Source organism: Passer domesticus, chromosome 8 (genome assembly GCF_036417665.1).
Source record: "Passer domesticus isolate bPasDom1 chromosome 8, bPasDom1.hap1, whole genome shotgun sequence".
Taxonomy (NCBI): domain Eukaryota; kingdom Metazoa; phylum Chordata; class Aves; order Passeriformes; family Passeridae; genus Passer; species Passer domesticus.
This window is the reverse complement of record NC_087481.1, coordinates 52,543,662-52,649,848: the sequence shown is the minus strand read 5'-3', so window position 1 is coordinate 52,649,848 and position 106,187 is coordinate 52,543,662. Positions and strand designations below refer to the sequence as shown.

The window sequence follows — 106,187 nt, the reverse complement described above, 5'->3', positions numbered from 1 at the left end:
AACCCTTGCTCTTGTCCCATACTTAAAAGAAATAATTTGCAAGACTTAGAGACTGCAAGACGACATTTTAAGTAAAGCACCAAAATATCCAAACGTGCTACACAGTCTTGGAAACAGAGAATGCTACCCAAGGCTGAACAGAAGCGACTCTCACCTCCTCTTTGATTTCTCACTCTCACCATCCCAAGCCCACATCGATTTTCACCCAGATATTATATAGAGAGGGTTGCACAAATCAAGATTTGTCTTTGCTTCTTTCTACTTTTTCCCACCTGTGGCTGCTGTGGTTCACACTGGCCCTGCCTTTCCCTCGGCACAAATCCTCGCTGCTGAAGAACAGGGCTCGACTGCAGCGCAGGCACTTATCACTTTATTTTCTCCTATGAGCACCGAGTGGGAATGTCTCATCTGGCGTGTTGAACTCAGATCTAAGTGCTAAAATGTTTACTGCCTCCATTCTGCCCAGCAGGATGCTCTGAGAGAAAGAGAGGCTTGTGAGCCTGCTGCTGAAGGAACCATGCACCTCGCAGGGCTTACAGGGAAACCGTGCTGGATCTCAAACATTAGGCTTTTAATTATTTTAGGGGACTCGTTCCACGAGTACTTCAGATGCTTTTCTATTAACATTTGACAAGATCTCAGCAATTGAAATATAGTTAGTGAGATTGCAGGGTTTAGATTGCTATCTGAGAACTTCTGACCGAATTCTGCTTTCCCTAATTAATCCATTCCGGCACCTCCTTAATGACATTCATTTCAACAAATAATTTCTCTTCTTCTCTAATGATATGCACCATACTTGGCACTAGAGTACAGATAAATACATATATGTTTTTTCTATTCTAGAGGAAAAATCCATATGCTCTGGATAATGAAGGTTAAGTGACAATTTTTCTTTACAACCACTCATGTCTTACAGTCTGTGAACTGAAAACTGGATTAACCTTTAATTACCCCCCATGATCTCTCAACCCTGAAACAACATTAGCACTCCTCCTAGTGCTATTTGCATACAGCATTTAATGAGAGAAACATCTGTTTGCATATTTCATATCATTAATATTATGCAGATGAGGTGAGTTTTCATGTTGCAGTGGGCAATTGTGCAGAAATCTCCTTTTCTTTCATTTTTATTTCCCTCCTCCAAACAATTTGCTCTGACATGTATTAATTGGAAAAAGAGCTGCCTGGTGCCACCAGCCTTGCATATATAATGCATAGATGCTATGAGTGGCATCATGGCAATATCCTGATGAATTTACAAAATACTCAATATCTGGCTTGATGCTATTGGCAAACCTGTTGATACAGTCTGAGGCAAATGTACTTTTTTAATGAAATGTTCTACTGTGGCTGAAAATTAAATGAATACAGGTAAGATTGCTAATAAGGTTGGGTTTTTTCCCTTTTTTTTTTTTTCCTACTGACTGCATTTATAAAAGGTTTGTTCTGTCTAAGATGAAACATATTCCTTAGGTACCTGATCTGACAGCCATTTGACTGGCTGAAATTTAGGTTAGGTTGCCATCTGTGCCTCTTTTCTTCTGAAATATTTCTACGGCCCTGCAATGAAATCTTTCCTTTGTACAAAGCCAAGGCCATTGAAAACTGGTGGGACACTGCTTGCAGTGAGTGCATAAACCTCAGGTGAGGGAGAAGCTCCTTGTTTTTCTTGAGAAGTAAGGAGAATTTTCCATTTTGTTTAGCTTGAATCTTGTTTTCTTGAAGGTGTTTCTAAGAAGAATTTAAGCTATTGCTGATATTAAAAAAAAAAACAGGGCTGGGAGGGGGAGGGAAGTGGGGATTGAACCATGGACAATAATTACAGGGGGAAACAGGGTATTGATTTCTAGTTTGCTGCTTAAAATTCTCTAAGTCCCAGAGGTCACAATTTTCTGAATGTTTAGCTAGCCCAAGATGTGTGTCACATCCTGGATGTATCCCAGTAAACAAAGTACATTATTTTTAAAATTGGACTTTTAGAAGAAAAGCAGAGGATTTGGTTAGACAATGGTCCCCTGCTGGTTTTGTCATTTTCTGAGGGAATTTCCACTAATTCAAAAGCAGAAATTATTTCCTGCAGAGAGATCTGCAGAATGTTTTTCATGGGTCCTAAATTTGTCCAACTCATCAAAAATTGCTTAAATTGCCTGTTTGTGCTGCTGAGCCAATGCCAGTGACAACTACAAATTCACAAAACTTCTTTTGCTAGACTTTTATCTGGATAAAGGTGAGTCTGGAGCAGCATGGAATTCACTTCATTGCCTAAAAGGACACCTGAGCTATATTTATCTCCCAAACTGTTCCTGTGTAGAAGAGAATAGATTTGATTTCTGGGACACAGGGTTCCTACAAATTGCTTGGACTAGAGTGCAGAAACAGAACAGTTTTCACATTTGGAAGTAGATTCTATATGGAGACTACTCGTGGTTCTAATTGTCAAGGGCTGGAAAACTTTCAGTGAGGAATAAATAGAAATTTGAATAACCTACAGGCTTATCTGCATAGCAAAAAGTCAGTGTGTTATGGACAAAATGGGATTACTCTGTAAAATGGGTGTTTATATCAGGATGATTTCTTTCCAAAACATTTGTGGCGATCCACGCCTCAGTAGCCTGGGACTAGCTGTGCCCACCTATTCCCAAATTAAAAGATATACCATAGGTAATATGTACTTTGTGGCTAAATGAAGATTAAATATGACTGAAAAGTATAGGTTTTTTCCCCTGCTTTTGCTGCAGAATAATAATATGCCTCGCTTCTAATTCATGACAAAAATTTTATAGGAGAAATTTGTGGAATGTTGCCTTTTCTGATGGGAATCATTTTCATGAGCAGTTACATGATTTGTGAGAACATGTGTTCATTTAAAGCAGATTTTCATAGTTTAAGAGCTGCTTTAAATAAATAAAGTTTGTTTATCTAGAGGTCTGACTTGCAGGTAGGATTACTGTGGTTTTGTACACAAGTCATTGCTTTGGCATCTACCGGGCCTTTTATGCAAAAAAGAAAAAATCCTTAATGTATGCAAACTGTTGTGCATGCAAATTCTAGCCCTGTGTGTGGAATTTAGGCATGCAAAGGAGCACAATGCTTCCCACATGGAATTGCTCCTGCTTTGCAAATCCTCTCACTCCTGAGCACCTACAGTGCATGGACCAGCTCACAGAGCCAAGTCATTGCTCTGGAATTTAGATTTATTTGGGTAAACAGATTGTGCTAGTGGCAATCAAGATCTAGGCTGGCATAAAACTTTATTTCATAATTCCTTTCATTTCAGGAACTGCTATGCACAAGGAGGGAGTACTTTCCATGGTTAGGCAGAGACCTGGAGGAGTAATCGGAATTTGGGGCAAGGTTGTATGAAATGTTGACAGAGTTTAGGAACAAGAGAATTGCTATTCCAAAGCTGTACTTTGTATTTCAGCTACACAAGCAAATTTTAAGTTGCCAAAAAATTTTGGATTAAACAAGATTTTTTTTAAAACAAGCTTTGTTTATATGATATTATTTAGATTTTTCAGATATAAAGCAGATGTTCTGCTTTATAAGTGTATATTTGATGTGTGAGAACTATCTCTGGGACCTTGGAGAGGACTTATGAAGGCAAAGGGAGCTTTTTTTTTTTATTTGCAACAAACTCTTTGTGCATCCCAAGGCGCTGACACTTCCAAGGCAGGGATTCTTCCAACCACTGACTGCAATCCAGTGACTTCTCAAGTGAAGTAAAACTTGTTGATTGAGCTAGTTAAGAAATAATCCCCTTGATTGTTCAAGAGCTTTTGTCAACACAAGGTCAAATAAATTTTTGTTGGCGTGGCTCTATTTTCACACATTGCGACCAAGAAAAACAAAACCTGCAAGCGGTGGCTCAGCACTGGCAAAACAATTCTTGCTAAAATCAGCAGCTTCTGTGCCAGGATTTAACTGAACACAGGGTACTTTTAGCAGGTTTTTGTTGGCATTTGATACACAGGTGCACTCTCATGCCAATTCATGAATGCATTTTCCTCAGAGCGGTGATATCATACCAAAATCTGTACTTTAACATGAATGAGATTATTTTGGAATTGGTGAAATATTTCTCCAGTTAAACACTTTTTTTCATTTTGCTGTGCAGCTGCTTGCCTGAAAAGCTCATCTCCACAAAGTAGCTCTGTTTGCATAGAGAAAAATCACAAAACAAGAAAAACAAAAATAACATCTCTGTCGTAGCTGAGTTTAAATGCAGCACAATTTGTGTTAATAGCGTCTTTTATCGGCCCTATTATATAGTAAATTAAATTATATTTTTATTCTTGTATCTAAGATAAACAATAAGTATGTAATATATCAGTAATAGAAAAAGTTTTGGCATTTAAGAAAGAATTGAGCTTTAATGTAAGGACGTTTTTATACCTCAGTAATAAATTAACATTTCAAAAGTACTTTAGCCTGCTGAGATGGATCATTCTATGAGTATGGGTAACACCATGGACTCCAATAATTAGTGTAAATTGCCTTTGAATAATACAGAGCTGGGAACAACTTTCAGTGCTTAATGCCCCTTGCAGTACATGATGAAGAGTCCTTAATGGAGCTTGGAAAAACAAGTAATACCTATAAATCAAAGAAGAAAAGCCGTTTTTGATGCATTTGTCTGAGAGTGTGAGTTTTAAACCAAATTGTTAACACTCCTCCCTGCTGAGGGTCATGGATTAGCTAGGGTGGGAGTTTCTTATAGGATCTTTCACACTAACCAGCAGAGGTAGGGGGTTTCAAATACAAGTGTTTTCTTAACCCTAATCCCTGCCTCCCTGACCAGTAGAGCTCTGAATTTCTCTCTAATTAGGTGGAGAATTAGTAGGTGGATAAATGTGTTAGTGGATGAGGATGAAGTGATTAACTTGCCCCAGACTATGATAGTGAGTTCAAGGCGCTACTGAATTCATTTTGTTTCTAATAACTTTCTCCCTACATTCTAGGGAGAGGACTTGCATTTATATCTATAATCTTATAGCAGTATATTCTCTTGTCTCATTCCCATGGCTTTATCTGCTATATTTAAACAGCAATGCAGTATATTTCCCAGTGTGCCAGTTCACATTTATGTGCATTATTTAATTATCTCAACAGTTTTGTAACATAATTTAGATATATTTATGTTACAATAAGAATGTGTGTGTGAGGATATATGAATTTTATTGCAAGATAATGAGACTGGAATACTTCCTGCAAGTATTTGCTAACTGTACTTTACAAACAAATATCTGCTGCCTTGCTGCTGCTGCCTGCTTGCTGCTCTTTGTTCAGTGTGTGGGGCTGTGCTGTCGCTGAGGAAACACAATTTCACAGCCCTGTGGCCAGATGTGACTCTGCTAAACTGGAGCAGTGACATTTCCTGTCTCTGAAGATGTGTCCCTGTTGACTAAGCAGGGAGGGATTTGTGCTGGTGGAGGGCAGGATCTGCTCCCTGCCATCTCTCCCTGGCAGCCTCCAGCAGGGGACAGGCTCTGGCTTCACCTCGGGAAGTTGGTGTGAACTTCTGCCCTTTCACAGGGGTGCTGCATCATCCACTTCCACCTTCCTTGTTATTCTTGCTCATGGCCACCACAGTGTCTCCACTAGCCCAGCATGCTCCTGTCCTGTGGTCTGCTCAGAGCTGTGAATTCACTTGGCCTCCAAGAATGAAGTGTGCTACCTGCAAAACAAGAAAACCCAGCAGGAAAGGGAATTTCCCTTTCCCAAGATTCCCAAGATGGCTCAGTGTTGTGACTCAGACAAGCTGCGATCTGAGAAAAGCTTTCCTGGAATAACAGCCAATGAGTTTCTCAGGTGAATTCAGAACAAAGCAGGGTGCTAGAAGATGCCACAAATAGGAGTAGATCGTAAATCTGAGAAAACAGTCTGACATCTACAACTCATGGCACTGGATGCAGACCTTAACCAGTAACTAAAATTAATTAGTATCTTTCACAAAAGATCTCGTGCTTCTCAGCATACACATTGAAAGGAAGTAAAAGTGCCTTGGGAAAATGCCAACCGCTGTTGTTGGTTGACTAATCAAAAACAGAGGCTCTAGGACATACCAAATAGTCCTTCAGGTCTGCCCTGAAGGGCTGAAGTAACATTTCAGACACACCACATTTTAAAATAAGGTGAGGAGTGAGAAAGGGAGCATGGATGACCAGAAGTCTAGAAAAAAAAAATTGGGTAAAGAAGAAATGTTGAAGAAAAGGGAAAATGTCTATGATAGAAGGCAGATATGAGTGTGTGTGTGAAATGCAGAGATGTGTGTAAGGAGTACCTAGGGAGACACTAAGGAGGCCCTGGTAGATAACTTCTGCCTAAGGAGATAGGCAGAAAGTTATCCTCCAGAACCACAGTGCACATGAGAAGGATGTTACCCTGAAATGTGGAAGGTTTATTTTAGAGAGTAGCCAAAACACACTACTAATAAAAGGAAAATGAAGTCCTGTCTAGCTAGGAATGAAAGACAAAAATTAAGATCATTTCAAGCTGCCAGTGGCTTAGAATTAGTGGTGTTAGATGATGCTTATTCTCTGTGCACACACAGAGGTGATGCCTTGTGTAGGCTGACCTAGAGCTAGACAGAGCTAAAGTAGGGATTTATTAAAAGGATCCACCTTGGGCAGCACAAGAGCCCAGCCAGGGCTGCACCCAAGATGAACCAAAATGGTCACAAAAAATGGTTGATGTGTCAGGGGGCCTCTCACTTTTATAAGTTTTCGTCTATTAGCATATCGGAGTTAATTGTCAAATTACAGCTCTAGGTTATGAAGTCCCATCCTGCTTGTTTTTCTCTCTTCAGTCCACTTTGTTTGTTCCCTTGGGCCTAAGATTTGGATCATTTGTCCTTGGTCCCCAGCTAGAGCAGGAATTGTTTTGTCTCCCTACTCTGTGAAGAGAGCTCACTACACCCCAGTATGAAGCTCAGAAGTACACACTAAAGCAGCACAGAATCTGAAAAATATAAAATCTAAACCCTGAGGCACCATTTCTTCCCTTTAGCTCCACCACTGCAACCCCAGCCTGTGAGAGGGCAGGTGGGGCTGGGTGAGAGGCTCTGTGGGCTTGCATGATTGACTCATTAGCCAGGGTATTGTGTGTGCAGCCAGCAACTGAGGCAGGCAGGAAATTTCAAGGGAAGTATATTTTCTATGCAGCGCAATCAAAGTCGATTTCACCCTTATCTCAGTTGTTTGCTCCAGTGAGCATCGAGTGCCTGGGGAGAGCATGGCTGCTGAGGAATTTGAGGTCCACAGGGTGTAGGGGGATGGTGCCAGGGTGAGCAGGAACCAGCCCTGTGCTGCCAGGCACAGCTTGTCCCTGGGGCTTGCTCCTTGCTAAGCCAAAGTATCTGGGTGCTGCAGATCACTTAAAGGTTCACCTTTAGAGTGAGAGCCCAGTTAATTCAATCCCAGGTGTCTGCAAAATCCCTGGACTGCACAAGATCCACAAAATGTCAAAAGCAGCATAAGCTCCTGAGAACCTCAACAAATCTTGAGTAGGCCACTCTTCTTTCATGTTTCTGTTTCTTCCTGTCCTTTTTGCCAGCAGAAAACTCTGCCTAAGTGTCTGGCTGATAAAACTCTGAGCTACACATTTGGGAAGTAAAATATTGGGTGTTTTTTGATGTGTTTGTGACAGTGGTTTGCAAATGGTGCTGTGGGAGTTTTGTGTGGCAGATAATGATGGGAACTGTGAGATGCCAATGCACAGCTCCTAGGACAGGTAAAATACTTCTTTAAAATACTTCTTTCATTAGAATTCAACATGCTCAGTAGGTGAAACCTGTGTATCAGTTTAGGTTCAGGGTTAGCCCTCAAGAGGGTACTTCCCCTGCCCCAGCCTCCCCAGGTGGAAGGATTGTCTTTCTAATGTTCAACTGCATCCATACAGTACATAAAAGTCACCCTTCATTAGCCAGGATTATGTTGTCTCTTGATCTTATCAGGTTTTGCTCTGCAAACTGCAAAGGAATGTAGCCTGATGCAAGCAGTAAGTCAGGAATCTCCACTGGAAGCAGGAATTTCACTGGCTAAAATCTCTCTGAAGTGGCTCTCTACAGAGCTTATCTTCATTTTTTAACAGGGGTACAACTTCATTAAAGCATTGGGAGCCAGAATTTTGCTGGAAAGATACAATTTTCTTCATTAAAAAATATGAGTGGAAGTCAGTGAGTGATCCTGTTTTCTAACTGGCTACCCTATCCCTTGAAATAGTTTTATATATTTAAATGGACGAGGATATAAATTGTACTTCCAAACTATTAAAGCCAATGGCACACATTATAATATGCTGTAAAAAGAAGATAGCTTCGGCCAGTAACTCTTAAGCCTAAATGAGTTTCTCCTAAGAAGAGAACAGCTGCTTAAAGTACATATATTTAAAATTAAATTTCTTTATTACAAGTTACTTAGCGTATTTTGGACTTATATGTTCTCCTTTTTTTTTTTTTTTTTTTTTTTTTTTTTAATTGCACAAAGCTGTGGAAAAGAATCGGAAACTCAGTTAGCATTACAAATTGAAAATCAGAAATTACAGAGATGTTTTTTCAGGTTCTCAAGCTACATAGGTGTATTAACCCTCATTAGTCATTTTGTGGTAGAGAGAGATTTGAAAACAGAATTCCATTATGGTATTTATGGTCAAAATCTGATATGATCAAATAATAGGTTTCCCAATAGAAATGTCTATGTGCTATGTAGTAAACTTGATAATTGTAAGAATACATTTAATGCAGTAGAACTGAATACCGAACCAGGAGATTAACATTTCTGTTATATAATTACAAGTTCAAGGAGTTCAGCTTCTTATCATACTACAGTAAGTATAGAAAGTAGAAGTGATCCTCTTTAATTTGTAATTATTTAACTGAAATAGAATGTCTCCCAGTCTTATTCTTACTCTTCTACACTGAAGACATTGGTATGCAGAAACCATGCACCAAGGAATAGTACACTATCAGAGCAGGACATGTTTGAGTATTCTTTAAAACCAACTAAGAGAAGTTAATCTCATTGAACTTCTTTTTATTCAACAAAAGAGTTAGATGTTTCCAAGTCTAATGTGACTATAATGTTCATTAAATGGACTTCTTCACACCTTTAAATGGATTAACTGTACATCTTCACAGTCTAATTATTAGACATGTCGCTCACAAATCACAGATCTAATTCAAAGCACTATAAAAGCTCTGTTTATGAGCATTAAGGACAGTAGATACAGTGAGAATTGAGTGTGATTTTTATCTGGGTCATATAAAAGAATAAGTGTCGTCCACATTAAAGAGAGTACCTTCACTTGTTGAGTTTTCCTTCAACTCTGAACTGGTGAGAGCCTTCTTTGAAAAGTTAAGCCACTTTGTCATCTCCACTCCCTCATTTGTCCAGAATCCAAGATGATCCCAGACTATGATCCCTGCAGCTGTGTTGTTCATAATTTTCAGACAATGGCTGTCAGTTGGATAAAGGATGATGTACAATTTTACCAGTATGGGAATAACCGTGATTTAGAGTCTTATCTGAAGTTAGGTTTTCTAATAAGACGATATTAAGCGTGTTTTTAGTGATCAGATTTTAAAAGGTATCTAGGTGCCTAACTCCTTGGTGCAATCAAGCCTGAACCCTTCAAAAAGAGCTTTAGTTTGTGTTTTTGCCATTTGCAAATTGTTGTCAGCTCACAGAAGTCAGTGGAGCTGTGCCAGGCTGCGTGGGCTTGGCTATCAGGGTGGATAGTTAGCTGTAAAACAAACTTCACTGTCTGGGCAGGGAGAGCCTATCAAAAGTTTTGGGATCATGGTATGACAATATAGTCCTCAGTGAAGATACTACATCTGTAGTGGGAGCAAAAGTCAGGTGTTTGCCCAAATTTTCTCATATTTTCATCTGCAGAAGAAAAAAAAAGACCTCAAAATCATAATGGAGATGTTTGCAGGATGATCTTAGGGCCTAACAATGAGAAGCAACAATAACAAAAGTTACATGTATTACAGAAATATGTTATATATGAGATATATTTCCACTGAATCCTGATGTGGCAAAAATATCCTCATTTCTTACAGACGTGTGCTGGCAGCAGTTGCAAGTCTGTTTGTGTTTATAATGTGACACCAGTGATATTTCCCTTTTTCTCTCAATTACAAAACCTTAGATATTTCTACCACATTTCTCTTACAAGAGTGTGCAGGTTCTTGGAGTAGATGAGAGTTCAGATAATTACAATTCTCAACTTGAAGCCCATCAGTTCCATGGCCAGGCTCACAGACCCTTTCAGCCAGCAAGGACATCAAGGATCCAAGCTCTCTGACCAGGAGTGGTGTGTCTGAGGTTGTGCAGGAAGCACAGGTAGGGTTGTTTTTGCAAGGAAGGATATTACAGTGCAAAAAGCACATTCTATACTGTGCAAAAAGCACGGACATGCTCCAGTATGACAGGATGGAAAGTGATGAGCCTCTGTGTGCCTGTGGGTCTGACTTTTCTCCTGTGTTTGGACAATACAGATCTGATTTCACTGGATCATCTAGCAGCTGCTGTGAAGCAAATCCCAGAAATGCAAAATGCAGCCTCAGCAGCTTGAGGTGCATCCCCTTTGTATGCCAATTGCAACCACAGACCACAGTGTCTGGGTATTCAGTGAGCAAAGACTTTGAAATGGGGAATTTTCCACATTGGAGGAGTTGTTTGTCCCTTACACAACTACATCCAGGTGACTGAAATGTATCATCATATTTCAATCTGAAATTTATGGCTGGAAATAGGCTTTTGTGTTCTTGCCTTGTCAGGCCACCTGCTCTGTTCCTTTCTATCCTGTGCAAAAGCACTTCAGTTCATAAAATAAATAACTACCTGCAGCTCTCTCTGCACAAAAGCTCCCCTGACCCCAGAGATTGTCATGCTTTCTGCAATGATTTTAAATTAGAAAGGTTTGCTCTGCTTTCCACATGTGCCTCAGTGTCCTGAGCCCGGTGGCAGGTATGTCAGGTAGGATGAGAACCAGGTGTTCCCCCACAATTATTTACTCATTTGCAGACATGAGGGCTGCCACATCCGCTGGAGCAATTTGACAGTGATTTACCTGCTGCTGCCAGCTGCTCCCTGCTTGTGGGGGCTGAGCTGCTCCAGCTCCTGGGGCCAGCACTTGAGTTCCTTGGTTTGATATCAGAGCATTTGCTCTGTCATTTCAGTGAGAACCAGACAGCTCAAAGCTTCTTCCAGTCTCTAAATCTATTGCAATGATTTAGCTGATGAGCTAAATCATCAGCTAAAACCAAGAGGTTTTCTTGCCTGTGGTCTGAAGATGCAACTTCCAACCCATTCACATTTCCACAGACTCCCACTGCATCTCAGACTGAGACAATTGTCTTACCAAGGTACAGCAACATTCTTGTGTGGAGCTTTTTACTTCAGTAAAAAGATGTTCCCACAGGTAAATTTTGTATATTTCTGCAGCAACATATTACTTCTTTGAAAGTATTAGTGTTACAATGGCATCAGGATAAAGTTTCACAAAGGTTTGTGAGCTGGATCTTGATGGAGGGCAGAAAGTATTTTTAGTTTCACTGCTATATATATGAACAAATGTCTGGATACCATTCCAACCTGCTGGCTGTTTCCTTGACACCTTCACTGAGGGAAATCCAATTCCTGCTCACTGTGCTCCTACAGATGCATGGTGTGTGACTGGGGACTGCTGTAATTGCAGTGGATTCGATTTTGAGTTCATGGGGTTTTGGCAGGGAAGCAGCAGCAAAAGGAATTAACTTTTTAGTACTGCCACTTTTTTTGACTGTACCCACTTTGGAGCAAGTAGTTTTTTCCTCATTTTTTAAACAGTATTTCTTAAAAAAACCCTAAAAGCCAAAAACAAACTGCTGTATACAGCAAAGTTTCCTATTAGGCTGAACCAGTTTAGACAAAATGACCTGTCTTTCAAAGTCTGGAGACTAATTTTCTATATTTTTTCATCCGATACATTTTTACTTACACAGCTAAGTAAGCAAACAGATTCTCAGGTGAAGAAGTTTTGTTTTGTTTTGTTTTGTTTGGTTTTGTTTTCTGTGAGTAAGGATGGGGGTCCAGGAAGGTGAAACCTCTGCTGACAGTGGAAGTTTCTTCCAGAGATCAAGACTGAGGGGAAAAGAGCAGAGGGCCTAGAGAAACACAGGGCAGATTCAGTTAAAAATTTAGTCTAAGGGAAAATATAGGGTGGGGGTTTTTGTGTGTGTGTGTGGGGGGGTTTTTAGCTGAAATTTCCAGGAGAAATTTGTAAGGTTGTGGTTATTATATAGAGAAACAAGATCCCTTTTCCTGTGAATTCTCAGTGATTCAAACTCGAGTTTTGTGTTATAACATAACTTAGACTGTCATCCACATGTTTTTCCCCTTCCAAAGACCTTTGACCTTGCCAGGTTTGCCCAGTGTCTAGATCTCTTTCTTCAGGAAGGGTAAATTAGGCCACCTTGTAGAACATGCTCACAAATGTTTTTTGCTCTTCACACTCCCAGATCTTTTAAGGAGTTTAATGAGTGTCAGTTTAAGATTAAGTGTTGACTATGTAACCTGCTTATCTCTAGAATATCCATTCTGAAAAAATATATAGGAATAATCTGGGAGTTTTTCCCCAGATTATTTTGCCTTAAAAACATGAGTCCCAGGCCACTTCTGCTGTACAGGATTCTGGCCCTGCCCCTGGCCCTGTTAACCCAGCATGTGTCTTTATGATCGAAATTCAAATACAGTTGCACCAGCTGTTAAATAACTTGGATCCTGCATTTGTAACTGATCTCAGCAGAGATGTCAATCCCATTAATATTACATTAGTCTGCCCACAAGACTATGCTAGTACAGAGCTGATGCTCCAAGTCAAGCCTGGGCTTGTTGGCTGCTACCTGACAAAGCTGAAAAAAGAATGAATACTAAATGTAAGGTAACTCCATTAACTCTTTCTTTCCCTGGAGACATATTCAGATACTTTGAGTGCTGGGAGGCCTGCTTGCAATCTCAGTGAACATTTCATTCTGACTCACCACTGGGTTTGTTAAAGCTGTTTGTGGAGCAGAGGCATCTGAAATCACTATTCACTTTGGGAAATTCTGATCTTAACTTGTTTTTATGTATTTCACCCAGAGTTTCCTACAGTATTGAAAGTGAGTAGAAAAAAAGGAAAACACTTTTCTCCTGGGAACTTTAACACCAACTAATAAAAACAAAGTTTTTTAGAGCAGAGCAGGTGGATAAGAGGCGGAGCGTCAAGGACAACTGGAGGAGAAGAGGACTTCATCCTCTGTGGTACTTATAGAAGGTCTCAAAATATTTGGCATTCCTGAGCCACCTGGGGCTGGGAAGCTGCTTCATCCACTGTACTGACTGTACAGGACCTAAGGGTAGCAACTAAAACCAGAACACTTTCTTCTGTTGTCTGACAAGCCAAGGAACAACCAGTTCTCCCTTTGTAAATAACACACTGTGGAGCTCAAATGCATTTGTCTTCCTTGCTGACAAAACCTGGGGTTTATGGGTCTGTCGTGCAGCTGCTAATCTCAGGGATGTCTGACTATGCGACATCAGTTCTCCCACCAGCCTGCAAGGTAAAAGAAAAGCTGGAAATTGTGTGTGAACATTTCTGGTTTAGAAGACAGGCAACAAACAAGGATATCTTAATTATTGCTCCCTTGATTATCAGACAGAAATTGAGAACTATTGTTATGGTTCTTTTCAAGATAATCTGGTTCCTATCACATTTTTTAGTTTTGTTTTTCAGCTCTGACTGAGGAGTGTCCAAAACCCTGTGAATCTTGCCCTCTGTGGTCTCTCTCCAACACAGTAACTGGTTGGATACAAGTTGCTGGGTTTTGGGTTTTTTTCCTTCCATTTTCTGTATCATGATGAGCTGCCTTCTAGCTGTTTTGTCAACAGTGCATTTTTCAATAGGGATTTGCATGTTGATATGCTAATTGCCTTGATAAAATGTTTTATCATTTGGATTCCACCCAAAATGGCAGGAAAGTCTTCTCTCCTGCCAGAGGAACTTCCCATGGAAGAAAGAAAATTCTTTTCAGGTGAGAAGATTTGATAAAGTCCCAGGAAGACTCTTTATAATTTATTTTGGATCCTGAATTTTTGGAACAAAGGAGTACAAATTCTTACTCTCTGCTGGACCAATGTCATAATGAGCTGAATGGCAGATAAGCAAGAGAACTGGGAATCAGTTAATTTTGGTGTGTTTCTTTGAAAGGGCTAATACAACTGACAGGCACAGTTACAAGGGACACCAGTTTTAAAGTTATTTAAAACGTTTGGGTGAACACTTTGATTTACTTGTTAATTACTTTCCTGTTTTTTATTGAGCATGAAACAGTCAGTGCGAGTCTAGTGACTCATGGATGCCTTCAAAAAGCTTCAGGCTCAGTTTCAGAGCTGTGTAGCAGCTTACCCTGGGTCTCTGCTTGTTGACTTGGTGTTTCATGAGGTTTTTGGAGGAGACCCAGAAGATTTCAAGTTCCCTCATCAGGGTGCAGTGTATTTTCTAAAGAATCTATTGATACCTGAAGGTATCCAAAGACTTTTTCCAAAGCTGCCTTCTAAGCAGTGCCAGGACATCAAGAGGCTGCATCAGGTCTGTCCAGCTGCAGTCTGACTATGATGGAGAGCTCTGGCTTGAAGTTGTATCCTAAGGAATGAAATAAAGATTTTGTCAGTGATGATGATACAGCTGCTGGCAGTATTTTGAGTTCCAAAAGTGAGAAACATATTCCACTTCTTTTCCTGATTGTGTGGAACATGCCAGATTTTGAAAATATGGTGTTATTGGTGGGACATGGGAGCATTTAAGTGCTGAAGATATTATTGCCCATGTAGCAGATGCTGAGTATACAATCTGTACCATGGAGATGTAAATCTAGTTGAAAAAAAAAAATTATCTCCAGTCTAGTACATGAGGCACAAAGAAATGGAGCAATATGAGCAAGGGCTACAGCAGAGCTGCTGTTTCTCAGGTCTGTAACTTTAACCAAAAGAGCAGCTTTCACTGCTTTGGTGCTTTGGGAGCCCTGTATGAGCTGGATAACTCACCTGGGTGTCTGCTGTCCATGTCCAGAGTAAACACAAGGTGATATGGTGTACAGGGATGCACCACACCACTCCCTCATGAGAAATAAAAACCTGCAGCCTTTGCTAAATAGCAGGTCTGGATGGCACACAGAAAATTATGGAGCACATTCCCTTGCAGCCAGGAAATTGGTTTTGCTGGGGGGCTCAGGGTTTGATTTATGGTGCCCCTGAGTCAGGGCTAATTGTTATTGGAACAGGCTCCTGGGATGCACTGGGGGTGGGGAACAGAGCCAGAGGCACAGCAGGATGGTGGTGGGCACTCCCCTGGCCCACCCTGCCCTTGGCTGGGCAGACAATCCCAGAGCATTCCCTCTCTCCTCCAGATCCCCTGCATGGGCAGAGAGCAAGCACAGTGGGCTCTGCAGACAGCCCAGGCACGAATGGCACAAGAAAGGACTAAAAATAGAGTTGATGTGCCTCAAGTTTGGGTCTATTAAGGTAATCCTACACTCTGCAACTGAAGCTATGGGTCAGTGAAAACAAATTGCAGTTCATTCCCCAAACAGAAACATTAAGACACAGGAAGCTGCTGAATGCTGAAGGCTCTGGCCTTGACTTCACAACCTGGTCAATTGGTGCTGTACAGCTGTCAGGGAGAAAACAAATCTTCTCATACAGAAGCTCCTCCTTTATATCATATTCTTTTTTTTTTTCCCCAGACTCCAGCCTTTGTTTCTAGAGAAAAGCCAAAAACTATTTTGCATATGCAAAAAAGAAGAGACGATGTTTGTGCTTGCAACTGTTTCAGTTAGGAACAATTGCAAACAAATGAATTTGTGAATGCTGAAGAAAATCCAGGGCAAAACCACCTGAAATGGTGAAATGGGGAGGTTAGAAAAATACTGGATACTCCTGAGGTAAAACCAAGGAGGCTCCCTACAGACCAGACCACCAAAGTTTGCCTTTCTTCTTTGGCTGAGAAGGACCCTCACTTCAACGATGAGTGACATTAGCAGGCTGAGAGGTGCAGGTTTTCAAAGACAACCTAATTTGTAAACAATCAACATCTTAGCAAGCTGTAAACAGCTGTCTGGACTTCTGGAAGATTTGCTGATGCTTGAAAGCCTAAGAAAATCGCAGTGTTTTCCTAAAACCTCCTTCATTAATTTGTGGCCTGGTATTCATTAGGACAACAAGCCTCGGGGGGCTACTTACAGCTTAGCTCCCCCCTTCCCATCACTTTTCAAGCCCACATTCTGCTGGAAATTCAGTTTTAGATATGTTCCCATCGAATGGGAGGTGAGGACCTAAAAGGAAAACAAACAGAAATCAGAGCACCAAAAAAGTAAAAAGTGGTTGGTTCCTCCTGCCCTAAACAACAGGTCATTTATCACCAGTGCTCCTAGGGCTCTCATCATTAAGTGGATTCCACAGTGGTGCTCCTGCCCCATCCATGTGGAAAATCAAGGAAGACAAGACAAGGCTTGTCCTAAACTAGAGGGAATTTATGGAATTGCAGACCTGGTAGTAGTAAGGGAGAGCAACAGCTACACCCAGCACAGGAAACACATCCTGGTGCTCAGAGTGGAGGGAGATAATAAAGTAATTGGGCAGGTAGCAATCAGCACCTGTGACTCATTAGCACAGGCTCGTTCCAGGCAGGATTTTAAGAGTTCTTGGATAGATTTTGAAGTTGTGGTAGTACAAGGTTGGTTATAAAGAGCTATGAGAGAGGTTTTACATACTGGAAACCTCCCCCAAAAGGTTGATTTATTAAATTACAGAGCAAGGGAAAGCTCTGTGTGCATGCTGAGAGAAAGAAAAAAAAAAAACCAGACTGAAGAGAAATATGGGATGGTTTGTTTTTCCAGCGTGTCTTAGGTAAACAGAAGTTTTTGCAATTAGATTTCTTCTTTCCAATTCATTAGGGTTAATGCAGTTTTAATTAGCACTTGATTTGCAGGCTATGAGGTATGGTTTAATGTGCCTTTTAGAGATTCCAAACCAAAGTACTGCAAGAATTGAACGCAAATGAGCAAATTAAGGTTTTTTTTATACCCATTTTTTTTTTGTGTGGATTATTTTCCCACCAATTTTAATTTGTAGAAAAGTGATCCTAATATAGAGAGCTCCAATTTTTTTTTTTTTTTTGTGGAAGAAGTATGCAGTGCAAAATACTGCACAAAATCCTTGGGTTTGTGTCTGCTCTCACACACCATCCCTGTCTTCTGCAGGTGCATTGTTTGGTCTTATTGCTTATCTTGCCCTGTTGGCATTGAAAACAGACCTGCAGTGGTGACCTTGTGCTTGTGTTGATTAATTCCTCTCCTTAACTATGCCATAATTACCAACTTTGCAACTGAATACTGGATCCCAGCCCAAGAGTTCCTTCTGGATGCAAAATACGAGGAATTCAGCATTTTCAATGAGTAAGTCTGAAGTAATCTGCCCAGGTGGTTCTTATATTGCACCTGTCATTGTGGCATCCAGCTCCTGCACAGGAGTTTCAAGTGTTCCAAGCACATATAAACACAGACTGTCTCCTGCATTCCTTTTGTGCTTTGGAATTGCATGGAAATAACAATATCCAGGGGGAATGTTTAGAACAAAGCCAAGCCAAAAGCAGCTAAAGAGCGAGGAGACTCTGTCCTGAGTGGTTTTGTCTAATTTATGTTGAACAGAAAATATTTTTTTAGGCTAAAATTGTCATAGCATAAATAATATAAAAACTAAAATGGGGAAATATGTCCCAAACATATAAAGCCACTGCCCTGGGGGTGAAAAGGAGGTTGAGTGCTGAATGTTGAAGTGTCAACATTAACTCTGCAGCCCCACAGCCTCTCTCTGTCACTACCTGGGATTTGTAAGTAGCTCAGAACCTTGAAACCTCAGCATGTGAGGCTCACACTGTTCTTCCTTTCCCAACATAAAAAGATTCACAGAGAAAAAAAAAGACTGTCAGTCTAATAAACCTTCAGTGTTTCTGCATCAAAGGTCAGCACTGGGACACTGAGCATCCTAAAGGCAGCCTGGGAGGGAGAGCCCAGCTCTGCTGGTCAGAGCACGGTGCTGAGCACGCCAAGGTCGGGGCTGCAATCCCTGCCTGGGCCATCCCCTCAAGAGCTGCACTCCATGATCCCTCTGGGTCCCTTCCGGCTTGGAATATTCTGTGATTTCAGAGCAAATCCCAGTGATTTCCTGGCTGTGGCAGGACACACGCTCTGCTCTGTGCCTTGGGCTCTGCTTGCTTGTCTGGGTGTTTGTGGAGGGGGCTCGGGGAGGTGTCCTGGGATGTGGGGACAGCCCAGCCTCAGTGCTGCCAGCTCCCACAGGGTTTGGCATCCCTGGGTGCGAGTAGGGAAAGGAGAAGGAGAAAGGAGAAGGAGAAGAAGGAGGAAGAAGGGGAAGTGAAAGGAAAAGGAGGAAGGAAGGCAAAGGAGAGGGGAAGGAGAAGAAGAGAGGACAGAGAATGAAAAGGGAGAGCAAAAGGAAAAGGGGAAGGAGAAGGAAAAGGGGAAGGGGAAGGAGAAGGAAAAGGGGAAGTGGAAGGAGAAGGAGGAAGAAGAAGGGGAAGTGAAAGGAAAAGGAGGGAGGAAGGAGAAGGAGAAGGAGAAGGAGAAGGAGAAGGAGAAGGAGAAGGAGAAGGAGAAGGAGAAGGAGAAGGGAGGGAGAGAGGAAGGAGAAGGAGAAGAAGGAAGAAAAAGGGGAAGTGAAAGGAAAAGGAGGAAGGAAGGCGAAGGAGAGGGGAAGGAGAAGAAGAGGGGATGGAGAATGAAAAGGAGGAGCAGAAGGAAAAGGGGAGGGAGAAGGGAAAGGGGGAAGAAGAAGGGAAGTGAAAGGAAAAGGAGGGAGGAAGGAGAAGAAGAAGAAGGGAAGGAGAGGGGAAGGGGAAGGAGAAAGAGGAAGGAAGTTGAAGGAGAGGGGATGAAGAATGAAAAGGGGGAGCAGAAGGAAAGGGAGAAGGAGAAGGAGGAAGAAGAAGGGGAAGTGAAAGGAAAAGGAGAGAGGAAGGTGAAGGAGAGGGGAAGGAGAAGAAGAGGGGATGGAGAAGGAAAAGGGGGAGCAGAAGAAAAAGGGGAAGTATAAGGAGAAGGAGAAGCGGGAAGAAGAAGGGGAAGTGAACGGAAAAGGAGGGAGGAAGGAGAAGGAGAAGAAGAAGGGAAGGGGAAGGGGAAGGAGAAGGAGGAAGGAAGTTGAAGGAGAGGGGAAGGAGAGGGGACGAAGAATGAGAAGGGGGAGCAGAAGGAAAGGGGGAAGGAGAAGGAGAAGAGAGGAAGAAGAAGAGGAAGTGAAAGGAAAAGGAGAGAGGAAGGAGATGAGAAGGAGAAGGAGAAAGAAGGAGAAGGAGAAGGAGAAGGAGAAGGAGAAGGAGAAGGAGAAGGAGAAGGAGAAGGAGAAGGAGAAGGAGAAGGAGAAGGAGAAGGAGAAGGAGAAGGAGAAGGAGAAGGAGAAGAAGGAGCGCCTGCTCCTCCCGCGGCCACCACTAGATGCCGTCTGTCCACCGCGTCTGCCGCCGCCCCTCAGCGCCTTTTCCTGCCTCAAACCGAGCCCGACGGCCGCTTCCAACAAAACTCTTTCCATACATATATTTTTAAATTATATTTTTTACAGGGATAGAGCGGAGTGCTGTTGTACTGGCCGGCTGAAGCAAAGCGGGGTTTCGGGAGGGTTGGATGCTGCGGCTCCCGACCTTGCGCGCCTCAGCATCGTTGGTGCCGTGCCAGGTTCTCACACCGAGAGAATTTCCGAGTGTCCTTTCGAGGATGGCGATCCCAGCCGCATCATCGGAACACTCCATGCCTCGATTTTTTTTAAAAAAGCTGAGTGCAGGGGAGCAGCAGCAGGAGCACGCTCAGCCCTGCCCCAGCCAGAGCAGGTCAGGAACCCAAAGGGGACAGAAAAATGATAAACAACTCCAGCCAGGCCACCCCTGGGAATACACCCAGGGGTTCCAAAATACAGATTTTATGGTCTAGCTCTCCATACTTAATGGTTCAGCTTCAAATAAGCATTTTGCTTTTTATTTTTGTTGTTGTCACTAGAGAAGATGGACAGGACTCTGCCTGGAGCGGTCAGACTCTGATCTCTCCCACTTTAATTGGGTAGTTAGTTCTATCTTTTCTTTCCCAAATTATTTGCAAGAAATTGTGATTTAATCCACTCTGCACTTAAGAAATTTAATCAATCATTAGAAATAACTGCCGATGATAGGAAAATATGCTAATTCATGTTATTTTTGCAGACAAAGCACTGATATAAACAAAACATAATTAAACATGCCCTCTTTATACACTTCATAAAAAGCCACAGTCCTTGGGTATTATAAATCTAAACTTATTTCTCTGATCTCAGGGCATGAAATGTGTTCTGTGAATTGTCTTACTTCTTGTAGGAAAACACTGATAATATTTGCCTCGCAGGCAGCATAAAACACAAAATGTAAAATAAAAATAAGTTATTAATCAGACTAACGGGCAACTTAAATGGAAAGCTGTCTTCTATGTCACATTAAAAATGATAATGAACAACATTTCGCAAGGCAATATTATTAAAAAAAAAAAAAAGAAGTCTGTTAAACACAGACTCTTCTCAACCCATATCTGTGCTGTAGTCTCCAGGAAGCAAACGAGAAGGACAAGTTTTGCAGTTGGTTACCATGGGTATGTTGCCTGAGGAGTACCTGCATTTCCACAGAGCCATACCTAAAACAGGTGTTGCTTTTTTATCTTCAGCTAACCAAGCCGCAGGCAGCCGTGATCTTGTTTTTCCAAATTTGCATCTTAGTAGAAACAAAGTTTTAGCTCAATTAAATACCTGTCACAGGAGGGAGGGGAGAGTGGGGATATGTTGTGACGCATAAGAATATGTTGTGGTTTTGAAAATGGCCCGGTAAGAGCTATTTTTTAAAATGATCTGTGGCAAAAACAATGCAAAACGAAAACCCTGCCCTGAGGGCAAGTGTGTTGCTCTTTGTTTCTCACTTGAGAACTAAGAAACAGAATTTTGAATGAAGTTCATTCTGTAAAAATATAGACTGTTCCCTGGCTCATGTTGTAGGTACCTGCAGGTTGCTTTTGCTATTTTTGCTTTTGTTTTTGCTATTTTGTGACAGACATAGGCCAAATTCTGCCACCCTTTGCCAGCATAATTTAGATTGACACTTGGCTTGTGGGAAAAATTCTTATTGTAGAAAGGTTATTAAGGCTCTTGCTTTTCTTACCCAGTAAAAATAGATGGATTCTTTCATGTAACTAACCCTCCTGGGTGACCAGCTTGGGGCTGCCCTCTGCGCAGGGTAGCAGGTGTGGATCTGGCAATTTGTCAGGTGTGGATCTGGCAATTTGTTTTGTGAAGTATTTTTAGCCCTTTAGGACTTTTGCCACCAGTCTAATGAGCAGTGACTCGGGGCTGAGCTGGGACTGCACACAGGTGTCTCCCTGACATGGAAACATTTCCCGTCTGTATTTCTGCTGACTCTGTGCCCAGCATATTCTGGTTTTGGGGCTGGGATTGGAAGGCTATGAGGGCCTCTCTTCATAAAAAACCATAGCAAATGTGCTTGTAGGTACATTCAGCTCTCCCACTGCTGAAGAAGTTCTACTTCCTGTACACAAAAATATAGCAAAGTTTACTTTTTCTGTCTTGCGTATTTTTGCAAGGGGTTTTGCATGAGAGGTTTTGCTTATTGCTTATTGAGGTGTAGCTCCTTGCAAGAGAGGATCCTTTTCAGAAGTACTAATTACCTGATTGCCAAAACAACACTTAGGCAGAGTACTCAGAAAGAGAATCTTCTCTTTCCAGCTCACTCCGGAGATCTCAGTAAAACCCAGAAGCTGATATTTTCTGGAGTGTCCTCCAAACCTCTCTGACAGTCCAGCTGTTCAGGTGCTTTTCCAGTTGTAATTGTACCTGAGTTCAAAGCCAGTGCAGACTGCTTCACTGAAGGCTCATCCTCAGTGCTCGACCTCCCCTGCAGCAGGGACTGCAACTCAGCTTTCTGACAGGCCTCACTCCCCATTTAGCTCTGTGTTTAGTTTTGATTTATTTACCTTCTCATCCCATTTCTGCCCAAGCTCAGCTCATTGCACATAGCAGTTTATGTTCCCCAGCAGAGGGAATGGACAGCAGTGGAATTCCAGGGACATGGCTGTGTGCTGTGCACTGGCACACAGCTGAGATGCAGTGCCACAAATCCAAGCTGAGCCATGCTATGATCAATATACCAGGCTGGGAAAAGGGATGCCAGTCCCAAACATGGATATTGAGCATTTCTGTGCTACAGGACAAAGACGATAAAATTTTCAGCAGAAGGCTTTTGCCAGGCTGAGCAGGGATTTTGAAACACCTCTCACCACTGCTGTGTCAGCTCTGTAGTCTCTGCTCTCTTTGCATTGCCCTATTTGAGGTTTCTTGGGCAATCCCACAGGCTGACCCCTGCCTTTGGGGTGACCAGACCCATCTCTGACTCGAGTCACCAAATAAACAATTTCTTGCCTCCACCAGCACTTTAGAATGGATATGAAAGTTCTGTTTTAGAAGAAATTGTGTGAGGATGACAGTGGCTCTTTGGCTGCTGGGTCTGTATGTGAATGTTGTAGCAGCTACAAATTATGAGACTCAGGGTGATTGTTGATTTACACAGTCCTTGAACAGAATTGTTCTGGACCCAGTTGTAAGAGACAAAAAATCTACTTGCTATTTCAGAGAGAAGGAAAAATTATTGGTTTTTGTCTCTGGTTGAAAAGCCAAGTGGGACTAGAGTTGATAAAAATTTGTTCACTGAAACATTCTTCTTAACTAGAATATAGTTAATAACCTTAATTTTTAATTTTATGAAAATTATGCATATTTTAATTTTTAAAAAGAGGGTGCCCTATTTCTTTTCCACCTTTTAAAATCTGATTTTAGTTGGGAGATTGGAAGATTTGAAACATGGACTTTCCCCCTCTCTCCATATATTTATATATTTAATATTTATATATTTAATATTTTATATATTTTGGAATATGAAGTGCTAAAATTGTTCAATTTGCTTTTTTGATAGCCCCTTCCCACATGTCTTGCAGGGAATATTTTCCTGAGTTTCTCTAAGAACAACTTGTGTTTTCTGTGCAAATCCAGTGGAAGCTGGTTCTGATGCTGGCTTCTATCTAGAGCAATCCTGAAATCAGCTGAGCCCTTTTAGTAAAAGAGAAGAAATTGGCCCACAATAAGAGTTTTGAAGGATGACAAAATTCAAATACTTCTTTCCATTTTAGTGGGTAGTCCCTTCATATGCATATATATGTGTATATATATATATATATAGTTGTCAGGTGTGATAAAGAGGGGAAAGTGCGGTCACATCAAGACCAAGTCAGCAGGAGCTAGACAGACAGAATATTCATATTGCTTAAAATGCTTAAAATAGGTAAAATTGGCAGCATGGTCTGCATCACAGCACCAGACTATATATAGGACTGTAAATTCAAAGCATGTTCAATCATGTGTTGCTTTATCTTTCTCCTCACTTAGCAAATATTCCTTATTACAGGTTCTAAATGCTCCTTGAATTGTGTCAGTTTATGCTTTTATTTGTTGTGGAGTTGTTTTTCTTTTTTCCTCACTGATGGTGTTGCAGCAATGTCTAGGGGTTTTACTTTTTTAATGCCTTGTTCCAAGCTGGGAAAAGCAAATTAAAAATAGTTACAGAGAACTGAGTAAGGACAGCCTGACTTTAAAAGACAAAGGAAAAAGGAGCTGTAAATGAAATGTAGGCTCCACAAGTGCTGTATGTAATAAAGCTCAGGTCTGACTGATGCACAGCTACAGAATTGTGCTTCTTGAGGATGAAAGAACAGACAAAATGGGAAGGACTTGAGTTGTCAATTAGTTTAGTGATTAAGATGCTCAAGTAACTCAACAGAACTCTGCAGCAATGCAGCATCAATAATTTCAGAGCAGTATTTAGAATTAATGTAGTTCAGTTTTACTGCATCTCCTTCCAGGCCCTGATTATGAGGGCCCTTTTTTATTACTTATGTGTGAAAATAGCTTGTACTTCTAAGAATAATCATTTGTGTTCAATGAAAAGCACAAGCAGATCATCCAAACCCAGGAAATCTGAACAATGTGCTTCCTATTCTTGAGGCTGTTTATGGAAAAGCTGCATTTGTATGACAAAAAGCATAATTTTTTATTATATCAAACTTTTCACATCAAATACTACTAATGCATTTCAGTTCCTCCTGCTTCCCTGTCTAACCAGGACCAGCTCGGTTGCCACTCTCTGGAGTGGAGAACAGCCCAAAGCTTTTATCTATGGTTTCCTTTTTTCATTACTTTGCCATGCAGTGGAAGTGATCACAGTGAGAGCTCCATCCTGTGCAGAGCCTGGTGCCCCACTCTGGCTGCTCAGGTGGTTTTCTTATCAATTTATCAATTTATCAGACATATAAATCAGTTTTATTCCTTCTGGAGTATTAGTAAGGCTTTTACTGACAGACCAGGTATCTGTTTTTCAATTAAGGACTTCCAGATGCATCCTGTCTCTCAAGTTAAAGGCTTTTAGCTCAACAAAAAGTTTTCTATAGAAATGTGTCAGTTGTTTTGGGTGCTGCTGAGTCTCAGGTGTGATTTACGGTTCATAAAGAAGTTTCTGCTTCAATACAAAATGCTGTGTCATGGATTATAAGACTAAGACTACATCTTGAGAACCAATGATGGGAGAAAAAAAGTGGAAATTATTTCCAAAAGGACAACTATAGATTTAGGGATATATCCTGTTCTTAGGCAAGAGAAGTTCATGGAGATTAGAAAAATATTATTACTATCTCTATAGCAATTTCATGGCCTTTTTTGAACAGAGTATTTTGTAAGGCCTGCACTCCTACAACTGAACATAAAACAAGAGATTTCAAACTTTGATTTTACGGCTGATGAAATTCAACCATAATGATAAAGAGAGCTGAAATAAAAATTAAAAAAACTGTATTTTGGAATCCCATTCAGTAAACATTAAAGTAGTTTTATTGCAGTGAAATGTTGACAGCTCTGACTTTAAAGTGTGAGTTTTCTTGCAAGCAGTGCAGAAAGTTGTGGGAATCCTTCACTAATAGCTTGGAGGACAAACCCCAAATTTACAAATGTTGCTGTCTTACAGAAGGCAGCTCATGTAGCTCCAAAAGTCTTTCTGAGTAAAGTAATTGTCCAAGTTGCTGCAATTAAAGAAAGAACTAGTGTTGTTTCTGCACTGAAGAAATGCTCCTGCAATGGGCATGCTTGCTCAGGGTTTACTGGTGTAATCCCCATTTTCCTTCTGGGAAGCCAGAAGGATTTTTGAAAACACAGAAGAAATCTTCTAGGCAAAGCTACTTCACATCATATTGGAATAAAAAGCTCTCTTATCCCACAACAGTTAATATTGCTGTATTGTGCTTTGGAGAGTCAAATAGCTTAAGGACATGGGGCTTCTTTCTTCTTCCCTTGCTGATGTAATTCTCCTGACAAGTGTAATTTCTCCTGCTTTCCACCAGATTTGTTTGCACTGAGTCCATCTGGCCTTGCCCTGCTGTGGTCCCCACTGGTGCCCCTCTCCTGGGCACGTGCTCCCAGGCCATGCAGGGTTTGAAAGGACCAGCACCCCCAAGGTAATTCCAGCCCATTCCACAGCCACCACCTCCCTTTTCCTCCCAGAGCAGTCCCAGAGACAGGAGTGGTGTCACAGCCAGCAGTTCCCACAGCGACAGGCCATTGAACAATAAAGGGCTGCATATTCTAATGATGATTAATTACATTTTCTCCTATCTTTCCATCAATTAACTGGGAATGTTTCTTTGTTTTAATAATTGTCTTTTGGTAAATAAATGTGTAAACACTACTTAAAGCATTTTGGGGTCTAATTATACTTATCTGAAAGTTAACAGATTCAAGATGTGATTAGTGTTTTAATTGTTTTAAATTATGGTAAAACATGGTGTTGGGTACTGATTTTCTGTACAGCTGATCTCTGATGTGAGACAGTGAGGAACTACAAACAATTGTCTCTCAAACCTTGTGGTAATTGGAAATCAGAGTTTTGTCCAAGCCTGTGTTTGTACTGAGCTTTGTTGGCTTTTCATCTGGTCGAACCAGCCTCCCATTGACCAGAGCTGCTCAGCCAGTTTTAAAAAACAGCTGAAAGGGCCTGGCCGTGGTTCCTGCTGGGGAGCAGCATCACAGCCCTGGCATCCCCCCGTGCTGGGGTGCTGGGGTGCAGAGCCAGCCCTGGCCACAGCTCCCAGTGCAGCTCAGTCCCCTTTGCAGGGACACAGCAGGGACAGCTCCCGTGCCATGCCTGACCCTGGGGCAGGGGAGATCCCAGATAAATCCCCGTGTTTGAATGTATCAGGCTTTGGGGCTCTCTTTCCCTGCACCCTTTCCTGTGCCTGCCCTCTCTAACAGCAGAGGAGCGCCGTGTCACCCTGGTTTGTTATCCTCATTAGCTCCCATTAGTGGGACACTGCAGGCTGTGCTGGGTTCAGGCTGTGTCCAGCCCTAAGGAAGATCCTAAGGTACATCCTGAGGCTGTGGGAGGGGAAGGGAGCACAAACCCACAGCCTCCAGAGGGAAGGGAGCACCAGGAGCAGAACCTGCAGCTCCCTGGGTGGCTGGGGAGGCTGGGCAGAGGGATGGAGAGGAGGGATCTGATGGAGGAGCACAGGCTGGTGTCATGGTGCTCTTGAGGTGCTCTCTCTGTCTCACTGAGCCCACCTAATCCTTGTGTGAGCAGTGTGGGTCCTGTGTGCTCCTGCAGCTGCTCTGGCCGTTCTCTTCTGGGGCTCAGCAGGCTGCAGACCATTCCTCATCCAAGCACACAGTGTCCCCATGGCCATGGACCTCTTGGATTATGAGCCCTCTGTCTTAATTTCCCTCTCTCTAAAACAGGGGCAATATTTCTGCAGTTCAGGATGGTGTTAGAAGGTTAAAATCACAAATCTTGAGAGGGGATCAGGCAAGACAGGATAAGGACAGCAATATAAATAAAGAAAACAGTTCTCTGCTATTTTTTCTTTACTGAAACTTTTTTTGAGGGACTTTTTTCAGTTAATTTCTTTTTTTAAGATAAGAAGAAAAGAAGGAGAGGAAGAAATATCATCCCACATATGCAAACAGAATTTGCATTTGACTGCATTAAAATTTTTCTTAAATTGCAATTAAGCAATAAATCTTCACCAGTTGCAAAAATAAAGAGAGTGGGGTGGGGGAAATTTATTAGATAATGTAATCTTTCAGGCATTTTTTAATTTCCTTCTAAGATCTAGAATATCAGTCCGAGTCCCAGGTAAAATAGGATTCAAATTTTCAGCCACAAGTTGTGACTCAAAGTGCTTAGCTAAATTAAACAGAGCAGATGTGAAAAATAAGATGGGAGCTATGCAAGGAGCTCTCAAACAGCTGTCCCACCTTCCCCTCCATTGAAGAGCCCGGCCTAATTCCCCTTTGTTGACTAAAGTCTGCAATTCGATCCTAAAAGCTTGTCAGAATTAAGTACAATGCTTAATATAAGTTTACATTTTAACTGTTTTTCTTTGATATTTGACAAGGACGTGGGAAGTAGCTCCAGAACTTTCTCCTGGGCCAATTTGCCCAAGGTTGCTGTGAACCATGCTTCCCCTCGGGCTGCTTGCCCCAGGGACTGCACTTGAGACCTGGCACCTGTTGGACACCACAGCAATTAATAATTAATTAAAGAAATAACCCTTTTGCATGTCACTGTGAAATCAAAGCTTCCGCATAAAAAAGAAATTCACCTTTTAGGTTTCCAGAAGTAACCTCTGCCCCAACACTTGTGCAGTATGGGGAGGAACAGATATTTGCTTTTTCCTCAGAGAAGTGACTTCTACAACAGATTAAAAAAAAGAGGAAAGTAAAGGATAGGAAGGAAAGGTCAGCCTTGTTAAATCCTTTCTAGAAAACACAACTCAAGTGCAACAATGACAACCAGTATCTGAGCATTTAACATCTAAAGAGAAAAAGAAGTGATAGACATTCTTCTGCAAAGGAGGATCAGTGGAGCCTTCCAGCTTACATTTCTGTGTGCACCTTCCAGGATGCAGTACACTTTGTCTAACTGTTAGTATTTTGGTTTCAGATATGACAAGTGTATCATGGCCTTTTTTAACCTTTTTCTTCCTTTTCCTTTTTTTTTTCCCCCCAAAAGGTAGCTGCACATTAAGGAGATAAGTGAACTTCAAAGGGCTAAATACCAATCAGAAGATGGAAGATGGCCACACATAAAGCTGTGCTGCTTCTGCAAACCCCTTTAGTAGCCAGACAAGGTCACTGATCAGGGTAATTTGCAGGAAAAGTCAATTTCTCAAGTACCCAAGGCAGGTGTTGTGCCATTCTGTGACAATTTACTGAAACTAAATTGAGGAAGTTGAAAAAAGCAAAGGTCATGAACCAGGGGAGAAAGGAGGGAAGCAAGATCTCTTTGACTGTATTTTTAACTCCTTTTCAACCAAAGCATATTTACAAATTACTGAGCCTGTTTCCACTTAAAAAAAAATCCCACTTGTGTAACTCAGATGTGTTTATGGAAACCTGCACTGAAACCTGGCTGCACAATGAGGAACCTTGAAGGGTGGCTAAGGAAAACACAGAGTGACTCATGGGGAACCCTTAGTAGAGCAAAGGGGAAAAGCAGAAGTTGTTTCTTGTTCTGAGAACAATTCTGTCTTCACAATGACACAAAGCTGTGTGAAAGTAGACAGGATGGAAGTGAAAAGATAAAAACCTGTCTGATAAATGTGACACAAGCCACTGAAATGACTGCAGAGGACAGAAGGGGAGTTGATGTCTCAAAAGGTATCTGGCTGTGTCTCTGTTCCACTTGCACCCCAAAATGCACTTCTAAGACTTGGTCCTTCAGGAAAGGATGGTCCCAGTGCCAAGGCTGTGAAATAAGGAGGCAGAAATAAAAGTGAAGGAAGTGTAAGACCCTGCCCCAGCAAACTCCCATGCCAAAACAGATCTCCACAAGTGTTGTTGACCTGGGTGAAGAAGGGAGAAATCCAAGACCTGGTAATCTGAGTGATGTTCAGATGACAAATGGGTGGATTCCAATTTTATTTCCTTCTCCTGTTACCACAGGTTCTGATCTGGTGACCTCTTACAGAGCAGGAGATATTTGAATGGGAAAAGTCCTGTGTTCATGCTGTTTCTGGCACTGGTGTGGAACACTCAGTGTTCAAACACTCCAAAACACCTACATCCACCAAGAAGGAGCAAAACTAAACCAAACCAATCCACACCAACACTTTCTCTGTTTTGCTCCCATCCTCCAAACTGAACAAATAATTTTAGTAATTGTGTTGGTGACACAAACACACTTTCAGCTCTCCTTCCTCTTCCCTGTTGCAAGATTATTTATTTTATGATAAATTTTCACAGGTCACTGGCAGTGCCTCTGGCCCAGCTGGGAAGTTTATGGGGCAGCAAAAGACCATTCTCTCTACTTCTTTTTTGTGGGCTTGAATCCAAATCTAATCAGGACAAACTTCCCCAAATTCTTCCTTGAAGGGAATATTTCAAAAGAGAATAGCATTATTAATGTTTTGAATAGGTAGACAAGGAGGAAATAGTCATTGATATATTTATTTTAGAGCTACATAGATTGAAAAAAGAGAATTTGGTTGATAGAGTCTGTATGTGTACATTCCACAGAAAAGATGAACTTCTAGCTTCTATGTGAATGTGGATAATCACAAAGGTTTTTGGCTCGGACTCCTGAAAGGGAACTTGTTTGTTTCAAATTCTGTGGGGTTTTGAGTGTTTTTTGCCCCTTTTCCGCCAACTTCCAGCCCTGTTTCTCTGTTCATGCAATGAAGTCCAGTAAAAGCCACCTTCTCTTTGCAGGACCTCCCAGAAACAATCTGCAGTTTGGGATATACTGAGCTGGGAGGGACTGGACTTGGTTTCTCTGCCACAGCACAGAAGGCTTGGTAGGAAGATTCATTTAAGTACAAAGAGGATATAATTAGCCTCCCAAATTACTCCAAACCTGCTGCTACCTCCCTTCAGCTGACTAAAGATCACTTTATGACACCAGGAGATAACTGTTTTATATGTTTGGGCTATTCCCAAGTGCTGCAGGTCAAACCTGCCCCTAGGTCAGATCTTCTAGAAATACAATCTGTGAGTTCCTTGTAAGTACAGGACTATTTTTATTTAGCTGTTTCAGGGCCCCATTGCCTGAAAACCAATCCAGTTGTTTAACTTTGAGGAAAAGAGCCCTAATCTCTCTTGCTTCTATCCCATGTCTTTTACATCCTGAGACTGGAAACAATCTATATCCTAAACACTCAGAGTTTCAGGAATGTTAAATAAGAAGGCTCTATCTGCACTGGGCAGGAGGACATGAGTTAGTTAGTCAGGCAAATAAACAAACACAGTAAAACACACAAATAAAGCCACCACACCTGCAGGAATGTTAGATATGTTAAAAGAGGTTGCATCCCTAGGCGAGCTGTGCTGGTTCACTTTTCATCGCCAGTGACCGCGTTACACATGCAGCTGGTGACATTACTTAGCCTCCAGCAAGGTCAGAGCACGCCACGGAGTGAACAGAGGAAGAACTGTTCCCCTGTTTGTAGCAAAAACATGGTCAGAAGTGATCTGAACTCCAGCTGCAGCTCGGCCTGCCTGGTGAGAGCAAAGCAATGCTGCTACCAAGGGCTGGCTCCCCTTTCTTGAGGAAGCATCTCATTGCCACCAGGCCACCTTCAAAACAAAGATGGGGTTAAAATATCTTTTTATCTCATAAAACTTGTTTCCATACGTCTCCCTAAAGTGAATTCTAGGGAAGTGAATATTCAGGAATGTATTGCAATAGAGGTTTTTTGTTGAACTTTGTAGGCATTGAAATGATGTTTTCTGTCTGGTTGTATTGCAAACTGGATTTAGAGGGCCAGGTTTTGAAAATCCTCGGCAGCACATGGGTCACTCAAGTGCTTGCTGGAGCTCTCAGAAATGCCCATCCAGCCACATCCAGCTTATATGAAGGGCACAGGCCTGTTAAAGATTTGAGCGCATTTAAAATTTGGGCAAAGATGTTTAAGAATGCTGTGCTAACTATCAAAGCTATTCCCCAAGAATGAGAGAACTAAAAGATGAATTAAAACACAGACTGATGGTGTCATAACTGTTTATGTGAAATGAAATACACTGTACATAGCATATCTTTAGTGCAGAACTTATTATTTATTTGATTTTCATTAATAGTGATGCACAGGAATACTTAATCACATTTCCTGGTCAATAGATTTAATCACAGGCACTACTTGAAAACCATGGCTCATTCTGAAATACTTCAAGTTTTACCAATTGCTAAAGGGGTTAATAGAGGCTGTGCATGAGGAAGATAACCTAGGTTTAGAAAAACTATAGTCATCATTGTTCATTTATTCTCTTTATTGAGGTAATTTAATTATCATATAGACACAAACATTTGCTCCCATGCTGGGCTCTTCACATCTGTTAGTAGAGATTTGATTAGGTCTACACAAATGTGCTAGATTATACCATCTAGTTGGTGAAATTCAAGCCACCTGGATATTTTAGCAACATCAATAAGAATAATTCTCTTTTTCCAAATCAGTAAATCCAAGATATATTAAAAAGAATTAATTAATGAGTACCAGATAGGCAAAACAAACATTTGACAATGAATCATATTATCAAAGGTTTTGTGGGAGATCCCTCTCAGCTTATGTTTAGATGTCAAATTATATTACCAAAACTAAACAATCTGTTAAACCGATCTCTTAATGCAATAAGTCTCAGCACCATTCTCTCTTTTTTCCCAAAGTCCTTCATGAATGCAGTGCAGCATTCAAGGACAACAGTGCTTAAAGCACCAGCAATAATGTTACGTTAACAAGTCATTAGTATGAAATAGCTGACTCCTAATATTTTTATTGCCATTAAGGTGTTTTGTTTTGTTTTGTTTTGTTTTTTTGGTTTTTTTTAATCATGTGGGACCTGATGATGAGAACTGCTAATCACCCAAGGAGCCATTATGAGAGTGAGTCAAGCCAGGGTGAGCATTAACGCCCTGAGTGTGCATTTCTGGGTTATGCTTTTAGAAAGTGAATGACCCAAACGCTTCACAGGGAATTTGTAGTACATACAGCTGTTAAGATGACATACAATGATATTAAATGTAAAGAGAGGGGAGAGAAAGCAGCTGTTGTCCACTGGAGGACTTATCTCCAAGTTAGTTTAGTAACTTACACAGATGTGACATTATTTTTTCCCCCTTACTCCAGAAGGAAGCTGCTGAAATTAATTTAGGTAGAAGTGAAGTCCTTTTTTAAGAAAAGAACTTTAAGTTGAAGTCGGAGAGAACAAGGCTTCAATCTGGAAGTATTTATGAAAACACTTTATTTTAGTCAATTAAATATTTGTGCAAACACAGAACAATTGGAATTAACTTTTAGCAAACCCTTCAGGCTGTGAGAGGAGAAGCACAGAGTGGTCAAACTGGCAAGTGAGAGCAGTTCCTAGACCCCAGGAAATGTGATTAGTGCGAGTGCCCAAGCAAGTCCACATAAATTCAGCTTCCTGTGTGGCTGACACCAGGCCTCTAAAAGGGGAAATGTCTCACTGCTGTGTTTTGTTTGGGCTTTGTGAAGCAAAATTGAGCAGAGTTCAGCTCCTTGAGTCAAGAGCTGTCCCTCTGGGTGGGATTTGGTGGCTGTGACCATCCTGGGGGGAAGATCCCCATCCCATGTCAGACTCCCCTGTGCCTTCCGGAGGGCTCTGTCTTTGCTGGATGTTGTTCTTTCAGAGGAAGGGCTGGAAAGCCAGGGAAGAGGTGAAGTTTCTGACACATCTCTACTCTCTGCACGTGTCCCACCAGATTTTGTGGCAGTTCAGGTACAGACCCAAAGGATTATGGTAACCTAAGAAAAGTGGTTTTTTGGGTACAGCCTTCTCAGAAGTGGTGTTAAGGCTTATGTTATAACATGTCACTGCAAGAGCAAGCTGGACTAAAAGCTTTCTAAATCCATATAATTGAACTTAATTGTTTACATAATAAAGTTATTTTTAATGGAGAACAATTGAATGATGATGATTCAGTCACAAGAATTTGCTTCTAAATCTCCAAGCAGGCCTCCTCTGGGAAGACTCATCATCATGAAGAAGGATGTGTCCTCACTCTGAGGTAGTTGGATGTCCCTGAAATACACCTAAAAATAAATAAATAAATAACCCTAATGTAAAAAGCAACTGGATAGCAAACCCATCCAATCCCAGCCTCAAGAATCCTGCACAAAATCACCAGGCTTGTTTTGGCCTATATATTCTATTGAACATAAAAGAAGTGGGAGTAATTGTTGTGAATTCACAGGTTATGGAGAGATGCTGGAGAGACACTAGAGATGCCCATGGAGCTGAAACTGAGGTTGAAGCTTTATTTTTGTTGTTGATGAGGTTCAGCTCAGGAAAGGGAGCAGATTTATGGACACTGATTTATGTTCTTGATATTCTGCTGATAACAGGTTTGATGCAGAAACCAATCAACTTTCTGCTGATTTTTTGTGCATTTAGAAAGTGATTGCTGGTTTCAAAAGTAGCAGGGGTGTCTTTAATGTTTGTAGGAATAGAAGAAGAGAGATATATTTCACATATTTCTTTCAAGTCAGTACTAAAATTTTAATAATTTATTTGCCCTTTACTGTGTTCAATTCTTGTATCAAAACTGACCTGAAGAATTATCTTTTCAATTCACTCATTGTACTCTGGGTTGTGTTCCACAACACAGGGCCTAAGGTCCACAAAACCACTGGGTCTGTTTGGCACCACTTCAAGGTTTTTTTTCCACTTTCATTATAGCCTGGATATGACTTGAAATCATATGTTATTAGCCTGAGTGAGAATTATGTGAGGAACAGTGTTATAACAGAGCTCAGCAATGAAAAGGCAGCTCCTTCAGGGCACTTACAGAATCTTGTTTTACAATATGTGATAGAAAAGTATTTTTGTGCTGTGAGCAGGTGATTTTCCCATCCTGTTTGACACAGCAGTCTGCAGGTGTTGTGTGATCACATGTGCTTCCTTCCTGAGGCATGTCCAGAACTGTAATTCCAGTAGTAGTAGTAATAATAACAGTAATAATAATAATGTGGAAGTCCACACTTTAAGGCTTTTTTATTTTCAATAAAGAATAAAAAAAAAAATTCTGCAGGATTTTTTATCTGTAGCATTTTCTCTGTATTCTGATGAGGAATGCATCCCTCTTCCTCCTCTCCCCACCTGAACATATCCCAGGACAGCCAAAGTGCATTTTCCAAAGTGAAATGTTGATACAGATGCAGCTGTTTTTGTGAGATTCTAGTTCTTGCTCATAGGGCTGGTTGCATTTGAATAAATTCCACCAATGTTTTGTAGTGGCTGGAGATTGCTTCATTTAATAAAGTAAAATAAGAGGCAATTGAAAATAAGACACTGTAAGTAAAAAAATCCTGAGGTGTTGGAAAGGTCCATTTTGCAAAAAGAAATGGATTTAGAAAGACACTGCTTTAAAAGATTGGACTCACTGCTAAACTGACCCACAAAAATCCTACAGAAATATTGACTGAAACTCCTCCAGTGCTTGAAGCCAGGGCTGGATGGATGGATGTGATCTGCAGATGGATCTGTGGGCCATAAGTGACAGTGGAGCCTTTGCACTAGGAAGGCTCAGCACCTGTGCTTTGACAAAGTATTGCTAATCAGAGCTGCTGAAGCAATATTAAAATGCAAATGGCCCAATTAGGGTGCTTACTATTCTAGATCTGCCTCAGAGAAACACTGCTGTGAGCTTGCCTTGCGTGCTGATAAAGCATCCTGTTAATAAAAAGTTTTCTGATTGTCTAAAGCAAATTGGTGGTTCATGGGAACATTCAGAAAGTCTAGAATATATTTAAATGGGCTACATATTGAATTCTCTAAATGTTTGGCTCCCTGATTACTGAGGATCAAAGGCAAAAAAGAACTGATTGATACTGAGCCCTTAAAAATCAATTCTTTAGGAAAATGTCTGCCCTTATTTAGTGTTTTGGAATAATAACTGATGAAGTGATTTCAGCTGCAGGAGACACATTGTGGGCAGCTGCTGGACATGAGTTCAGCCTTGTGCTATTGTTAAGAGATAACAACAGCACAGATCTCAATTGAAGAATAAATGGGAAGAAAATAAGTTAAATATTTTTGTGAAAAACTGTAGGCAGGGTTGGGCTGTTGACCAAACAGACCACACCTAACCAGCATCTTGGATTCATTCTCCATACCAAATAGCTTGGATGGCTCACACAACATGTTTATCCAGAGAATGGATTCATCTTAAATATCTTTTATATTCTTAACTACTTTTAAAAGTAAGCTCGAGAAGGGCTTAGGTAACTTGATAGTAATCTACAAAGAGAGAAAATAGGCCCTACTGCCAGTTTGTGGTTAATTATGGTAAACTCCTATCTGTAATTTACTCCTGCCCATAATGGAAAAGAAGTTTTGCTTGAATGTGCATTACATTACGTGGGGTTACATCCCGTGCAGTGACATGGCATTGTGTAATTTCATACACCCAGATCAAATGGGACATGTTTTTTCAATGTATCTGAAAAGAACCCAGGGATACGTTCTGGTAGAAAAGAGATTTCCAGAGGACCCAGTTCAGCAAGTGGGGTTTGTGCCAAACCCAGGCTCTAATGGAAATGTTAATCGCCATGTTTTTCTGCAACTCTTGCAGAAGCAAATCCAGAGTATCTTTTAATTGGGAGTCTTTCTTTATGGCCTTCAGATGTTTATAAATATGCACAACCTAATCTGATTAGGGCCAGACTCTACATGCTGCCTGCTCTGACAAAAGGGGAGAAAGTTCTTGCCTGCAGCCTGTGAATTCTACTCCATTCTATGTCTCCTGTGGTATTAGAGGAGCTGAGCATTTTTAATAAAGTATTAAACAACAGCCAGTTCTTTCTTCATCCATTTTCTGTTGGAGAAAGTAGTGTGTACAGTAGTAAGCGGGAAAAGCTAATAGGAATCTCTTTGATGGAACTTTTTTTTTCAACTTCAGCTGAAATAAAAACATTTGATGCAATGATACCAATTTTAAGGAGAATATGGAGCAGAAGAAAAAAGTAAGAAGGGATTCTTATGAAGCTTGCAACGCATAAGCTTTCATTTTTGAAGTGGAGATCTTTTAAATTTATGCTGCTTTCAGTATTGCAATAACCAAACTAAAATTTTTCAATGTAGGTAAATATAATATTTCAGTTAGTTAAAGGAAAGTCATGAGGAACTTCTATTTTTTCTGTCTTTCATCCCACATCTGAATTTAATCGTATTTTAAAGTAGCATATTCCTTCATGAAGCAGAATGTCTATCCTCTACACAGGTTCTGCCTGGGGAATTTCACTTACTGCTAAGCAGCTCTGGGCAATATTAAAATTGCCTAACTAACTTCCACAAAGGTCTCAGATCTGCTGCTTGGCTCCTTGCCTTCTGAACTGGCCAGCCAGTAGGAAACAGTAGACTTTGAATATGAGTCTAAATTTGGGCTGTCTGGACACATCCTTACATCCCTTTTATAAGACTCATTCTGTGCCTCACTTGCACTGACTGTTATTAAGTCCCACAACATTTTATGAGTGAAACTTTGACTCTCCTGGTATAATGTCATCCTGTGAAACAAAAAGGACACATCTTTAGGTGTCTACATGTGGTTTGGGGTCTCTTTCCACCTCCTCACTTCTTCTCCCCAAGAGGTACATAATATGACCAATGGCTGGTGGTGAAATCATAAAAATTCATCACTTGTTCGCAGTGTGGAAGTCAAGAAAGAATGAATGGTCAGGAAGACAATTTTTTAGTGTAAGGTAATGTTGACCTTTGTAGGAATAATTTGTGCCCTTCAGCATCTGCAGCTGTGTAATAGTCACCAGGGAGCTGTCTGACTCTGAATATATATGTATATTTTAAAAAGTGTCAGCCAAGTCAGAGCTCCAAATGCAAAATGTATTGCTCAGGAACACTGGGAGGATTTGTCTCTGCCTCTGAAAAGCAGTGGTGTAGAGAGCAGCAAGAGTCACAGATGTAACTGGAATATTTTCATATTCTGATGAGGACAGGCTGTTTGCAATGCTGCTCAAGTTAGGGGAGAGAAAATTGCTCCATTTCTTTCAGACCTGCAGCTGCAATTTCACAAGGAGGAAAGTCTCTGAAGGGAAATGTGCTAAGAAGCTTCTATAGGAAATACTTGAGTTTTCACCCAAGACAAATGAATTCTGCAGAAACAAATGATGTTATTGTATTATAGAAATAGATAATGGTATTGCCTTGTAAACCTTTATTAGGTAGCTAAAATAGCTTTTACAGCATTGTAAATGAACAGAAACACCTGTCTATAAAATTCAGGAGTGTTTCTACAGACTGAGCCATATCCAGTGGTGGTGTCTGTCTCTGTGGCTTTCAGTGTCCTCTCCTGTCAGTGCTGCAGCCCAAACTGGGTTTGACACAGCAGCCACTGGTGCCCATTGCTGAGCTTGGCACCTGGGTGCAAAGGAGCCTCAGAACATTCTGTAATTGATAAAAGTGATGTGCAATGGGCTGCATGTTTTTTTCAAAGTGCTGTTTTCTCTCTTGAAACTCACCTGTCTCTGGAAAGCTGGCAGAAGTCAAGGTGTGATTTTAGTGTCCCTGAAGCCCTGCAATAGTGAGATTTAAGAAGAGCACAGAAATCATACACATCTGCTTGCACAAAGCTGCCTCTGGGTCTCAGGAGCCACAGCAGAGCTTGAGAGACAGAAATGGGTGGAGAATCACAGCAGAGGTGGTGGATGCTCATCAGCTGCAAAGCTGTGACTCCTCTGCTCTGCCCAGAAAACAGCATGAGACAGTGAAGTGTCATTCCTGCCTCACCTGTGAGATCCAGGCTTGTCAGACTTTCTGTTGACTCACTACCAACAGCTTCAGGAGGATTCCAGCTTGTGACTGTGGCTTTCTGTTTGTTCAAACACCCGCTGTGTAATCACGTCCTTTCTGAAATCTGGTGAATTTCTCATGGTCTGCTTACTGCTTACTCATTTTTCTCATCCCCTTTTCAGTGTTTTTAGCCTACCCAAGGAAAAATTATATTAGTGCAATCGTGAGTAGTTTAAAAGTTGTAATATTTCCTGTTTTTCAACATATGTGTTAGAAAAATTATCCAGGCAGATAATCCTGGACATCCCAATAAAGGCACCATGATTATTCAAAATCACATATCAGGGCCCAGTCATGGCTTTTGAATAAATCTCTACATTTAGAGCAGATCCATAGCTGCTGCATGACTTCACTGAAATGAAGGAATAATTATCTCCTACTTCACTTTGTAGGCATAAAAATATTCATTTTCTTGTGCAAGGCATAAAGGATCACAGCATTAAAGAGCATAATTCACAGGAAGGGTTGTGCACCCATATGAAGGGCAGAATTTGGCCACCCATATAAACACAATTCAATATAAAGACTAACGAACTGCTTTTTTCTTCCCTTGATTGTTCTAGTGAGACCAAAAAAATCATCAGAAGGTGAATCAGTCTTGCAGCTGATACTTGCCAAGACATGAAAATATGGGGATGGCCTGTGAAATAAAAGGCAATGGGAATAAGACTGAAAACAAAGGAATTGCTCAAAAATACTAGATGCTATTGCATGATAATGGAAAATACCAAAACCTATGAATGTTGCATCTGGATTGCTGTCTGCCCTTCTTCGGGAACACTTATATGTGTTTAAAGTGGAAATTAATGAAGATAAAATTAAAACACTTGTAATGTAAAATATTACATGCTTTCTCATAGGATTGAGACGTAGCACTCAAGAGGATTAGCTTATAAAAAGTCAGATAATCCTCACTGGTGGGATAAATATAACTTATAGAAATTCCTGAAGCATGCTCTGCAGAAAGCATTTCACTAAAATTAATTTAGCAATAATATTATAATTCCTGCAGACATATGTTTCAGAAGTTGTTAAAGATCCATCCAAGTCATGCAAAGCATTATGTCCTAATGTAACTAAATTTCTTCAAGGACAAGGGCTGTCCTGAATGATGAGAAATTAAATGGAATTGAAAGCTAGGGAAAAGAAACTTGGATAACTCATGTGCATAAGGGTGTACAGCCTGCTGTGAGCAGCCAGGTGTGGATGTCCAGCACACACAGCTGAAGAACTGGTTTGGACAGTGAGAAATAATTTTAATACTGGCTTAGCAGTACCAGGAATGGACAAAATGGATGAGCTTGAGAAGCTGGAGCAGTTTGTAGAAGCAAATAAAACACAGTTGGGATAACAAAACAATAGTGAAGCAGAATTCATGACTTGAACACTGGAGCTGGAGGGGTAGGGAGGTTCTGAAGAGAACACTGAAGATGAATGTGCTTGAGCTGTGGTGTGGGAAAGTGGGGAGAAAACAGAAGAAATATTGTAGGTAGAACTGGATTGGGTTCAAATCACTTTCCTGACCCACAGCAGAAAAGTTATTTGTAAACATATTGGAGGCTGACTCTAAATCTCATCTTTTATTTGAGCAGGGATGACTTGAATCCAGTAAAATCTTGATTTTGTGTGAGTGAAAATTAACAAGTGGCTGGAATGTGTGTTTTTAAGTCAAGAGGGAAACGTCACAGGGAAGTGTTCTGGATTTACTTGGTTGGGTGATGCATAGTCTGGAAAATATGATTTATACCAACCAATTAAAAATATACTGCTTTATTTATCCAAAGGAGAATTAAAAGGTGATTTATGAAATGTCTGTATAGGGAGAAATTGCTCTCAAAATCCAGTATTTCACCAAAAAAAGTACAGTGACATGTAATGCTTAGAAGATGACGAGAATGAAGGTGAAACCTCTTAAGCAATGAAGAAAATAATTAATCTGAACAAGTGTACTAGCCCATTAAATTCATGTTTACATCTATCATTAACCAAATCATTACTTTTCCATTAAACAAGGGTTACAGGAATTACTAATTTATTATTTGCAAACTTACTGATTTTAAAATATATTTTATAACATAACTGGAAAATATGCACAAAATGACTTTTTTTTTTAACATGCTCAAAAATTTTTGTATAAATTATTTTTTATGTGTCCTGAGAAATGGACTCTTTGTAACATTGTGATAGGGATGATTTAAACAGAATCTGGACAGAGCAACAGGGCAGGTGTGAGGCTGTGAGTGCATTAAACCTATTATTGTTTATTGCAGCACCAATTTTTGCAGCATATATATAACTGAAATTCAGATTTCTTTACTTCTACACCATGGCCCAGATTCCTCAGCTGTCAGTTTAATACAGGCATCTCAAACAATGGCAAAATAATCTTTTTATAATGACTCTCAACAATATTATTCAATTATTTTATTATTTTTCTGCTCACTTACAACATGACAACATTGCCTTTGTGTGGAGTTGATGGGTTGAAAAAATCTTTTATGCAGTGTAGAATAATTTCATGTAGGCAACAGATTCATGTTTATTTTTCCAAGTATAATGGCACTCCTCTAGGTCAGTAAAAAGCCCTCTGTCTCTTTTGAGGCAAACCTCTTGCTGCAGCTGAGGAGTGAATCCCATGACTGAGTAAATATTTTATTTTCATATACCACCACTAGCACTGTAATACAGACTTTTCAAGGTAAATAGCTTCAGAAATTGCAATTGTGATACCTGAATGTGTTGGAGTCAGACTCTGCAGTGCAGAATCGAAAGTAAATAGTGAATCCTAAAGTACTTTGGATTTCTACTTGCTGTAATTTTGGTTTGACAGCTCTGGGTAAGCAGAAACCAGAGGTGCCAAGAGGCACAAAGCTGCTGTACTACAGCCTTAAGAGAGATGCTGAGCCTTGTAAGTAGTAGTATCAATTTCTTGCCCAGAAATAGCAAATTTTGTGTCTGGAGGAGCAGAATGGAGACTCATCCAGCAGCCATCTGGGCTGAAAGACTTTCTGATTAAACCCAGGACTAAAGGTGAACTTGGGTTTAGCTTGAAACAAAAACAGTTTCTTCCTTTTGGCATCTGAAGGAATAAGACCTTAGATAAGGTGTTTAAGTGTTTAAGTGCTCAACAACTCTCATGCAGAACATTATGGCATTAGTTACAAATCCAGCTTTGGCACTGGATTAATAAATGACTTAATTTTCAGAGAGGTTGGAACAGGTTAATTTTTTCACCAGTAAGTCCAGCCCATGTCCCAGGGTGAAATGGGCTTTGCAGGAGGTGGGATTTAAAAGAGAAGGAAGGTGCACTGAGCAGTGTCCTGCCTGCCCACGGGAACCTCTGTGGAATTGCAACACTGTGAGGGCAACGTCAGCCCCATTCTCAGAGACTCACTGCAGCTAATGAAACAGAAAAACAGCCCAGTATGCAATGACTAAACCTTTAATTACCTCTCTGAATGATGGAGAGAGGCTAAAATCTGATAAACATGCTTAATTGCTGGCAATTACAAAAAAAAAATTTTTTTTTGAAACACAAGTGAGTATTTTGCAATGCCATTTCAACACTGTGATCACAACTGCACTCCTCTTAGGAAGGGGTTGACAGGAAATTTCTTCCAATAATTTCAGTGGAGCAGGATTAGACCCAATGTTGCAAGGAATGGACACCTTCAGCAAAATCTCAGTGTGGGATTGGTGCAACTTGGAAATCTTTCTTTCATCCATTCTTTGGTTAAGGAGATCCCTGTTTGCAAGACATGGCTTTTCTTTGGAAATAACTGTGAGTTATGCCAGGGAATCATGGCTTGTGTTTGCAGATAAAAGCAGTCCCCTGAGCTTCAGCAGGATTTCTTGCAGGTGACTAAATAGCTGTGGCTGTTATATTGCTCCCAAAACTCTATAGTCCTCTCTTGATCTTTGCTCAATTTCTTTACTTAATTTCTTATGAGAAAACTCATGAATGCTTGTTACAAAATAGTCTTAATAAGTTATTGGCAAAGCATGAAAGAAGGATAAGATTTTCACTGATTTCTGTGTTCAGTGAGAGTAATAGTAATAAAAAGGTGGTGTTGCCTATAAAATTGGCAAAACCAGAAAAAATAATCCCCCAGCTGATTTAATACGTGAGGCCATTGATTCAACATCCCTAAAGTTTGATTGATAATGTAACACATCAAAATCTCATAGTGGGCCATCTAAAAGTGCATCTAATCTTACTGAAACCAGACACAATGGATTTAGAAGATGGCTGAAAAGTTCAGGGGTTACTCAGGAGAGGGAATGAAGCATCAGCTAGTGCCATGGCTTGGGGCTGTGCTCGAAAGGAAAGGCTTGTTAATCTTTCCTTGCCTGATTATGTGAAAAATAAAATTTGTAATAGACATATAACCAGCCTGTTCTAAGTGTTTCCTGTATCACCATACTCAAGCATCATCTAAGAGCCCCATCACCTAATATATACTTAGTGTTTCAATGAAGTGGGAAAGAACTGATATCTCCAGATGATGCTGGAGGAAAAGGTTCTCAAATGATGAATTTAGAGATGGGGAGAAAAGATATTGAGAGACTAAATAATAAACTGAAATCTGGGCAGAGCAAAGAAGCAAATCCAGATGTTCCTGTCCTCTCACCTGCTCTTCTCTTGCAGGTGCCATTCTGCTGGGAGGTGACATTCATCCTGCTGCAGTGCCAGAACCAGGATCTGCAGCCCTTGAGCTCTTAGGGAATTCAGAGTCTGCTGGCTCTGCCTCTGCTTCCTTGCTCTGCTTCCTCCCTCTAGATCAAGCCCACCTTCTGTAAAAATGTGATGAGCAACCACAGGAAAGGAAGATTTTTGCAGATACCTCATCAGACAAAGGCTGGCATTTACAAAGGCACGAGACCATGCTCTGAAATGCCCTAAGCTGAAACATCTAGCTGGAGCTAGGTGGTTCATCTGGCCTCTAAAGCCCTTCGCCTGGTCGTCAGGTCTTTAAAAAATAGCAGGTGGCTATTAAAAAGTACCCCAGTGGTGGATACAATTACAGGGAGAGCAGTATGGAAAGCCTGAGTGGGAGAGAATGCAGTTTGTCAGGTGTTACACTGGAGCGTCTGCAAAGACCTTGGCAGACAGAAGAAAGGCGACGTGGCTGATGAGGTGAATTTGTTTTATGTATTTTGTTCTAGGAGGAAATAGAGCTGGGAGCCTGAAGAGAACGGGGCTGAAGAAAGCTGGAGCTTGTTGCTGAGTGTGTGCCTGCTCTGTCTGCGGGGCTGCACCTGCTTGGAGGGGGCTCCCAGGGATCCCCAGGCCAGGGGAAAAGCAGCCTGTGGCTGTGGGAAGAATTGGCTGGGGCTGCAGTGGGACACTTAACATGAGGCTGTTACATTTTACTGTGGTATATAAGATATTTAGTATGCTCTACACTCAGATGTGATGCTGATAAAATGTCTGTATTTGCTTGGGCTTTTATAAGAAAGAAAAAGACTTTGTTAAATGTTACACAATGAACCATTACCCCAAGCTCAGCGATTCTAACTTCCACTGATGAGATGACAACCTGCATGTGTCACCTCACTTTTAATTAAAAAATCACTCATTAGGAGGCCAGAAGCTTGTCTAGTGAGAGGAGTCTAGTGCAGTATCTTGACCTCTATTTACATCTGTTCCTTGGCACGCCACGTACAGAAGGATTTTAAGTGGTGTGAACAATGAGTGCTGTGTGAAACAGTGGGGCTCAGGTTTGATGTGGTATCCTGGGCCTTGGCAAAAAACCATAATTGTTCATCCCTATTTAAATGCATCTGTGCAATGGGAGGATGAGGGCCAAGTCCTCACCTGAAAACTGTCTTAAAATTGCCACACAATGCGTTAAAATTGCTCAAAGTATTGAGAACTTTCTGTTTCATTTCTTAGTCTGGGTGGCTACTCCAAGAGTGTCTCTTATCTCCAGCTAGTGAAGGCAAATGATTTTATCCCCTGCACATCTGGATTTGTCTGCTGATGCAGCAGGAACAGCTGTGAGCTCAGACTGGTTGATGGTCAACCCCACTTATATTTCCATGTGGGAGGACTGTGTGCCCCACAAAGAAAACCTGTGCTTCTTCCCACCAGTGATGAGAAACACAGAAATTACCTCTGAGACTCATTCCTCCTTGTTTAAGAGGCTTGGTATTTATTTGGTTGGTTGTTGCTTCACAGAAACTGATTTTGCAGAGTAGCTGGGTGCCTGTGCCACTCCAAGGTCTTATGGAACATCAGCTCACAGTTAAACTCCTGGTGCTCCTCCTCTGACAAAACTTGGGTGCAGTTCCATTTATTCTGGAGCTTTCCTTTTGTGCCCCTTTAGTCAGTGAGTGTTGCCATTGATTTTGGTAAAAGAGGCACCACTACTCATTTTTTTCCATGCAACATCACACAATTGTCCCAGCCACAAGCTGATGAGAGAAGTGATGAAACATAACTTCAAAACAAAGCATGATTTTAAAACAAACAAACAAATGCAACTAAAGAAAATATGTTTGATTTTTCTTTCATTTTATATTAGTTGCTATTGACAATTTCTAGAGTCTCTTATTTTGCACAACAAGAAATATTTACCTGACACCACTGCCACACACTTCACAATAACCTGCTCAGTACAAATACCAAGTGTCTGGGGTTTAGCAAACTCTACAGCCATGAGATGTTTTTATTTCCCTACATGTTGGGGAAGGTCTTGTATTTCTTTTGGAGCCATAATGGAAAGAACAGATTCACAGCTTTGGAATTCATTCTTTCTTGCACTGAAACTGCCTGAATTTCATGACATTCAGACATGTAGAAAGTTCACCTTTTCTCCCTCAGGCATTGGAGAATGACGAATAACTTTGGTGGTGGGGGGGAAATCACTTTTTACTGTTATTATTATTACCTGTCTTACCAGTAAAGGTTTATATTAAATTCTGCTGCTTTTCTTAAGTTATTACTTGAGATTAGGGCTGTGAGAGGAGTAAAATGTCTGAAAATATGTTTTAGATAGAACCAAAAGCATTTAAATGAAAACCAAGTATTGCCAAGGCTGGTCAAAGAAAACTTTTTCCCATCCTAGTAATAAATTAGTTTTCTCCCATGATGGGCACATGCAATGAAAGTAAAGCACTGCAAACAGAAGGGCCAGACTTCAGTGCCTATCCCAGAGTGATGTGGCAATAATGTCTCTCTTCATTGAAACTGTGCAGCTCACCAAGAGCACATCCAGACCTGGGTGATTTCAACCTTCATCTTCAGGTCACAAGGAAATTTAACTTATATCGACAGTAGGTGGCTGGAGGTCTTTATGATCTTCTGTTCATGCTAATTTTTTTCCTCTAAAAATGACTTAAAGACATTGTGACTAACTTTACACTGATTGGCAGAGTATTCTCTAGTAAATGCCCTATTTACAGGGAAAAAATAAAATTTTTAGGATGGTTCATTTTTCAATAGTGAGAGAACTAAGTCCATATGGTTAGATATTGCCACTGGGTTTTATATAACCCAAATAAAAGTGTTCAGCTCTGCTGAGAAGTTATCATTAATAAAGCAGTATTGGTTAAGTATTCTCAATTATAGAAAGAAACCTCTCATACTGAGTACTCTGTAAATATAAACCAAGGACTAAATTCCTGTCCTTAGTCAGTTCTAGTCTAAGACAAGAAATAGAAGCAGGAGAACCAAAATAGTGAAGTTGTACCAGACAGACAAGGAAGCACAAGGAAATAATTAGGAAAGAACAGGCAGAGTTTAAAAAAGTCATTATATTCAGTGTTTTCCTATGGCTATTCAAGGAAAATAAACATTTCTAGCAGCATATGAGAGAGAGCAATGAGGTTTGATGATATTTGTGAGAGATTCTTCCCTACATGAAGTCTGGCATGGGAGAAAGGGCAGAAGGGTAACAGAGAGGGGATGATGGCAGGCACCACTGGCCAATCCAAGGAGAGAGCTGACATGATAATAACACAGAAAGAAATGATAAGGTGCAGTGTGGATAGGTCATGAAGGGCCTTTCGAGTGAAGATGAATGGTGTATGCTTGATACAGCGCCAAGTTCACAGATGATTCACTGTTTTCCTTCTTGAAAGTTTCAATTTCCACATTATTTTTATTTGATTAATGCTATTGAGGGCTTTTGACTTATTTTCTCGTAATAACAAACATTCCATTCATTTTACCAGGCTTCTATTCAGAATAATGGATGGGTTCCTTGAGCTCAGTGCAGTCGATGTCATGACATGTTGGTACATTTCTAGACTGTCACTTACAATGGCTCACTGCACAGAAAAGGTAATTTCAATTACTTTATATAAATTGTTTGATTGTTCCTGGGTAAAGAACATCAAGCAGGTTGTGGTAGGCTTGAGATAGGTTATATTAATATCCTGGAGGAAGCCTTTTAAAAACTATAGTTAAAGATTGAATGCTATCCAAAGGTAGCATCTGGTAGTTGGGTTTGTTCGGATGTGTCTGCCTTTTTAACCTGGGCTATTACACGAAGATTTCTTTTTATGCCTTTCCAAGAATAGAATTTTGGTGTGCAGAAGCTGATCCCAGGGTGCATTTTCAGTGATGAATGTCCTGGAGGAAACACTGGGTGTGCTTTTTCATTCTTATGGTAGCCATTCACCTCCCTTCTCCAAGGGGAATGGGCAGACAACCCCACAGTGATGGAATGATCTTTATTTACACCATTTTCTGCTAATGCCCAAGTGTTCAAACAGTCTAATCATAACATGTGTGCACATCTCTACATAAAAACTACCTTTTCATCTTGTTTGGAAGCTGGGGTTTCTGTAGGTTGTCTGTACTTGCAGTATCTTAAGTGACAAATCTTCGGTAAAAGCATCTCCTTGGTACCTGAGAACAAAAATCTAAAGCACCCAGGAATCTCATTTTGACCAAAGGTATCTCCACTTATATGAGCAGCAGGGAATGCTCATAAGTTAACATCTTTACAAAATGTCTAACTCCCCCTTAAAACAGAAATTGAAAAAAGAAGTGAGCCTTGGCTTCCTGAGGTAGCCTATTAACCATCTTACTGATGCTCCAATTGCTGATAAAGTCAAAGAAAATCTTAAATGTCTTCATCTGGGCAGGACAAAGCCTGTAATCCTGAATGAAAACTTATGCAAATCTTGGTGAGAATGTGCTTGCCAGCATTTCCATAGCTCTTGCTTTGTTCAGAGCGTAGCAATCAGCTGGAATTTATCCATGAACCCTGTTTATTAGGAGAATGGGAAAAAGATGTCTATGTGGCAGAGTTAGATAGCAGAGCACAGAAGTGCTTTATTCTTATGTGTCTTTTGCACGAAAAATCTTCAAGCCATTCATGCTTTTCAAAACTGCCTGAGGAGCTTTTGCTGTCCTGACTTCGGACAGGTAAATTCTGCTTCCCTTCACATCCTGCAGCACATGCCTGGTAGCAATGGAAATCAGGAACACTTTGTACTCTGAAACTCCATGAGAAAGTAATTACAAGATCCAGACATTTGAAAACTTGGATCACAAAAATCTTGGGGGAAGAATCCTCTTTATTTTAGGAATACGTGTGAATGCGAAGAATCAAACCAAGTGTTCCCACAACATTCCTAAAAGCAGTGGGTTTATCCTCAGCTGCTGTAAGTTGATGAAATGACACCAATTTACACAGATCTAAGGCACAGCCCTTTGAAAAGGTGAATTTGTGACCTTTCCTTGATTGCCAGACATAGATTTAGGTACCAGAATAAAACATCCAATTTTAATGATTTTGGCATGTGCCTTCTTTCTGGATTTCCACACCACCCCAAAAGCAGAGAAACTCCTTCAATAAAAGTTTTTGAAATATAACAAGACCAAGAATTTTTCTTTTTGATATTTGCTTTTAGAGGGGCTTATATATAATCCCTTTTAAATTACTGTGCCTATGGAAGTTTGCATGATAAGGCACCTTATAAATTAGACTGTATTATGTTCTACTGGATGTTGAAATATGAAGATATATTGGCGAGACGATATCTTATAATTACAGTTTGGTTTCACCATCTAAGTGTGAGTGTTGGCTGCTCCTCAGCTTGAAAGTACTGCTCTCTGCTTAATGTACATCCCTGTATCTTAAAACTCCACATATTTATTGGGATAGTATACTACTAGCATGTAGTACTTGATTTACTTGATGTAGCATTATATTTTTTCAGCAAACAAAGGCTGAATGTTAAATTAAATGCAAGACTTGCAGACGCAGAAACCTAAACTTGGGATTTTTTTTCAAATATTTGTGTAGGGCCCTCAACAGAAGAGCTGGACACCATATGATGATGCCTTTAGATCCTATTGAGAGCTATCGACCTATCAGCACTGGAAACCAGGTGACTTTTTTGCCAAAATACATAGCAAGCTGACCAATACTGGTGACCAAATGGCTTATCTGAATCAAAGTGAGAGTTTCTAGTTCAAGTTCTGCCCATGTGCAGGCAATTTTTTCCGTAACATTTCACTATAATTAAATATTTTGCACATAACAGGCCACAACCATTTTAGGTATCTGACCAGTTTCTATTGAGTTTTTTTATAGGACACAGCTAGAGATCAGCAGCAGTATAAAGGAAAGAAGAATACCTTATAAAGAATGAAAAATGGTAGAGGATTTTGAAGGCCACAGATGTCCATTCTCATGCAAAGTGGAACCAGTTTTGAAATTGGGTTAACTTAATAGGCTGTGAATTATACAAGCTCTTTAAGTTAATCTGATTTCATAGCCACCTTAGCGTATCCACACTTAACTGTCTGAGGACCAGAGCACAAGGCCTTTGAAGTGTCAGATGAGGTGGATATTGCTGAAATTTCCATGCCATCAGAGGATGTTGCTGGTGGTATCTGCTCCTGGAAGGTATTTGAACCTCAAACCATGACATGAATAGGTTGGTTGGGGAAACGTCACTGCCGGCACTCGTCCTCTTGGACTGATGACAAATGATTATTCTGTTTCTTTCCATTGTGTGCACAGCTCTCTGATGTTATTCCATCCTCTTTGCTATATCACAAAGATCATTCAATTCCTGATTGAAGTCCCTGGCATCTCACTTCCAATGCCCTGCGGCATTAACACATTGCATGATTCTGTTTCAACATCCTTTGCTTCTTGGCAGAGATTTCCTCCCATATTCCAAGCCTAGACAGTGCATGAAAGGATTTCTGAGCTTTTATACAACAGTCTTGGCTGCTTTTTCCCCCCCCATCTTTTTTTAAAATTTTTCTTTAGGCAGTCACTAACTGGTCTATCTCCCCTTAGCTTTAGTGAAGACATGAATTACACTGAGGTTACCTGAAGGTAAATGTCCCTTTGGGATTTAATACAAATGTTGCCAGAAATGAAGCATTTTGGTAACAGATTTTTTTTTTGACAAATGAAAACCGTAAAACCTCTGATTTCTTTTATCCCAATTCAACTGAAACACAATATATATGTGTGTGTGTGTGCATATACATATGTGTATCTATATATACAGCCCCATACATATTTCTGTGACTGAACTTTTCAGCAAAGTGACTTCTTAAAGCAAGTATTTTTTGTGAGATGCAGTTTTCTTTGGAAAAACTGATTTTGCAAACCTTTTTGTACCTGCTTCAAGCAGAACAACAGCCTGACTTGAAACTGTTTGGAAGGCATTTTATACCGCTCCATCCAAAAAGACTGTTTATAAAGGAGTAATGTACTCAATTCCTGTCTCAGAAAACAGTAATAAATTTACAAGTACTCAAAAACCTCTGAAATAACCACTTCTGCCTTTCCTAGCCTAATACAGAGCACATTAGATAATGAAAGTAAACAGAAAATGCACACAGCAGTATTTCCTGTAGCACATAACTGCATCCTCACCTAAATGCTAATCACAAGCCGATACTTGCCTACATAAATCTAATCAGTTTCTTTCAGAATTGCATGAGGAGTGACTCCTTTCATCTGCATGGGAAAACATCCAAATCAAGTATCACATTTGTGTCCTTTAATGGTGCGCTTTTCTCTGAAATACACAGTAACAGGCTCTCCACTTCTCACGAGTGTCCTGATAGCAATACCATCGTGCTCATTTTAATTTCCTCAGCAACTAGCTGTGGTGGCAGGAGGATGTTTAAGTGCCTAGACATATATCCTGCCAGGTACCGAGGAAATTCACCTCAAAGAAGGTGTTTTGACACTACATACAGCTGGGTGGTGTGTGTTGATATTAGGTGTGATGAGATAGAGAAGGAGGACTTTCGGCTGATGTAAACCAGTGTAGTTCCTATCAAAAGGAATAATTCTTGCCTGCTGAATATAAACAATGTAATATAGTTGTGTTGATTGCTCAGGGAGTGCTTTTAAAGCAGGAAAGGCAGACAGAACCAGGGGTTTGAGTCTGATCAGTTGTTTTGTTAAATTTGTACCCAATCACAAGTTTGATCAGTTTACATCACATGGGTGAGGGGGCAAGAGATTTCCTGCCTGCTAAGCATGGCTCTGCTCAGCTCCACGCTCTTCTGCAGTTTTGGGTGCCTGTTTTCCACAGCATTACGTGTTGTAGAGGTCATGGTGAAATGCTTCCATCACGTTTCTCCCCAGCAGACTCCGACACCAGCTTGGTGAGGACAAGCCCTGGGTGGAAAAGGTGCCACCCGCCATCCCCTGGGTTGTATAACTGCTGCAGGTCCCAGCCTGTGTGCACCCAGCTGCAGGCACCTGGGAACTTCGGGGCTGAACAGGAAAATATTGTGGATGTTGGGAAGAGCAACTTGGTTTGTGAATCCCTTTGATCTCAACTGAGTTAATTTTCAAAAACTGGACTGCAGAGCCTCTGCTCTGTCCGAGCCTGCAGCGGGCTGTGTCCCCTTCCTGCATCTGGCTTTCAGTCTCTGTGCATCACTTTCCAAAATGGGAGAGGAGCACAGCTTCAGAGGAGGAAGCACTATGGAAAAATCCATATCATGGCAATGCAAGCCATAAGGAACTACAGAAAGCAATGAGAGATATTTTGTTGGAGGTTTCATTTTCTATCAAACATTTTTTTAAGGTTACCTCATCTCCTTCAGGCAGGCAAAAATAAAACTAGAGTTTTTACATTGAGCCCAGGATGAAATTTAGCAGAGAATTAAATCTAAAATAGAATGAGAAGTGTTCTGTGCATCTTTTGTTTCACAGATTTAAAAGTTATGTGGATTGGCTGCTGCACATTTTTTTTTCTTGTCAAATTCCCAAAAAAACAATTATGTAAGTCCTCATGAGTCACCAGCATTGTTTTGTCTTATAAAATGAAAATGCTCTACCAATGAATTGCCTCTGAGAGTGCAAAAGAACATATATAAAACTCAGTCTGCTTCTGCTTCACCCCTTCATATTGCAAAAGTGATTAAGTAAATTATAGCTACTGAACACCAATTTCATTATTGAAGAAAAGTAAAGTTAAGGCTTATTCATGTGTAACTAAAACCGTGTTGTTGAGCAAGTTTTAATAAACCACTGAAGGCAAGATAAACCTTAGCAGAAAACCTGCTTTACTTAATATTTACCAGATATTGTTATTCCCAATATCTTTAAAGCTAAAGTGCCTTAAATCTAAACTCCAACTTTCTGCTCTAAGAGAACTTGGAAGAGGTCATGTTTTGAGCATATGTGTAAAACAGCATTCCATAATTGATTTATTAACATATGAGGTCATATTTATGATTTTCTTTTTGAAATATATGAAAGCAAGCTATAACTGTATAATCCTGTATGATCTATTCAACAAAAATCTGCTTCAAAAGTCCAAGAAAAGAGTAAAAGAGGAGGGGGGTGGAGAGCAAGAAAGCCAGTAGAATGTATTTCGTGATGGTTAAAGGTTATTCTCCAAAGGACAAATTAATGTAATTTGTACTTGGTAAGGATCACATCGGATGTTTTATTTGCATTCTTCCACATCTCAGGAGAGGTGTTGCTAAATAACTCCAAATGGGGAGAGAAAAAAAAAAGAAGAAAAAATCTATTTAAGTGCAAACACTGCAGTTTTCAAACAGTGCAGTTTTCAGCAATGCCATAGCACGTAGGGGGCTCAGGAACACTACCTTAAGAAGAGTCTTGATGCCCAAGGACTTTTTTATGCTGCCTTTCTCTCCCCCCTTCCTTTTTTTTTTTTTTTTCATCTGCGAGGCCTTTTTCTGCATACAATTTCTGAAATGTGAAGCACATGCCGGGTTGTTCTGTAGCACAGGTCCCTGCTCACTCTCTATCAAAGTCAGAGCTGCCTTTGAAGTGCTGCCTTGTGCCCGAGCCCCGCGCGCTGCTCCAGCGCCGCGCGCTCCTCAGCGCTGCCCCGGCTCTGCTGCCACACCAGCCACTGGCCCTGGGCTGCTGCTGTCCTCAGGGTGTTCCATCACCAGCTGCTGGTCCTGCTGACCCCTCCGGGTCTGGCTACAATTTAGTTGCCATTTGGAGGTTCAGGTCTGAGGTGCGCTGGGGTCCTCCCGAGCTCTGACCTCTGGGATCACCCCAGCTCCCAGCGGTCATTTACATGTGCTTTCCCAAGGCTGTGCATCATCTGGACTTCTGCTTTATTCTGGGATGATGTTACAGCAAAACAATGAGTTTAGCATGTGAATTTTTTTTTATTTTTTTTTTTAACAATGAGCTTAGCATATGACTCTCAACGACGAGATTTCTTGAAGTTGTTCAGCATGGTATTGATCGAATTGGAGATCATCAGAAGTGAGAACTGGCACCCAATCACAGCACAGCCTGTGCTAATCTGAGTGCCCAAATTAGTCTGAATATACCCCATTGAATTGGAGATCATCAGAAGTGGGCACTGACACCCAATCAGAGCACAGCCTCTGCTAATCTCTGTCCAAAATTAGTCTGAATATACCCCATCCACACTCCTGGACGGGCATATCATGAAGTCCCTTCAGCATAACTCATTGTCTCCTTGTCATTGTCTCCTTGTCACAAGCTTTGACACCAACCTGTAATCTCCTTCCCCTGCTCAGCATTTTGGTACCTCATACTTAGGGGGTGTTTTCCTTCAGAGGCTCCTCAGGGTGGCCCGGGGTCACAGACTTGATGGTGTCCCAGGGGCAGTCCTTCAGGGAAGTGACAGGAGTGTCCCTTGGGCAGAGCTGCTGTCTGGAATGCTGTTTAATAGGCTTTTCTTGGGCAAGCTGGGACATGAGTCCCACATATAATATGAACTGCAGTTCATAATTTCATACAAACAGCCCTGTCTGTGTTATGATCCACTCTCAAAGCCTGATCACAGGCTGAGCTCCTCAAAACAAAAAACAAAGAGAATAGCATTAAATGAAGGGGGGAAATTTCTCCAAAAATATAGCAAAACCCACTGAAATCTGATGGAGGGTGTTTCACCAGCTGTACAGGTGGTTAAGAATAAACAGTGAAAGTTTTGTGGGGTTTTTTAATTGTTTTAATAATTAGAAAATATTATTATCATTTATTTACCAGCAAAACTAAAGATTGTCTTTCAGAAAACTCATTTTAAGTATGGAAAAGTTTCTGTGCAACAGCCAAAATATTTAGTAGCTTTCTTGATTTTGTAATTGTGGAAACAATTAATAAAAATTATAACTGTGCATCTCTTGAGATATTCAATGACTTAATTCCAAGACTTAGCTGTTTCTAAGAGATGCTCTTTATACTTAATTATCTTACCATTTCTGGAAGATACTCTGCTGGTGGTCTGAGCCCAGCTTGTGTGTTAGCTCCTAGAGAGAACATTGTGATATTTTAAGATGTTTGTGTGCACTTCAGTTCCTACCTTCCTATCCTCCTATGTGCTTTGCTATCATTTTTTATCTTCTAAGGTGCCATTCACTGTTCAAAATAACCAAAGCTTTAGACAGAGGAAAGTAAAGCTTATATAGATATAGGTGCTACATTTTTGGTATAAAACAGAGTCCTAAAACACGAGCAGCTGGGACCTGACATCCCAGCAGGGGCTGAGCCCCTGGAGGGAACCCAGGGACTGGACTGGAGATGCTGCAGCCCCAGAGCCAATTTTGGAATCAGGTCCCACCTGAAAACCTGCACCTATTATTCCTAACACACCCAAAGAGCTGGGTTTGGCACAGGCAGGGAGTGCTGAAAATCCAGGCAAGGCCTGGGCTGGCCTCAAAATCCAGCCCTGTGTGCTCACAGCAGGTGACAAAGCTAAACCTCATCCAGAGCTCCTGCAGTTGTTCTTGAGCTCGTACAGTAATCATGGATATCCTCTTTGAAGACCAAGTGCTTGTTTTTTAAAGCCAGTTGTGTGCCTGTGGCAAAAAAAAAAAATTGCTATGGGAAAAAGATCCTGACAGACACATGAAAACATGAAAAACATTTCAGGTTGTGTTATACTGTAATTATCTTCCTGGAGTTAAAAATTCGTATAATTTTGGTATGACAGTGTGCTAGATTTTTTTTATTTCCCTGTGATTTTCATAGGGTCCTTTTTTTAAAAAAAAAACCAGCTTATATTTATACCCTGTCTCCAGCCTGTTATATTTAATCACTGATAAAATGAGTCATTGATGCATTAAAATGGAAATAAGTCCCTTTTTTTGGGACCCTGTGCTCTTAAGAATCCTTTACACATCTAGAAATTCACAAAATCTTGAAAGGGCTTGGCTTGAAATAGAATTTAAAGATTATACAGTTCCAATTCCCCACATTTTCTACTAATTTCTTCCCACTTCCCATGGGCAGGAACTGTGTCATTGCACGTGTGTGACCTGAAGTGTCTTTCAAACACGTGGCCCTTGCTGGTTGAAGGGCCACCCCAGGTAGTGTCTCCCACCTCTGCTGCCTCTTTCATGAGGAATTTTTTGTCCCTGCTTTTGTTTATCCTTGAATTTCATTAGAAGATTTATTTTCATTCTGAACGGAAAGAAAAAAAATTATTTCTGAAAAATCAAATTTCTGCTGAAAATAATCTGCTGTTTTCCTGTCTTTCCTATCAGGTTTCTGCTCCTGTTCCTTTATGGTGTTTGTTGCTAGCCACTGTTGAGCAAAGTGCTAGAGAATATGATTCCACATCTAATTCAGCGTGACAGTTCTTGCATCTCTTATTCTGTTTAAGAAACCTTCAGCCAATTATCAAATACAAAATAGACTCTTTTTTCCCTTAGTCTAATAACATGCAAGACCATTTTAATTGGGACTAAAATAATTGAGAGTTTGTATATCACATGTTAATGTCAAGGACAGAGCAGATCCTTTTCTATTTTGTAAGGCTATGCCTTGATAAAAAGTCCAAAACAGCCCCAACAGCATTACATTTTTCAGACATAAAAATGATGGCAAAAAAACCATTATGGTTTCACTGGAGTACAGGGAAGGTTACACATTTTATTATGTGGGGCATGAACACCCCAAACATGGAAAATATTTTGCTTGTCTGTCTTTTGTCTGTGGTTTGTCAAAGGTCAGGATTAGAATTGTGTCCCTGTGATACCACCAGGCAATATTCTGCTTTGTGGTACATGGCCCCCTTCACCCTCAGGGGTGCTGTGTGTTTTGGGAAGCTCAAGCACCCCTTGCCATTGGGAGGAATATTTTCCCAGTCACTGGCACTGCAGGTGATGTCAAACTGGGAAGTGGAAGGCTAGATCCTGGGCTGTCCTCCTGGGCTGCCCGGAATTCCAGGCAATTCTCTGGAAATAGTTCAGATATTTGCTTGTCTGTTTGTGCATTCTCCTTATCTCCTGAAGTTACAGAATGCTAATGAGTTGTGTTGCTATTTATAGAAAATAAAACATATGGGGAAAGGATTATGTCTGTCACACGCTGCCAAGCTGATTTCGTAGAGTGGCAGTCCTACAGGGAAAGTTTCACTTCCAGTACTCCTGGGAAGTCCAATTCAGACTCCAGGCTGGAAAGCCTGGGTTCCCATCCCTCCATCTGCAAGGCACTTAACCCCCAGCTCCTCCCCTTCATCTGCAACTTAATTGGTTTAACTGCACTTCCCTGCCCCACTCTGGGAGCTGCAGGGTTAATTAACATGCAGAAAGTCCTTAAGATTCTTGGATGTAACTTTTGTTTCTTGCAGCTTTTCTCAGGGTAGCTTTAGGAGAAAAGCTTCACACTAAAGTAAAGCCTCAGGGTTTTCTAAGTGTAAGGTCAGCCCTGCTGTGATATCTTTTGCTGAGGTGGGGCTGTGGTGTGTAGCATCATTAAGAGGATGATTTTGAGCAGCCATTCAATCTCTACAGACCCTCAACATGGTTTTCATCAGTTGTGTGTCATCCAGGCACCCCTCAGTGACATCTCACTGCGACACAGAACTCCTGAAAGGGGCTGTCAGGCACACAGTGGGCACAGCCATGTAGGAACTGAAATACTGCTCAGTGGCTGCTCCTCTGGGAATGATGCTCCGTGGAAGACCCAAGATTAAGTGTTTGCATGTTTGTGGTTTTTTTCTTGCCCTCCTCCTTCTCCTTCTCCTTCTCCTTCTCCTTCTCCTTCTCCTTCTCCTTCTCCTTCTCCTTCTCCTTCTCCTTCTCCTTCTCCTTCTCCTTCTCCTTCTCCTTCTCCTTCTCCTTCTCCTTCTCCTTCTCCTCCTCCTCCTCCTCCTCCTCCTCCTCCTCCTCCTCCTCCTCCTCCTCCTCCTCCTCCTCCTCCTCCTCCTCCTCCTCCTCCTCCTCCTCCTCCTCCTCCTCCTCCTCCTCCTCCTCCTTCTCCTTCTCCTTCTTTCTCCTTCTCCTCCTCGCCCTTCACTAGTTTCTAGGTGTCCAAAAGTTAGGAAAGGAGCTGCAGCTGAACTTGCAGGGATTTGAGCTTGGTGTAGGATGAAATAAGCAGCATTTTCAGGAGGAAATTCACCCTGAGAAGAGCTTTCCTAGCATGTGGAATTGCCACTGCATTTGAACTTTTCCTTCTGCTGTGCTGTGCAGCCAAATCCCAGCCTCCTGGGAAAACTGGAGGAAACACATTTTGCACAGGGGATCTCTGCAGACTCCAGCAGGGTTCCGGCTACAATTTTAAAGGAGTGGCAACAATTGCTTCTCCTGCACTCTCCAAAGAGAGAGGACTTTGTCCAGAGGATCTGCCATGCACCCCCCACCTGCCTTTTCTGGAGGCTTATTTATTTTCAAGGCAGGCAGTGGTGCCTGTGCCTGGTGCTGAGTGCTCCTTCCCACTGTCTGGAGAGATTTCCTTGCCATACAGACAGCCTGCTCTCGAGTCCCCCTCCTTCCTCTGCCCAATCATTAACATAAATCATAACCTAGCAGATGAAAAGAAATTTCCAGTCTTTGTGATCTCCTGCCAGAGTTCTCCCAGTTTTTCTCAGTTTGGGAAAACAAATGTGCATTGCAGCATGTCCCGAGGGTTGACAAAACAGGGCTGCTGCAGACCAAGAAGAAGAATTCTGAACATGAGGCCCTGCTGTGGCCCTCAGGTGGAGCTCTGGGGTGTCCCTGCAGTGCTGTGGGGCAGGACAACCTCTGCCACCTGCCACCGTGCTGGGCTGGCACAGACCTGGGAGGGGATGATGGGCTGGAGCCTTCATCCCTCTCTCCATGGCCCCCAGGGCTGGCCACAGCACCACAGCCCAGATCTGTGCCTGCAGGGAGGGCAGGGCTTGTCCCATCCTGTGGCACATCCCTGGGATGAGTGGGGGTGAGAAAAGGTGCCCTGGGAGGGGCCAGGGGCTGTCCCTGCTGTCCCCTGTGGCAGTGCTGTCCCCAGCATGAGGGGCTCCTGCGCTGCTGGCTGAGACAGTCACCGTGCACAAGCTGAAGGGGGATTTCAGGTTGTTTTTTTTTCAATGAAGAGTTGTTTTCCAGACTGTTGGCAATCCTGCTGTGCAGTCTAGAGGGACACAGGCTGGTCTGTCACTGTTTTTGAGCTGTGACCTAAACAAGATGTGATTCCAAGTGCAGCAGCTTGGAGAGGAGGTGACCTTTTTCTAAGAGGGCTTCAAACAAAGAGCACATTTCCAATAATCCCCTGAGAAGTGAAATCACTTCTAAAATGCTGTCAGAAGTCAATAAAAAGTTCAGGTGCCCTGATAAAAACGAGCAGCTTAAACCAGACTTGCAATATGAAGCAGAAAAGCTTCACTTTCCCTCACCACACCCCCTGCTTTGCTTATCCAGTATAAGAATATTTTTGCCCCAGTCTCTGCCACTTCGGGACAGGATAGAAACTCCCTGATTATGAGTTTATATTCTGGAAAATTTGACTTTGGGGCAATCAAATGATCACATCTCAAGCTCACTACGGGCAGATAATGAATGAATAACTGTCTTCAGCCCTTCAGCACAGCACAATTTTAATACATTGATCCGAACCCATATGGTCTTATTTTATTGTTCCTAGCTGCCTACTATATTGAATTTTGAGGTAGATTTTTGAAATGGATATGACTTCCAAATTTAGTCTCCTCAGGACTTCAACTTTGCTTTTTGAAATTTTATCTTTATTTGAATTTTTATATGAAGAAAATACAAGTCATGTGACAATTTGTTTTCCAGGCATCCCCCTTCCCAGGACAGGAGGTCCAGAGAGGAGTGCCCCTCTGCAGTTTTGTGTCAGAGTTTCCCCCATTTTTTCCCCCAGGATTCTATTGAGTAGAAAGTGACTTGAACAAAATGATGCCAGGTTTTGTTCATCTAGAGCCTGCCTTGATTTGTGCAAGTTTTATTAAACTCCTCAGCTCTCCACCCTCTGTGCTTTTTGTGCATGGCATAATCTACCAGCAACAGAATTTCTCCTACCCACTACTATGTGAAAGCCTCAGTACTTCAGGTTATGGGGATACTCAGAGAAGATCTGTTGAGACCATCGTAGCCTACTTTATTTAATGATTTTAACTTTAAAGTTAAATGAAGATTTACATCATGCATTGTTGTCCCACTTTGAGTCTTTGTTGTCTTGTGTCCCTTTCAACCCAAAACTGGGGGTGTTACAGAGGCAGCTGATATCTGCCTCTGTGGGGAAGAGCCATGCATGTAATCTAGAATATTAAACACAAAATCAGGTTTCTGGTGCAGTTATTGTCATTATGGTTTGCTGAAAAAATTATTTTATTGACATTACTTTTTGCTGAAAAAATTTTCTTTCAGGTCTCATTATTGAATTTGTAGGAATTCCTTGAAAAAGGAAATACCGAAGGCATTGTGAACACAGCAAAAAATAAAATCATTTAAGGATTCAGATGAATGTTTGTAGGAAGCATGTTACAGTTTCTTCCAGCTTTACAAACAGGATTACATGAGTAATCTTCAAGTAATGTAAGGATAAATAATTTTTTGAAAAGCCCCTGATGGTTTAGGTATCAGCAGGCTTTCCCTTGCTAGCAGGCATGCATTTGTTTCTGGCCCACCTCTCTTGCAGAGTACAAAACACAAGGAAAATCCCACTCTTTCTTTAGGCCCAAATTTCCTATAATCCTGATGAATATGCATTTTTGCATCTCATTCCAGGATGTGCTGAGATGCAAGTTTAGATTTCTACCTTTACCAGCTGAAACACTGACACTAAAATGTCTCCTGCTTATATCAGATGAATATAATATTTGAATTTCCCTTTTCCAAGAAGTTCCCAGGAGTGAGCTGCTACTCAGACCTCACTTCCTCAGGTTTGGCAGTGCAGGGATGGAGAAGTCCTGCAGATTCTCTCGCATTCCTGTGGAGTTTGGGGTTTTCAGCACCTCCCATCAGAGGCTGGTACAGTTCCTCTCATGATTCCGGCCAAAGGCAGTGGGAGTAAAGCTCTTCCAAATAATTTTGAGGATTTTGGGGGTATGTGAATAGAAATGGTTATGTCAAAATAGTTCCCATTCTGTACGTGCAGATGTGGTGATAATTATTTATTAGGACTGCTGTGGCTGCTTGGCTGTGATTCCTGTGGTTCTGAAGAACCATTTTGACTATTTGTCTATTCAATTAATACAAAAAATTAAAAACATAGCTCAGGTTCAGGTAGGTAGAGTTCCACAGAAGTATTTTAATGAACACAGAAATGATAATAAATCCCTCTGACCCCTTTCTGAGGTGCACAGTTAGTTTAGTGGACAACTGAAAAGGCATGGGGTCTTGAAAATGCAGAAATAAGGCTGTTAAGATGTAACTAAATATTTTTTTATATCTCTATCTCAGTCCTCAATACTTCAAACCTAATTTACTCAATAATACCATTTGAAAAATTATTTTTAAATTGCTTTTTTAACCTGTTCTTTCAGAAGCTGTCACATTAATTGAAATTATGTTCTTTGAAAATTAGGATGCAATGCTGAGTGCTCCATTTTTATGTATATATATTTAAGACTTTGGTTCAATAAGACATTCAGTCTTTGAGGCACTTACTCAGGTTTGTAAAATAACATTAAAGAAAAAAAAGTGAGGTAAAAGTTAGTCCAGTTCTGGAATAGCTTTTAGCATATGCACCTGTTCTCAACCCAAAAAAAAAAAAAATCTAAATTTTAATTAGTGATTTGGCATGGTCTGCTCTTCTTAACTAGCAGTGTCTTTTATTTCTTCATCTGACAGCCTCCTCACCCCCAGGGTATGCTGGAAAATGACTCATTTTCATATAAGGTAGAGGAGTTTAGTGAATATATGACCTGCAGTTTTTCCTATTTTTTTCCTATAATATAATGTACTTTGATGCATTTTGAAGATAATCTGCCTGATGCTTTGCATATTCCTACTTAATTACAGTATATCTCAAGATGATTTACTACACCCAGATAATTCTGAAATAGTTTTGCTATGGAGGGCATGCACACCACAGACAGCTGAATAATGAGCCAAAGAGTTCATGGGGGAAATTACATGTGTATGGGGAAGTGGGCAGGGTTGGCACAGGAAGAGTTACAAATAAAAAGAGATATATGGCCTCAACTAATGTTCAGTGATGAGGTCTTTCTGACAGTTTCAGTGTATTCTGGCTAAGCCCCAATTATTATTTAAACATGGTCCCACGTCCAGCCTCTCAAAGGAAAGGGTGATGAGCAGCACAGCACTGATAAAATATTCTGAAGAAATTTCCATGCTTGCTTATTTCCTTTTCCAGTTTTATATCATATTATCCTAGTAAAACACAGATCTATTTTGAGGCCAGAGAACTCTGGAATAGCATTTTGCCTTTTTATTTGACCATATGTGCTAAAAATTCCAGTGACTCCCTCCACACAAAATTAGCCTGGAATGAAGTGATCAGTGCTTGAGAGCTTTTCAAAGCCTGAGCAACAGACCCAGACTTTTAAGGCCAGATGAGGACTGTGGGATCATCCAGCTGACCTCCCCTATAGCACACATTGGAGACAACTGGAAATAAATGTGCACCTCTTCACCCTTTCCAGAAATGCTGGGGCACACCAGCCCAAAGCAGGTGGAGGGTCCCCATGTGCACCACGGGCTACCTCGGAGCCACCAAACAATCCCAGGGTCTCTGTGCCAAGCCATGCAGGTGTTTCCATTCACAAACATTGGAAGAAAACACCAAGAATTAAGTAATTTTCTGTGGAGAAAAGCTTTTTGGGAATTTAGGATTCCCTTGGCTGAGATAATGGTCTTATTTACTTCTGATTTATTTTTATTTTAGCTAGTAGAGTTCTGAAGACTGGATTGCCATGACCTATTTATTTTTGGAATATTTTATTCTCTCTAGGAATTCACTTATTTCCACCTCTCCAACCAAGAGTTAGCTTGGCAAAAGAGTCATCTGTAAAATTTGCTGCACATCTGCAAATATCAAATGTCCACGAACAGGCAAAATACTCCCTCCACTTACTTTTTTTGTCAGATGGTTTCATTTAGAACCCAAAGGGTCAGGAGTCACAGCATGACCTCATCAAATTAGACTCAACTGAGAGAGGTGTTTAGCACAACAAAAAGGAAGTAATCTGAAGGACATTAAATGCAAATGAGACTGCCATGTGCAAACTTCAAAAACACCTGATCCAAATGAACAGTGTTGACGGGGGTCGAAGGGGTGAGAAAGAAGGTTTCATATTTTGGTTGCTTTTTTCTAAGGGCCATCAGCAATATTACATCCTGTAGAGCTGGCTGAAAATCTCATAGGTATGTGAATATTTAAACTTAAAAATACCCACTGCTATTTTTGCCAGGTGAGAGTATGTCAGTATTTACTGGCAGGAGTTTGGTGGACTCATAGATTAAACCTGGTACCAACCCTTTCTCTGGTAGTAATCCTTTCTTTTTTTAGTGGATTTGTAAGTTTAAAAAAGGCATTTTTAGAGTGGGTTCATTATTACTTGAGTCTCATTTCTAATCTTGAGCACCTAACTGAAGAATTACAAGGAAGCCTCAGCTCCTGATAGTCCTTTTATACAGAGAAGAAAAGGCTCGTTAGAAGGTTTGCACATTTTCCCTTCAGGACATTAATCCATGCCCCCATTGGCTGAGATGTCTTTCAGCCATGAAGGCAGTGGGGCAGTGAAGGTCTTGTTATAATGGAACCAGGCTATTTCCAGATAATGTGAGTCAGATTGACTTCAGGGATAGATCTGCTCTCCAGATGTGGGGTAGAGTCAAGTGGAGCAGGGAGGCAGAGTTGGCAGCTAAGGGTAAGGAGAACCTCAGAATGAATACTGAGTCAGAAGTGCTGTGTCTGCAATCAGCAGTGCAGAGATTTTCAACACTGAGCCAGGGAGAAATGTGATTAACAAATATTTGTTGCTGACAGACACAGGGATGTCTAAGTGCATTGAGAAATCAGCCAGTGATTAAAATGGGATCAACACGGGACTGAAAGCAGAACTTTGTCAAAGTTCAGGATCTGAATACATCCATAGGGCTGCAAAGGTTGGAAAGAAATTGAAAAGTCTGGTAAACAGAGAACAAGACCAACTGTACTTGCTCATAGAAACCCGGGACAAAATAACAGAGTGAATACAAGAAGTGTCATTCAAAGAACCTTAGGTAGAGTAAGAGCTGGTCACAATCCCAAAAATCTAATCCAAAGACTACAGAAGGCTGTGGAAGCTCTGTCAAGCATTAAGGTAGCATTAAGGCAGAGGGAGTGGTTTTGTTTCTTCGTGTTTGACTCTATTAATCTCGTTTGGTCCGCATCCTATAGCCAAATCAAAATTAGATCCCTAAACTCAGACCCCTACATCAGATCAAAATTAGCTGCCTAAACAAGTAGCCAAGCTCTAGGTAGACCAGTGTTACATGCATCACAAGACAATTGGAATTTGTGATGGACAATCTTGGAGACAGAAGAACATGGGATGATGGGTGAGATGCTTGTGAGCATTTGCCATGTAGGCTGAGAGAAGACTGTTCATGTATTTTATTCAGTGATAGGAAGGTGGACAGGCTGCATTATCCAGGCCCATCCTTTCAGGAGTCTCTTCCCATCCTCAGTGTTTTCTTTGTAGCCAGGGTGATCCCAAATGAAATCCTGTGCCCCTTTGAGGACCCTGCAGAGCAAGCCCTCAAAGAAGGACAGCAGATCAACAACGCGTGTTCCTCCAGCGGCCTGTGGAAGGTGCTGCTTTTATTCCCTTCAGCATGGAGCAGCTTTTCCAGAGTCTGAGCCTGCAGAGAGGGTGCACTCCTGGGAACAAGAGCAGCCCCACGATCAGGTGTCATTTTCTTAACCCGGCCAGTGGGTCTTATCTCCGGATCAGGCCAGCTGGCAGCAGGCTGGCGGCGAGCGCCGCGGCCAGGGGAGGTAGCAGGGGATCTGTACAGTCAGGCACACTCTCGGGGTGTGGGGCTCACATCTGGCTGCAAGATGCTTTGAACACTTCGTCGGACAAAGGCGCTTGGTCAAAAAAGGTCAGGGCAGGTTCAGTTGTACTGCCAAGGGTGAAAACTGTAGTGAAAGTCAATAAAAGGCTCTCATGGCTTCTAGTTTACCCAAATAAGGGGAGAGAAGAATTGTTAACACAGGGTTTTCACTTACCTTTTCAAGGTCATAGGAAGGTTAGCTCAGCTTCAAATTGCTGCATAAGCTTGAAAGGAAGAATGACAAAATGTGGATTAGGAAAATACATGGTCTTATTTTTAAAAGGTTGTTCTACTGAAATTGCAGAGGATGGTGGTCACCGGGAGGGTGAAGTGCAGGCAGCGTGTGATGAAGGCTCAAAATTTTGCAGCTTGAGCATTTTTCTATGTGTTTTGAAAGAGGATGTAGTGACAAGAAAGATTTTGATGTTATAGCTGGGTGAAATTCGGTTATGTGAAATATGTATATTTTTAATGGTGTTGGTAGTTATCTACAGGCAAAATGAGCAGGAAAATTTGGTGGTCTGTAGCTTGGTTGTTTCCTGGAAGCTCTGATTTAATTACAGAAAAAGTCATTCAGCATAATATATGGCTGGTTCAAGAAATCCTATCATTGAAGAAGATCTGGTAGAGTTTCTGGGTGCAGGAATCTGTTTTTTAAGCTCCCCTTTTTATACAAAGTAAAACATCCTGAACAGTCTCTTGAGCTTTGCAAACCATGCTGGGACACTTTGGTTCTGCCTTTAGAGACAGAAAGCAGAGCTGACTGTGGCAGACTGTAATGAGTTTTCACTGCCAAAGAAACTAATTTTACTGTTTACAAGTCATGTTTCAAATGAACAAAAAAACACCTGTGTGTAAATTACTCTTTCTGTAACATGATTTTTCAATACTTCCAAAGACACCTGTAGGGTTTCACGTCCAATCCCATGATAAATTAATGGTGGCTGGATGTCCAAACCCAACAAATCATCTTCAGGCAGTTCAGCCACTGAAAAACTAATGTCAATTTACAGTAAAAAATATCCTCTTTCATACAGAAATAGAAATTAGGGTGTGTGCACAAGAGGGGTATCAGTTCATAAATCAAGGAATGTGAGCACCTCAAATGTTCTTCAAATATTACACCATGGAAAAATATCTGGGAATCTCTGTTATTTTTGCCTCTTCCACTTCTGGCTATGCCCACTGTGTTCCCACTGATTGCATCATTGTTAAAAATAATAATACAAACAGAGATTTCAAAGAAACTCATGAGCAAATACTTTATGGTATTTACAAGGTGCATTTTTTATGAGTTGATTTTTCTTCTCTTTAAGCAATGCTTCATCTGTATCTAGTAAAATACTAGATGAGAAACAGTTTACTAGATATAGAATATTAAATACAAATATTGGGCGGTCATAACAGATAAGTCTGAAAAGGGCTTTAAAAGAAACCAAAGAAGTTTTCATATAAACAGCTAGAATAAACACATGAAAATTTGGGGTTTCTTAATAAAATGCACAACATATGTGTGTAGTTAAGAAAATGTCTACATTCACATGCACGTATGTGTGAGAATATATATATATATTTGTGCACTTACATGGTTCAGCTGTACATGTATACACATATTTTATATATTTATAACATCTGTTTATTATACTTATATATGCTTTTCAACACTGTTTCACTGTTTCAAACTGTTCAAAACCAAAACTGCTTAACACAAAATTCTAATACTCCAACTGGAGGTAAATGTCACCCTCCTAAAATAAAAAGCTATAAATACAGCATTTGTTTTTACTGTTTACTCTGGATAAATCATATTTTTAACTAGCGTGCTATCCTGAGGACATGGAAGCTTTCCATGCATATATACAAAATTTGACCATTGTTTAGTGGAAATAATACCAAATTACACTGGTGTTAGAAAGATGCTAGGCAGCCTGAAGCATGATGCAATGGTTGAACCCAAAAGTTCAGTTCATTTGCAGAGATATTACTGGTTCCAGCTGTGTTCTCTGGGTAGGGGATGGGGAGAAAGTCCATGTCCAGCTGGAAATAGAGTGGGATACATGGAGTTCCTTGTTCGGGCAGAATACACACCAGAAACCAAACAAAGAAATGCCTGAGATGCACAGCACTGACTCAGAATGAAAACAGGAATGGTTGGATCATGTCACAGTAACCCGAGACACTTTGCACAGGTCCTCCTACATTCTTCCAGGGAACTTCTTCAGGTGACACTTTGTTTAATAATGGAAAATACTCCTATATGTAACCTTTAGAATCTCCCTTAAAGTCTTGACTGATGTGTTTTCATCATTGAAATTTATAGTAATATCAGCATTGGTAATTTATGTGTTTTAATTTAAAACATCTGGTTTTAATTCATGTAGTTCAAGGGGTTTTCAGCGGTTGCCCATGAGTAAACATTTGATCTTGATACTATATTTTGAGCTTACATTTGACTACCATATTTCCAATGCTTGGGTTTTCATTAAAAGTTAAATAATTTTGTCTCAAAAATCAGTTTTTCACAAGAGAAGTGACATTGATTCTAAATAATGAAAAAGACTTCCGTGTTTCAGTCAAATTGGACAATGAAAACAATTCCATTCATTGCATATTTGATTTTGGTAATCCTCATTTCTGGGTTTTTTGGAGGGTATTTTTTTTTGTATACCCATTCAGTACTGCTGTGCTGGATGATACTGAGACCTAAGAAAAGATCACTGTAACAGGGAAGTTCCCCTATTAATTTTCAAAACCCAACCAGGCTCAGTGAGTGCAGTTCAAAAGCAATACTCTTTCTTTGTGAGACATATGGCCTTGAGCAGCATTCTCAGCTTCCCCTGTGGTTTTAGGATGATTCATGGATTTTGATGGTTTTCTAGAAGACCCAGTTGCTAAAATCTTGTAAATGCATTTGAATTTAATTTTATTTTAAAGTGAAGGGGTTTTAGCTACTTGTTTTCAAAGAAGGGGTTGAGAATAAGAAGGTCAAAGGCTCCAACACATTAAGACATTTAATTAAGGGATCTCAACATTTCTTTGTATTAAAAATCCATAATTGAGGAGGGATATTCTGAATACATGGGACTGAATTCTGAATGCCATGGGACTGGCAGTGCTGCAGATCTCTTGCAAAAGAAGTCACTTAGATGGTTCTCTAAAAGCAATTTCTTGGTTTCAAACCAAAGCAGTTCAGCTTGGACTGCTCCCAGTGGCTTCCATCTGCTGTCCTGGTCCATGGATTCTGTACCAATGATTTTGCCTTGACATGGCTTGTGGCAGCAGCAATGAAGGAGCTGTGTGGAAAGTTAGTTCAAATGTGTCTGAAGCCCCAAATGCTCTTTCCCTCAGAGAAACAAGGAAATAAGCTGTGAGGTCTCACATTGCCCCAAAGTGTGATTATGTATGTACAGGGTACATAACGAGCAGCCTCTTGCTTCAGAATACTCTGAAATACATGAAGTTTTCGTTAGGAGCTGTAGCAATTGGATGAGGGGTGCAGGTTTCACTCAAAGAGGGCAGGATTAGATTAGACGTCAGCCAGAAATTCTTGCCTGTGAGGGCAGCAAGGCTCTGGCACAGGTTACCCAGAGAAGTTTAATGACCCATCCCTGGAGATGTTCAAGCCCATCTCGGATGGACTTTGAGCAGCTTGGTCTAGTGGAAAATGTCCCCCAATGGCAAGGGGGTGGAAGCAGAAGATCTTTAAGGTCCTTTCCAACCCAAACCATTCCATGGTAGTGTGAATCCATGATGTCATGATTTTGTGTATATTCCTAACAGTAAAGAGGGAAGAACAGAAGACAATAATTATGAGAGAGAAGGTGACTAGATCCATTCACCATTTCAAATGCATCATCTTTTTAGCTCTTTAATTAATTCATTAATTACAAATTAGCTTCCAGGATTTCATAGTAGGAAGCTTTATAATTATCTAATCTTTACTCCTGTGTAACAAACCAAAGAATTGAGCTTTAATTCTCCCTCCATAACTGATGGTGGGTATAAAGAAGAGATTCAATCAAGAGTGTTACTCTATCAGGACTCATTTCTCTGCAATTTACGATACCATATGGTACATTTAATCAGGAATAAAGAAGGTTTCCAGAATTGGAATGATTTTATATCAAGACTGGGACATCTCTAGCTGCTCTACTTTCATTGATATGAAGGACATTAGTCTAATCATAGCTTTGGACTGAAATTTTGGTTAACAGCCCTTTTGAAGTAAACCTCTGTGATTTCTGTTTTTAACAAGTCTTGGTTTCCTGCCCAGAACCTGACCATGCTGGAAAGCCTTTTTGAAGTCCTTTATTCCTTTAGCATATTTACCAGTACTTGAGTGTAATAATACAACATTTTTATCCTCTGAACACAATTCCTAGACTTCCATAGCTCCAAATGGGAATGTCCTGCTTCTCTGAGAGGACAATATATGTCTCTTCAGGAAATAATCCAATATAATTTGCCTTTGGCTGTAAGAGCTGTAGAAGTGTTGGAAGGTCTCTGGCTGTAGCCTTGCAGTAAGCCAGTTTAATCAGAGTCATGGTAGCAATTCAACTTGAAGAAATTTAAATTAATCTCTCTAAAGAAATAAAAAAAAAAGTAACAAGTCCAAATCTTAATTAAATGCTATATTTTAAATTCTGTGAATAATATTGTCTAAGAAACATTTAATCATTGTATTTTCTTGTTTAGGATTAGCTGTTTAAAGACAAAAGACTCTAGGCTCCAATTAACTGCTGCCAAAAATTAATTTAAGTAGCCTAATTGACAACTTGCTTTAAGCTACATAAAATCTTGGCATAAAACTTATTGTCAAGGGAAAAATATTCCTAATTTATTACTTTATTATAAATGAAACTATTGACCAAAGTGCACTTGCTCTGCTTGCAGCTGTTATGTAAAACAACAATATGGAGATGAGGACGATAAGTCCTCGTCCTTATGTGTCAATACAAGTTGCTCTAAAATTGCTCTTGATTGTTGATGGGTTTTTGGGGTCACCAGAAATCTTGTTTTCAGGTGGTGCCAGTGGATCCCAGCCCATTCTCGTGCCGTTACTGGTGGCACTGGTGAGCCTGGGCTGCTGCTGGCCTTCAGACAGAGCCTGACAGTGAAAGCCGAGCCCGCCTCCCACCTCTATGCAAAGGAGAAACGTAAACTCTTCCACATGTGGGAGCAGAATGTGGTTGCTGTGGGGAGAAGGTAGCAAGGCTATTAAATGTAAAACCAGGGCTGAACAATCAAAAGGCTTGTCTGCGAGTGTGCGAGATACTCGGATATCTGTGAACAGGGAGAGAAAATTAAAAGCTGTAAGTACATACTGTAAAGCTCTTTAGTTTCTTGTTTATGGTCGCAACGGGCCAACTTTCAAAGCCACTTCTTGAAACGCTGCCCACGGTTTTCCACCTGCAACTAGTTAGACACACAAGTCCTGTGTTTTCTGCACTGGCACACAGCTAATTTGCACCCCTCAAAACCCAGATGAGTTACAGAGGCATTGGTGCCTGTGTGGGGCACGGTCCCCCGGTTCCCTGACCCTTGGTATGTGCCACGCTGGAGAGGCAGCCCTTTTCCTGCACCCACTGTGCCGGGCCTTCTGCTGTTTGGCTTTTCCACTCACTGTTTCTTGCCATCCATCCATCTCGACCTGCTTCAACACCTGCTTGATTTGTTCTTAGCCATTATGCTGGGCTTTTTTCCTCCTTGCACTGCACAAAATGATGGCATGGGAAAGGTGGCTTGCTGGTGTGTAGCTTCTCCAAGGAGTCCCTTTGAAGGCTAAAAAGGTTGCTTGGAAAATATGGTATCTTGGCTCAATTTTCATTGTCTAGGCACATTTCATTTCAGGAAATCATAAGCTACCAACACAACCATGTCATTGCAATTTTTCAAGCATTTTCTTTTTGTGCCTGTGTGTTTTATATCTGGGTGAAGTCACATCCCCTCCAGGCTATTGGAACAAAGCTCAGCTGAGAGCTGAACGTACCAAACAAGAGGAAATTACAAAGGGAAAGTTAATGTCTCCAACCATTAGTTTGGGCACTTCTCCCACAGCCTTGGTGAACCATGGAGCAACAGCCTGAGTTCACTCCAGAGGCCACTGGCCCAGGGAGATCCACCTACATGGCTTGGGAAGCAAAACCCTCCCAGCCACGGCATCCACAGAGCCTCAGAGATGCTTTTGCAAAGCTCCCAGGGCACTGTGACCCTTCTTCACACCCCTCCTCCCCTGAACAAACTGTTTAAAGACCAAGATTTGCTGCAGAGATAAGGAGCACTAAAGAATTTACAGCAGGTGCTATTTGAAGAGACTTCGAACAATGCAGAATTACCTGTGCCCATTTAGTCCATTAATCTTCTCTTGTAAAAATAGCAATAAACAGTGATTTAGGAGCAGGGAGGAGCCAAGTTAGAAGCCCTGAGGTTAACAGGGAGGAAGATCAGTGCTTGTGGTTAAATTTCTGTTTGTGCAACAAGTGACTGAACTGATGAAAAATGTAACTGCAGGTACAGGGTAGAAAAGACCGAATTACAACGACTGTGGCTGGTATTAATTAGCAGATATATGGGAGGGATTCTACCATGTGCTGCAGAAAACCACAAGTAACAACACTCAGGGCACAAAAAGGGTTTGCAAACTGCAAAGACCTCCATAACAGATATATGGACTTGCACTGAATGCCCAGGGAAGGCAGCACAATAATGAGGTTGTCCTAAAACTGGCTGAAATCTGAAGGTAAGTGACAGTGGTTAATCACAGTAATTACCACCTGCTTGGCTGTTATCTCAGTGCGGCTGGGTGTCCACAGCAGGCACCCTCAGCCCCAGAACAAAGTCTTGCTATGATGGATGGGCTCTGGGTTTTAAACTGAAAAACGCAGAGAGAGACCTGACCAAAGATCACTGGAGCCAAAGGCGATTCTTTCCCACTGGAACAAGCCCTGTGGCATCAGGAACCCATCAAAAAAAAGGTGATTTACGTGAATCCAGCCGTAGAATAGTTTCTCCCCGAATGAAAACAAATGAGCTGGCAAAGTATTAATTTAAAATAGTTGACTTGTTAACGAGCAGTATATATTAGAAATGTTGCTTCTTGAGGACTGTCTGCCTTTGTTTTGCAGGTGGCTGTGTGCCTGCCCTGCTCTGGTATGTGGGTACCTCCCCCAGAGTTTCCTGGATCTGCCCTGCACCCAGCAATCATGTGCCTGCTGCATTTGGCTGGGATCTTCTTTGGAAGCAAAGATGGTTGTGACTTTAACATGGTTGCCAAAATTTTAGTAGGTTTTAATGCTCTTCAACAAGTTAACATTAATTTAAACATGGTCTTGTTTTTCCTCTGTATTAAAAAAAATAATTCTGAAATAACTTTTGGAATTATTCTTGTTTTGCTTTTTATATGAGCACGGATTTTCTCAGTATCATTCTAAAACAACCTAGATTAAAACAATTTTTTAATCACTCATTTAAATACTCATGGAAATTTCTGACCTCTTTAAAACCAGAGGGAGCTCAAAATAATAATGACAAGAATTTTTCTTTCATTTTTAAAAAGAAATGTATTTCTGGGTTTGATCCTATTTATGTAGAAGATTATAACTTTGTTTTGAATGAGGCAGTCATGTCAACAACAAATTATGAAACTACGTGAGAATCTGAGAAAGGAAGAAACCAGCATTATTTGCACCATTTTGTAAGATAATAAATACAATTCCTAGAGTGAACTGGTTAACTAAAACCGATTTTGTCAATTAAAACTTCAGCTAGTGGAAATATTTCTTTTATTAATTACGCTCCTTTTTTTCCTCCCACTCCGTCCATGTGCCGAGTACCAGACACCAGGAAACACAATGGACAGAAAGCAAGACCTGAGCATCCAGGCAGAAAACAGGCCTTGTGGCAGAGCCAGAGGCAGCTGGGATCCTGAGCCACACAATGCCACCATATCCCTGCTGTGTAATGAACCCCAAGTGCTCCTTTCCCATCCCAAGGGCTGCGGCCACCTGGATGCTGAACACTGCTCCCAGCTCCAGCCCTCCGGTGTCTCTCTTGCCCAAAAATGCCACTGAGAAAGGCACAAATCCTGCTGCTTCTGCCCGGTGCTTGGGATGCAAACTGGCCAAATGTGTTAGGGTCAGCACAACCACGACACTCTTTGTTGGCAGATTGAATACAGTCAGGGGTAGGGGGGTGGCAAGGACAGTAAAATTTAACGTACAGTGGAAGATGAAGGAGAAGGTGATTTTTTAAATATAATCATCCATCAAATCTGCAGTTGAGATAAGGGCTGCAACAAGGCAAACAGGAATTCTGGAAATGGAGAGGCCTCTCTGTGTACAGCACAGGTTATTTTGCAACTTTGCTGCTGACTTACCTGAAAAGAATTCCTCTCCCCTGGTTCCTGATAAGGAACTTGCTCCTTCAAATTCCCCTCACGGAGCAGTGAGATGGGGACAAAGTGGCACTCCCCAATTTCCTACACTTACACTTTCATTTGTGAAAAATCCTTTTTATTACTGACAAACTACAGCGTAATCGAGCTAAATCTCCAACCTCTGTTGGAGGCAGCAATGCCACGCATGGTGCATTGCAATGCCTGCCGTCCCAGGGATTTTTATGAGATCATATTTCACAAAGAAATAAATTTCCTCCTCCAGTCTGATGCAATCAGGTTACCAAGTGGTAACCTGATGGTAAATAGCTATGGATACCTTCCGTGCTGTTTTGCAAAGTGTTTGCGGATATTCGAGGATGAAAGTTGCCCCAGATAAGATCTTAATCACTGAAATCTGGAGAGTGATTGAGAAAATGGCCCCACAGGGATGTCGCAGGTTCCCTGGAGGAAGCCCAGGCACCTCCTGCAGCCACTCAGCACCAGCATGACCCCCAAGAAACTATTTGTCTTGTATTTATCTAGCCTGTGCCAGCACAGCCCTGCTTTGGTGATGGTCTTCTCTCTGCCTGCAAGTCCCAAGGCACTGACTTGGATTGATTCATCCCTAAACTGCAGCTATGGAACCTGGCATAAGATTGTTTAGTGTAAGTAGATCCATTTCACTTCTTTTTCTGGATCAAAGGAAGAAAACATCTTCCCAAATATAAATTCTCTTCCCTTTACCTACGCAAATTTTCATAGGAAACAGCAGATGGGTGCTGCCCAGTAAAAAAAAAATCAGTTAACTGAGTTTACAGGGGAGATGTTTTTTGAAAGGCATTTTGGTAGCATGCTTGGGATGGCCAAGGCATCTACAGGCACTCTCCAACCCTTGAAAGGGGCACTGTGTGGCCTACAGGAGACTTAACTCCATGACAGCTGCTGACAATAAAAATCTGACAATTGTCCATGACCAGCAAGCAATGTAACAAGTGGGGTCTGTGTACCACGTTCAGACCTGAAGCCAAACAAAAGAAGTTCAAAGAAATGTGAAATCATGCTGGTTTCCACCAAAGATTTTCCCTAAAAACTACTACTTTTGGTCATAGAAGAAGGTAGAGAGATAGATTGCCAACAACACCATTGGCTTCTGGCAGATCCTTCATGAATAAATCCCGTGGATCTCAGCTCTGAGAGAAGCAGGAAACTCAAAACTTCAAACTGAAATTTAGTCTTGTTCTTGCTAATTTTGGGTACTTGACTCCTGAAACAAGGCAGGAGATATCCTACAAATTCTAAGATGCTGACCAGGAACAGAAAATTCTGCTGAACCTGTAGGCATCAGCTCCTGCCATATTCCAATGTCCCATGGAGAACCCTCCTTCCACCTGAACACTGGAGAGAGCTCTCAGCACTGCGTGATCTTCCCTTGGGAGTGGTCACTTTCCAGGCACTGGGATTTAGAAGAGTCATTTCACTGCCAGTTCCTGGAAGCAAAACAGAAGGTGTCAAATGTGTAAACATCATCACTATACCCCATCTAAGATCATCACACAGGCCAAGATTTTGTCGCTTCTTCTTTTTACCTCTCTTTTTGATAACCACTCTTTCGTCACTTCTCAGTGTTTTCTCAGTCAAAAGATTAATGTAAAAATCACCTCCATGGGATTTATACTTCTGGTTTTCAGTAGGCACTTGCCATTTAGTAATTCCTTAATGTGAGATTGTGAAATACCTAAAGCAAGGCCTGATCTGGCAAGATAACAAGGCCGTGAATCACTATTGAGATCAGCGGTAATTGTGTGTTGAGGCACGCACCAAGAACCAAAAATGTGGGGATCAGAGAGCAACTCAGGATTGGGTTCAAAAGGTGATGAAATGGGAAACTATCTCGAGCGTTTTGATATGACATCCAAAGGATTTACCCAGGTCAGAGCAACCTGATGAATCCACTTGAAAGTGAATCTCCTTGGAAGCTTTCCTTCATCCTAGAGAAGGCACGAGGGATCAGAAGAGGAGTTCCTTACAGATAGTGTGATATTCAGCTCAGGAAATCCTGTAAGTGCACAGGAGAGAAAAAGATGGTCCTGGGCCAAGGATTAAGAACTGCTATTCTCTCCCATGGACATCCACTATCTTTCCAGACACAAAAAAGAGTGCTCATATAAATTCACATGCTATGCAATTTGGAAAATAGAGGTTTTTTTTTTTTTAAAACAGGTCACAGGACAAAAACTTGTATTGTCTTTCAAAGAATTTGAATTATTTTTAAAAAAGAAGTGATGCAGGTCCATCCTCTAATGTTTACTTTTTTGTTGTTGTTGTTTATCTTTCAATCTTTTTTAGTCTGAAGTGGTTTCTAAACCTTCCTAGGACCTAAAATACATTTTTACAAAAAATCTAAGTTACTTGGAAAATGAATGAAGTTCAAGAGATGTTTAATCATTTCTGGGGTATATATCTGAATTTGCTCTGAAATGTTCCTTTCCCAAGGTGACTAGGATACAGGGGTGATCCAATGCTTCCCTGAAACATTCTTCTCATGTTGATTTGACCCAAGATTTGCATGTCTTTTGGAAGCTTATATCAACTTCTCAACAGAAATGTTGCAATTTCTATTACTGCCCCTATACCCCAATCTGCAAAGGATGCTTTTGTGAGATTTTTAGGTGAGAGAAATCTTGATCTGGACCAAGGTTTTGGTTTTGTTGTTTTGCTTTAACTCCTGATTTACCTTTGAGACAACCCCCCACAATATGCTAACACACCATTCAAAGCCAGATGCAACAGCTCTGCATTACATCAGATTTTTGAAAATCCTGGGAAAGTGGGCATGGTGCCTTCCTGTGCCTTGTAGGGAATGTGGTGGCAGCACAGCAGAACCCCCACTGCACCTTTCTACCTTGGAGCTTCAGACCATCACAGGTTCCTGCAGCCAGTGCTGGGGCTGCTTTCTGGCTTGGACTGGGAAAAAGCCCCAGTGCACATCACTGACCAGGCACAAACTGCTCCAGTCTCTTCTGCAGTCTGGAGGAGCTCAGAAACGCCCTGTCCTTGCCTCTAGGAGTCTGACACACCACAGACCAAGCAGCCAACATAAAGCCAGAGAGGCTTTTGCTTCAGTGGATGAGCTGGGCACTTAAAGATGATTGTAAAGCAATGCTCTCTGTGAATGTTGATCCCACTGAAAGGGTTTCCCTGCTAATCTCAATAGCCCTAATTTCTTTAGACATTCCAGAAGGATTTTGCATCTCAGTCTAGACACACTTCATCCCTCTGTTTTGAGAGAGAAAGCCTTTTGAAACTGCCAGAGCTCCTTTGTTTTCCTGCTCTGAAGGGCTTTGGTGCCTTTGAACAAAATAGGATAGCCTAGGATGAAGATGAAGTCTTCAAAGCTCACTGCTTCCTTATATTCTATTCAAGGTGCAGGATGTATATCTAGAGTTTCTAGTCCCTTTCCAATTCTTGTTTCTTGAAGTTCCCCATTAAAGTCAATAAAAGTACGGGATCAGAGTTCTAGTTCTGCCTCAGCCTCTCTGACATATGGAGAAAGTCTCCTCATCTTTTGGTTTCCTATAAATATTCTTTTTCTTGTGCCAATTAATCATGTAATGTCTATACAGCGTTCGGAGCGTTAGACGGAGTCAAGACTGAAACGGCATAATCACGTCTGCTTCCGCTTCCCTCCATGAACTCTTCTGTGCAAGAATCAACCTTGCAGGGTATAAATACCTTCTGCTGGGAATTTCTGAGTATTTCTGACGTCAAATAGAATGAGGCCTGATTATGTTTATGCGGGGCTTTGGGGTTTTTTTGCTCACACAAGTGCTCGCACATGGAAGACAAGCAGTGCTTTTAAAGGCAGAGTTCAGTAAGCGCCTGGCCCCTGTGAGAAGTGACAGACATCGAGGCTGGTCCCATCATTGTGCCCTGGGTCACTTTGCAATAAGTAAATCAGCAGCATCTTAAAAGCGAAAGCAATGCAATGTGCTTTATTATTTTCTTACCTTTTCATACAGTCCTCCTGAAAAATGTCACAAAGTGTGACTCATCACATCTGCACGAAGTTATGAAAAAAGTAAGCCTTGTTAACCTGCTGTTTGAAAACCAGAACACTTTTATCAGTTCATATAATTGCTAACCCCTTATTCACTGTTCAACACTGAAGGGTTCTTTGCCTCCTAAGATCCCACTAATTGCTGACAGATTTGATTTCTCTGTGACAGCAGGAGTCCTGTTTCTGGCCTTTACATCAAGTAATTGCTTTATTTTTCTCCCTCTGCTCTGAAAAACGGAATTCCCTTCTCCCCTGCTTGAACCTCTGTAATGACTTCTTTCTATGTTATTAAATCCTTGCCATTTAAATCACATTTAGAGATGTTTTGAATAACTGATTCCAATTACTAAGGCTCTTACTAAGGAGCAGCTGAAAATGCAAGTCATTACTTGCCCATACACAAGCAGCTACACCTTGCAGCAGTCTCTGGTGGACTGTATTTTATTTCTACTCAGTAAGGTGCAATTTATACTCACAGGAGGCGGGTGTTCAACAAATATACAGCTGCTGGAGTTCTCATAATTTGTTGCTTGTGCAAAATGGAGACCTGATTTCATATTTATTTTATAAATAGTGCTATTCCTTAAAGAAATCATCCGGTCCTTCCTGTAGTGGCTCGGGAAGCCTGCTTGGAACAACAGCGGAGATGAGCAGTTGACCGAGGAATGACCCACGTGAGGTTACTATCCCAAGATCTAATAAAAAAGCATGGCAGGGTAAAAGGAAACATGTACAGGTCGTACATTCCTTCTGTGAAGTATGACCAACCTCTCTTGTCCCCAAGGTTTGTTTTTTTTTTTTAATACAGGTCACGATTTCCTGAATGCACTAAAACTTCCTGGTAATAACAATTTAGTTCAGTTATTAATCATACTTGTAATCATTAGTGCCTTTGTAGAAAAAAAAAAAAAATGTGCCAGGAGATGATTATTTGACAAATTACTGCAGGGGCTCAGCATAATAGCTTTGCTGATACAATCAACATTGAGCCATTAAAAAAAAAAAAAAGAAAAAGGAAAAAAGAGAAATTTCCAAACTGTTCATGAAAAACACTATGTTGTCAATGGAAGAGAACTGACATTTAAATAACTACCACACAGTTGTCTTCACGAGCACAGGCTCAGCTCTTTTCACATCCAGTTACTACCATGGCACGTGTAAACAGCTAATAAGTGAAGATAATTCATAATAACTGAGGAATTTGCATTTGTCTCCAATTCACGAGCTTATTAGGAGCACAAGTGCTGCAAACCAAGCTGTGGCTGAATCTGAACTGGAAGCCAATGTTCAGTGTACTGGGAGTCTGTGCAGCTCCCAGCTTCTGCTGGTGCAGGCTGAACTGGTGCCTTGGAATCTGTACAAGAATTAAATAATCCCTTCTGTATTTTCATATTAACTTTCTGGTACTTCCCTCAGCCAAGCACTGATAATTAGGCCTGCTAATATACACAAAGGCAGCAGTGTCCTTTTGACCAGCAGAGTAAAACCACCACCAAGTGGAATAAAAGGTATGCTGATGCAAGCACAGCCTGACCACTAAACTTGCATCAGCTCTGCCAGCATAGCCAGGCTGAAATAAGGATCCCTCCCTTCTCCAGCCCTGATGGCATGAAAACCAGCACAAGATCTTAATTTTTAAACCCTAGAGTCTATAAATGGTCTGTGCAACAAAATTCATCTCTCAAAATGCCATTATTGTTTTCATACAGCACTTCTCTTAATAAGTAGATACAGTCATGAGTTAGTGTTTTTATCATAGTTGTTCTGGAAAGTTATTTGGTACAGTGTAAGGTGCTCCTATAATTTAGTTGGAATAAAACTGCTTCTTCAGATTGCCTAAAAGCGTGAGCAGACCAGTATCTGTGCATCTCCTTGCAGGCACTGCTGTGTTTTCATGCACACATAGATAACTATTCACTAAAGTCCAACTTCACTGTCTCTGAAATAAATGAACATTTTCCCATTGACTTCCGTAGGCAAAGATATGGATCCAGAACCCAACTGCCAATACTAATATTGCCTCAAAAATACCACTTCATGCATATAAAATTGTGCTTAATGAGCAAACTAAAGTAGGTGGGTTCATTTGGTATTCAGAGATAAGCTCCCTAAATGTGTAAATTAAAATAAAATAAAATTTTGATGAGTATAGGGGAGTTGTTTTCTGTTCTTTTGTGCAGATATTATTCACAGCTTTCCCATTCTGTGCATAAAAAGAAAGGAAGATTGAAAATACCTACCATTGGCTTAAAAAAAGCTACCCAATGTCACAAAAATGAATGGCTCTGATGTTAATTTTGTTGCTATGAGCACAGAGCAATATACCTGGCAAAATGTGGTCTGGAAGGCCTTGGCCAGGGGCTAATGAAGGGACCCAACTGCACATACCAAGCACAAGCTGAGAAAAAAAAAAAAGCTGGCTTGGTGCTGAACATCCCGCTTTTCATGTGCTTTAATTAACCCCATTATTGGTTTTAATTAGAGATGCTTAGGCGAATAATCGCCGAGTTTTGATCTGCTCTTTCTAACGTGGCAGCAGCAGCGGCATCCAAAGGAGCCTGAGTCACTTCCCCGTGGAAAGCCGGAGTCAGCACTTCAGCATTTCCAGAGGGCTCCTCACGCCTCTCGCTGCGGACGTGGGAACCGCCAGAAGGGCGAGATCCCCGCCCGTGCGCGCTGCCCGCGGATCCAGGCTGCCATCCAAGGCTGGAGCTCGGCAGTTCCCAGGTTTCCTGCATTCAGGATGACCCCGAGAGTCCTTTTTTTCCCAGCCCGATGGTCGAAGAAGGAGTCGGAATTCCTTGGCTCTGGTTTTCCAGGTTGTTTATTGTCTGACAGCTAATACATGATTTTCCTGACCGCTGAGTTCTGCCTAGCAGGTCTGTCTGAGGCACAGTGCCCGCCCTTGGGCTGGTGTCAACTTATACTAACAACTACATGTACTTTATTTACGATTATTCTCCAATACCACCACCATTTTCCATTATTTTCCACTATCACCTATGTTAGACAGTCTATTTCTACTCTAAACCAATCCAAATGTGCCAACATCACCCAGAAGATGGAGGCTAGGAAGAAAATGGAAGAGGGACAAGACAATGCCCAAATTCCTCCACCTTGCCTCTGAGACCCCTATACTAAAAATCCCCAAAATTCCACTGTGACAAATTCATTATCATTCTACTTAAACTTTTGTGACTTGTGATTCTTCATACAAAGTTAATTAAGGTAATTTGCTCCATGGGTTAAAATCGAAAACCCAAGTGTCTTTGGCTTCCTTCCAAGATCTTTGAGCTCCCTGCCAGGGGTTTGGACCATCCAGGGCACCCAGAGGGATGTCCTGGGTTCCGACAGGCTGTGGTGCCAGCCCCAGGGGTGCCCAGAGCTCCAGGATCCAGCATGGAGCTGGAACCAGTTAAGCAGCTGTACCTCGGGTACCTGAAATTAGGCCCATAAGGGCAGGCCTCAAGAAATGTTTTAGAAAAGAGCAGCGACGTTCTCAAAAGAGCCAGGATGTCAAAATTCACTTTTGAAAATCTCCCCAGGAATCCCATCTATCTGCCTTTTTAGTCACTTTGAAGGTTGGTGATTAAATCCATACTTACAGTGTGATTCTCCCACACATGGGGAGCAATGGGAGCTTTGTCATCACCACTAATGGGGACAGGATTGTGAGGAATGAAATATGCAAGGAGTATGCGAGGGGGAAAAACAGGCTTGAAAATCATCAAATGAAAGAGCCAGGGGAGTTTTTAATTTTAGTTCATGCTTTAATTACTGAAAATGATAGAAGCACTTTGCCATTTTTTAAAAAATGGTTAAGTTTTAAAATGTCTGGGGTTGGTTGTTTGTTTCTTTTGGGAATGCCTTACAATAACCACGAGATATAAATCAACCCATGGTTTTGCTTTTCTTTTCTTCTGCAGCCACAGCTTAAACAACCAAACAGCGGGGCAACTTCTCAGCAGCCTGGCTCCACCCTGAGTGCTCTGGGAAGGCTGGAGTGGGGCTGGCAGCACTGCTCAGCCCACGGGCTGCAGCACATGCCAGCTTTGCCCTGATGGAGCTCTCTCACAACACTCATGCCCTCCTCGTTGGGGTGCCCACAGAGCCTCCTAAGGAGGCTGATTTCTCTTTGCTAAACTTTTGAGACCTTTTCTGCCTTGTTTCAAAAAAGAAGGGGTGCTGAATCAGTTTTTGTGATTATTTTGGGTGAAATAATTACTTTAGCAGTTCTGTAAGACAGCTAAAAAATGTATCAAGTCATGCACACAAATATTTTTTCGTTTTCATATCTCTCTGCACCTTCCCGCTTCCCCTATCCCATATAAGCATCAGATTTTAATCTGCTTGTCTCTATTTTGGGGTGTGAGCCCACAGTGTCCCAGGTCCCCAGGGAAGGAAGCCCATGGAGCCATCTCCAAACCTCACCAAAGCTGCCTTGGGTACCAGTGGTGGTGCAGGTGTGCTGGGTGGGAGGCTGGTGTGGGCCAGATGCTTCAGGGACACTTATGTGGAGTTTGGGACAAAATCTTCTAGGATGCCACATTTTTTTAGCCTTTGGTGTTCACAAGGATTGTCAGTCTGGTTTCTCTCAAGAACCCTCAAAAATGGTTTTGCTCCAACAACCAGGCACAGAGAACCAATGAGCTGTCAGGTGAGAATATCCACGTCATTCCCCGAGGACCACTGAAGAGGGCCAAAGCCATGGAACCCAGCACTGGACTCTTCATTCATTCCTTTCTTTGCAAAATATTCCCTCCCTGGCATTGCTGGCCAGTGACATGTGACACTGCACATCTCAGAACCCTGTGCTTTATGCCATGGAGCAAGAGCAAATGGCCAGAGGAAGCCAAGGCAGGAGCAGCTCACGGCTCCCTGGGCAACTGAGCTCCTGGAGGAGCTTCCTGCTGCTGTGTTTGCAGGAGGTCAGCCTGCCTGCTCTCCCCTTCAGTGTTTCAGCTCTCTGTTTTGCAGAACTGCAGAATTTCTGTAGAATGCAAAGAGTAGCTGCTCTGTGTCTCACAGGCATACTGTGAAGATAAATGTATTAAAGATGTGCAGAAGTCAGAGTCCACATCAGGGCAAAAAAAAATTAGGGAAGATAAATACGCCTGTAGACACCAAGTAGTCTCTTTCTTTGATGCTTTAATGCTTTTATGGTCAATAAAGAAACCCTGAGTTTCACAAAGGCTGTCTGACAGTTCTAATATTAGCATCCTCACCACATCCTTGACGATGCCTGTTTGTATCTCTGTGTGATGCTGATGTTGTTGGTAACATTTTCATGTACGATAAACCAAACTACAAACCTGATTTGTGCTTGACAGTGAATTGGTTTGCAAAAATGAAGCAAAACACAGTTCAATCATTTGAAAATGTGAGGAGAGGATGATTACATTAATATTTCTCTATTACATGAAAATATGTCTAAGTTGTTTCTTCATAGAAAGAATAATAACTTAGTAAAGGAGTAAATGTAATTCAGCAGAAACAGCAGTGGGTATTTGCATTCCCCTTGGCTTTAGTTCAGCCAAGTCAAGAGGTTTTTGTGATAAATTCAGTGAAGAGAGAGACCAAGCTGCAGGGAGGCTGTGCCAGTAGCTGCAGTCCCAAGGCAGCTCCTGCTGGGAGCTGCTCCCACCCCATCACACACGGGAGCAGGAGTGCAGCCTCGACCTGACAGAGGTTACATACCCTCAGCGTGGCCAAATTCATCTATACTGGAGCAGGGGAGATTGTGCCATCAATCACCTGCACCAGGGATGAAGTTAAGCTGCGTGTACAACTTCCCTTTTCTCCTTTCTTGCTTGTGGAGTCTTACCCTCTCAATGGCAGCTGCCTCAAAGGAGGGTTTGTGTGGGTTCTTTTTTTTTTTTTCTTCCCTGGAACATTTGACTAAATCACATTTGCAGATATTTCAAATGTTTCATTCACGTGACACCTGAGCTTTATTTACTTTTGAAATAAGTCATCTCATTAACAGAATTCATTATCCATTATTACTGTCATGTCATTCTCCTAATAAAAGGAATGACTGTAGAAGCATTCAGTGGCTTAGCTGGTAGCATAGTGAGCTATTATGCAGCAAACCTGCATTCACGCTGTACATTGGTATGCCAAGGCTGGCAGAGACTAGGAGCATCAATGAGGTAATAGTCTTAATCTCTGAGGGGAGGATTATGTTGTGCTGCACTGCAAATACCTCCTACTGTTAGCAGGATAATACTTCAGATGGAGCTATAAATTGTTCAACAAATAAGGACAGGTGCTGGGAAGAGGGTGAAAAAAACCCTGCAATGTTCCACCATTATCTCCAGATAAGAGGTGGAAAAACTGTTGTTCTCACTGCTAAACTATTATCACTCTTTCTCCATTTAAATTACCAGCTTGGCATGGCCAGCCACTCAAAAGTGAAGTGCACTGATAGCAGTTGGATCTCTTCTTCCCAGAAATGCTGTTTGCTTTTGTGACTGAACAAATGCTGGTTGTGGATATGGGTGGCACAAAGTGATCATGGGCAGGGTGCCCCAGAAACACCATCCTGTCCCCTGTGTGAGTTCCCTTTTCCAGGCAGTCCTGTGGCACATCTGAGCCTGGACAGACTGTGCTCTTCACTCTTTTCCTGCTCAGAAGAGCAGTTAGGATTCATTACTGTTCATGGCATCACAGTTTGTAGCTGTTGTCTTTATAGAACCATGTTTTATAGACCTGATACCCTGGTTCTCCTTAACTGACCCTTAACAGCAGGTCCTAGAATGAGAAAGAGATTTCTCATTTATTAGTGGCAATAAAAAAGTTGGCACACTTTCCAGACCATCTTTTGCAATAGGAACTCAGTGAATATCACAAAGTTGGGCAAATAGTATTATTCCCACTTTACAGAGGAAAGATTTGATATGAACACCAGAAAGTATTTAACCTGTACTTTTGCTGGTGTAAACTTTATCCAGTGGTCCCTGGAAAATGCTGCTCTATCACAGGATAGTAGAAGAACATTTAATGGCAATGTACACATCAGCAGTTCAGGATAAAACATAAGCAGAGCTTTGCTCCTAAACAAAAGTTGCCTTTTACAGGTAGCAGTGATTTACCATGTCCCCAACGCTTGTCTCTACTTTTATCCTGCTGTTCTTCCCACTGCTAGAATTTGCACTTGATCCAAAGCCTCATCCAGCCACATAGCAAACCAGAGGTGGATTCTGAGTGGGAAGCAATGCTTTCAGTCTTCTAGGTCAGTTCTCAGTCTAGCTGAGAAGCCTTGCTTTGGACCAAGGCAGCATTCATGCCATTTGCCTGGCTCACTTCTCAAAAAACAGAAGTAGATTTCCCTGCTTACCCAGCTGTAACTCAGGGACCTGCTCTTTGCCCACACCACGTCTCTTATGATGCAGTGAGGACCTTTTCACTCACCATGTGAAACACTACCTTTTGATTAGAAAGAGAAACATTTCCAGGCCCTTGAATCAATAATTTTTAATGGTTTTTCTCGTGGAAAATTTCAGCATTTGCAAACACTGTCCTGTTTTAGGATTACAGCAAATGAGGGAATATTGACCTTGCCCACCAGCTTGAAATTACTTTAAAAATTTTATCCAAGCTCAAATATGTTCAGCCCTGAGAAGTGGGAAGAGAGACCTCTTTTGGGCAAAATCTTAGCAACATCTGATTTAAAAGATGTTCAGATTGTTGGTCCAACTCGTTTCCCAGCCATGCACATGGAGGCATTCAGTAATTCCCCTCATATTAGTGGTCCTTCCTGTGGAACCAGTACAGGCCAGTGGAGAATCAAGGACACAAAGCAGCTGATGATATAACTCAACAGATTTGTCAACCAGAATCAGTGGAACAAATGAAAATCTCTATGCACTTGTCTAATTTTTTTAATTTTGAGTTGATCCTTCTCCTGTAGGAAGCAGAGGTAAGGGTCTCCTGCTTTGCCTTGCAGAAGGACTGACCTGCTGCTCCCTGCAAAAGAATTTCATCCTTTCCATGTCTCTCAAAAAATATTAACTTTTTTGCTCTCAGTTTTTTTCACCCTTCCTCATAGAAATGCCTGGTTTCATTTGCTAGAAAGTTAACCAGTTCTCATTACAGTTACAAAGACTGGGATAAAAAAGTCTGTCCCTCTCTAAACTCTTGGTCTGAAGGTTTGCTTTAATGCCTACTTACCCAGTCCCAGAAGCTTGTCACAGCTTGACTCAAACCCAAGCATTTTCTTCAAGCAGAAGCTTCAGCTGGAAGTTGTGTGACTTTGTGGCCAAGCACATCCACCCCAGCATGGATCTGACTCCACAATTTCTGTAGGAGCTGGAGTCTTTTTTGACACAAAAGGGAATTTCTGTGCAGTCAGGACTGCACCCTATTTGCGCTTACACCAGATTAGCCACTGCTGAAAGCAGTGTAAGGGTTTTTATCGTGATTGTAAACCTAAAGCCACCTTGGCAGAAGTGAGAGTGAGATTTGTAAATATATCAACAGAACAGCTTGTGTCCGGTTCCCCTGCAGCCAGGTATGAGAGATGCTCAGGGAAAAGCATGAGACACTTAAACTCCGACAATGCATTAGCACAAAAAAATCCCAATATCAAAGTCCAAACACACGCTGCTTTACCAGCAATGCAACCCATGAATCCCAGTCTTTGCAAGAGTTGTTATCTTTCTGATTTAAGATACAGTGTTACTTAAAACCCCTTAACAGTAAACCAAATGTCAAAAGATGAAAAAAAAATTTTCCATCACCCTCTGCTTTTTATAAAAATATATCAATTTAATAACTTGGTTTAAAGAAAAACAGAATGATCATGTTAAAATACTGCCAAATTTATAAGCTTTGACAGTCCCACATACTGAGATGAACAGGCAAATTTATTTAATAAGAAATAAAATACATTTTCTCCCTGCATTCACTGAAATAATAAGACAGACACATCTGTCCCAAATTTCTTTTAAGGAACAGAATGGCTGCTGCTAACTAGAAAATAGTGCCTTTCTGCTGGCTTACCTCAAGATAAATTTACAGCTTCACTGTAACAGTATCAGAATTCAAAATGTAATAAGTTCAAGTAGAATGAGATCAAACATTTCTGTCCACATTAACTCTTTGATGTCACAATTCAATATCTCACAATGAAAAATGGGGATTTAAAATGCAGGAAAGTTTATGCAACTTCTCGCTGTTCTCAAAGCCAAAATATCTGCAGGGCCTGTTCCGTGGGGTTTGCACATTCCTGTAGGAATGTGTGGTGAGCATGGTGGAAGGCTACACTGCCACAGGAGCCACAGATTTATGTGATTTTTGGGACATGAAGATCTTATTGTTGGCACAGACCTCAGGGCCTCATAGTCCAGCAGCTGTTTAGGGACCTAAACAATCACCTTAGTGATAAAAATTGTCCCAGGCACACTTCAGTGCAAGATGTTTGTGCAGTTACGGTGCTAACACATCTCAAAAGGATTTCAGGGAAAGAGCTGGCTCTTCTGCCATCTGACCTCAGAGGAGGGATAGGCCACTCTCACCCCCAAACAGTGCAGAAAAAGGGAAACAGTAACTGCAGCCACACAAAAGAAAAATGGTACATTTGTCAAGACAGAGAAGAGTCATCCTTTGTATGATAACAGGTAGAGTTATTATACCATGTGTCCCTAAATCTCCATAACAAGGGATTTATGCAATGCCCCATATCAAATGGACAACCCTCCTTCATGAATTTCTGTCCTTCCAAACCAGACATTTCTTCTTGATCTAAAACCTTTGCTCCTCTCTTTTTCCTTTGTTCTTCTCAGATGGCACCAAGAGGATATCAAGAAAAACCAGCAAGAAACTTCATTTATGAACTTAGATCACGCAAGCCAAACAGGCTCTTTAGCAATTGCTCAGTTTCGTGTGGCACTCCCATATACTGCTCCAGTATTCTGGGAAACTGAACTTTGGGAAAAGTGTTACCAGCAGAACACAGGCAAGGTGTGCAAATAACCAGCTATGATGGTGAACCTTCCCAGTGAGAACCAAGAAAGGGTTTACTGGGGGTAAATGAGAGCCAGCTAGAGAGGCTGTAGCTCCCCACCAGTGCTGCCTGATGAAGGCCTTGTTTGTGGGTTGATATGACACCACTGCAGCTGTGCCCTGGCACACATTCAGCTTGTGCTGGCCACAGAGTGCTTTTCTGGTCTAGCCTGAAACTGTTCTGCAAACAAGGCAAGCTGTATGAGCAAAAATCACTTGATGCCAGTATAAGCTGGGTTTCCCTGAAAGCTTTTGCCAGTGTGAAGTGTTCTTAAAAATTGTAAAAATAAAAAACAAAAAATGTCACACCCTTGGCTGGCATTGGCTTGTGTGCAGACGTTTTAAAGATGTATTTGGCTCGGGTTTGCTTTTGCTGGATAAGACTGCACCAATGTAATTGAAGAATGTTATGATAATAATAATAAATGTCACGTTTATTAACATATTTAACTGCATTAATAAATGGGAAGCTGTCAAACTGGTGTTACCCTGAGCAAAGACCATAATAACACTAAGTGGTAACTCTTGGGGACTATGTGAAAACAAGAATCTTTCTTCTGATGGAGTTGTAAAGCCTGTAACTGAAAACTAAAGCAACATCTCTCTCACCTTTGTGAAGAGCAACTTTTAGATAGGGAATGTTACTCAGCAGGGTCCAGAACACACAATGAAAGCAGGAAAGGAAAAAGAAATGTACTATGACAGGTCAAGGTCTCTGGATTCCCAAAAGTTCTTTTGCCAACAAAAGTGTTTTACTGTCTAAGAAACAGATTGTGAACATCCTTGTCTATGCATATCTAAATTTAAAGTGATTTAACCTGCCACAGTGAAATGAAACCTTCAACGAGAGGGTCCTAGAGGAAAAATTAGTTGCCCTGAATATACCTGCCTGGGACAAAGCACGTGCCCTCCAAGGGACAGACAAGCCAGACCCTGCATCTGCCCAAGAAGTCTGAATAAAAATCCCTGAAAACTAAAATTAAAAAGTAATTACCTGAATAAGGCTCACAGAATTCATTACTTTGTAGACAGGCCTTATTAGAACCTTATTAGAACAAGAGAATATCAGGCAGACGTGACAAGTCTGACCTGCCATAAACCAACCAAACCACAACTGCATGTAAGAATGTGCCATTTTACCTGCCTGCTTTTCAGATCATTGTTAGTGCTGGAGAACAGCTCTGCTCAATGGCAAACAAGTGATGGCCTCACCTTCTGCATAACTGGCACACAATGGGGACTGTAAACTGGGGAGACTAAACAGCTGGGAGCCAGAATGGACCATGTGCCCCATTGCACTTGCCAGCTGAGGTTTGGAGAGGGAGGTTTTAAATATATTTTTGCACATTTTTTCCTATTCAATCAGCACTTTTTCCATACATGCTTGCAGGTTACAAGGACTTTTGGACCCTGACCAGACAAAGCTCTTGACTACTTGCAAGTAAAGAGTTTGGAAGTCAACAGAATTACTGACCTATTTGAGAACTCAAAGGAGCCAGGGAGGCAAGGTTTGTAAGGAGAGGTGATGTATTTTATGAGGAAAACTGATATCACTGGAAAAAATGGACAAGCTGTCATGGACACAATTTTTAAGTGCAAGCCCTGTCAAAGGTTTTAGTTTCTGGTGCAGACGAATTATTTGGTTTACCCCTTCTGTTGCTTTGAAACACCTCAGGGCCAGTTTCCTCCCATTTCCAGTCCCTTGGCTGTGGTGCCTTTTCCCACAGCCTCGTCCATGAGATCTGAGCTGCTCTCTAGGTGTACCTTTCTTTTTTCACAGGGCACCTGAGGCACCTCCTGAATTATATGCCTATAATTCAAGGGGATTTAGGACACCTGACGTGTCATGTAATGCTACACAATTACATCCCAGATCCTGGCTTTCAACATCTAAAATCCAGCAAACCTAAATGAGATGATTTCAAGCTGAGTTTCTTTGTGGTTCCATTATGGATTTTTTTTTTTCTTCTTTTTGGACAAAGATTAGCTGTAGCACAAAGCGAATCTAAAAAAAAAAAAAAAATGTGTCTCTGGATTCTTTATATACTCAATCCTCTAATCCACCCTCACATAACCTGTTCTGTCACACAGCCCTTGGTGTAGGTGTGTAGATGGATCTGATGACTGAGCTCCATTGTGTGAACACCCACACAGCACAAGCAGACGGAGCTGTTGCTGCAGCTCTTCCTCCAGCACAGCAGTCGAGATCCACCATCCTTTCTCCCACCCACCCTCTCAACCCCTCTGTGCTCTCTCCTCTACCACACTCCAGTGCCAGGGAGCTGCTTTCTGCAGTCCAGACCAGAGCCTGAGCTTCACTCCCTGTTCTGAGTCTGCTTCAGAGATGGAAAAAGGTCCTCACGGGTCCCTGACATCACCAGAGCTGCAGGTGAGAGTGGAAAATGTGATGGGATGTGCTTCATATTGCACAAACCCATGAGCTGACAGTTCTTTTGAAGATGAGCAAAGGAGGGTGGGGATAAAGATTTCAACTGCATGTTCCCCAAATATTCCCCTGCATTTGACATACAAGGTCTTCATTTAGTTCAGCTCATGCTGGGGATATTGAAGCCCTGCTGGAATATATATTATTTCCACCAGTGCTGCAACTTTACAATCAAATAACCTCTTATACTCATTTTATATTTCTCAGCCTTCACAATATGTGCCAAATGCAGAATCTCTGAAAAACAGGACTGGTCAACAAGGGCTACTGCCTGCTAATAAAATTAATTGTGCTACAGAAACGTAACAGGTTGTGTGTTGAATGTTTGAAGAAAAAGCAACAAAACAATTTCCACCCACCCAAATATTAACTGAATAAGTTGGCCAAAAGCCTCCTGTTCTTACAAAAATCTACTTTGCCATTAAGATGTACAAAGAAAGATTCAGTCCCTAGCAGAATGCAGCTTAAGAAGTGGAGAGGTAGCAAAAGGGAGACCAAAAAAGCAGTGAGGCACAGGTCAATGACAATATATCCCTTATATTTGTCTAAAGGAAACATAATTGGAAATTTAACTAAAAATTGTTGCCAACTATCCCATTAGCCAATTCCAAAACCTGTTTCAACAGCTCGAACTTTTTCATATCACTGGGACTGCACAGGTGCCTACAAAGGTATAATTTGAATTTGTTTCTTATAAAACAGCTCATAAGTAGAAAATACCCTGGTTTAGCCATTATCAGGCATATTTTTCTAGGTGCCCATAATGGCAAAACCAGAATAAGCCATTCACATCGTTAAAGCTTTGGGAGCTGACCAGGCTTAGCACACGGGCTCTGTGAGACCATAAAGAAAATGTCTGCGAGCAAATTCCTATCAAGAATGAATCAGAACTCTGTGTAAAAGGTAATTTCAGCATCTCTGGCATCGCAAAGTAATGCCAATTTAGGTATATAAGATAGGTATATATAGCTATATAAGATCTAAGGCCAAAGTCTTTCTGCCTAGACAACATTTCCAACCAGAAAAAAAAATGTTGTAGGAAACCTAGGTGGGTATTAGTCCTTTTTGTGCTTCGTTTTTTAACAAAAATTAATAACACTCCCTCATTCTAAAATTCACAGGCACATCATTTAATGGTTGCAGCTTGTGCCAGCTCTCTGGATTAGTAAATCAAAATAATGAAATTGTGAAATATCTTCCTACCATCAAGAAAAGAAAAAAAAATAGTTTTAGACTTTTCCCAAGCATTTCCAATGATGATCTTGCCAATCAATTCTTGTTGTGTAGTGAGCAGAAAAGAACTAATTATATGACTTTTTTTTTTAAATTTCAGAACAAAGAACATATAATAATTATTGGTCCTGGAAACTTAAATATAGAATATGCTGTAATCCTGAGTTCATTATGGCTTGAGGGACTGGTAATAATAATAAGGCATTACGCAGCCCTAAGGAGCTTCATATCTAGAAGGTAAATACTTAAAAGCCTTGGTACATCAGCAACCAGAGGCAGGAGTAGAGATTATTATGGTTTTAGGTGAGGGTACATTATAATTCTTGTTTTTAAATCAGCTTTAAATCTGATTGCAGAAGAGCTGGATTTCAAAAAAGGGCTTTGGTGTGCAAGAACGTGGGAAGGGCCTGTATTTTGCTTTCTACTCCTTGTTTGTTAGTGCTCTGGGGTAGAAAAAGTGCCTGAAAATCATTAAGAATTGAACAAACTGAAGTTAAAAGCTTTGATCATGGAGTGAAAAGAGGAAGCAGTTAAGTGTGTTGTGTTTTCCTTCATTGTTTTGCCCTTAGACCATGACATTTGAAATTTAAAGTCATTGTTTGCCAATTTTTTTTTGTTTGTTTACGCTTTCCGTGTATGTTTTGGTCAGCTCAGTTCACTTTGTCATACAGAACTCTCACTGCAAAACAGCAACTACAAAGCTGCCCTTGTTTTTGACAGGCTAAAATACCTGTGTGATTAAAGCTATCAAATGACCTCCCTGAACAGCACCTAGGCCACAACTCAGCAATAACAGATGATCTATATAATACTCCTCCAGTTATAGAGTTCCCTCTAGTTACTCTGTAACCCTAATAAATATAATATTGGTCATTAATGAAGGGTTGACTGGGGTCTTCTGTCTCCTGAAGGGCCAGGTTGCCTGTGCTTTTCTTTGAGAACACAAACCTTGTGGAGAAAAAGGAGAGGGGCAATCATCTTTGGGGTGCTCTTGGAAGTGTCAGTGATTTATTTCACAGTCCTGCTCCAAATAAAACACAGGATTTCAATCATGGGCTGGTTACATGTGCCAGTCACTGGCCTGCAGGAGAGGGGCACTGGGGAAGAGTTGCTGTCTGAAATAGAAACTTTGGTTGGAAATGAATCTTTGAGAGCTGATGTTCCTCTGAGTTGTGTTTCTGAAGGGATGCTTTAGTGAGCTTGGCTGCCGTGACTCCTCTCACCAGGATGCCAGCTCTCCACAAACACCTGGAGCAGCACAGGTCACAGAACCCACCAGCCAGCATAAATATCCCGTTTCCATGATTCCTGACAGTGCTTTTGGATTCAGCACTGGTGAGTGACCAGGACTGACATGACACCTCACAGAAATGAGACTGCTCCTGCAGCAAGGGGCTCTTGGAGAAACACTCTGTACAGTTAAGAGTGGAAAAGTCAAGAAGATGAGAAAAGAATCCCAAAGAAGCCCATGAATTGAGGGAAAGGTAACAGCTGGATTAATGTTCAACTGCTTCATTTTGGGGTTTGCCATGAATAATTAAGTGTAATTAATAAATAGTGCCCTGAAGATAGGATCAAACAGACTTTGGGTGTGGTGCTTAATCCTTCCTGAGTTGGAGAGCAAGGCCAGCAGCCCATAATGGATTTAACTAATTCTCTTAATTGCAGCTTCATTTGCCTGATCTTTCTAAATGGTATTAATCTAGATTTGCAGAATAAGCACTTGGAAAAGACTTACCAAAATCACGGTAGGATCTCAAAGATACATTTCTCTTCTTAGGTTTTCTTCAGTGAGAGAAGAGATTTCATTGTCAATGCAAATTCTATTAATTTGGCTAAGTATTCACAGTCTTTGTTGGCATAAAATAAGAATTTAAAATGTCATTAACAAATTCAACCCTTAGAATCAACATTGGAAACGACAAATTCTGCAAGACTGCTAATTAGTTATTTACAGATTAAATACTTCTAAAAGGCAAAACTGCAGCATTTGACTCTCCTTTCTGCACTGAGTACTGAAGCACTGCACAGGTTTCTGTGTCTCACAGAAGGAAACACATCCCACGTTCTGACAACCACACTGGGAGACAAGATAATCACATTTCTTTATCACCCTTTGCCTGGGCAACAACAAATCTGCAGGAGAGGCCTTTAGCTCTGAGCAAATCCCAGCCAAAAGAAGTTACAGATCACATCCTCAGGTTTTCCAGATCTGATCTCCTCTCTGCTCCTTCCACACTGCACCACTCAGGTGTTCAGTTCCCTTCTCTACAGAGCTCACTAGGTTGACTAAAACAATTACCAAACCTAGAGATGCAGAGCTTAAATCCACTGCTAACAGTTTCTCTCTTTGGGCACATCAGAAAATTCCTTCTGTGACAGTGTTTTTTTTGAGAAAAAGGAATAAATTGCAGCTCATGTGGAAAAAAGTGAAGCTCTGTGAATGGCTTTGACTTGCCAGAGGTGACCAGCTGTGCCAGTTTTGACTCTTGACCCATTTTGAGTTTCATTTCCTACCTAAGTCCTGCAGAGGTAACTGCTGTCCTGCTTGCCCAAAATCAAGACAATCACTGGTGTTATCACCCATGAAAATAAGTGGACTCAGTGATGCAACATCTGCCAGCTGAGTCCAGTTCTGCTTATGGCAAGGATTCTTCTATCTTTTAATTACAGACTGAATAAAATATATATAAAACTAAATCAAACACAAGCAGTATGGGTTATCCAACATACATACCACTGTGTAATGTTTAATGTAGGTTCACACCACTCTCTTTTCCCTGCCTATGGTTTGCTGCCTCTGTTGCTGTGTTTTGCCTTAAGCTGAGCTGTAGATTATTAGGAAAAATATGTTTGTTTTTAACCCCCGTGTTTGTGCAGCATTGAACACTGAGAATCCAAGGGCCCCACTGTACTATTAATAATTAAGACCAGTAATTATTTTATTCTCATTATCAAATCAAAGAAATAATGCTGCTTCAAAGCTACACATGCTGCAAGTAGCAAAGTGCATGTGATATCCATGGCCCTTTTGCTGCTCTTAGCTAGCCACTAACTCACTTAATTTTGTGTAGTTTAGCACATTACAAGATTGTTCAGGAGTGCCATAAATGATGTCAGGCACCATCAGAAACCACTTCAGAAAATCATTGCCTGTAGCCAGATCAAAAGGTGAACACCTGGAAACTTGCAGCTCTGGGAAAGCAGAATAAATCTTTTTTCTTTCCCCCTTTTTTCTCTTTTTTTTTCCTTTCTCTTCCTCTTGGAGATTTGTTTCTTTTTGCCTTAAAGAATTTGAAAGGTTTATTTACAGCTTTTCAAATGACCCCTAATCTATTTAGAAAAACATAGCACGGCAAATTCATCTCGGGTGTAACTCCATTTGTTGACTTAAGCAGACTTGTGCCAGAAGGGAGCCTGGCCCAGGAGTTTCTCTGCAGAGAAAAACAAAGCATTTGAATACAACACTTAATTGGCTCCTTGAGTCCCATCACAGGCTGTCCTGGAATATATTTATTAAAGGTAATTCTTTTATTGTGCTAAGATTGTATCAGTGACTGAAAATCATGGTATTAGTTTTAAACCTTGTCTTGTTCCTTAGGCTTCCCTGCTTGAGGCTGATAATTTTCACAGCACCTGACAATGTTTAGAGAGACATTGTATTATGTAGTTGAGTGAAATCTAAGACCATAAATAACTGGGAAAGTTGCTTATTTTGTCAGATATCAGCAATATAATTAATTTCAATCCATCAGGGTCAATTTTCAGGAAGTAATATAAAAAGCTGTTTACTGTGGAGCTGCAGAATTTAGAGATGTGCTGGGAGCCTCTTGCACAGCCACACAAAGTATGGTAATATTAAAATGATGCTTGTTATATAATCAAAAGCTAATTGATTGGTTTAATCCTAAAAATTTTTAGCATTCTTCTCTTCATCATGTTTTTATATTGATTTACTATTTTTATGTGAATTTGTTATTTTTTCTCAGCAAGTCCTGAAAAATAAATACTTTTATGAACACATAAACCCCAGAAAAAGAATCTCAGGCACAAAAAGTCTGTCAGAAACAGTAGCTGCTGATTTTCTTGCACTAAGGATAGAGCATGAACCTGCCTGTAAGAGCTCTCTCCATATGTCGTATACGGAGCAGGGGCACAGGGGAGAGTGGAAGGTCACTAAAGGGAAAGGATTGGCAAAAAGGATAAGGAAAAGAGACTAAGACTAAGGAGAGAGCAGGGAGAACATTTCTGAGGGGAAAATATAGAAATATTCTGAAAGCAGAAATCAGCAAGTGACTGACACAGGGCCAAAGCAGCAACAGACAACTGATCCTGTTCCCTGCTTGGCTGGTGACTGGATATAATGCTCATGGGGTGTTTATCCTCCCTGTTCTGTCCCATGAAACAATCCTTAAAAGATCCAGTGATGAAGCCAGCAGAAAACTGCTGAACAATAAGTGTACATTCTGGATGAATCAGTTGCTTTGCTTTCATTTGGATGCTAATGATGTTGTGATTGCGTTAGAGTAAGCTGGGTTTGGGCTTTCTCAAGTACACAAAAAATCTGCACAGTTTTAATTAGTTTGCTATGAACAAGCTCAATTTAAGAATAGCATTTAGTAGATTGTAGAAGATTTCCATTCCTTTTTTTCTGACTTTAATATACCAATTAAGAGTTGTGCATGCTGCACTGTTTTGGCCTTACACTGTGATTTTGGTCATATAGTTTAACAATTTATAAGAAAATCCTGAGGCCACAGAGCATTTGCAAACACATACCAAACTGAACTGATGGGGAGAGCACTGAGAGGGGAATTTGCTTCAAAAAATTATAACCTTCCATGTGCAAACAAACTCATTTATAGGAAAAGGACTAATAAAACAGAGCCTTTTAATGAGGCACCCAAACAATATTTTTACAAACCAACTTCTTGCTAAAGAAGCTGTCTTGGTGTATGCACGTGCGTTGCTGCTAAAACAAATTACTACATATGCTAAAAATACATATGTATGATTAGCAAATACATATGCTAACAATTCAGCCAGGGTAAAAATGTTACAGGAAAAAAAAGAAGAGTAGCATTTTGTAGAATGCTGGTTCTGTTTATCCAAGCCACTTGAATTTATACACTACAAGGAAGAAAATGTTTTCTTTTTCACATACGAAACAACAGCAGGTAACTTAAAAGCAACAAATATAAACAGTGCCAATCCCAAGCAATTATTTGAGATAAGAATAAATTTAATGCCCAAATTATTTCTATATACCTATATATGATCCAGCATCACTGGGATTTTTAAAATAGCTTCATGAGAGCAAGGTCAAGCTCTGTAGCAACAATGACATTATAGACATTATTAAGATATAGAATTACCAAGTCAGATAACTTTTGGTTTTGCTCTCTTCTGTGAAACACACTTACAATCCCTTCTGCAGTTCCAGGTTACAAATGGCAAACTTAATCTGAAGAGAAACATTTATATATTTGATGTTAATTGCAGTAACAGGTCTATTCAGTTAGAGCTCTTAAACCTTTTAATAAAGCAGACACTTGACACAAAGTTTTTATTTTATTTTTATAACAGATATGGCCCCTAAAAGCTTGAAGTAATAAATCTGACTATAGAGTAATATTTCTCAGTATTTGCCACATAGTTTGTACCTATTAGTGTTGCATAATAAATAGTTGTTTAAAATATTTGTTCATAGAGGTCTTTCCTTGAACTTAAGCGTAAGTTATCTAAACAGTTGAAAAAAGATTTATAGTTATGAAGAGGCCTATATGTCAAGCAAAGTTTTATGATATGTTCCATAATAAATTAGCAATAAATGGATACAGGTGACTGTGGAATTTATGGCCTTTAATGTTTTAATGCTTCACTAAAGAAAAACCTATTATTAAGGTCCTAAAGGGTAATACAGGAATACCATCTACAAATTGTCAAATTAAATAGTTGTTGCCAGGTATTTGAACAGTGGAACATTTCTGCTTGACCAGCAGCAGGGGTGGATAGCAAAGAAAGCAGGAGAAGACCAGATAATTTCTCAAGTGTAGCTGAAGACTTCACCCTGCAAACCCTACTCACTGGAGATAATGGGTCTGATCCTAAACCATCTCACATTTGAAAAACCTGTAATTATCCAGGTTATCTAAGTCTGCTTGAAGGGCTCCAAATCACTCACACAGGTAAAGACTGAAGGATTCACCCCAGTTTAATGCAAGGCTAAAAGCCAGTCAGTGAAGCTTTGCTTGGCAGAGACCTTTCAAACATTTCTGTCCACATGAAAACTATTGCTTGAGTTTAAGAAATAGCACACTGAGGAAAAGAAATTGATTTCACCGTCCTAATTCTGTGCCCTCAGATAATACTGGAAAGTGCCCTAAAACACAAATGCCAGTTTGCTGCTGCAGACACTTGTGAACTCTCATAAGTGATTAGACCCCCACCAAAGGATAAAAATATGGGTGAAACTGATGATAACCCAAGCAGAAAGTAAACCAAACCTTTGAGTCAAAACAGGGATGGTATTTGGTGAGGTAAAGGGAGAGAGATTTATCTTTGAAGGGAAATCAGACGTGGCAGTAAGGAGTTAAGATCCCAAAATGACTTGGCAGTGCTGCCCACTCTCAGGAAACAGCCCCCCCCCCCCCCAGGGATGTAGCGGAGAGCAACCCCGTCCTCAAAATTGCTTTTTAAGATTAAGCATATCCCAGCTATTAGCAGGATGTCTGCACGTTAACACATCAGCACAAAGATAGGGCCAGAGGGAGGGGGAAAGAGTTATGCAAAAGTACTCTGCGACTGCCATTGGGGCAGTTCATCCCTAAAAGGAAACACATGTTATACAATCCTCTGCCTAATAGGGTTGGACAGTAATTAAAAAATATCTTTTATTTGGAGAGCTGGGTCTTGAAACTACCAGCTTGCACCATTAATCTTTTTGATGTACTGCAAAGATCTGCAGCAGAGGTCAGCGGGCAGGAGCGCTGCCATTTGTAGGGGGACGAGCTCCCTGGTGGGACAGTGAAGTGCAGAGCAGATAAAGCCATTACACCCAGCTATCAGTGAGCTGCGGTTCACAAAGGGACTGCAGGGTGACCATGACCTGGTCACATCCCCATCTGCTCTCCTATCACTGGGCCTTTGGTAAATCACCTTGAAAACTGCCAGCAGCTCCTGGGAAACAAAATTCAGGTGAGGCAACTGCACAAGGAAATTATTTAAATTGAATGGAAAGCAGGGAAAGATGCTCTCAAGATGCCTTGGTCTGCTCCTCAGAGATGGCAGAGCCAAACCTACTGTAAAATGAGGTCTCTGAGATCCAAGTTATACCTCGCTGACTGTGCCATAACAGTCAAAGCAGCAAACCCAAAGCTGCACTCTGTCCTCTCAGCATTAACACTGCTCTGCCCCACCAAATGTTCCAGCATCCCCCTTTGCTCCAGCTGGGGAATCTTCTATTCTAAAGAACCTTGATGTCCTCTTCCAGTAAAACCAAATCCCCAGAGTGGCTACTGCCAGTATAACCAGGCAGAGTTTGTGGCCAGGGGGAAATCTATCCATAGCCAGAACAGGCAGCAAATAACTGTTCCACAGCAGAGGCTGGAGGGCAGTGCTTTAGCCAGCCTCTGACACTGTCTCCAAATTAAGCCCCCTTGTCATTCAAATCATCTCCAGCAAGAGCTCTCCACTGCAGATAGGGATAATCATTAATTAACCCATTAGTCTTGTTCACTTCACAGCTCCTTTCCCTTCTGTGCTCCACTGTCGTGACACCATGAGATGTTTTTCCTTATTTTGACAGGGCTAAGAACCTCAGTTCGGGGCTTTTTTTAGATTTTGGGGTGTTTTAAAAGAGAATTTGATGAACACCTGTGATTTCATCTGGAAGTTGTTTCTATCCCCATGTTGTGAAGAGCTAACTTCCAGATCACCCTCCCGTCCATATGTCTATCAGATGTGCTCATCTTGTGCTGGGCTGGGCAGGGTGGTTGGGGTTTTTCTTCCACTATGAACTATGAGCTTATCTGACCCTTAACAATGACTGCTGCAGGTGAGTTGTAAAGCTATCTGCTGTTCAGATAAAACACAGATACTATCTACAGGTATAGCCTCTGTTTCCAGGAACCTTCTGCTGTGCTCTGTCCAGAGGGCCAACAGTTATTGCTTCAGGAAAGCTCCTTCATCCCCAGGCTGAAGCTTCTGCAGAGTCTAACAACTCTCAATTGTTGCTGTTTCCTTGTGCTTTTTTTTTTTTTTTTTTTTTTTGCCATTCATCACTTGCCCTAAAAGTTCTGTATCACTGTAAAAGGCAGATTATCAAATAAAGATCCTGTGATTATTTTTTTTGAATGCTGTCTCCCTCAGGACAGAACAAACTGAGATGATTGTGAAGGATTAATTTAGCTTGGTAAGTGTCCCCAGATCTGGCTCTAGGGTGTAATATCACCTCTCTATTGTCTCTGTATCCATTTCCACTCAGGAAATGAGGGAGAAGGACATCCTCTGATATATTTTTCCCCCTCTTTGGACAGCAGAAGTTAGCAGACTTAGATCTTTCTATTCTTTTTAGGTTAACAGTGTATTTTATGCTTTATTTCAGCAGCTGTGATGGGCCCACATACATAAATATCCTGGAAAGAACAGTTCACAAGAACACTCAGCTTCTGGGACAGGATAAGTAAAATAACTTTTGTGCAAAGATAGTTGATATCTTCTAAATGAGAAGGTAACAAAAAAATAGGACATATTTCTGATCCAAACCAATATTTATTTAATTTACATATTTAGCTGGCATATTTGTACAAATGAGGAAAAAACCTGCACTATTATTTCACCACAGATAAGGTTCTTCATTATAACTACATGCATCTAAATAATGATTTTCAGGTTTTTCTGCCTCTATCCACTACTGCAACATGACAAATCTTTAAACATATTATACAGATATTTTTTTGAGGTTTCCAATGTATGGGTATTTTAATGGTATCTACAGTAGTGTTCGAATGAGGATAAAGAAATAAAATTTATGGATTTCAGATGCTTCTTCATTTAAAGCAGACTGAACAAACAAGGAAGTGGGGAAGTGATAGGTGTAATGCACCACAATTGCTTTGCATCTGGGATTTTCAAACAAGTTTAAACCACTGGAATCTCTTCATGCATTCAGACACATTTCAAAGAGCTTTGAAAGGCCTTCCTTCATACAAATGCTGTGCATGGGGAATGGGTGTGATCCAAAGCCCTCCTCTGGATATTCCTCTGCCAGTCTGTGGCTCTGCATCCCCACCTGAATTTTGCAGCTGAGGGCACTCCCTGTTATGTCCAGGACTGAATATTCTTGTAACCATTGCAAGGCACCATTTCAAGTACCAAAATTATATCAGTGACCTCTGAGAGCTGCAGCAGGGCAAGAAGGGCTGCCAACCTTCAGTGCAGCTTTCAGCCTGGGTCTTGGACACTGGGCTGCAGGGGAAGATGATGTTTCCAGCATCTCCCAGTGGAAACTGCAGCACTGCTTGTCATGTACCACAAAATGGGATTGCTCTTGGCTCGAGAAGTCTGTACTGAGCCAAAACCCAGCAAAAAAAACCCTGACTAGAAATGCAGGAGGTGTGTGGCTTTCATGCCCAGGTTGCTGCAGCAACTGGGACCAGAGGGAAAGGGTAGCACTGTCTGTTGCAAACACAAAGGTAAAAAGAGCTGGGGGAAAGCAGGAAGTGTTCTGTCAGAAGGAATGGAGAAAGTGATGGAAGGAGCATCAGACAGAACAATGTCCAAGTGGAGGGGAAGAAATTCAGATGGGGATTTTTCTTCTCGGACTGTACAAAATCACAAAAAGCAAGAAGAGGTTAAGCCTGCTGGAGGGACAGGGTTGCTGTTGACAATATGAGATCAGTGTTTGAAAGAATAGCTACAAAAGATGGCACAGACAACATGCTGTTGAAAAACAAACAGAATTAAAAAAGATTTGTCAGTTTTTTAGACATTTCAGGAGTTGCTGTAGAGTCTGTATGGAACAAAACAAAAAAAAAAAGAAGGCCACAGTTTTTAAACACAAGAAAAAGAAACAAAGACAGAAAAGTGAATGAATAAACCTCAATCTGTGAAGCTGCTGTTTCCACACACTCAGAAGGGGCCTTCTAAAAATGTAGAATGTCCTTTGATGTTGAAATAGAAATACAAAAGAAAAGCACCAGTAACTATGACTGGATATCCAAAAAATGTAAAGCTCTATTTGTACAAACACCTTCAATATAAAGTGATAGTCTAAGACACCTGGGTACCTGTGTGATTTCCTGGGTTAATTGATTTATAGTCTTTTGTTTCACAGTAAGTATTTCCATAACAATAATGGAGTGTGACATTTGGGGTTTTTTCTTCCCAAAGGTATGCACCAAGCTGAGTTTTATATCCAAAGATATATGTCTCATTTGATATTGGCTTAATGGCTACTTTCCCAAACATAATAATGCCTGGTTCAACAGCTTTTCTACTGTGATTTATGTAATAGTCAAGTTCAGGAACATTTCTTTATTTTTCTTTTGTTTTTTTTTTTTTCTTTCTCTGATAGCATCTTCTTTTTTTCCTTCTTAATTTCAACTCAAGAGGGTCTCAGGTTAAAAAAAAAGCAAAGGAAGTTATGCTAATGAAATTCCATTTCCTTTCTAAAGATACAAGCATTATCTTTATGCTTATTGTTCAGGCACACAGGATCAAAATTCAAAATTATTCTCACTTTCAAAAATAAAATCAATATGTAAAAATCTCTAAATCACAGCAGAGAGCGCCACACCTTAAAATCAACAGCCTAATTCATATATAAAGATGAAATTCCACCACTAAAGGTCCTGTGTGGTGAATCTAGCCCAAGCTGTTGTCTGTAAATTCATTTCACCAAACATCCCAACCTGGGAAGTGGGAGAATGAAGCAATAGCAGAAACTCACCTCTCCAGGAACCAACCTGACTGCAACTTGTCTGGTGTTGAGTGTCTGGTTCTGGTTTTACTCCTGTAAGACTGAAGTTAAACTATATATTCTTGCCCTCTGTCATCTGACAGAGGAATGTACTCAGCCCCCTAACATTTGCACTGCTTGTCTTGCTGCCACCATTAAAAGAACCTCCTGCCTTGTAAAAATGTAACTACACGTGTTTCATAAAAATCGATATAAAAATAACAACACTGGGGTACTTACATCTTTCTGGAACAATTGAATTCTGAAACAAGCATCTTGGTTCTTCCTCCTGCAAATGGATCAAATTACATTTCACTAGGTAATAAAGTGTGGTACAATAGCCTGCCCAATCTGTTTTCATCTTGTCTGGTACAAAGATTCAGATATATTCACTCATTATTCAACCTAATGGGCCAGGTTTGGCATATATTGAATGTTAGTGCTCTCCCTGGAAGCTGCAGAGGTTAACTGCTCCTAACAGTCTCTTTCCTTCCTTTCTGGGCATGTTCTCTCCATGAATATTTGAAACAACAGAACTAAATGTCATAATACCCTACAATGAAGGTGCTGGTACAGACCACAGCAATGAAATAATGGTAGCAATGTTTTTTGTTCTAATCCTTGGTCACCCCACTGGAACCTGGTCCATGCCTGGAAAAGTTTTGAAATGTATCAGGGAAGCAATCTGCTCTTGCCAAAATGCTTGCAGAAGTGAAGGTCCACGTTATTAAGCATTACAATTGGTAGTGTTTGTATGATTGTGACTCTCCATGAGAATAAAATAATACTGTCAGAGACTGACCTGGAGATGTTACACCATTCGTTCAATTATCATTTCAGAGGAGGAATAAAAATCTTTCTAAATATAAATTACTTAATTTAATGTTAACTATGAGCTAAATAATGGTCATTACTGTAATCCTGTAAGTGGTCCTGCTGCAGGAAGTTAAAAACAAAGTTACCTCTAAAAGCAGAAGCTTTAAAAACTTATGTGTATAATTTCCAGGCTCCGCAGCAAGGAATTACACAAATTGCTAATCAGGCACCAAAATGAATGTGCTGTTGATACAGTTGAAATGTTTTCTTTGCTCTCCTGTCGTGCTATAATATTTTTTGAGTCCCTGCACTCAAAGTAGATACATCACATTTTGATGTAGTTAGGCTCTTTTCAAGGTGTGAAATTGGTAAGTACCAACACCAAAGGAAAAAAATTCTTTTAATACTGCGCTGTGCCACTTGAAGCTGTATTACCCTTTGGCTCTGATCCAGAAAACTCCAGTGAGAACTATTTTATAGCACATGACTATAATAAAAGATATTTAAACATGGCCTAACAATGGATTAAACTAGTAAGACATAGTTTGTGTTAGATCCCAAGGATGAATATCAAAAATAGAGGCAATAGTTTTGAAACAACAGCCAGCAGTGAAAAGTTTACTTCTAATATAAACCAGACAGTCCCCAAAATAATTTGTGGTTTATTTAATTCTTACCGTTCATCTTGTGTTCTTTTGAGTAAGCTAAAGTAAGACACCCGCGTAAAAGCACCAGCTGGTTTAGATTTTGATTCTGGATCTCTAGTGAGCTGAAAAACTCTAATCTGCATCTGCAAGGGTGGGGAGTCGTTTTTGTAAACAAGGGGAAAAAAAAAGGATTTGCTGTGGGGGGAAGGGCAGCTTAGAAGAAGGTGCATTTTGGGAGAAGAGAGAAAAAACAACCTCGTTAATATATTATAATAAATTACTGTTTTGTCATTATCTGGTTATATTTGCACAAACATCAATTGCATGTGAGCCCTGAAAAAAGAATGTTTCATTGCCTTTAATATGCACTGCAGTGTGCACCCATACAAAATCATTACTGTAACAAAACCAGCTGCATGTAATAGAAAGCAAATGATTTACAATGTTACTATAAGAAACTACTTTATTTCATATTATCATAAAAAGAACAGCACTGAAAATTTGCATGACAAACACAAGAATCCAGGAAATTCCAAATCTAATTCATTTTTAGGTTTTAATAGGTATTAACTTACGGAGGTGAATTGTTAAGAACATTTCTTGCAGAATATTTCCAGAGAGTTTAGCTGCAATATTGGAACATATATTTAGTGAAATGTGAACTAGCCCAGCAGATGAAGGAAATGCATAAGCTTTAAATTCACTGCTGGACCTAAAAAAAGCACATTTATTTTTATCACCATGCCGTGGCAGAAGGTTTGGTCTACCAAAGATCTCTCAAGCCAATGGGTCTTCAGTCCTCTGAACAAAGACTGCTGGATTTGATGCTGTTCTAAAATTTCACTTTTGTTACCAACCTTCCCAGTGACTGTTTTAAACTGCTGTGGAATTTTAACAAATAAACATGAGCAGTTTCAAGCCCACATTCTGCCCGGTTTTATGGAGGGTTTGGGATAGTCTGCTGGTTTAGCAGATTATGAAGGACCAAATCCCAACTCTGCCTCACACAGGTCATGAAACAAGTTCCTGTTGTGTCCTGGAAGGTAAGCCTATTGTATTCAGCTAGGGAAGGAGATAACAGCTGTTACCAAAAAGGTGGCAGGCATGTAAAACAAAAACTGAAGTCTTGAACAAATGAAGCTTTATAAGACCCAGGCAGAACTCAAACAAATGTTCAATGAAAGTCACTTTTATGGCTGTACTTTGGTTTATCGCAAGGCAGTAATAAATGTGTCTCATTAAAAGCCAGTAAAAGAACACCACCTACACCACCAATTGCTGTAACTGCAGATATAGCAGATCTGGAATAGTTACCTAAAGACCCTCATTTCCTAGCATTTAATGCTTCCCTGTCCATATAAACTAGCTTTCTATGGATTTAAAGACTGTTGGATGCTAAAAGCAGCAGCTGTTGCTGGGAAAACGACACTTTCAAAGCCCTGTTTCTTTCTCAAGGTGAAGCTAGAGGAAGGTTGAATGAACATGGAACACTCCTCAGTGAAAAAAAAATTGCCAGAGGAGAACATGCCAACAGAAAAACAAGCAATTCCCCCATCCTGGCTGGAGTGTGAGTGTTTTGCCTCAGCTTTATTGCTCAGCGGGTCAAATTCATTCCTGGTGAAATGGCAGTTCCCATGGTGAAGCTGCAGGAAAATTCTGAAACATTCTGGCACCTGTCAAGAAATGGGGATGTGAAAGTGGGGGGAGGAACTGGCATGTAGAAGCTGGGATTAAGGGTGGGAGCCACCACATAAAAGGTTATTCTTGTTCTAGTTGTAAGAACTTTTTTATTGCGTAGAATTTACATACATGCTTATTAAGTGGTTTAAAAAAGAAGCCTGACAGATATTAAACAGCATGCCACACTCTTTATGCTGCTGCCATACAGATGTGTCCAAAGCATAAACAGACTTACAGTCAGCACTTGATTGCTCTATGGGAGAGTATCTCTGCAGTAAATTTCTCCAAACTTTTCAGGACAATTAACTTGAGAATTGGAATTTTTTTCTTCTCCCCCCGCAGATTTGATCCATTGCTTGATCTCTCATTGCTTTCCAATTATGCAGGGAAAATATATAGCAAGTGTTTTAATACCCTAGATTGAATTTCCTAAACCTAAGCTAGCAGCAGAATTACTGGGCCAGGGATTCTGGCACAAGAAGTACAGCTGTGTGTGAGCTGGTGGGAAAACTACTGGAATATCATGACTAGTCTTGGTGTTCACACTTCAAAGAAGCCATGGAAAATTGAAAAGAGATCAGAAAAGAATGATTTCAAGATCTGGAGTATCTGTCTTGTAGGGATAATGTTTGCATCTTAATCTGTTTATCAGAAAAAAAGGTTAAAAGCCTTGATCAATATATTAATACCTACATGTGGAGAAAATTTGTCATGGCTCCATAATTTAAAATATAAAAATGAATCAAGACATAGAAGCTGGAAATGATCAAATTCTGATTATAGATAAAACATAGAGGATTATTAACAGTGAGGTTAGTTGGTTCTCAGGTAAACTTTTACAAAGGGATTGTGGATTCTTCACTCCAGAAGCTTCTCAGTCAAAACTGGATGTCTTTTTGACCAAGGAGAGCTGGGAAGTGGGCTGGGTGCAGGTTTCCCAGGTGAGTCATTATGGGCAGGGGAAATGTGTTAACCATGATGGTCCCTATGACCAAGGATGTGCTGGGGAAGGTCAGACTTCTTCAGCTGAACTAATTAACAAAGCCAACACCAGGATATGAACCCAGGTAAAGCCTTCCTGAAGAGTTCTCTCTTCACAGCAATGCTGATGCTCTGGGAAGCCATGTCATCTGTGCTTGGCTTGGTGAATTGCCCCTTCTTTCCATCCTGATTCCCTCCCTGTCTGTGCTTTCCAGTAGAAAACATAACAATGGACCCAGGTAATCTGCTTTGTGCAATTCCCCTGGTGCCATGCACAAACCAACTGCTCTAATCTCTCTTTTACCTCTTTGCCTCTTTTTTTTCTCACACTTAAAATTTCAGGCTTGCCACTGGATAAAAGTATTCTTTGGGAACATATGCTGGATACTTAAATGTTGAAGCAAATCTCTGTTTCTGCAATCTAAGTAATTCCAGGGATGACCCCGAGAAGTCACATCTTGGCTGGGATGATATTTAAGTTAGTATTTACAACTGCCTTGAGTTTTGCTGAGTAAAGGTTATTTGCACAGTAATATTAGTATTGTGCCTCTTTACTCAGCACTGTCCAGCCTCTACCACGCTGCTCAAACTCAGCAGTTGTGCAATTATCAGCTTCTGTGACATCTTGATACTGTCACTAGCAATGGAAGGACCCAGGCAGTGGCAGGATGCTGCACAAAAGACCCTTCAATAAATAAACAGCAAGAATATCTGATTGCCAAAGTGAAGCATTTAATCACATAGGCTTTTCTATCAGTGGAAATGAAGGCAGACATGCTGTTACAGTAATATGGGGAGAGAAAAAATGAGATTGAGCAGCAGCAGCAAAGAAACAAAGGAGAAGCTGAAGGAAAACAAAATATGGAGATGATTTAAAATCACTTATGAGACCTGTGCCTGCTAATGCATTTTTTCAAATGATTATGACTTACAGAAAATACATTCAGACATCTTCTTCTCATTAGAAACACTGAGTTGAAAAAGATATAACCAGTATCCCAGTGTGTTCCCTAACATGAGCTTTTGAACCACAGCTACGAAGTTGCATCCAACATTGGTATGCCTTAATATCATATGTTGCTGGATGATGAGACATCTGTGTTCTTATATGGACAATCACACTACCCCAGCATCAGCAAGAGTGTTTCTAGAGAACAATTCCTGATGTGTTAGCATGGTTTCTATCTTTCTATTGAGACTAGTATGCTCCATCTTTGACTTCATAACTTTCTAGTTGATGGGAATTTGAAAAGAGC

The 106,187-nt window shown here is 40.9% G+C and overlaps 2 long non-coding RNA genes across 2 annotated transcripts; one reads left to right on the top strand and one right to left on the bottom strand.

Moving 5' to 3' along the window:
• Positions 1-12,196: 12,196 nt before the first annotated feature.
• LOC135305894 (uncharacterized) lies at positions 12,197-16,622 on the bottom strand. The gene is made up of 4 exons (XR_010366882.1): positions 16,575-16,622; positions 15,075-16,360; positions 14,549-14,673; positions 12,197-13,584 (listed from the first exon to the last, which is right to left on the bottom strand). It is a non-coding gene; the product is annotated as an uncharacterized LOC135305894 (long non-coding RNA).
• LOC135305895 (uncharacterized) lies at positions 13,441-71,129 on the top strand. The gene is made up of 4 exons (XR_010366883.1): positions 13,441-13,591; positions 46,218-46,326; positions 48,302-48,386; positions 70,857-71,129. It is a non-coding gene; the product is annotated as an uncharacterized LOC135305895 (long non-coding RNA).
• Positions 71,130-106,187: the final 35,058 nt, after the last annotated feature.